Source organism: Callospermophilus lateralis, chromosome 7 (genome assembly GCF_048772815.1).
Source record: "Callospermophilus lateralis isolate mCalLat2 chromosome 7, mCalLat2.hap1, whole genome shotgun sequence".
In the NCBI taxonomy this organism is placed as follows: Eukaryota; Metazoa; Chordata; class Mammalia; order Rodentia; family Sciuridae; genus Callospermophilus; species Callospermophilus lateralis.
In genome coordinates, this window is record NC_135311.1 from 57004209 (window position 1) to 57148387 (window position 144179).

General features: G+C 35.2%; 2 protein-coding genes and 1 non-coding gene across 6 annotated transcripts; 2 read left to right on the top strand and 1 right to left on the bottom strand.

The window, feature by feature from the left end:
• Positions 1–19269: 19269 nt before the first annotated feature.
• Agl (amylo-alpha-1,6-glucosidase and 4-alpha-glucanotransferase) lies at positions 19270–90729 on the bottom strand. Of its 4 annotated transcripts, none has more exons than XM_076863409.1 (34): positions 89979–90256; positions 89746–89895; positions 79258–79468; positions 78574–78740; positions 77501–77704; positions 74179–74360; positions 73905–74016; positions 70077–70200; positions 69647–69749; positions 69461–69558; positions 67952–68091; positions 66569–66756; positions 64628–64751; positions 63859–64022; positions 63454–63555; positions 63193–63348; positions 62928–63078; positions 61363–61487; positions 61162–61274; positions 60914–61048; positions 57640–57770; positions 54009–54145; positions 53634–53767; positions 52748–52923; positions 48180–48282; positions 46349–46574; positions 44767–44878; positions 38229–38364; positions 37164–37276; positions 36267–36478; positions 35038–35135; positions 33276–33363; positions 33045–33178; positions 19270–19511 (listed from the first exon to the last, which is right to left on the bottom strand). In XM_076863409.1, the coding sequence occupies exons 2-34, from the start codon at positions 89825–89827 to the stop codon at positions 19475–19477; spliced, it is 4518 nt and encodes a 1505-aa protein (XP_076719524.1). In that variant the 5' UTR covers positions 89828–89895; positions 89979–90256; the 3' UTR covers positions 19270–19474. The 4 variants fall into 4 exon arrangements, with proteins under 4 accessions (XP_076719524.1, XP_076719522.1, XP_076719523.1 ...); XM_076863407.2 differs by lacking the exons at positions 19270–19511; positions 89979–90256 and adding exons at positions 21981–25689; positions 90469–90729; XM_076863408.2 differs by lacking the exons at positions 19270–19511; positions 89979–90256 and adding exons at positions 21981–25689; positions 90266–90418.
• Positions 90730–115955: 25226 nt separating this feature from the next.
• Positions 115956–116806, top strand: LOC143403664 (small ribosomal subunit protein eS4, X isoform). Its single transcript, XM_076861752.2, has one exon. It carries the CDS (start codon positions 115964–115966, stop codon positions 116753–116755), a length of 792 nt encoding a protein of 263 aa, XP_076717867.1. The 5' UTR covers positions 115956–115963; the 3' UTR covers positions 116756–116806.
• A 1402-nt stretch (positions 116807–118208) lies between these two features.
• LOC143405326 (small nucleolar RNA SNORA70) lies at positions 118209–118345 on the top strand. Its single transcript, XR_013092038.1, has one exon. It is a non-coding gene; the product is annotated as a small nucleolar RNA SNORA70 (small nucleolar RNA).
• The last annotated feature ends 25834 nt before the right edge of the window (positions 118346–144179 follow it).

Sequence of the window (144179 nt, forward strand, 5' to 3'; positions counted from 1 at the left end):
AAATATATAAATTTATGTCTATATCAGAGAAGACAGTTTAAAGCCCATGATCTTAATTTCAATCTTAAGAATCTAAGAAAAGACAAGCAAATTAAATTCAAAGTAAATAGGACAAAGAAATAATTAACAGCAAGAATCAATAAAATAGAGAGAGACAAACTACAGAAAAAACATCAAATTTTGGAAAAGATTAATAAAACTGATAAATTCCAAGCAAGACTAATTGTTAAAAAATGACAGAAAATACAAATTATCTTCAGATGATAGCCATAGATTCTACAGACATTATAAGTAAGGTAATCAAACACTATAATGAATAACATTATGTTGGGAATACCTAACTTTGGTGAACTGAACAAATCTCTTGAAAAATACAATTCTCCAAAACTGACAAGAAAAAAATAGATTGCAAGATTATCCCTCTATGAAAAAATTCATATTTATAATTTGAAAGTTTTATACAAAGAAAATCCTAACTCTCAATGATTTCAGGTTGAATTCTTTCCTTTATTTAAGCAAAAAAATGATACAAATATTCACAAATTATTTCAAAAAATAAAAGGAGAAAAAACCTCCCAACTTATTTCTTAGGTAGTCATAACCCTGATACCAAAACCAAAAGGAACATACGTAATACCAAAAGATCTGATAACAGCAAAAAATTATGCATAATTATTTCTCATAAATACATGTGCAAAAAAGCCTCTACAAAAGCAAGCCAAATATGAGCAAGCCAAATCCAGACACATGTAACAGGAATAATATATCCCTACCAAGTGTAGTTTAGTAATGTAAAGTTTTTTCAACAATTGAAAATGAATGTATTTGACTTCAATAAAAGAAAAAGGAGAATATGTAATAATTTCAATAAATTCAAAAAACATATTTGACAAAATTTAAACTCATTCCTGATTTTATTCTTTTTTTGTGAATTAGGAATAGAAAGAAATTATTCATGCTGAATGTTTCCCATGTAACCTAGGACAAGATGAGAATAGCTTCTGAAACCATGTTCACTTACTCTCATGCTGGATATCTTAGTCCACAAAATAAAGAAAAATAAAGACAAGCCAAGATAAATAAAATGTGGAAATGAAGATGTTAAACTACTTTTATTTACAAAAAAAAAAAAAAAAGTACGAAGAAAATCCTAAGAAATCTTCTTAAAATTGTTGGTATTAATTTGTGATTTTGACAGGGTCATAGGATTCAAGGTTAATGAACAAACCCCCAAAAGTATCAACAAAGGAAGAAATATACCATGGAGAAGAACTGGAAGACTTTAGTGTTATCAAATAAGTTATTTTTTTCCTTACATGTTCTGAGTTTCCAGTGTTAGTTGAAAAACTTCTCCCCAATGCCAATGTTATACATCTACTATCTTGAAATTAATATTTAAGTTAATTTTCCTTTACATTTTAGCTTATATCTATTCATAAATTATTTTTGAGTCTGATGAGACAGTGGCCCAGCATCATTTCCTTCTAGATGGAAATTTAATTGTGCCAGAATAGATGATTTTCTTTTAAAAGCTATCCTTTCTTCCACTGATTTGATATATCATTAGCATATTTGTTTATATGCCAATATTATTATGTTTTTCAAGTTCATGAAATAGAATGTTAGTCAGGTTTTTCTCACTGTGAACAAAATACCCAACAAGAACAACTTGCAGGAAAGAAAGTGCCTGTGCAACTAAATATAAATGGAATAATTTGCCATACATTCTTTGCTATCTGAGACTTCTTTTGCTCAGCATATCATTTCTGAGATTCTTTCCTGTTACTACTAGTATCAGGTTTTTTTTTTTGTTTTGTTTTGTTTTGTTTTGTTTTGTTTTTATTGCTGAGCAGTATTCCATTGCAAGGACTATAACTTGTTTTAGCCATGCACTTTCTAATGGACATGTTGATTGCTTCCATTTGGAATTGCTCTTGAGTACTGCACTTCTGAAGTTCATGTTACATGTCCTTTTGTAGCTTTGTGCTTCTATGTCTGGTGACAGCATTGACGGGTCACATGATAAATGTATGCTCACCTAGAGCAGCCACCAAACTGTTTTTCAAAATGATTATAACATTTATCCCTTTCACCAATAGTGAATGGAGCTGCAGTTGTTTGTTCTAAATCCTTCCAACACTTGGCATGGTCATTTGAATTTTAGACATTGTGATGGATGTGAGTTGGTCTTCATTTTTGTTTTCCTATGACTCATGCTTTTGAGCATCTTTTCAGGTGCTCTTTGATGTTTACATTTTCTTCTTTGTGTAGTATGGGTTGAAATATTTGATCCCTCTTTAAGTTGCTTGTCTTACTACTGCCAAGTTAGAAACTATTATGTGGCCATAAGTATATGAATTTTAATAATTTAATAATAGATATAAGCCTAAAATAAGATATCTGAACACTGTTAATCTATAAAGTATATTATTATTATTATTATCATTATTAATATTATATGTGACTTGCCTTTTCATTTTCTTGATGGAATCTTTGAAACCGTAGAAGTTTACGATTCCAATGGTGTTTATCATTTTTTAACCTTAATAGTTTGTCTTTTTTGTGTGTCAAATATAAGAAATTATTGCATATATATATATATATATATATATATATATATATATATATATGAAAACTTTTTCTTCTTAGTTCCATCTCCAAGGTTACAGCAGCTTTTATGTTAAATGCAGAAAATAGGAGGTCGTTTAAAAGCTGGTATAATTATGAGGGAGCAGGGGACCCGCAGCGCCTGGCCATTCTGCGCTGATGGTCACGGGGAGGTCACGAGCGGAGGCTGTTGGCAGTTGGGTGCTGTGCACCCCTTCCCACCCACTGGGGAGCACCGCATGAGGAGCCAGTCAGCGGTCAGCAGGTGGGAGGCCAAGTCGCTGCAGAAGGAGCGCCAGCCCGGAGGGCAGCCCAAAGGCGGGCAGCGCTCAGTGATATCTACTTACACCAAGCCCTCTTTCTCCTCCCCAGAAAACACACCTGATACCTCCTGGCATAATGATGTAATCCCACAGGAAACAAAGCCTCCTTAACCTACCTCCCACCCAGGTTCCCAGCATGTCTGTTAAAACTAGAATGACAGCACAGCCCACAGCAGCACCTCCATTCTAAAGGCAGCAAGAAGATGCAGGTAAATCTCTCAATTTTCTTTCATACAGGTATTCTCTTATCCGGGGCCCAGCCTGGAGCAAGACTCAGCCTGTGAACCTATTTATAAATAGATAAAGATCTATTTATCCCTTTGAGGGACTTATCTAAAAGTGGAGAGGGGCAGGTCTTCTCAGCTCCAAAGGCATAGGATGTGTTTCTTATGCTCAGGCAAGTCAGAAAAAACTGTCTTGAGAAGAATATGATGACATGTTGATAGACATACTCCTAAGCAGTTAGGTTTTGTGGCTTAGCAATTGCTTCCTCTCACTGTAAGTTGAAATGTATTCTTTCATTTGTGTATTTAGATTAATGTAGATTAATCTAAGTATTTATATTAGTAGTTTCTCAAAATTCAAATTTCTTTACCATCAGCATGTGTCTGCTATGTGTTTTATAGATTTATATTAAAGTAAAAAAAAAAAAGAAAAAGAAAAAACTGTCTTTAAACTTGGCATATGTGAGGCCCTGGATGAAGACAAGGTTGAAGAATTGGATTTGGAAATAGCATCATAAAATGAGGGCAGCTAACCATGTCCCCTACCTCTGTCCCCTACATAGACCATTGCCCTTAAGTCCAGGATGATATCTCAATAAATCTCCTTTGATTTTGGCAGTTTGTCTTGTAGCAAAGGCACACACTGGTTAATCTTCCACTAATACATTTTCCTTTGATCTGGGACATATTACTTCTCTATTAATCACTGTTGTATCCATAATTGTGCCTCTAATGCATACAACAGAAGCCAGTGAAACCTATAGAATGTGCTTGCTCTTAGAAGAGCTCCAAATCCTGCCCAGAAGGAGCAGCAGGCCCTCCTCCTAACAAGCAGCCTTCAACTAGGGTCAGGGAACAGCACTGGACTCCAGGGACAGACAGTGGTGGCTGCTTCACTGTTGTATGCTGATTGCAAGTCCTTTGGATATAAACTGAGGGGTGGGATGACTGGGTCAAATAGTAGTTCCATTCTACATTTTCTTAGAAATCTCTATATTGCTTTCCACAGTGGTTGCACCGATTTCCAGTCTCACCAGAGAAGAAGTATGAGTGTACATTTTCCCCACATTCTCGCCAACATTTATTGTTGCTTGTATTTTTTTTTTTAAGAAAGAGGGAGAGAGAGGGAGAAAGAGAGAGAATTTTAATATTTATTTTTTAGTATTTGGCGGACACAACATCTTTGTCTGTATGTGGTGCTGAGGATCGAACCCGGGCCGCACGCATGCCAGGCGAGCGTGCTACCGCTTGAGCCACATCCCCAGCCCCTGTTACTTGTATTCTTGATGATTGCCATTCTGACTGGAGTGAGGTGAAATCTCAGTACAGTTTCGATTTGCATTTCTCTCATGGCTATGATGCCACCAGTTATCAGTGATGAGATCTGCTTCCTCACATGTTTAAGTATAACTTTAAAAAGGGTGCGGAATCAAGAATATAAAACAGGGCTTATTTATAAAGGGGTAATACAAACTTCTCCTGTGAAAGAGAAGGGGGCCATAGCTAGTATCCTGGTACCCCCAAAGAGTGAGAGCATTCTGTCTTCCTTTGCTTTCCTGCTCTCTTCTCCTTATCTCTTTCCTTCCTGCATGTGTGACTAGGCCCAGGAGATTGCCCAGGTGGGACAGTCAAAAGGTGAGAAGCATTTTGTTTTCATTCTTCCAGATGGGCTGGAGAGGCCAAGGTAGAGTGACGTGGGCAGGAAGTGGTTCCAGGGTGCATGAATTAACAATTTTTACAACTCCCTGAAGGGAGGGACAATCCCTGAGACAAGTCACCTTAGCAGTAGATTGGAGCTTTGGCAGGTTATCTTGATAAGGGCGGAGGAAGGGCCCTGAAGGCATTAAGATTTCACTTCCTCAGAGGTGGTCTCCAACTTCCTGGACCTAAACTGGACTCCCTTCTCTAGATCTGATTCTTGCCTATCTACACTGAAAGTCTGTCTTTAATTCTGGCTTCAGCTAGAGGTGTTGAACATTTTTTTCATATATTTGTTCATTGATTGCATTTCTTCTTCGTTGAAGTATCTGTTCAGTTCCTTTGACCATCTATTGATTGAGTTATTGGATTTTTTGGTGTTTTTTTTTTTTTTTAATTTTTAATATATCCTGGAGATCAATGCTCTATCAGAGGTGTGTGTGATGAAGAATTTTCCCCCATTCTGTGCCTTCTGTTTTCATGTCATTAATTGTGTCTTTGCTGTAAAGAACTTTTTAATTTGAGTCCATCCCAATTATTGATCTTGATTTTACTTGTGCATTATACGAGTCTTGTTAAAGACATCAATTCCTAAGATGACATGGTGTCACACATCGCCCCCTTGTGGCTAAGACTGCTAATGCAAGCATCATCCAGATAAGAGACCTGTCCAGAGTGGGGCAAGTGTGGAGAGAGAAAACATCTCTCACTTGGAGAAAAACTTTCTCTTTGACCAAAGAGGGGAAGCCTTATGAGGGGATCCTCGGAATAGAACATAAAGTTTTACAAGCAACATCTCCTTCACTAGTCCTATTGCAGGACACACTGTAGCATCAGCAAAGCAACTAGCCGCTCTAGACAAGCTCATGTTCCAACTCTGAGCCCTCAAGTAGACATCTCCTCCAAGGAAGAGATGTATAGAGGCCAGAAAATTAGATTAGATTAGGGAGTCAGGAACATATGTATATTCTCTGGATTGTCAGCTTTAGCAGATAAAATAGAAGACACACAATTAAATTTAAATGTCCAATATGCTCTCAACTGTTTCTTCCCATTGTTCTCCATATTCATTTTAGTCAAAAAAATCTCATGAACTCTACCTCTGAGTAATCTTGTGATTCCACCTATAATGCCAACACTTTCATCTCATCTAAGTCCAGTAATTCATGACCTCCTGAGTCTTGATTGCTTCAATTGTGAAGGACAGACCTTTCAAAATGTAAATTGGATCATGCCACATATGATTTAAAGCATTTCAGGGAGTTATGATTGTTCTTATCACAAAGTCTAAATCAGTAATATGCATGACCCATATATCTATAAATTATTATCTTGTGATGACAAAATGAAGCCCCATTATTTTCTAAAGATTTTGAAAACACTCGAATATCTGAAAATAATCATTTTTTTTTAACCCATGGCATGATTTGGAGTCTATCCCAAACTTAGGAGTAACTCCACCCTATAGCACAAATTTCAGTACTCCAAACAAACAAACAAAACAAAACAAAAAAAAAGACATGGAAGAAGTTAAAGGGATTCATTTATTTTCTATTAAGGGACATGCCCAGAACATAACACCCACATTGTTCACAGTGTTCCCTCTAAAAGCAGAAAACTCCTTGTGTGCATATGGCCCTGTCCTCAGATAGGTGTGACATGATGGGGGAAACAGAGGGCAGAACTTGTGTTCAGTAATGAGCACTGAAGCTTTCCAAGGATGGACACATAGAGGACAAAACAATGCAACTGCGCTCACTGATCTGGGGCTTATTCCTGTAGAGAACAGGCACTAGGCCTTGCCTGGGCAGAAAACATATGCTGGACTTGAACGAAGCTGGTTCATCTCTATGGGCAGTATGATGAGGAAAAGGCTGCAAAGGGTGAGGCAGCAGATTCCCAGAGATGTAGAGTTGTATCTTCATCTTTCACACAACTATGCAGGACCCTTGCCATGATAAATGGAGTACATTTGGCATGTCCTGGGTAGAAATAATGGTCACAGATTTATTAGCATTTCTATTCACATGCGTACATGGAATTGTACAACACAGCATCCTAGGAGATTAGGGCTTAATAGATATTTTCACTGAGAACTCAGGACTGAACATTATTTTCTATCAGATATATAAGGAATTTAAAGTCTTTATCTCTTTTTGAAATTCAGTGTGGCTGGTGAAGTCAACTTTGTTCAACTTTGTTCTTTTTCCATTTTTTAATCTATTTTTGGGCAAATGATTTTCTTTTTTAATATAGAAATTTCTAGAATGTTTGATGCTCAGTGTTTTGGAATATGAGGAAAATGAGTCTGACTCGTTGGAAAGAATTTAATGTTTTTCCAAAAAGATATCTAGTCATCATGATTATTATGTAATTAATTCTTTTCCCCACTGAATTAAAATGCCAAATTTATAATATTTTGGGTCCCCCATATACATTTCAATTTCAAGCTGGAATTGTTTATACCTTCATAATGCCTTATTTAATATTCTGTTATCAGAGACACACCATTTTAATTAAATACATAATTTAATATGTATTTAAAATAATCTTCTATGGCATACTCTTCCACAATATTCCTTTCCTGTGTTTTAATAAACTATTATTTCTTCATACTTATTGCAGTTTTTCATCTAATAGTAATTCAAATTCAAAGTAAATCCATTTGGACTTGTGTGGTTTGTACATATAACCATAAAATGTTAGCTATTTATTAATCTTCCCACAAGGAAGATGACATGTCTTTATATAGTATTTAAGATCACATATTAATAGCTTAAACTTTCTTCTTACAAGTCTTGCATGCCTTTTGTTGAATTTATTTTTTCTTGGTTAATATTTTATGGCTTTTGTTAATGAAAACATTTTCTATTTTTTGTTACTAATTATACTGGGTTGCTGCTCATTTATTATACTTGCCCTTATAAAATCTCATTTTTACCAGTTTTCTCATTAATACAGATTATATAATGTTTTCTAAATTCCTTTTTTAATATTTTTTTAGTTGTAGTTGGACACAATATCTTTGTTTTATTCATTTTTTTAATGTGGTGCTGAGGATCGAACCCAGGGCCTCGCATGTGCTAGGCAAGAACTCTACTGCTGAGCCACAACCCTAGCCCTCTAAATTTCTTTATTGAAGTAATAAATGCTGAAATCAAGGATTTTTCTATTTGATAACAATATTTATATTATATTCTGTTTTTATTATTGCATTCATTAAAGCTCAACAAAAACAGTAAGTACTTGGAATTGTAAGTCATTCTTCCCATTTTTCAAAATTTAGTTTTGTTGCCTTTTAAATGTTTTGTAGTAAATACTCTTTATCCAGTTTAGGAAGTAGTTTTGTACTTTGTATTTGTGTTAATGGTCTCAATTCCTCCATTAGGACAAACATTAGCAAAATGGATCAGAAAACGCCATACAGCTATGGGCTGCTTACAAGAAACTCATAGGTGAAGACACCCATAAGCTGAAGGTAAAAGAATGAAAATGAATTATTCCATGCATATTTATTTTCCCTGAAAAGAAGCAGGAGTAGCTATTCTTATATCAGACAGGCAAACTTTTTCAAGCAACAGTTAATCAGAATGAAAAAAAGAGGCCACTACATTTTGGTAAAGGGAAAATTCTAATAAGAAGTATAACAATAGTAAACATTTATGTCCCAAATTTTGATGCACCCAATTACATTTAAAAAAAAAAAATTCTAAGACATTTAATCCTAGATAGACCCCAAAACATAATACGAGGTGATTTCCACACACCCTATCATCAATACATAGGTCATCAAAACAGCAGATCAATAAAGATAACACTAAATAACACTATAAATCAAATAGATCTACAGGATATTTCACTCCTAACCAGTTGAGTTTACTTTTTTATCAGAAGCACATTGAATTTCCTCCAAATTATATCACATTCTAGGCCACAATGCAAGTCTTACCAAGTACAAAAATATCAGTACCATCTCATGTATTCTATAGATTGTAATGGAATAAATCTAGAAATTAACAGCAAGAAAAATAATAAGAAACACATGGATATTGAACAAGATTGGCTCAACATAAGCAAAGCAAGAAATGTATTGCGCTACTTAAACAGAATTAAAGACAAGAATCACATGATCATCTTAATAGGTACAGAAAAGGTCTTGGATAAAATCCAGGAGTCCCATGGTTGTTGCTGCAAATGACAGTATTTCATTCTTTTTATAGCTGAATATTATTCTCTTGTGTACATACACCACAGTTTCAGAATCCACTCATTGATAGGTTGATTGTATATTTTGACAGCCAGGACTACTCCCACAATAAATATGGGTCTGCTATGTAGGTATTCCAACAGTGGAAATGTACAGGAAAGTGTTCCTCTGGTGAGCAAACACCCTGGGGGTAACAGGTGCTCTGCTCTTTACTTTTGGAATGACCAGCAGTTTCTCCTTGAAGGTAGTAAGATAACTATACAGGTGCAGTAGCTAGTTACTATGGTAATGTCCTTAGAGAAAATGGCTCAGTGTCTTAACCAGCCTGGACTTTAAACTCAGTTATCTGGCAACTGGGATCTAGAGGGATACAAAGACTCAAATTCAAGGGTTTTGTTTGTTTGTTTGTTTGTTTAGCTGTAAAGCATGCAACCCTCTTCCACAGGATTGATCCTGGTTCTGATATTTGGGCCAGGCTTTAGAAGAAGACCTATTCTAGATTAGCCCTCCCAAAGCTTAAAATCAAATCTGATAAATCCCACAGGGGAGATGGATTTGCAGTTGAGTCCTGCTAAATTAAAAGGAATAATAATAATAATCTAGTCATGGTGCTAACAACCTAAGGTAACTTTTGATGTAAATAAATGTGGCTGTGTGGAGAGGCAGCCACTTCTTTTCCTGCCTCTGCATCTTGTCTCTGTGTCTCCTTTTATTTTTCTAACACTGCTGGTATCTCCTGGATATAGTGTCTTCACACATACAAAGGAGGGGGATTGCTGGATCATATGGTAGTGCTATTTTCAGGTTGTAAAGGTATTCCACACTGTTCTCCATAATGACTGTACTTGTTTACATTGCCATTGACACTGTATAAAATTGGTTTTTTGCAACATCCTCACCAACATTATTTTATGATTTTTTTAAATAAAATCCACTCTAGTTGGAGTGAGAATTATACTTCATTGTAACTTTGATTTGCGTTTCCTTGATAATTAGTGATGCTGAGCATTTTGGCACATATTTGATGAACATTAGTATATCATCTTTTGAGTAACATCATATCTTTTACCCATTTTAAATCATAATATTTCTTTTATTTTCTGTTGAGATTTTGAGTTCTTTTATATGCTGTATATGTAATTGAATAGCTCAAAAACATTGTCTCTGTATCTGAAGAATGTTTAATTTGATGTTTACTCTGCTGTGCAAAAGCTTTTTAGTTTGATATAATATCATTGGACTGTTTTTGCTTTTGTTGCCTGTGTGTTTGAGGGTATTCCAAAAGTGTCTCAGTGTCCTGAACTGTTTCTATTTTGTTTTCTTTCAGTAATTTCAAACTCTGCATTTTTATTTTTCAGACTTTGGTACAGTTTTAGTTGATTTCTTTTTCAGTGCTGGGAATAATACCCAGGACTGCACACATATTGAGTAAGAATTCTACCATTCAGCTACATCGTAAGTTCTTCAGTTGATTTTTTAATACGGTCATAGGTAGAGATTAATTATTTTGCAAGTGTATATCTATATTTCCCAGCACTGTTTATTAATACTCCAAGGTATGTTCTTGGAATTGTCAACTACAATTCAATGGCTAAAGATACATGAATTAATATCTAATTAATATTTCAATTTTTAATTCGAAATAACAATTTAATTCTAAATTAAATTCTCAATTTTTAATAGACATATATGTCTGATGTTATGGTACTAATATGCTGTCTTCGTTATTACAGCTTTGTAGTGTGTTTTGAAATCATGTATTTTGATGCTTCCTGCTTTGTCCCTTCCACTGCCACCTCAGGATCCTTATGGGAATTTGGGGTCTTTTGCGGCTCCATATAAATTTTTTCATTGGGTTTTCTAGTTCTGTGATCAATGTTATTTATTTGTTGCTATATATTTTATTGAATCTGCATTGGCAGTATGCAATATCAATGATTCAATCCATGAGCATGGGCTATCTTGCAAACATGTGTGTGTGTCTGTGTGCTCTTTATACTTTGTTTCATCAGAGTTCTATAATTTTAATTATTAGAGATCTTCCATCTCCTTTGGAAAATTTATTCCCAAGCACTCTTTGGGGATATTGTGAATGGTATTGCTTTTAAAATGTCTTTTCCAGTTAGCCTGTTATTGGTATATAAAACAATGCTGGTTTTTATATGTTAATTTTGCATCCTGCAACTTTATCAAGTGTGTTTATCAGGTTCAAGAGCTACTTACTGATGTCTTCAGATTGTTTTCTCCATATACTATATGATCCACAAAGAGACATCATTTGATTTCCTTTTTTTTTCAATTTGCATGTCCACTATTCCTTTCTTTGGCCCATTGTTCTGTTTTCCATCCTACAATGAACAGAAGTGGTGAAAGTAAAGATCCTTGTTTTGTTAGAGCTCTTAGAGGGAGTGCTTCTACTTTCTTCCAATTCAGTAGCGTGATTTTGACAATGTGTGTTTCACATATATCCTATATTCTGTTGAGGTATGTTCCTAAAATACTTAACTGGTTGAGGTTTTTTTTTTTTTTTTTTACTCATGAGGGTATATTGAATTTTATAGAGTGCTTCATTGTAGCTCATAGAAATTTCAAATCCCGTAAGAAAAATGCAGATGTTCAATCCAAACATGTAACATACCCATCCCCAAAACTAAGCGAATATTTTCTAAATGCTAAAAGAAAATCATAAATATCCTTTGAGATATTTATGTATCAAGGCAATTATGCAAAACTCAGAACATAATGATCCCATCATGAGAATATGTTAAGGATAATTCCCGTGAAAAAGTGATGACTGATGACACTCAATTTTAAATATCGGGTGAGAATTAACATATTCAGTTTTTATCTAAAGCAAAACCAATGTGTAGACAAGATGGGAGAATTAAATGTAACTGGGAGATAGATGATTAGGTTGGAATAACAATACAAGGCACAGGTTCTGTGGGTAGACATGAAATAAGTGCATGATGTCATACTGGTCATTAGAGCTGAAATTGAATGATATTATGTAAAATATATAAAACAGATATTATGATATTTTTAAAATAAAGAAAACTAAAGATATCAAATGTTGTTAGGGTAATGTGAAACATGAGCTATATGACCCTTCCTAAATACCAAATAACATATACACAAACATGGAGAAAAATCTCTAATAATGCAACCCACTACAAATGGTAAATACATTCTAAATGATATAGGAGAGGTTAGAATATAAATAGGAAAATAAAAAAAAAACTGGCCACAGTACTAAAAGGTCATAATATTGAAATTAAGAAATGCACGAGTCCACAGTGATAAACAAAAACATTTTAATTATTCAGGTTAACACTAACTATGGAAGAAATTTGAAGTTCAGAGAGAAAAGTTCATTTTTTTAACAACACAAGACCATCCAAGAAAATAACATAGGAAGAACTGAATTAAAATATTTTTAGTGTTCAAAAATAAATATAATTTATACAGGTAGAAATCTTGAACGATGGTAAAATTTTTAGAGAAAGATCATTGCCGAACAGAATATTTGTATGTTGTCTAATTACCAGTCTCCAAATTGCTATACAATGACAGAGAAAACAATGTATCCACTCCACAGACTGACCCAGTGGGTACCAAATGACCAGTTCTAGCCTCAAGAGATGGACACACAGGATGCTCTGCCTGTGGGTTGGATATGGTGGGAAAACAGCTTTAACTGCACAGTATTCTCAGCTAAAAGTTCAGACTAAATTTCATTCTAAGGAGACTGTCATAGAACTGCAGACTGTAGGCCATGGAGCAAAACAACTGATTTGTCTTCAATAAACAAGTCAAAATCACCAAAAACTGAAAGCAAAAACATGAAGAGGTCTTTGATTTCAAAAGTGTTTGTGTATGTGTATACCCATATGCAAATATTTACATATGCATATATGTATATATACTCACATATATTTTATATATAATTATTCATTTATTATTATATTTATATACTTATTATTATATTTATTATTTATTATTATATTTATATATTTATTATATTTCTATATTTATTATAAATATATTATTATATATTTATGTATTTATAAATTATATATATAAATTTTATATTTATAAAGAGAAAGAGGAGAAGACCACACTCTTTTACATATATTTATTTATATATACATTTTATATATATATATATATATATATATATATATATATATATATGCATATAAATATATGTATATGGGCATATGTGTGTGTGTGTATACATACCTACATATATATATATATATATATATATGTGTGTGTGTGTGTGTGTGTGTGTGTGTGTTTTAAAATATCTTTTTAACCCCAAATGCCTTTTCTTTTTGTTATCTTATTCCTGGTGACATTGACTGAAGAAGATGTGTCAGCTCTCTTTTTCAGCGATCTACATTTTGCAGTTGTCTAATAATTTCCTGAGCTTAAAGTCAGGCTAACATTCAGCAAAAGCACCAAAATTCTAATAATGTCTGGGCCTATCTGGAGGCAGAGTGTCCATCTAGACTTGTGGTCTCCTTCCGGTTGCTCATGTCTTTGATTTTTATACAGGTTGAGATTGGAGTTAACCAGAATTAAGATTGCTCAATAGAATATATAGATCTAGGCTTTGAAATTCTCAGGTGTTTGTCACAATCAGTGGCTGAGGGAGTGGGATAACAGTAAAATTGGACATTTGGAGAAAAAAAAAAAAAGAGGTGTATTTATCTGTGAAATCCAGTGCTCATAAAGGATCGTCCCAGTGTTCACTTTGGCCTTTAACTTGGTTTACTGTCTTGTCTTTTTCATCAAGGGGAAAAGTACATTTGGTAATGCAGTTTTGTTCAAATCAGCAATATCTTTTCTTAGTTCCAGCTTACTTGGCCTCTGACAGAGGGAAAGAGAAATCAAGTGAGAGTCTTGGTCAGGCCAGCTGACAGTTACCCAGGAGGTATGGCTCAGTGGCAGTAATAGTCAGGGGCCCCCTAAAAGATGAGCTAAAGGGCTGGGCCACGGGCTGGCTGGTGGGAATGTGACATCTAGAAAGTATAGGACACCCTCCTGAACTGTCCTTTAGCATGGGCTGCAGGACATTGGGCACCTGCTCTTCTGTACCCATCAGCAGTGATACTAATCACCTTCCTTCTGTTTCCCTTTATCTTAACCAAACTGAGGGCTTTTCCCACCTCCAAGGGAAGGAGACTCAGCACCAGTATTTCATGTTTAGACATAGACTGATGCAGGAGGAAGAGAAGTGCACGCACTTAGAACTCTGTGCCCCAGGCGCTAATGGCAATGGAGGGTGGGTGGGACCAATTCTAGAAAGGTGAGCCAGCAGGAACTATGGACAACATCCAACACCACTACCACATTTCATGAATAAGGAAAAAGTGGTGCCACAGGGCTTGAGTTTTAAGTAAAGCCGCATGACCTGTCTTAAGAAGCCTGGATCCAAAGCGTAGGCCTCAGACCCTTTCCATAAATACAGGGGAAGGGAGAGGAAGGCTGCAATCTGGAGGCATCCCAGGCACCTGGACTGTTGGGTCTCCTTGGCTAGACAGAAAGAAGAATCCATGGGAAACATTAGCAGTTCTTCCAAAGCAGATCAGGAGTGAAGAGAAAAAGAAGTCATTCACAGTGTCATGAGCCAAGGGAGAGCAATGAGATTAACCACAGCCCAAATCCTTTTCTCTAGTTCCCTGCAGGTGACTCTGCACCCTGTCAGAAGGTGAACTATTTTTAGGACATTCTCTCTGGACAGTTTAACACCTCAGGTAAAAGAATGACATTTTGTATTACTGTATTCTCCTCCCTTCCTCTTTTTCCTTCCCCAAGTTCTCCTTTCAGAAAGATTTCTTGACAGTATTTCATACTAGTATCAAGAATGACAGAATACAGTCTAAATAACCATCATTTTCTGCATTTCCATGGTGATTTACCATTCTGTAGCCTTCATGGAAGTGAGACTGAAGAGATATATTGGGGGATCTTACCTAATTAAAGTAATGGACCTCATGTAAAACTCGCAGTTGTGGTGTTGATTTTATTAAAAGGCTGTGAGTTCATGTGGTTGGATGTAAACTGCAGTTTTTGTTTTAAAAATTAAAAATGAAATACTCATTTTGATTATTTGTAATGGTAGGAGGTATTGTTTTCTGTGAACTGAGTTTCAATGCAGCTATTATTATTTTATCTTGTATTCTAAAAAAGTTGCACACAGGTGGTTCAACAGAGAGGCTGCAGGTCTAAGCCATAAATCTGCATGTTTTCCTTTGAAATCTTTTTCTATGACATAGAACAAGTCATCATGAGAGGCAAATCAACTTTTTCTTAATGGCTAATGGATGCTCAGTCTTTTCTATGCAGTAAACCACATGTTTGAAGCATTTTCATGTCGGTAATCTGAGATCATATTGAACTCCGTGCTCCTTCTCCTTGATAAAATTATCTGAGAGCTTTTGAAAATGCTGATACCCAAATTATATTCCAGACCATTCACATGAGAATCTCAGGCGTGCTCTCACATTCATCTTAAGGAACATCTCCCCAGGTACCTGTTGCATGGTGGCATCATTTAGATGTAGTGAATGGTCCCCTAACTCCCATTATCTTCCCAACTCCCTCATGACTGGCTCTTTCCCCTTTGGCATTATAGGTGGACATTTTTATCCCTAAATTGCACATAAATTCCCCCCCTTTTGGTACTGGGGTTTTAACTCAGGGGCACTCAACCACTGAGCCACATCCCCAGCCCTACTTTGTGTTTTATTTAGAGACAGGGTCACAATGAATTGCTTAGTGCCTCGCTGTAGTTGAGGCTGGCTTTGAACTCAAGATCCTCCTGCCTCAGTCTCCTGAGCTGCTGGGATTACAGGCATGCACCACCATGCCCAGCCTCATATTGAGTTTTGATAGAGCTGGTCCCCCAACTAACTTTTGTCAAATTAATCAATAACATGCTCTCTGATATTCTCAGACTTTAATTTCAATAAAGTTGCATTTTAGACTCTTAACTAGACAGGTAGAAGTGGAAACAGAAATAAAAAGGGAGAACACAGAGCCTAAGGAGCTCAGGATCTGAGCTGTTTGAAGCACCACTCTGGGGTCTCTTATTAGACTGATATCCATTTACGGTGTCATCTAATGTCCTCCAATTAATGTCAGCTGAAATGAATCCATGATCTCCAGACACTGAGTCCTGAAAAACCCATGTACAGTTGCACAGGGCTGTGCAAGTGGTGCTGAAGACAAATGTGCCTCAGGCCAGTATGCTTCTCCCACCTGGAGCCCAGTATGCAATTTAGTGTTTGTAGTCAGGGCTCTTTCTCATCAGTTATAACACTTTTCATTTGCATGTCCAAGAGAACAGTCCAGGGTTGACTCAGTCTTTTTTCTCAAGGCAGGCCCAAGAGAAGGAGCCATGTGTCAGTGACTTATGAAGGCCACACTCTCAGAAGAAAGAGGCAGTGGAGTCAAGGAAAGAAGACCAAGAAAGCCTAGGAAGTGTGTGATTTCAGAGAGGATAGCATGTGTTTAGAAGATGCTCTTCACAGGTATAGGACCCCAATCTGACTGAGCTGCTGTCTGGTGGTGACAGAGACCCCAATGCAAACAAGAGATGCAGATTAAAGAGGATGGCAGGGCAGCAACTCAAGGAAGATAGAGGTAAGACCAGATGGAAGCTCCATATGCTATTATAAAAAATGGTGAAGAGAAGACACAGCATGAGAGGGAATTATAATCTTAAAGAGTTAAAAAGACAAAGTGCATCCTAGATCCACATATATGATCACCACTGTACCCAAAGCTTGAAGGCCAGGGAATTTGCATGCTATTCTCCATTTGCTAAACCATACCTTTCTTTTGATCATCTTCTGTCTCAGGACAGTTGTGGCATCAATGAGGCCATGTACTTGAGACCCTGTTTGTTAGCAGCTGAACCTTCAAGAGCATCACATTCCAGCTTGGGAGAGTTCTTCTTTCTAAGGCAAGTGTCCAAGTGCAATTTTGAAAAGAAAACCAGAGACAACAGGTGTAAGGATTCTGTGTTTGGGATTGGGGTCTCTGACAGCTTCATGACTGTGGCATGCTTGGTGGCTAAGGAAGTTACTGTGCAAAGACACAGAATGCCTAGCAGGGATAGGAAATGCCTGGCTGCTATACAAATTCCCAGCATTAGGATGCTCTGTATTGGAGTCTTATTAGCCTCGACCTTGAACTCAGGCATACAGCTCCTAGGAATAAAGAAAGTATCTTGTTAGACAGCTGCAAGTTTCACCAAGCTCTGCTGCACCTGAATCTGTCCACATAACAGTAACTTTAAACAACAGACTTTCTTGAGAGCTACACAAATCTCCTAACATTGCACACAGCAACTATAGTATGTAACTGAGGAATAAGCTGCATAATATTGCTAACTCTGTAACCTGCCTAATGATACAATGAATAATAATGAACTGATTCCAGTAACCCAATGTAATCTATTGATATTAATAAAGCTGGCAGCTTAGACAAGGGGCATTCTGCCATTCTGCCTTTGCACCTTGAATCTGTCTCCTTTTGTTTCCTTTACAAACAGAATTCATTATCTATGACCTCACTTTAATAGACTCTTCCACACAAGAAGTTCATCAAATCAAGAGAGCAGTCTTGGACAAGGGAGTTCAGAAATAAATTCTAGAAAGAGTTGGATATTTCTATTTTTATTGTTGCTTTTTACATATCTGGTGATGATAAGCTTGCTGGGAGGTAAAGTTTCTCCCATTTTATAAAAAAATATTCAAGTAAAATAGGATTGTTAAAAACTAATATCTCCCAGGTTTATAAGGCAAAGACAAGAAAATTATACTTCGTATAGTTTGCACTATGGGCAGGAAGGAGAAAATAAATAATCAAGCAAAATCAAAGTAGGAGGAGAAATCCTATGAATTTCAAAAAACTTGCATAAGAATGATACGCTTCATACATACCCATTATATATAATAACCCTCATATAGGTATCATGTAGGTATTGATATTTGTCCGAACAAAGATGTTATATAGGAATACAGGAGAGATGATATATAATTATTATTATACTCATGTGAAAATAGAAAATCTTTAGAAATATGAGAAGAATGAGAGAGAGATGTCATGAAAAGCAGATGCCCTGTTAGATAACAAGAAGAAATTAGTGTGAAGGTATGTGGGACTAAACAGAGGTTTCAAACTATCCTTACAAAATCTTGACTGGAGCTGGTTTCATGCTCTGGTATCTGTGGGAGTTGTGCAGCGGACCAAAAACTGAGCCATGGGATGAGTCTTGACAGAGATTGTGGGAACCCATGGAGAAGTAGAAGGCCAGTGGGAAGAAAAGGTGTTCACCAGTATATGTTATCATACGTGTGTCCAGAACAATGCACCCCTGATGCTTACTGAGCTCTTTCAAGACAGCTGTCCTTGTGCAAGGCAGGTGCTCCTTATCTGCCATGACACTTGCCTCCTCCTGCACTGAGGGTCTCATATCTCAGATGAGGGCGCCACCTGAAGTGAACACCAGAGAGTAAGATGATCATGACTCAGACGAAGTGGGCTTGCAGGGCTGAAAGCTCACTCTTCACATCTGAGCAAAGTGGACCCTGGTTGAGAAGGACACTGAGGACATGGCCATGGAGACAGATGGAGAGGATGGACTGAGTGTGGAATCATCAGGGAGACCAATCTGTGCATTTTGTTTTTGAGGTTGTACTTTATTTCAAAGAGAGTGGGAAAGGAGAAAAAGGAGCTGGATATGTCATGATGCAGAGTTGTGGACCTAGGATTTATACACTGTTACTGAAAAATGTTCTATATCAGATGGAAAAAGTTCCTAGACATCATTTTGTTTTATATTGTCAGAAAGACCTAACGACTTGATATTACATAGTGAATGCTTTAATTGGACAATTTGTTTACTGAATTATCACTATGAAAATTATTTAATTAATGATACCACACATGTATAAATGTAGATATTATTTATCAGGTCTCTGAAATAAGGTAATTGAGATGTAAATACTTACAAAATCCATGTGGCCAAGGACAGTCCAGGACCGGAGAGCAGTTCTGATACTAATCCCAATCCTGCTCACCTCATCACATTGGAGAATCTCAGATTTCAGACTGACCCTAAGAGAACATGGGGAGGCCTCAACACCCTGACAACCAACACTTGGATTTGGGCTTCCTCTTCCCCTTTCCTTCCCTACCTTGGAAGAGCATCCATTATTTTGCAGAATTAGTATTGATCATAAAGCTCTAGTTGGTGCAGGAAAGGCTCAGGCTGACTTTGCTGTCACCATCAAAGTGTAAATCCAGTTGCATTCCAAGACAAGTTTTCCTTTGGGCTCTTGACTCCATGTGTGCATGTGAGGCTTGCACCTCTGGCATGTGGGGGCTCACCTCTCCCTTCAAGAGTCCATGGGGACAGGCATCCTGGGTGGGGAACTGAAAGAGAAAGAGGGTCCAGTACTGATCCCAGTTCTCCCTCTTCTAAGCACTTTGAGAACATCCATTTTGATGTCCCCACCTGTCAGTGAAACCACCTAGTGACCAGGCACAAAGACAGACATCAGCTATCTGAAGGAGATGTCAACTTTCCTGTGTATGTCTAGGATGCTTAGATGGCAAGTGCTGAGACAAAAATGTTTCCTGAAGCCATCCTCTTGAGTACAGGGGTTGGGGGGGGGGGTCGAAGAGGCAAACTATTAATATTAGCTGTATGTTGTTCTAAGTGTAGTTGACATCCCTAGAGATAACATGCTCTAGAGGCTCCAGACATGGAAAGAACAAAAAAGTTATTGGTGTCTATTCACAGGGATCAATAAATAGAACCTCCAGGTTTGGGGATACCATGAGATGGGGAGTTGCATAACACATTCTATGTTAGGGGAACTTTACATGATTTTGAAAGTCTGTGAATTCCCTGTTGTCCATGGGGCACCCATACCTACACATATAGAGTCTATTGACATCTGGAGGGTGTTATCTTCTTCTAAGCAAGGTAGAAGGGGCTATCCCTTATTATAATTACAGGGGTCAGATGTGCTACACATTCTCAATTTATAGGTCCTTAGAGATTTAACAGGTACATAATCCTACTATTATCACCATCTGTTTAAAAGGGTCTTCTCAGTTCCCCCTAATAAAATTATTTGGATAGATCCAAGATGGCAGAATAGAGGTGGTCCTGTTTCTGGCTGCTCTGTGGCATGAAACCAAGAAAGCAGACAGGCAGCTTCTCCACAAGGTCTTACCTAGACGGAATACAACATCTCAGAGAGTATGAGAAGACTCCTATACAGCGGATTTTTGCAGTGTATTCATAAGCATCACATAAAACAATTTCCTATTTCAAAACATGCTTATGTAAGATTTGATACATATTTTCAAGCATACATTCTTATGAATATTGATGTTTCTCAATATACAAATTCATTCCCCAACCCTCTACCTTAACTCAAACTTTAGTACTAAATCTTACCCCTATACCTAAACCTAATTATACATGTCAGCATTTATAATCATATGAATATTCAGTATATTTGAGTTCTATGTTCAATTACCAATGTATATACCAAACCACTGGTATATACATCATTATATATTCCTAGATACAATTTATCCTAAACCTAAACTTCATTTTACATAAGAGCATATATTGTAATATAAATATTATGTGTATTTTGTCATAACAATTATCAATGGTATATTTGCATACATATTATTATATATTCCTATATATACATTCATCACCAAATTTAATAAGTATATTCATATGACTCACATTAAAACTTTCCCTAGTTCAAAACATATATATACACACACATATATATGTATTTATATGTGTGTGTATGTGTGTGTGTGTGTGTGTACATACATATATTCTCATACATACTTTCACATGTACCTTTTCAGCCTTGTATTTGAATTTCTTATTTTGACTAAGAGGCTATCAGTTAAACTAAAATAGCTTTGAACAACCAAAACATAAAAATTAGGAAGAATTGCAGCAAGAAAAAGCAAACAAACAAAAAACTAGATCAAACAAACAAAAAAATCCCAAACAGTCTATATTCTTACATAAAATTAAATATTGTAATTATGTTAGTTCTTATTAAATGTACTTAGTGAAAAAGACTAATAGTTTTTGGATTTGAAAAATGCATAAGAATGCCAAGTTGGGAATATATAAGAAAATTCTGAAAAATGAAGAGTAGGGAATTGGTTAGAAAGTAAGGTGATAAGAAAAAAAAAAACTAATAAATATTAAAACAAAAACTACAGTAGTTAAGTGAATGTGTAGGCAGATAACTCCAACAATAATCCCTAAATGTAGGTCCTACTATTAAAAAAAATTCAATGACTGAAAAAAGACATTACCATAAACATATTCAACTTGAATTTAGAGTGCAACAATTTTTTAAAAACCTAAGTGATTTTTACCTCATATCAGATAACTGTTAAAAAACCCATAAGCCCAAAGGAATGTTTATTAAATTGTGTGTGTCTGATTAAAATTTGGAGAGAAGAGGTGAGTAAAGATTAAAGATTTGATTAAAGAAAACTTAAAAGCCTTTGTGAGTTCAACAAAAAATTCTCCTAGCCAAAATAACAAAACCAAATATATTAGGAAAACAAATATTAGGAAAAAAGTTGGGGTTGGGGATGTGGCTTAAGTGACAGTGCGCTCGCCTGGCATGTGTGTGGCCTGAGTTCGATCCTCAGCACCACATACAAAGATGTTGTGTCCGTCAAAAACTAAAAAATAAATATTGAAATTCCCTTTCTCTCTGTCTCTCTCTCTCAAAAAAAAAAAAAAAAAAAAAAAAAAGTTGCAGCCATAATGACAAGATTTCAATACTGCTTTATAATTCAAGGCCCATACAAATAGAAAAAACAAAAACAATAAACCACTAAGCAAATTCCTTGAGTTTATTATATCAACACATTGAGGATTTAAATAAGTAACTTAGCAAGTTTGATAAGTTAACCTAAAACCATTTGATAGTTACAGGTTTAGATTTTTAGGTTAAGACCTTTTATCTGAAGATAAAGGTATATATCTGCATTAAAAAAATGAAGCAATACTACTTAAGGCAAAAGTTAAATATATCAATTTAGGTTATACATATACACACATATATATTATTCAGTAAAATAAAAGTGACAAAATCTTTATTGGTTACTTCAGTAGAAACTATGTATGTATGTCTATTTGGCATGTAGTATTTGCATTTAATAAGTTGAAAGGAAAATAAAAAGTTCATGGTATTGAAGACATACAAGAGGATTGCATAGTTGCTAATAGATCTATTTATACATCAAGAGTTTAATTTGCTCCAAATTTTGACATGACAAATTAAATTATCAAATATCTTAAAATTCTTCTTTCTCTATCCCCACACAGCCTATCAAAAAGGTAAGCACCCAAATAAGCAAGCACTTAATAAATGTCAAGTTAATTGGAAAATGATGTAATGAAATCAAAACACAGTCCTTTAGAAAACATTTTATTTTCTTGGCACACAGAGATATAAATGACATTTGCTCACTAGATACAGCAGCATAAGACTGATATCAGAATGGATTACAATTCATATTACAATATTGATACATATGATAAGTCTCATCTTTCCTTAATTACCTTTGAAAAGTTACTAAAATATCACAGCACACTGGTAAAAGTGGCAAGTTTCATTCTCATTTTGAAGGGTTCAGATTGATTTGGATTAATGAAAAACCAAGGCACAGACCATTGTCAAAATGTAATATAATAATAGCTTATCCAGTGTTGCACAGGAATGAAGCATTCTACATAAATGTTCTTCAGTCAAATGCCATTTATCCTTCTAAAGTCTAAAAGTGTTACTTTACCACGATGGAATAATGTAGAACATGCCTTCTTCTTCTTCTTTGTCTTTTCCCCAATGTGTGTGTGTGTGTGTGTGTGTGTGAGAGAGAGAGAGAGAGAGAGAGAGAGAGAGAGAGAGAGAGAGAGAGAGAGAGAGAGAGAGAGAGAGAGAGAGAGAGATATGCAGGGGATGTAACCAAGGGGCCTTGCAAATTCTAAGCAAGCACTCTACTAGTGAGCTGCATCCCTAGCTCACAACATGCCTTTTTAAACTTTAAAGCAGACCATGCATAATATGACAATGTTCTTTCATTAATACTCCTAATTAGAATGCAATATCCAAAAGATTTACCAAGATGGGTATTTCCCCTACAGTAGATAAACTAGCATATCTATTTTTTAAAAACCATCAACTTGTTATTTGTTTATTTAGTCACATTTAACTGTCAGTTCTTGCTTTAGTTACATATGCAGGTTTTCTGTTACCTTTCTTATTTCCTGTATTGTTAGGGTAGAGCAGCATAGCTACATAAACCTTGGATGAACTAATAGTTCCCTCAAGGAAGGTCAGTCTCCCCCACCCCCAGTACTGGGGATTGAACCCAGTGGTGCTCTATCACTAAGCTACATCTCTAGCCCTTTTCTTTTTTTATTTTGAGACAGGGTGTCACTAAGTTGTCTAGGCTGGACTTGAACTTGTGATCCTCCTGCCTCAGACTCCTGAGTTGCTGGGATTACAGATATGGGTTTCTAGGCCTGGCTAAGGTCTTTCCATTTACCTCCAAAGTTTAGAGGAGGTTATATATTGAGTAAGAGAGGGAATGAAGAAAAAAGGAAAATCTGGAAATTCTTATTTATAAACAGTGGTCAGATTACTATCACAAGCTTCCTCGAATTTCTAGGACTTAATCTGCTCTAGGTTAGGTACCAGAAAACTAAGCTAGTGAAAACTATTTCTAAAGCAGGGTCAGCTTTGCAGAAGGGTGGGTAGGTAATCCTGCAGTAAACTGCATGAGCCTTTCAACATGGGCATTTGACATTTGATGCATTTATAGATTTGGGTACTAGAAGTTGTGCCTTGAATGCCTATCTTTATTTTCATTTCTTAGGTTGTTAGGTATATGATCTCTTGAGAAAAGTTCTACTGTATCATTATTTTATATATAAACATACATATCCCTGAATAATATTAAATAGTAATGAAAGGATTTTTACAATTACTTTCTCGAAAACAAAAGTATAATGATATAATTAATTTACTCTTGAGAAAAAAATAGTAAAAAAAAAATTCCATCTAGGAAATAAGTACTATTCAAAAATGAAAATTCTTATAAATGTTAAAAACCTTTTCACTTTTATGTCATTTTCAAGTTTAAGGTATCTTAAAACATGTTTCAAATTATTTTATTGGATTCAAGATAACTACTGAATTTGTATCTATAGTTTTATTAAGACTGTTGTTAGCTTGGGAATGTGGCTCAGTGGTAGAGTGCTTGCCTAGTATGTATGAGGTCCTGGGTTTGATTCCCAGTACCAAAAAAAAAAAAATAGATTGTTCTTAATACTGAACTTGTCAATGTAGGCTTTCATTAACAGAAACCAGTATTTATTATGCTCTGTCAATAGACTTTTGCACAGAAACCAGAGAGAGCTATCAAGTTTTAAAAATTAATAAACATTCTTTTCTTCTTGAAAGTTCTCATAAATATGTCCAACAATTTCTATTTTGAAAATGTAAGTCATCTCATATAACAGGAAACTAGAACTTGAGGCTAATTTTACAAAACTGTTTTTAATGAAATCAATTTCTTAATGCTCTGATTTTTTCCCAGTCTATGCATCATTAGCACAAGTCAGTTGTCTTTAATAAACTATTGACATTCATAACATTTGAAAACATATTGATACATCAGTGAAAAAATAATATCAGTTTGAACATCTGTGCTTCATTTATGAACATATATGGTAGAAATGTTGATAATTCTACATTTATGAAGCACTTCTGAAATATATATTGAATAAGGTATTAAGAAGGCATTCGTAGGCCGGGTGCAGTTGTGCATGCCTGTAATCCCAGTAGCTCAGGACGTTGAGGCAGGAGGATTGCAAGTTCAAAGCCAGCTTCAGCAAAAGAGAGGTGCTAAGCAACTCCAGGAAACCCTGTCTCTAAATAAAATACAAAACATAGGGCTGGCTCAGTGGTTGAGTGCCCCTTGAGTTCAATCCCCAGTACCAAAAAAAAAAAAAAGGTCATAGTACATGGTGAGAACGTTAATGTTAATTATCCACAGCCTGTTCAGTATGTATTGTTCCTGAATATATACCACAATTTAAAGATACTTTACCATTTTCACTTTTGTAGAAAATTAAGATTATATAAATTTTCTTTTTCTAACTCTGGATTTCAAGGAATACTTAATGAACTCAAAAGAAAATTCTGCTGGTAATCATAATTTTTCTCTTATTCAAACTGAAAGCTATCTTTATACATTAAAAAAGAAAAAAATCAATGCTTTTATAATCTTACCTAATTGGGCATCAATGTTATATGAAATAATTTCTTAAAAAAACTTGAATTTGTATACATAGGCATTTGCATTATGATCTTGCATTGCATAATGAAGTTGTATATTTATTAAATATATCTGAACCAACTATAAATCATAAAGTGTTTCAAGAATAACAGCAATTGACCAGGCTTGTGTCTCACAGCTGAAAGGACAATACTGGCCATTCTCATTGGTCAGTTCTGGAAGTCCTTTCCAAGGGGATCTGAAAGATAGAAAGGATTTTTTATGAGACATAATCTAACACATTTTAACAATATAGGTAATACTTCATGTTTTTTGCCTTTTAGTACAGAAACAATCACTTGTAACAAAGTAAACCAGAATATCCTAAAGATGTCCATATAAAGAATTTAGATTAAAATTATTTTTTCCTATTCCATCCTTAGGATTTATAACTTTCAAATACAAAGGATCCTTTTATCTATTAGAAATATAGTAAACCCTCACCATTCCAGGCAATATAGGAATATTCTTTGAGGCTTAATTTCATTATTTTAGAATAAATTATAAGACTCAAGTTGTAATTATGTAGATAGTATGTGTGATTTGTATGTGTGTGGTGCTGGGAATTGACTCCATGGCCTCATACATGCTAGGCAAGCACTCTACTTTTGAGATACATCCCCATGTGTGATATTGATATAACTGAAAAACTAAATAAAATAATAAATAAACACTAGGAATTGTCACTGGGAAAAACTGACCATTTTCATTTTACTAAATAACAAATTTATATAGTATACACTTATGTTATAATATTTAGTAATTTATATATATTACCTCATTTAATGCTCACCGTAATAACTCTATGACACAGGAGCTAAAATTACTCCTTACTTATACAGAATTAAGAGGCATTAATAAAGCTTAAAAAATGTGTTCTAGAACACAGAACTATTATTGTATCTAATTTATTCTTAGTTTCAAAATACATCCTTAAATATGAAGCAAATTTCAAAAAAATAAAAATACAGAAATCTGTAATATTTGTTTATTTTATTTTTTTTAGTTGTAGACAGACAACATCTATTTGTTTTTTTTATGTGGTGCTGAGAATTGAACCCAGGGCCTCGCACATGTTAAGTGAGCACTTTACAGCTAATCCACAACCCCAGCCCATAATGTTTGTTTCTTAAGTGGGGTTGTGAGAATATATTAATTTCCTTATTTTTCACTGGAACTCAGCTCTGTTACAAATATTCTTCTGTACATAGGAAATATTTCATAATTAAAATAGGAAAATAATTCCATGAGATGAATATGAGTTATTTTTAATAGGTATTATCAAAGAAGCTAGGTATTATATTCATTTTTTAATAAAGGTATATGTACATGAACATATACCTTTATTTATTTTTATGTAGTGCTTAGGAATGAACCCAGTGCCTCACATGTGCTAGACAAGCATTCTACCACTGAGCTATGACCCTAGCCTGGTATTATATTCCTTAAAAAAAATCTATCAAATAGAAATGTAAAATACAGAAAAATTATTTAAATGTCTCCAAGTATTAAAGTTACTTCAGAGCAAAATGCCAAATCTCTGAAGTTGGATAGTTAGGTAATCTGTAAGTGGTTGAACTATATTCTCCACATTCATGATTACATATTAGCATGTATAATTAGTAAAGATGAGGTTATACTGGGGTAAGGTGGGCCCTAATCCAATATGACTGGCATCCTTATACAGGAGAAATTTGGACACCAACATGCACACAAAAGGAATGTCCAGTGAAGACTGAAGGTTTGCTGTCACAGCCCTAATGACTTCAGAGAGAGAATGGCCCTGCCCATGCCTTGATTTCAGATTATTGGCTGCAAAAATTGAGACAATATCCTGTTGTTTAACAGCTTCTGTGAAGTCACTCAGTTTACGGTGCTTTGTTATGGCAGCCCTGGCCATAACAAAGTCCTACTGATATTATGGAACAAAACCAGGTTATAAAATTACTAAAATTATAAGATTATAAAACTATGCTGCTCACAATTAAATGTGGACACTAGTACATGGAACATACCCACACTAGTATAAAAAAGTCTCCTTTCCTGAAAAATTCATCCCTAAATTCATTAGGCAGGCAGAACAAAGGGGGTATGTACAATAAGAGAAAGGAGGAGAAAAGAAGGAAAGGATAGTGTTATGGTTTAGATTAGGTGTTCTCTAAAAGCTCATGTGAGAAAACGTAAGATTTAGAGGTGAAATGGTTGGGTTATGACAGCCTTAACCCAATCAGTGAATTAATATTCTGACAGGGACTAACTGGTAACTGTAGGCAGGGAGGATGTACCTGGAGGAGGTAGGTCACTGGGAATGTGACTTTGGGATATATATTTTGTCCTTGAGGAGTAGAGCTCTTTCTCTGCTTCCTGCTGTGATGTCTTGAACTGTTTTTCTCCACCACACCCTTTTGCCCTGATATTCAGCCTCACCTCAAGCCCTAAGGAATGGAGCTGAGCCCCAAGGAATAGAGCCAGCTGTCTATGGACTAAGACCTCTGAAGCAGTGAGCCCGCAAATAAACTTTTCCTCCTCTCTGCTGTTCTTGTCAGGTCTTTTTGGTCACAGCAGTGAGAAAGCTAACTAAGACAGATTACAAGTACTTCAAAGCAAGATGTCAGCACTCAAGAGGTATAAGGAAGGAGGTGGAGGTCACAACAGGTGTAGGGGTGGTTGAGAGTAATCTGAATTCAAGTGATGTAAGGAAGGCACTTGCATGTAGAGGTTGCCTAGTATGGAGTGTAAGACTATATGGGAAGGGCATTTATGTCTCAGAACATCTGTTCAGGGGATGTTAGAGCCAGAGAAGGCACAGATGGTTTGAAAATATAAATATGGAAAAATATATGTTGGTAACAAATAAAAGAAATCTGGAGTGCTATATTAATATTAAAGAAAGTAGACCTTGGAGCAGAGAAGTATCAGTGATAAGGAAGGGATTTCATAAATGTTTATATACTTAATAATAGTGTTTCAAAACACCTGGAGCAAAAACATATACAACAGCACACAGAAACAAGAACAGCAGGAGATTGCAATATTCCTTTGTCAGTGAATCAGTAACAAGGAGATGGAAATCCCTTAAGGAATTTGAACATCAACCAAATTGAACCAACTGACATTTATAGAACATGCCACCTAAGGATCGCATAATATATATTCTTTTTTTTTTTTAAGAGAGAGAGAATTTTTTTAATATTTATTTTTTAGTTTTCGGCAGACATAACATCTTTGTTTGTATGTGGTGCTGAGGATCGAACCCGGGCCGCACGAATGCCAGGCAAGCGCGCTACGGCTTGAGCCACATCCCCAGCCCCAGAATATATATTCTTTGCAACTGAAAACAGATGAATTACCTAGACAGAAAATTCTGAATCATAACTACTAATAAGTTTATAAGGATTTGAGTCACACAGAGTATATTCCCTGACTACAATGGACACAATTTTAAAAACAATAATAGAAATAGCTCTGGAAAATTCATGAACATTTGAAAACTAAATAATGAATTTCTGAATAACCTATGAGTGAAAGATAAAATCAAAGGAGAAAACAAAGTACTTCAACCAAACTTGGAATAGAACCACCATTGGACCCAGTTATCCCACTCCTCTGTATGTACCCAAAGGATCTGAAAAACAGCATACTACAGTGATATAGCCACCCCAATGTTTACAGCAGCTCAATTCACAATAGTGAAGCTATGGAACTAACCCAGATGCCCTTCAACAGATGAACAGATAAAGAAAATGTGGATTATATACACACGGAATATTACTCACCATAAAGAAGAATGAAATTATGGCATTTGCCAGGTAAATAAATTGAGCTAGAGACTTATCATGCTAAGTGAAATAAATGAATCCCCCAAAATCAAAGGCCAAATGTTCTCTCTGATAAGCTAACACACAATAAGGGGTGGGGGAATAGAAAGTCATTGGATTAGACAAAGGGGAATCAAGGCAAGGCAAGGAGGGTGGAAATAGGAAAGACAGAAGACATTCCTTTTCTATGTTCATATATGAATACACAACCAGTGTAACTCCACATCATACACAACTACAAGAATGGGAAGTTATAATCCATGTATGTATAATATGTCAAAATACATTCTACTGCTAAGTAAAACTAAAAAGAACAAATAAAAAATTTTAAGAAAAGGAAGTACTTCAACTAAATAAGTATACAACTTATCAGGATTTGTGGAATATGATAAACTGATACATAAGGGGAAATGTATAGCACTAAACACCTGTATTAGAAAGGACAAGAGGCAACCAGGGTACACATCTGTATCCCAAGCTACTTAGGATGCTATGGTAGGAAAATCACAAGTTCAAAGCCTGCCTGGGCAGGGGACGTAGTTCACCAGTAGAGTGTTTGCCAGACACGTGTGTGGCCCCGAGTTCAGAAATCAGTATTGCAAAGCAAAAACATTAATAAGAAATAAGCAAACAAACAAAATCCCTTGGATTTTTAGAGAATGAGCATATTTAGTTGCTGGAAATAAAAGCCAGAGAAAGAGTAAACAGTGCAGTTAAGAGCATAGCTTGGAGGAACTGACTGCCTAGATCTTAGTAAAAGCTAAAGTAGATTACTTGCTGTTTGACTTTAAGTTACTTCACCTTCTTAACTTTGTTTATAAAATGAAGATAATTAATGATAGCTCATATCTGTCTTATTATCTTGTCTATGTAACATATGTTAATATATCAGTCCTTCGCCCATACCACAAGAGTTAATAACTAGAATCAACAAATGGGACTTACTCAAACTAAAAAGGTTTTTCTCAGCAAGAGAAACAATAAGACAGGTAAATAGGGAACCTACATCCTAGGAACAAATTTTTACTCCTCACAATTCAGATAGAGTCCTAATATCCCGAGTATACAAAGAACTCAAAAAACTAAACAATAAGATAACAAATAACCAAATCAACAAATGGGCCAAAGACCTGAACAGACACTAAGCAGAGGAGGACATACAATCAATCAACAAGTACATGAAAAAATGCTCACCATCTCTAGCAGTCAGAGAAATGCAAATCAAAACCACCCTAAGATACCATCTCACTCCAGTAAGATTAGCAGCCATTATGAAGTCAAACAACAACAAGTGCTGACGAGGATGTGGGAAAAGGGGTACTCTTGTACAGTGCTGGTGGGACTGCAAATTGGTGCGGCCAATTTGGAAAGCAGTATGGAGATTCCTGGGAAAGCTGGGAATGGAACCACCATTTGACCCAGCTATTGCCCTTCTTGGACTATTCCTTGAAGACCTTAAAAGAGTGTACTACAGGGATACTGCCACATCGATGTTCATAGCAGCACAATTCACAATAGCTAGACTGTGGAACCAACCCAGATGCCCTTCAATAGATGAATGGATAAAAAAAATGTGGCATTTATACACAATGGAGATTACGTAGCACTCAAAAATGACAAAATCATGGAATTTGCAGGGAAATGGATGGCATTAGAGCAGATTATGCTAAGTTAAGCTAGCCAATCCCTAAAGAACAAATGCCAAATGTCTTCTTTGATATAATGAAAGCAACTAAGAACAGAGCAGGGAGGAAGAACAGGAGGAAAAGATTAACATTGAACAGAGACATGAGGTGGGAGGAAAAGGGAGAGAAAAGGGAAATTGCATGGAAATGGAAAGAGACCCTCACTGTTATACAAAATTACATATAAGAGGCTGTGAGGGGAAAGGGAAAAAAAAAACAAGGGAGAGAATTAAATTACAGTAGATGGGATAAAGAGAGAAGATGGGAGGGGAGGGGAGGGGGATAGTAGAGGATAGGAAAGGTAGCAGAATACAACAGTTACTAATATGCCATTATGTAAAAAAGTGGATGTGTAACCAATGTGATTCTGCAATCTGTATACAGGGTAATAATGGGAGTTCATAACCCACTTGAATCTAAAGGATGAAATATGATATGTCAAGAGCTATGTAATGTTTTGAACAATCAATAAAAAAAGGAAAAAAAAATATATCACTCCTTGAAACAATCCAACCTTCAAAGATCCCAACTCACTCTATGCAGATGAGAAAACCAAGCTTTAGAGAAGTTAAACAACTTCCTCATGGTCACAAAGTGAGTAAGTGGACAAGTGGATAACAACAATAATATGTGGTGGTGGTGGAGATGATGATGATGGTAATAGTAGCAATTTTATATAGTTGTTTGGATTAAATGAGTCCTTTTACATACATACATTTAGAATAGTGCCTAGAACAGGGTTAAGTGATCAATGAATATCATTTGTTGTTATTACCATTAGTTCTACCATGTAAACAAGGGAAACCTAATACTAATGGTACCAGAAGGTTTTTCATGAAAAAAGGAAAGCAATAGCCAGCTCAAAGTAGAGAACTTAAGGGAAGTCATGGGGTCTGGAAACTAGGAGAGATCTTGTTGAGTGGCTTTGCCAGAGTGGTGAGGGCGAAAGCCAGATGAAGGTGGTAATGACTAAGTGGGTCAAAATAGAGAGAGAAAAAAGAGGTTACATCTGAAGGGGACATGGGCTGGTAAGAGAGACAGGACCAGGTTTGAGTTAATAACTATATGAAGGGATTTTGTTTTAGAATGGGCTGACAGATATCTCTGTAGCTTAAGTAGGAAAGATAAAGTGGAATACCAAGAGAAGATAATTAATTACTGGAACAAGGTCTCATAACAGGTTTGAAGTGATCAGATGACAGGTAAAAGTAGAATGAGCCCAGGCATGCCAGATAGTCTTTCTTTTAACAGATAAAAGGGAACAAAGAGAAAATAAATGCAAAACCCCCAGAAACAGTACAGGGCAATGACAGAGTTGGGTGTTCTGTGAGTATATTTAAGCTAATGAAAACCAATTTTCATGCAATATTTGCTGTGATAGTTTGAAGTCCCTTATGTTCTTGAAAGAGAGGTGATACAATTTATGCCAATTATGCATAATTAGTCTGAGCAATAAGATGAAGGCATAATCTAGAATTTGAGAAATTAAGATAGACTTGATGAAATTTGTACCATTTTAGAAAAATATGTAATTCTGACCCTGATAATCTGCTAATAATTAGGAGAGAGGAGGTGAGAAATTGTTTTTGAAATAACAGTCAAAAGGCCAATTGAAATATTTTAACTATAATTGGAACATTTTTGAAAATTGTTATATATATATGTATGTGTGTGTATATATGTATATATACATACATATATATATATCAACTAGTTCAAAAGGCCTGATCCAAATATTTTTGGGTTTTGTATTTATTCTTTGCTAACCACATTCTAAAAAATACGAGCTAAATTTTGAAAATCAAAGACTATTCCATATGTTCAAATCATACAATATCAAATCCTTAGCTTTAAGTAACTTACTACCTAAATCAATGAAGGGAAGGTAAAATTTCCACGATGGACACTGCCATGTTAAAGAAGAAAGGTTTCAAGCTTCATTGGGATACCTAGAGCACAGAGAAATGAATCCTAAGGAAACCCAACTTACCTAATATCTAATGAACTGAGGATACACCAGTAATAGACACTACATGCCCATGACAACTTACCTCTCAAGATGAACATAATGTCGAGAAAGAACGTTTTTAACCAAAAACATTGTCTTTGCACTACACTCCAGACCCATCAATTTGGAAAAATATAACTTTGCACGAAGAAAATATCCAACAGGCCATAGCCATTCCTGAAAAAAAGATAATTTAAAGTAAAGAAAAAAAACAGTGAATATCTAAAACTATTTGCAAAATAACTGAAAACTCAGAGAAAAATGAAATTCTTACAGGTCCTTGGTGATAATTGAAACCTCTAGCAAGATTGTAGTTGTCATTGTCTAACGAATTGTCATATATTCCACAGTAAACCATATCACTGCAAAATGATTGGAACTTAAGTTAAATAAAAGAAGCTCAGATATCATAGAAAGCATTAAAAACATTTCAATAGCAATGTTAAGAGAAATAATCATGTTACCTTCCAATTCATAGAATAAGCTCAGCATTAAAACATAATTTAACCTTAAATAAGAATATAATGAGTCCAGAGGACTTTAGCAATGTGTTCAGGAATAATTAACAAATACTGACTAATATAAAAAATATTAAATATTCAGGTATCTTGCCTTCCAGGAGTTAGCTTGACACTAACCATTGGTTTAAAGTCAAGTATTTCAAAAGGTCTCTAATATATGAATAATAATTGAAATGGTCATATAATAAATTGAATTACTAAATATTATAGATAAGGTTTTATAGGTTATAGATTATAAAGGTTGTTTTTGAAACTTCTCCATGACGTTATTTTAAAATTATATGTGGCATATCATCAGACTACAAATAGCAATTCAACATACATTCTGATAGTATGTAGAATTTATAACATATTTATGAAGCAAATAATATTACAAAAATTATTGTAACAGATAATACAACGGCAATGTATACTTGATTTAATTTAAATACAAAGTTTTTTTTTTAAGTAAGATAGATGTGGCCACAAAAATAAACTTTGTGTTTTAGTTTTGATCAGTGCTTCTTAACGACTCTGAAAATATGAGTATCTCAGAATGTAGTTAAAACATACAAAATTTTGCATCTCATGATGGAAATGAGTACATAGTAAAGTAGAAAAATTCTACAAAGGTGAGATTCTGTCATCAATTCATACAGAAATCAAGTTGATAACAAGTATCAAGTTTTAAAGAAAAATCATAAAGGAAAAACAGAAGGGTTATTTGAAACTCAAGAAAAAAAAACAAAGTTGGAAAGGACAAGAAATATATTATGGCATAAACCCACAAGTGTAAAATAAAAATGAAATCATTTATGGTATAAGTAAAAAGAGTAGTATAATTACAAAGAAAGGATGGATAAGACTAATATTGAGAACAGAATTAAATCCTCACCTGTCATCACTATATGTGAATAATACCTAATACTTAAAATATCATAAAACAGCAGCATATACTTTCTTTTAGAAATGTAGAAACAGCTATTAGTAGAAACAATATATAAAATAATGACCACCTTTGAGGAGTAGAATTGAGGTAAAGAAAGGATGCAAGGGAATGAATTTTTTTTCTTTTTGTGGTGCTGGGGAATGACCCCATGTAATGTTTTCCATAAATTCTCTTAGGTATATGCCCATATGGTCCAAATTGTACAAAAAGGCACAGATAGATCAGATGATAATGATGCTTACTTCTAGATAAAGGGGTTTAAATTAATTTTATGTTTTTCTTTATATATATCTGTAACTTCTAATGTTTATAATAATCATTTACCACCTTTATGATCAGAAAAATGCACATCAGAAAATATTCATGACATTAGTTTTATAAACTAAAACTCTAATTGATTATTGAATACAGAATAAGAGGCATTCTGAGTACTGATGCTTAATGAAAGTACAAATGACACTTTTACAAACTCAATCTAAATGAAATTTTGGAGATGTTATCAATAAGAAAAATTAATAGCTGGTGTTAATATATTTGGATTAAATATAATACTAACAACATTCTTAATACTTAAGATTCCAACTTACTCTGGATCTAAAGTTTTCATGCCAAGGGGACCAAGTAATTTTTTTTCTGCGATCTCCAATGCTCTCCATGCTTTTTCTGTAGTAAACAGCTCAGGGGCCTAATGAATGTCAAAAACAAATAAACAACTTTTTCACATCACAGAAGAATTACTTTCCACCTACATATACAAATCATCATCTTGAAAAAGAATGAATATATTTAGAAATACAGTGTGGGCAGAATTTAAGAGTAGATGCCTAACCAGATTTAATTCCATGAGGCTAACTTGGAAGCACTGTTCTAGGCCTTAGAAGTTAGGAAAATGTGTGGATATTCTTCAAAAACAGGAAGTTGTCATAGTTATTAGGAATATAGAACTCACTTCAACTCATGTAATTGATTCTTTATAAGATTTACAAGAGTTTCCTTTAAGGTATATCTGAACCCACTTTCTGCTTCTAGGATCATAATAACATGTGGAACAGTGTAAAGTTACTTGTAATACAGAGAAGAAGGAGAAGAGAATCTGCATTAATTTTGGTGGTTGGCCTACAGTTAATGATTAATAAAATCAAATGCACATTGAACCAAAGCTTTCCTGTGTGCCTGTGTGTTTTTCATTCTACTGTAATTTATAACACCATGTTTAGTTATGTTTTTGACAAAATGGAAACAGCTAGGCAGGCATGGACAAACACAAACCTCTATTTTATTGCCCTCATAGTTTAGGCAGAATTTAAAAAGGAGAGACTCTAGAATCCTTGGCTATACATACTTTATTAATTATCAATAAAAGAGTGTGTGAATTTAAGCTATTCCTGGTAATTCACTACTCCAGAACTTCCCATCTAGCATGCTGAGGCACTGGTTGTGGCACAGATGATTGGAAATACAGACATCTTTAGCTTTCAGGACAACTGGGTGGGTCAGGGGCTCATGGAAGCAGCTGGATTTTGCATAAACAGCAAAATCCAAGCACAGTGTCTTGCACAAATACCATTTTCTAAGTGTATTCAGGATGTGAAAAATACATCAGGAAAACACTTCATTGATCATCTTCCATTGTTTTCTATTTTTTGATACTGACTGGTAAATGTGAAAGGTGATAAGCAGACCTTTTTAATTATAAAAGACTATATAAAACTAGCTAGTAAGCAATATCCTTTTCTGCAGTTCAATGAAAACAGTAAAAAATAAAAAATTAAGTAAATTCTATTACAATTTGGACAGTTACAAACACTTCACTTACCACGACCATTGCTATGGTAAAATTAGGCCTGAGCTGGTAGTCACACCAAGGACTTGAAGCTCCATAACTGTCTTTGTATATGCCACGTTTGTGAACTAGATTTGGATGCTTCTCATTAGAATCAGAAGGATCTTCTGAAACATGAAACAGTTTTTCAAAGTTGTCTTGTATTTTTCTGTTCCATTCTTCATATGAGACTGTTACAACTTTCCCTGGAAAATGATGAAAAGACATGGCAGTTTCAGACATTTAAAGCAATTCAAACCTCTAATAAGAGCCAAAAAGTCATATTTAGTACACTTATTACTTTTTATCTACTAGGGAAAAATAAATTGGCCACTTTTTGAAAATGTAGCTAGCCTAAATTGAGATGTGATATAAAACATTTACTGGATTTCAAAAACTCAGTACTTCCCAAAATATAAAATAGTTCAGAAATAATTTTATATTGACTACATATTGAATCATATTTCACACACATTATCTTAAATGAAACATAATTAACTTCATCTGTTTCTTTTTACTTTTAACAAATGAATTAGAAAATTTTAAATTATTTATGTGGCTCAAATAATATTTCAATTGGACAAAATTTTCTCAAAAAAGATGTAAAGATTTCAAAATTGTTCATGAAAATAGAACCTGTTCACAGTCACACTAAGATCAAAGAAAAGCACAATAAGGCAGTAACTATGTTGTTTTTCTTACCTCAGTTTAAACTGCTATCAAAAATATAGTTAGTAACTAGATTTGCTACAATTTCCATAGAGTATATTAATGATTTTTCTTTCTTCTTGAAATTTATGGTTTTCTAATATTAGCTAACTGCATCAAATGATGAGTACATAGTTGAAAACAGTATTAGAAGTTTCTTTGTAAATAAAAGGAACAGCTTACCATGTCTTTTTACTCTAACTTCATGATAAGGAAAAATATTTTTTTTGGATAATTCCAGCAACCAACGAACGGCAGATTTACACAAGCCCACAATTTCCACAGCAGACCCATCTCTAAAATTAAAAATAAATTTTATTCTCTAAGAAGGATTCATTTAGGCTCTATTTTAAGAAGGTATTCAATAAACAATTCTGATAAATAGTATAACCATTTCATTATAAAAGCAACTATCTACTAAGAAATCCTAACTTTATAAGGAATATATAATTTTGCTGGGGACTGAAACCAGGCCTCACCCAAGTTAGAGAAGTGTTCTACCAGGGAGCTACACCCCTCAGTCTAGGAGCAACTATTTAAAAATTATTTTTTAGATAATTCTGACTGAAGATAAAATTTGAAGAAAAGAGCTTCTCAGTTTAATATAGTACAAGAAGCTATTTGTTGATAGCTTCTGAAATAAAAAAAAGAAAAAAATTCTGGTACAAAAGTTTAAAGAATTATGAAGAAAAACGATTTCCTTTTATGAAGTGAAAAGACTTCATAAAAGAACAACTGATGATGGTTGCTCATATTTACAAAAGATATGCACAATGAAATATTAACCATTGGGATAACAGATCATAAGACTTGATTTTGAAGTACTTGCAGAGGCTGAAACCATGATACTTTCTAAAAAAAAAGAACAGACAGCTTTCCTATATAACATATATCAAAAGGAACATATCTGCATGACAAGGAGAAAGAAAGGATGAGTCAGAAAATAGAAGAGAGGAAGAGAGGCAGATTTTTATTGATTTACTATGAAGAATACATCATTAATATAGTAAAAGATTCTACAAGTATGTGTTTTTAAAAACTAAAATGGTAAATTAAAAGGGCATAATTAGGGGCTGGGGTTGTGACTCAAGTGGTAGAGTTCTCACCTAGCACGCCTGAGGCACTGGGTTCGATCTTCTGCATGACATAAAAATTTAAAAAAGGCATTGTGTACACCTACAACTAAAATATATATATATATTTTTAAAAAAGGGCATAATTACAAAAGCACTTTTAAATAAAAACTACCTTGGAGTGGCCGGTATTCCTCTGTTTCTAGCTCTGTCACTTTCTCCCATTTTATCCATCCATGTGCCACAATTTAAGCGATTTCCTCCATAAATAAATCCTGTTTTGTCATCAACCCCTGCAGTTATATTAAAACCTAAAAACCCCAAAACATGTATAAAACAAATGTTCCATAACCGGTACATATTATATATAGCAAATGAAAATTAATATTTTATTTAAAATATTTATACAATTTATAGGAATATAATAAACCAGGACAACTATTCTGAAGATCAACTTGGTAATATCTTAAAAATTAGAGACATAAAATTGAACAGTACTTACATTTCTTTCTAAATATACTCTAGGGAAATCCTTACTTCTGTGTACATGGAGATGCTTATAAGAATATTCATCATTACATTGCTTTTATCAGCAAAAAAATAAACCACTCAGTAGAGGAATGATTAAATGCTGTTTATATATGGGGAAACACCTATATCATATAAAATTTAAAAAGTAGATTTATGTAAACAAAAATACCCAAGACAAAATGATTGAGTAAACAAGTTATAAAAGGAGATGTATAATAAAAACTTTTTCTGTAAAAGCTTAAAACATAGATAATACTAATGTATACAGCTATGTATGTCTATTTGGTCTATATGAAACTCATGAAATTATACACGTATTTGTGTATAATTTTAAAATACATCAAATATTTATACCGTGTATATGTTATAGTACACTGAATATATACAACACAACATAGATCACATGTAATTTGTATATACTCGAATACACACAAGAGTCTAAAGCATTAAAAAATACATGGAAATAGTGAATCCTGATTATAAGATAGTCATTAATTCTAGAGAGGAAAGGAAGAAAAGGAGAGATGAAGCTTTGGATATACCTGATATGGTTTATTTCTTTTCAAACAAAAACAGAAAGATCTGAAGAAAATATAAGCAAATGTTAATATCTGCTTAATTTGAGTACTAAGTTTGAGGTAGAATTTATACCACTATCTGTAAGTTGAAATGAAAAACGAAATTAATTCAAAGATATCACAAAATATGTTCTTTAAATATAAAATCTATTTCTATTGATTTACTGAAGGATAAAAGAACTATAAGTGATTGTTAGCAGCTAACTTGGGTTAGCAGAGTTAGTATTTGGATGTCACTGCTAGAAACAATAAATTAATGATTTTAAATTTATATATAAAATGTAATTTTGAACATACAATATTTGCCAATGAGTGTAGTGAGTTACCTAGAAACTCAAAGGTTCATTATGTTATGTTAAAAATGGTGCCATTATATTAATATTAACATATTAATATATTTTAAATGTAATATTATATTTTAAAATCATAATTATAAAACCATAATCATATTTTAAAATCAAAAGACATATTTCATTCTAATATTTTATACAGTAATATTTTTATAAATGGCTTATATCCAAATATTTTTTATTTGCTAGATTTCACATTTGTGTGTCATAACTATAATTTTGTAATTTTTTCATTCTGGTCAATGTAAATATTTTCTGTTGATTGCAAAGGCTGTCTCTTCCTTTATATAATTATAAATGATGGTATGATCAATATCATCATATGACTTTTTTGTGTGTTTTAGATTATTTCACAGGCTAGATACCTAGGAGCAGATTAAATTAATGAAAACATAAATATTTTATATCTCTTTTTTATTTATATATGACAGTGGAATGCATTACAATTCTTATTACATATATACAGCACAATTTTTCATATCTCTGGTTGTATACACAGTATATTCACACCAATTCATATCTTCATACATGTACATTGTATAATAATGACCATCACATTCCACCATCATTAATAACCTATGCCCCCTCCCTTCTCTTCCAACCCCTCTGCCCTATCTAGAGTGGGATAGGGAGCGGGAATATGGGAGGAATATTTTATATCACAATAAATACATTTGTAAATTTTTTTTTTTTTGAGAAAGGGTCTCGCTAAGTTGCTTAGGGCCTCACTAATTTGCTGAGGCTGGCTTTCAACTGGCAATCCTCCTGCTTTAGTCTCTCAAGCCATAGGATTACAGACATGCAACACCATGCCTGACTGTAAATTATTTTAAAAAAGGAATGCCATCACAAATTGGTGTGAATATACTTAGTATACAACCAGAGATATGAAAAATTGTGCTCTATATGTATAATAAGAATTGTAATGCATTCCACTGTCACATATAAATAAAAAAATAAAATAAAAAAGGAATGCCATCATTAGTATATAAATACTTCTCAAAACTAAACATTTTTGATTTTGTTTGAATGGATCCCTTCCCACAAATTTAAAAATTGTAATCCTGGCCTCCAGTGTATCTGAATGTGACTTTATTTAGAAACTGAACTTCACAAAGGTAATCAAGTTACAATGGCCATTAGGGTGGACCCTAATCCAATCTGACTGGTATTTTTAAAAGAGATTTGGGCACGGACATACCCAAAGGGAAGATGATGTGAACTATAGGAAGAATGTCATATGAACATGAAGATCCCATACTAAATAAAGAGAGAGACTTGGAACAGATTTTCCCTCACAGCCTTTTGGAAAGCTGCCTTTTCTCTTGACCCTTGAATAGATCCAGTATTTGATGAAAGTGGGTGACAACTGTTTTGCCCCTTCTCTTTTCTAGGGTGCACTCTACATGTGACTGTGATTTCCAAGGAAATTTTGTTTGTTATTTGCTGGGGTTTTTGGGGGGGAGGGGAGAGGGGAATTAATTTCTAACTTCTCCCACTGATAAATAAACCACATGGATTGAGTTTGTAATCAAAAAACATTTTTTTCCTGTCAGTCATTGTCTTATATACTTAGCACAGATTTGCAATTTAAAAATGTATGGCCTTCTTGGAACCCAGCTATAGACTTTGCACATAGTGGTGTGGTGCCAGAAGACAAATGCCTACAGAACGATTGGCATCCTTTCAGGTTTGAGAATGTTGGCCTGCTTCATTAAGAAGCCAGGGATGTGGAGAGAATACTTACCAACAAGGGGAACAGCAAGGGGAAGTCCTTTATTTCTGTTTGGCATATAAAGACCCTCTATCCCATTGAGATTCTCTAATGAAAATCATGGAAACAGTCTGGAAGAGAATCTCTGTAAGTTTTAAGAGGATTTTTTTTTCTTCCAGCTTATTTTGGTTGTAATTTCTAGTTTTTAAAAATGTTAGATGGAAAATTTAATTTTAGAAATTTTTATCACAAAAAAAACCCTCAAAAAACAACAACAAAAAAGAGGAATGGAATTCTGATACACATACAACATGGTTGAAACGTAAAAAATTATGCTCAATGAAATAAGCCAGAAACAAAGGGCAAATATATTATTATTTCAATTATATGAGGTACACAGATGCTATGATTTAGATGTGCTGGAAGCTTTAAGAGGTGTGGCCTGATGAAGGTGGTTGAGTCACTGGAGACATTACCATTGGAAAAGATCAATGATGCCTTTCAGAGTGAGTTAAGTTCCAAAGAATAAGAATGATCCTGACTCCTAAATCTCTGCCTTTCTTTCTTGTCATGGGATCTCCCCCACACATAATCTCTCCCACTATGAGGTTATCTGGCATGATATGATATAACCAAGAGGGTCCTCACCAGAGGCCAAACTCAACAGGAATGCTTCAGCTTATACTTTCAGCCTCCAAAACTTTGAGCTAAGCAAATCTTTTTCTTTATAAAGTGGCCTGCCTCAAGTATTTTGTTATAGCAACAGACACTGGACAAATACATTCAAATAGTTAAATATATAGACACAGAAAGTAGAATAGCAATTTTTAGGAGCTGGGGAATGAGTACTTATTGTTTACTGGGTAGTTTCTGTTTGGGATGACAAAAAAGTTCTGGAGATGGATAGTAATGATGGCTACACAACAATGTGAATGTAGTTAAAGCCACTGAACTGCACACTTACAAATGGCTAAACTGGGACATTTTATAATAAAAATTTTATTTTATTTTATTTTTTTAGAGAGAGAGAGAATTTAATATTTATTTTTTAGTTTTCGGCGGACACAACATCTTTTGTTTTTGTATGTGGTGCTGAGGATCGAACCTGGGCCGCATGCATGCCAGGCGAGCACGTTACCGCTTGAGCCACATCCCCAGCCCTAATAAAAATTTTAAAACAATATTTTTAAAATGCTTAACAGTCAAAAAACCAGCAATCCAACTAGAAAATAAGCAAATGACACAATTAGGGACGATGAATGGCAAATAAGTACATGAAAAGATGTTTAACATTAGAGAAATGCAAATATTGTATAGCAGTCTACACAACCATTAGCACTTCTTTGAAAACAAAACAAAACAAAACTCTCTAACAACAAATGGTGATTCAGTGTAGATGAAAATCAACCAGAATGGTACAACCATTCTGGAACATTGTTTGGCAATTTCTTATAAAATAAAACATACACTCATTATATGACTGATTCATATCCTTGGGCATTCCCTGAGAAATGAAACATATGTGTCATGTAAAAATCTACATATGAAATATTCATATTAGTTATATTAGTAAAAAAATGGAAGTACCTAAATGTCCTTCAGTGGATGAAAGGTTAAATAAATTCTGACATCACTAAGAGGGAATACTATTCAGCAACAAAAAGAAATAAACTACCAATGCATGCAACCGCTTGGATGGATCTCGAGGGCATTATGATTAATGAATAAAACCACTCAAAAGGTTATATGAAGTATATTCAATTTACATAACATTCTCAACATAATAAAATCATATATAGAGAGAACTGATTAGCAGTTGTTAGAGTTCAAGTATGGCAGTAGAGTGGGTAGGTGTTAACTATAAAGGCAGACACAAAGACCTTTGTGGTGATGGATTAGTTCTGTATCTTGATTGTGGTAATGGTTACATGAAGTTATACATGGAGTCACATTTCACAGAGCTACATGCACACATATATGCAAGTGTGAGCATATATGCACAAACACACAGACACACAGATGAGAAAATTTAAAAACTAGAAACCAAATCAGGTTTAGTTAACAGTTAATAGCCTAGTTAGTATCACACTAATGTCAATTTCCTAAAGATACTTCAGTTATATAAGACATCCCCACTGGGAGAAGCTGAGGGAAACTGTGTGAATGGTTCATGGTTCTCCATGAATCACTTTTTTGCAAACTTTTATGAATTTCAAATTCTCTCTAAACTATAAAGTTAAAAAATTGATACGCATGGCATTTGCTATTAGATGGATAGAACTGGAGAATAGCATCTAAGTGAAATAAGACAGATCCAGAAAGTCAAGGGTATACTGTTTTCTTTCATATGCAGAAGCCAGAAACAAGGAAAAAAGAAAGGGGTACATATCCCATGAAAACTGAAGGGAGATCAGTGGAGCAGAGGGGGAGTGAGACAGGATGGGAAAAGAGAGGAACAGTAGAATGCAATTGACCAAATTATGATTTTCACCTTTATGTGCATCTATAAATCACCAATTAAAACTATATAAATAAATAAATAACCAGTAGAGTAGAGGAAAGGGAATATGGCTGGGTGAACATGGGTGGAGGGAACAGGGGAAGAAAAGAAGAAGTACTAGAGACTGAAGTGGTGCAAATGCTTGTGTGATTATCTCAAAATGAACCCAAAATTATATATAACTATAATGCATTAACAAAATATTAAAATGACATATAAATAAAATAATACATGTTTTATAAAAATAAATATACAATAAATGCATTAGAATGACTCTCTAAGAGAAATAGGGGAAAAATGAAACAATCAGCCTTGCATTGGCTAGTAATGATTGTGTGCCATAAAATAAGGAAGAAGTTAAAAGTTTATCAATTTTAACTTGATAAACATACCCTTTTTGGAAAAACTGTTTTATAGGAGCCTAAGTCAAAGAGAGAGACCAGGGAAAAAATCATAGTTTGCCACTTAGTAGCTCTGTGGTTTTGGGTAGGCTACTCTTCAGTTTTCTCATTTAGTAAAAATGAAAACAAAATAACTTGTTCCAAATGTTCTTGGGAGAATTAAATTGGAACAACATAGGTTAAGTAGTTAGCACAATGCCTACCAGATAATGACTCAATTCATTGCAATTAATATTGATATTATTGGGGCTGGGGATGTGGCTCAAGCGGAGGCGCGCTCGCCTGGCATGCACGGGGCGCTGGGTTTGATCCTCAGCACCATATAAAAATTAAAATAAAGATGTTATGTCCACCAAAAACTAAAAAATAAATATTAAAAAATTCTCTCTCTTTAAAAAAAATTGATGTTATCATTATAAATGATAACCATCAATATTACCGTTAATATTGGTGATTAGAATGATATGAAATTTCATATTTCCTCTAGAAACTAAAAACTAGGTGAGATCAGAAACAGTGTTATCTTTCTCATTGTTACATCCTAAGGTTTTGCACCCATTACTGCAAAGTGAGAGAATGATTACAAGGTTTAATTTCTCTGCATCAGTGAATATTCACTATGGAGTTAAATTTCCATACCTTCGTCCTTCATGTTTCGATCTATCTGTGGTCCAGCATTCCTTTCTCGGAACTGTATGCCCTGCATATGTCTTTGCATGACTTCCTGTATTACTTCATACAATGGTTGATCCTGTTTGAGACAGAATGGATGTGACCTCTAATAGAAACTACATACTGATCTCCTCCTAAATCCCACAACTTAAGTAATGTGAAAACACATACTTTTCTTTGGAGGGAGAAATAAGGATTGGAGTAGGCCCAGGGAAAAGCAGCAGCTCCCACTACACAAAATAATACAATCTGTCATATGAATATTTAACATTAGTAGTTTTAACTATTCAGGCCTGTGACGAAATAATTTGTAATTTTGCAGATAGGTGAAATGATGAGCTTGAATAGTTTCTATCAGAACAATAAACAATAATGAGTTTAGCTTGTCATTTAGCACCTAAATATTCTTACTCTTCTGCACATATAGGTAATAGTAATTAAATTATGTGCAAAAGTGGTACTCTCAAACATGGGAATCTATGATGGCTTCAGAAAATATCCCAGTGAATGTAAAGAGTCCACAGATAATCTTCTTTGTCCATATTAATAATAAAGTAATACTTAGGATGACATATAGAGAGATATATAATTGTATTTTTTAAAAATAAGGTGAAGCATATAAACTAAAAATGAAATTTAGAGTCCTTGTATATTTGATTATACTTTATACTTTATTTTTTAAAAAAACTGTAAATAAATCTGAATCTATCATATAAAAATTCTTGATAAAGTTATAAAATGTATGAAGCACATAAAAATACTGTGCAACTTTTACCAAATTGTGAGAAAATAAATAGTTCTAAAATAAATACCTACTTGATAACATTAACCCATGTAGGACAATGAAAGATAAAGAATTATTTTTTGAAAAATGTTTTTTTGAGTACTTCATGATAAATATAAACATCATGGGGACACAAACATGCTAGCCCTGAAGCAGTTTTCACCACCCCTGAAGTCTTATACTGAACACATGATAACAAAAGCAGATCAGAAGTGACAAAAACATAGTATTATTGCATATTCCCTTTTGGGGAAAAACACTCAAAAATGTTTATCAGTTCAACATTGTTCATAAGATAGACTCTGAACTACCTGGATTGGTTGACAAAGCCCTCTACACCTGGTTCACCCTTTCCATATTCTCTCACTACCCTCAGGTGTTTTACACAGAAATTGAAACTAGGCTGAGCAGTATGTCCTAAACTGTGCTTCAACTCAATATGTTTCACTGTTCCTTTCATCTTTCAAGTCTTCCCATACCCTCCACAAACTCTCCTAAAATCCTACTCACATTTTAAGAGTCCATTCAGGTGAAATTTTAGCTACTTTATAAGTCCTCCTCCCTGAGTCCCACCTATTACTCCTCTCTCCCTTGTATGACACTGCATAGTACTACTTGTCCATCTTTGTAATGACCATGTTTATGTGGACACATCATCTCTTCTACCATGTTACAAGCTCTTTAGGCAAGAAGCAGTTTTATGTTTACTGTGTATTAGGAAATAAGTCATATTTCAAGAAAAATGTTTTAATAAATTCTCTTTACCAGTGTGCCAGCAGGCAAAGGAGCAGAATCATCTGTTGGATACATTCTGGAAACTGGGCATTTGAGAATGTCTACACCATTTGGAACCATTTTACAGTAATCTTGAATACACTGGAGCCACCACCACACAGCATCCCGGCAATTGTATCTGGCATAAGTTCCTTCACCGAGGAGATTAGGAATGAGACCATGCCTCAGGGTACCAGCAAATGCTAAAATAATATTCCTAAACAACAGAATTGAATGGATCATTTGAAATGAAAACATACTGTTAAAAACTAAAGACAAACATGTTCACTTTCGGTGACTGTGTCATGAAATATTTTCTCACCTGTCCTTATTTATTTTTGTATATATTTTTAGAAAGCGGTCATAATATGATAAACAAGCAATGAATTGAAAGTAAGAGATTTTGGTTGCAGCCCTGGCTTTTTCTCTAACAATTTGTGACTTTCCTTCTTTGGAACAGTTTTTTCATCTGTGCAGTCGGGGATTGGGTTGGGTGATTTTTAAAGCTCCTTACAGCTCTAGATTTTACTTTTGAAATCCATAGTATTTCAAAATCCAAGTAATTATTAGGCATAAACTTTTATTTTATAACGTACCAAAAGCAAAGCAAATATATAAGAAACCAATGGCTAGAAGCAGACTTTTAAAAAAAAAACCACTCAATTTTAAAAATTGGTATTTAAAATTTAAAAATAGTATTCTACTATCATACACCAAATGAGATGTAAGATTTGGTGTATCTCATTTGTAAGATGGAGTTGTGTTCTGGAGAGATCATAAAATTAAGAAATAAGATGGCTGAGGTCTAAATCCTAGCTTTGCCACCTGTATGATCTTAGAAAAAGTTATTTAAAAACATCTAGACTCTAATGCTTTTTAACTAAAACATTCAGAAATTTTACTAATTCTATGTTTCAGTTTAATGTTTGTCCAGCAATAGTACAATAGGAAAGCTTTGTTTTCTAAAATACAAAAAAGGTCCATATGCACATGACATTACCAATTAATAAAAGGTGAGAGTACTAGCAATCTTGACCATCCAGAAAAATATCATACACATGAAAACTGAATAAAAAGATTTCTGATCCATGAATACCTCTACAAAGGGAGGAAGGAAAACCACCCCTGTGGTATAGCTAGTCAAAATAGTTGTTCCATTTCGCATTTTCTACCCAGACTTCCAGTTGGTGACTGTTACCTAGATGGTGTGAATACAGTTTCTCATACCAACCTTACCCTCTTCATCCCCAGGTTAAGATTCAGGTGGTCTGCCATAGGCACAAAGAATAGGCATTTCTAACAAGTTCTCAGATGATGGTGTTAGTACTGGTTTGTGGAACATTCTGAATCACACTGCTGCAGAACTTTCTTTTCAACCTCCAATAAATTTATTTATATTATTGTGTGACATAAGAAAAGATCATTTTGAATCTGGAAACTGGAGTTTACAAGCTTGCAACAAACAGAAGGAAACCTGCTATCTTTTTTTTTTTTTCTGTAAGACTCAACAAGCCAGCAGTAACTTCATTATAAAAGACATAAAATGATCAAAAATTTTATCTTATAAAAATAAACTTACAAATTCTGAAAATAACCTAATCTATAATATGAATGAGTAGAACTTGGTAAATTCAAAGAGTTTTCCCTCCTTTAAATTTTTTGTATATTTTTCAATGAACATTTATAAAAATACCATTGAAACATTTATGGAAAACATACCTCTCAAATGTTGAGATTAGATAGATCAGAAGAAAGGTTTGAAGAACGTATAGAAAACACTAAGACATAAACTTACATTGCAACTTTTTAGATTATCTCTTACCTGGCTTCTAAATATCGTCCAGTAACCAGCAGTAAACCTTTAAGTGCAATAAAAGTATCCCTTCCCCAGCAGCGAAAAAGACCAGAAGAAAAATGAGGTAAGCCTAACAGAAACGATAAATATATGTAAATATAAATATAATAAACTGTATTATCACACAATAATAGTTACTCTAAACATGGGGTAGAAGAGTAAGTTACAATGTGTCTTCAAACACTAAAATTATCTGCAAAATGTATGCCTGGTATGTCAACTTTTATGGAATGAAATTTTTATATATATATAACTACTGAGCCAAATTTCCAGGCTTTTTTATTAATTTTGAGACAGGGTCTCACTACATTCCTTAGGGTCAGCATGCCTTAATTCCTGAGGCTAGCTTTAAACTTATGATCCTCCTGCCTCCAACTCCTGAGTCAATAGGATTATAGGCATGTGCCAACACCCCCAGAGCAACTCTTCTTCTTTTTAAAAAATATTTAGTTTTTAGTTGTAGTTGGACACATACCTTTATTTTATTGATTTATGTGTGTTGCTGAGGATCAAACCCAGGGTCCCGCACATGCCAGGCAAGTGCTCTACTGCTGAGCCACAACCCCAGCCCCAATTCTATATTCTTATCAGGTTATTTTTTGCTTGTTTGTTGGAGATAGGCTCTTTCTATGTTGTGCAGGCATTCTCCAGTTTCAGCTTCCGATACTGGGAATACCACATCTGATTTACCAGACTTTTAAAAGACCCAAAGGAGATTAGAAAACGGTGCTAGATTTTTTTCTTTTTTTGAGATTCTGAGGATAGTACCCAGGGACTCCTGTATGCTATGCCAGCACTTTAACACTGAGTTACATCCTCTGCCCCAAGAACAAGCGTTAGACAATTGATTTCAAGATTGCTAGACAACTGATTTCAAGATATCTTTAAAAAGACAAAAACCTTTATTTTAATAAATTAAAAGCAAGAAATCAAATATTTAACATATAAAGTAATATAATATGATACTAAGTACATGCTTTAAAGATTCTACCCTGCCTTTAAGGATAATAAATAAATCTAAATATGAAATGATTACCTGAATGATAACCAACTAAATACATATATTACTCTATTATTCTGGAGTCAAACATATTACCAAATTTCCTATTAATTTAAAATAAATTAATACTGTTATACTTTGTATACAATAAATATATATAATGTTTGTCAACTGAAAATAAATATATTTTGGCTGGGTGTGGTGGCACAAGCCTGTAATCCCAACAATCTGGAATGCTGAAGCATGAAGTTCGAGAGTTTGAGACCAGTCTCAACAATTTAGCAAAGCCCTAAGCAATTTAATGAGATCCTGGCTCAAAATAAAAAATAAAAAATAAAAAAGGGCTACGATGTAGCTCAGTTATAAAGCACCCCTAGTTTCAACCTTCAGTACCTGCCCCCTCAAAAAAGGAAAAGTAAAAATAAATGAATTTTTAAAAAGTGTTATACTTTCATAAAAATTTTTTGCAGATGAAAACGAGATTTTGTATGCTAAACAATGAACATTTGTGGTAATTACAACTTTTATGTATAAGATAAAAATAGGATATGTAATAGGAAAAATTCTAAAATTTTACTTTTAGACTGATTTGAGTTTCTTTATTTTTTTTCCCTGTGATTCAGGGGATTGAAGAAAGGTCCTTGTACATGTTAGGCAAGTGCTCTACCACTGATTTACATTCCCAGTCCAGTTGTTTTTTTTATAAAACATTTGAAGAAATATGATTGTTAGCTGTTATTTGTACTAAAAAAAAAAATAATAGTCAAAAAATGGTGAAGCAGCCAGGTACAGTGGCACAAGCCTATAATCCCAGAAATTCGGGAGATAGAAGCAGAAGGATCACAAGTTCAAAGACAGCCTCCGCAACTTAGTGAGGCCCTAAGCAATTTAGTGAGACCCAGTCTCAAAGTAAAAATTAAAAAAGGGTGGAGATGTGGCTCAGTGGTTAAGCACCCTAGGTTCAATCCCCAGTGCCAAGGGGACCCCACCCCCCCAAAAAAAAGAGAGAGAAAGAAGAAGAGGGAGAAGAAAAAAAGAAATATTGAAATACTGGAACAAAGGGCAACATTAGACATTTTTTCTATGCTATCTCCAAAATGATAGTATAGAGTTTCCCTAAACACACTGGTTTTTTTAAATATGTTTTTTAGTTGTCAATGGACTTTGTTTATTTATATGCAGAACTGAGAATTGAACCCAGTTCCTCACTCTTACTAGGCACAATCCCAGCACACACACACTGTGTATTTTTAAATAATGGTTGATATACATGATTGATGGCTACAAACTTTGATGATGACGATAATGACAGCAGCTAACATATGTGTAGCAGTCTGTGTCAGGCAGCATTCCTATAGTTTAACCTATTCAACATTTTGTATGAAACCTAGATAGAGAGATTCAAAGGTGACTTTAAATTTGTATATCCTAAAATATATACAGTCTGTCTTTATTAAAAAGGAAAGGCTATAAAATCTGTATCACTGATATGTGGAAATATTTTATTAACTTTTTAAATTTGTTCTTTTTAGGTATACATGAGAGTAGTGTATATTTGGACATATATACAGGGAAAATACTTCCCATTTTCGTGGTTGTACATGATGTGGAGTTACACTGGTCATGTGTTCATAATGTACACAGGAAAGTTACTGCCCAATTCATTCTACGGGCTTCCTATTCCCATCCCTGCTTCTGTTCACTCCCCTTTGTCAAATCCAAGGAACAAACTTCTATTCTTCCCTTCCCACACACTCATATTAACCTTTTCATCTCTGAGAGTACATAACTTATAGATCATATATCTTTGGAATAATTTCTGCTTTGTCAATTATTATAAAATTTATAATTATAACATGTTTTGTAATACCATCACCAAAGAAATGAATTCCCAGCCATTTTAAAATGAACCTCCAAAAAACCTACCTGCAAATCTGAGTTTATTCTATTTTTGCCAGTAAGCACTAGGCAAAACATTCCATGCAAGAAGAAAATACCAGAATTTCTATTTACTTACTATACTATACTTGGTATGTAAGTGTATCAGGTATCATTAACATATATTGGTATACAATTTATAAATAAATGCATGTATTAGGGGTATTTAACAGCAAGAGCATACAATCAAAAGACTGAAATTACTATTTGATGTAATAGGCTTCGATGAAATAGGCTAAAACCTAAAATTCTTCATATCAGCATGTTTCTTCCCCACAATGGCTCTGTTCAGTTTCATGAGTATTTGCATGGATTCATTGGGAAATGACAGGTACTAGAAGATCAAACAGTCAAGTGAAAATATGAAACAATTATAGAACTAAACCAGAGTTTTAATTTCATTCTTTAATAAAATTGTTTTATTTTTTTATTTTTGTGGTGATAGGGATTGATCCTAGGGCCTCACACATACTTGGCAAGTACTCTACCCCTGAGCTATATCTCCACTCCCAAAAAAGAGTTTTATGATTTTTTTATGATCATTCTAAATGAAAACGTAATTTTTATTGTAGTTGTTGGGTACCATGAAGCCTTTTCACTTGATCTGAGCAGATACAAAATTAAAGAAATTTAAATTTAAATTTGGGAGCCATGAATATACAATTTCTACAATTTCACATATTTCAGGTTAGTTTTGAGAATTCTCAACTTCAGTAACCTCAAGTATTAAATATTTTCCAGAAATATGATGGAAATTTATTTAAAAGGAAAGCCTGTTCTTTATCCTATTTTGCTTACTCATATTTGTTATTTGATTGAATTTTTTAATCTACTTTCAGGAACAGATGCCAATAAGCATGGCTGGAAGTATTTTATGTCCAATTGACAGCATCTGGATGCATAATAATAGTAATTTCTTAAAACTTTTATTACTTGTGGCTGGGGCTCTGGCTCAGGGTTAGTGCACTTGCCTGGCATGTGTGAGGCACTGGGTTAGATTCTCAACACCACGTATAAATAAATGAAATAAAGGTCTATCAACAACTGAAAAAATATTTAAAAAAAACTTTTATTAGATGTTTATGGACCTTAATTTTATTTATTTATATGCAGTGCTGATAATTGAATCCAGTGCCTCACAGATGCTAGGCAAGCATTCCACCACTGAACCACAATCCCAATCCCCATATAATAATTATTTAAAATCAGTTTTGTGTTTTGTAACTTATAGGACACCTTTAAATGATCTTTAGATAAGTTTATTTTAAAAACAGGGAAGAGATATAGGAAAATGGGTAGTAAAATAATGATTTAAAACATATATTTCAAATATTATTTAAAATAATACCATGAGTTGGAAGAAAAGGATTAACCAGACACAATAAAAACATACATAAATGCCACATAAATGCCTCATATACTGTTATAACTAAATAATAACATGGTTAGTATTTTAGGAGTGTCTATGAAATTTTACTAAGCAATAACATACAGTCTTGGATAACTTCATTAATTTTTTTAAAAAGTCTTTTTCTTGTAAGTTTTCCTTTTGAATACTATTGATTTATACATTTTAACCTTCTACAAAATTCCTTACCTGCAGCTAAAGAAGCACAACACTGCTGCTTTTCCTTTGTGATCTCATTCAACCTATATGGTACATCCAGAAGGGAAGGTGAAAGAAGTGGCAGAGAAGGGAATTTTCCTACTCCACACATTTGGACTGAACCCAATGAAAGATGTTTCACAAAGGTTGAACCATTCTGAACAAAGCTGTAATGAAAGTGATAGGGTTTAAAATATGATCTGAAAAAATACAAAACTTTTTAGCAGTTTTATTCTGTTTTTTCCCTTCAAATGATTTCTCCACACAAATGTATAAAGATAGTAATATAGTAGGAAAAAATGTTCAATTTGATTAGATTTCAGAACTGCTTTCATGGCATCCATTATTTTAGCCGGCTTTAGTCCAGGCCTTGATGTAACACAAATGGCAGAATTGAAGTGCTTTTTCTTTCTGAAAAATCTGAAAACATGCCCAAATCAACTTACTGGCTCTCATAGTTCACTTCCATTTGTAGTTGCATTTTAGAAAATTTCATTGTAAAAGGCAGATTTCATTCATAATAATACCAGAATATTTTTTCTTTTAATCGATGAAAATTAGAGAAAGAACTCTATGTACATATTCTAAACATTATATCAATTAAATTTAACAAATCAATGAATAAATAAATAGAAACAAATAACATAAAACAAGTTAATTTTCCCCAAACATATTTTATATAGAACAAATTTTACATGGGTTTGTTTTTGTATGTTTCAGACTAAAGGATGTTAATAAATTTACTTTCCACTTACAAACTTTTCCAGCTCTGAGTCTCCAAAATTCATGCTTTGGTATTTAAAGAGCATGTGTAAAGTGACTCTGGGTATAGTTTCTATGCAAACACACCTATTTACGTAAGCTTTGTTGGCTATACCTTGACATCTGCTTCCATGCTGTATCCAGAAGAGTGGTGTATGCACCAATTAATATAGCATCAAAGTAACATGGGATAAGGTATCGTGGGATCTGCTTCAAGTAGAAGAACATAGCCTGCAACCATTTACCAACCTGTTATAAAAACAATTTTAAAAGTTAATTTGGTGTGTTCACAGGCTACACATATTTTAAGAGATAAATCATAACATGAAACTGTGCTATCCAATAATTCATGAATCAAATTTCCATTTATTAAAACTAGAAACACAAAGAAGGGAGAAAAACAGGTAAATATTTTATATATATATATAAAATTCTTACTGTGCCTTTGCTTATTTTGGACTAGAACACAGCTTACTTATTTAATACTTACTTCAGCAATATTTCCTGATCGTGAAATAAGCCGGCCACTGACATAATCGATCATCCAATCTCCAGATCTCAAATTTTCACAAAAAGGATGCCCCAGGTCATTCTTTGGTCTTATTTCTGCCAATACGGACATTAGCCCTAAAAATTCAGATATACCATGATGCATTACTGATAGAGTCAAAATGTCCCATAGATGAGTTATGGCTAGGCCCTGATGATTTGACGTGAACAGAGAATCAGACAAAATGGCCACTTAGTCCACAATGGTACTCAGCATAGTAGGAGGAAAGTGTGGCGGTATTGACTGGAACCAGGATGCAAAGGCGTGTTGAGGGAGACTACTGCCACAATTCATACAAAGCTTTCCAAAAATTATAACTTGTGGCAGTGGCCTACTTTTTTTAATGTTATAATATTCAAAGTCAACTGGCATTTTTATTTTTGCCTTAAGGCATAAAGGAGAAAAAAATTGATAATCCTGTATCTTTCCATGTTAAAAAGTGGTAGATTCATTATTATTCAGGCAAGATTTAAGAAAATCACAGAACTGGTCTCAGAGAAAGCAAGAATACCTATGGTGATAAGAAGAATAAAGCTTGCTTTAGAGGGACTCTGAGGAGGCACTTCAAAGTAAGAAATTATCAAAGTGAGATATTAGGCAAATTCTCAATTAGGCAAAATTATTAATTATTAGGCAAAATTATTAATTACTAGGCAAAATTCTCAAATAGATGCATTAGAATGTCTGTGTACATAGCAGAGTCTGTTATTCAATGAAAGAACTATTGCATTTCTTTTATCATTCAACAAGATAATCATAGCTTAGCTACTGTGAATTATGCTGCTCTAATGTGCCTGCATGACTGTACTATGTGATCTTAAATTGTTTGGATATATGCTAAGCAGTGGGACAGCTGGGTCAAATGGTGGTTCCATTCCTAGTTTTCTAAGGAATCTCCCTCCATACTGTATTCCAGAGTGATTGCACCAATTTGTAGTCCTACCAACAATGTATAAGTGTACCTTTTTCCCCATATCCTTCCCAACATTTATTATTGTTACTTGGATTCTTGATAATTGCCATTCTCACTGGAGTGAAATGAAATCTCAGTGCGCATCAAAAGATGAATGGATAAAAAAAATGTGGTATATTTACGTAATGGAGTATTACTCAGCCTTTATGACATTTGCTGGTAAATGATGGACCTAGAGACTATCATGCTAAGGGAAATAAGCCAATCCTCAGAAACAAAAGTTTTCACTGATATGTGGAAGCTAACCCACAATAAGGCGGGGTGGTGAGAAAACAGAAGTTCAGATTAAACAAAGGGGAATGGAGGGAAGGGAGGGGAAACAGAAAAAGAAAAGGTAGTGGAATTAATCTTACATAATTTTCCTATGTACATGTATGAATACCCCACTGTGAATCCCACCAAGGTGTACATCCATAAGAATGATGTCCTAATTAGAATAAAATACATTGCCTGCTTATATAGTTACATCAAAATACACTCTGTTGTCATGTATAACTAAAAAGAACCAATAAAAATAAAAATTAAAAATTAATCATTCCCACCTTATTAAAAATGTTATTTTGGTTTCAGTGATATCAACTAAATCTAGTTAGAATTTAATGAATCCATGAACTGTGTATATGGTATATTCTGAGAAATAAATAAATTTAAGATAAAGTTTTTCCTTCAAGGGAAGAAAAATTTGGGAAATAAACCTTAAATACAAAAAAATATGGAAAGCAAGACAGTATAAAATAACATTCTACATATGTCCTAAAACTTTTGTGAAAGGTCAATGTTGCTCAGTAAATATTGGTACCACTCTTGAACAATGAAATATGATGGGAACAGTGTTTCAGAAAACAGATCTGACAGTGACCAAAAGGATGAAATTAAGTGTGGAGGAAGGAATAACAGCTAGAGTGAAAATGGAGTAGAGTAACTGCTTAAAACAACTAACAGGTATATTTACATACTACTAATAGAACAAAATACTTTGTTTTGCCAATAAATACAACAGGTCTCAAAAAAATTTACTAGAACTTATGTGCTTGCTTTAGTAGGGGGTATAAAAGCTGAAGACAAGAACCACAAAAAAGATTAAAAGCTACATTCTTCTTTCTCAAGTTATAATCTTAGTAGAATTTTAGAGTAAACACTTCCTAAGTGCTTAGTATGAACTCACTATTGTCTAAGTGTATTAAATGCATTAACTCCCTTCATTCTATCAACAATCCCTTGTGGTAGATACTATTATTAGCAACAATTTGCAATGAAAAAACTGAACCAAAGAGAGTTTAACTACTCCAAGGTTATGCAGCTACTCAGTGAAACCTAGGTCTAGTTTTAGAGCCTGCTTCTTAAATACAATAATAAACATTCAAAAAAATTATAATTACCAAAATAAGGTAATATATTCCAGAAAGTATAGTAAATAAAGGGAATGGGTATCTATCTGTAGAACAAAGAAATTACTGCAGAAAGCAGTAGTTTGTAAAGGTTCAGCTGGGCATGATGGTACACACCTGTAATCCCAGCAACTTGGAAGGCTGCGTTTGGAGGATTGCAAGTTCAAGGTCAGCCTGGGCAACTTATGCAACTCTGTCTCAAGATTAAACAATAAAAAAAGGCAGGGGATGCAGCTCAGTGGAAGAGCACCCCTGGGTTTAATCCCTGGTACTGCAATGAAAATAAAACATTAAAACATTAAAAAAATAAAAAAGGAAAGGCTTTATGGAAGGTGTAAAAATGAAACCAGTCCTTAAAGAAGGGTTAAGTGACAAAGAAATAAAGGTCAAAAAAAGAGGCATGACAAATGGGAAACTATATAAACCAGAAATATGGACTTGATAAACCAAATTTCTTATACAAAAATCTGGGAAAATACTACCAACCAGATAGATTAATAATAAACTCATAGTTAAATATTTTGTTTCTGCAATCTATCTTATAAATATTCTAACTACATAATATACTAATATAAGTTTGTTCCCCACCCCGTCTCCTTAGAGGCTGGGAATCAAACCCAGGGCCTTCAGCATGCTAGGCAAGAACTCCACCACTGAGCCATGTCCCTAGCCCTGTAAGTTCCTTTTATAGGAGGAAACAAATATGCAACAAGAACAAAAATCCAATTAGTCCATTTATATGAAGAAGAAAGAAGAATGTGTTATATTTATAACTCAGTTTCTTTTGGAGCCTAAACAAACATATTCTGCTTTTTGAACATAATAAACCAAGTCAAAAAATATTAATTAAGGTTAAAGTATATTTAAGAATTCTAAATGTTTTGAACGAATGACACAGAGCCAGTAATTCTAGGTAGCATTTACTGAGTGAATACTTTGTGCTACACCCTGGTTATAGTGTTTTACTTGAATGATTTTATTTACTCCTCATGAAGCCTTCTGAATTAGTCAATATTATTCACATCTACTGAGGCATCAACTGGGGTACAGAGAGAGTATGTTACTTGCCAAAGGTCAATGAGTATGGAACAGAGTCACAGCTTGAACCCAGGCAGTTGTACTCTCAGCCCATACTTCTATTTCTTTAAGGAAGACATTGTATGTCTGTAAAAGAAAAATAAAAAGTTTGTCTATTCTTATACTTGCTTACCTTGAAGACCTGCATATTTAAGGGAAGACCAGTTTGGTATGTCATAGCAACCTCCACCATCTTCCTGTTCTTCTGATTCACATCGGTAAAGTATCTGATTTAGCTCAGTCAAAGTTAATTTAGAGGCAATACTAAGAATTGAAAAACAAAGATAAAAGGTTAAATATACTGACTTTTACTTGCTTTTAATAAAAGCAAAAGAATAAAACCTGCATTATAAAGTATCTTGGTAATGTACATTTTAGGAACTCAGTATTAAAATAAACATCATATATATGTTATTAATAGTAACCAAGAAGCACAAAATGCTAGAAATTAAATTACAACTAATATTACTCCAAAACCAAGTACATGATTAAAGCACCAAATTTTATTGATTAAAGCATGATGGAGGATTAAAATCAGCATACTACAATGATGCAACCATATCAATGTTTATAGCACCTCAATTCATAATAGCTAAACTATGAAACAAACCTAGATGCCCTTCAACAGAGGAAAGATGAAGAAAATGTGATACATACACACAATAGAATATTACTCAGCCTTAAAAAAACTGAAATTATGACATAGGCAGGTAAATGGATGGAACTAGAGAATATCATGCTAAGTGAAATAAGCCAATCCCAAAAAACCAAAAGCTGAATGTTTTTTCTGATAAGTGAATGCTGATCCATAGTGGGGTGGGGGATAGGGAAAAATGAAGGGACACTGGTTTGTGTACAGGGAAGTCAAAGGAGTCAGGGGAAAGGTGTGGTTGTGGGGAAGGGAAGGACAGTAAAAAGAGACAGACATTATTATCCTATATATATGTATGATTACACTACTGGAGTGACTCTGAACCATGTACAGCCAGAGGAATGAGACGCTGTGCTCCATTTGTGTACTAAACGTCAAATGTATATTCTTCTGTAAAATAAATAAATTAAAAAAAAAAAAAAAAAGGCATGATGGAGCCAGCTGTGGTGGCACACACCTGCAATCCCAGTGGCTGAGGAAGCCAATACAAGAGGATCTCAAATTCAAGGCCAGACTCAGAAATTTAGCAAGGCCCTAAGCAACTTAGTGAGACCCTGTCTCAAAATAAAAAAATAAACAGGCCTGGGGATGTGATTCAGTGGTAAAGCATCCCTGGATTCAATCTCTAGTACTGGGGGTGGGGTGGGGAGAATACAAAGATCTTTTGGGTTTTTTATATACTTTATATTATATATTATTAGTCTATTTTTTAGTCCTTTCAGTTAGACTTAGTTTTTTCCCTAATAAGTGTGACATAAAGAACTTTTTATGCTGTTTATCTTAAAAATTTGGAATACCTATCAAAGGATCAATAAAGGGATAATCAAAAGTCAAAGTTAACCACCTAAGAAACAACAGTCTTTGCCGTTGTATTTCTCTCCTGGCACCATCTTTCGTATCAGGTTGCACTGCCCCTCAGTTCCATCATTCAAGAAACCAGCATCTTCTCAGAAAAAAGATGCTTCTTGATAATGGTCAGAGGAAAGTCTAAGTGTCGTGGCCTTAATTTCCCTTCATTCAATTAGCACTGAGACTGTAAAACTGACTGCAGATGAATATAACTGAGTTGTATTTTCCTGTATTTCTGGTTGCTCAGGTGACTTCATTTTACATAATTGCAATTTTATGTGAATATATGTCCTCTTGAAATAAATCCTTCTTTGTCTTTTTGTTCTGTCTTGGCTTAGAGCTGTGCTTTGTCTCTATCTCAGCCTCTCTCCTCACAGCTATATTTCATGAATCAAGACTGACCATTTGCAGACTTACTACCAACTTCACTTTAGGGCATTATTTTCCAACATGTAGCCAGTGGACTCCTTCCACAAGAATAACCTTGAAAGCTGTTTAGAAGGCAGATTTCTTGCCCTTGCCCTGAAATACTCAGAGTAGGTTCAAGGGGGAATGTGCTTTTATAAGCATTCTACAGAAACATACATCTATTGCAAATTGTTTTTTTAGCAGCTACTTTGCTAAGAATGGTTTCTTAATTTTTTAATTCTTAATTTCTTAATTCTTTCTTAATTTCTTCAATAATAAATGTGCTCATAAAACAACAAAAAATTTAACACCAAAGAGAAATGGGCTAATATATAAAATGACATTTCACCAGATAAGTACAAATGGACAAAAAACTTAATTAATATGTTGAGATGTTATTTTAAAGTATTTTATACTTCATATTTACCAATTTAACTAGTAATAACTAATATTTATGATCATTTACTGTGTGTTAAACATGATGTGTTTTATATGAATAATTCTCACAACTCTCCATTAACAGGCACTCAGTCTTATTTCTTATAGTTAATAAGAATCCAAAAAAAATAATAATTCTTACCTAGTCTGGGTCTATACTCAGCTTTAACGTACTGCATTACAATAATATATATTCAGTATTGGTAAGGATGGACACTCTAACACTGACCTGAATATTCTCATTAGTACAATCTTCCTGGAAAAGACGTGGCAGTATAGACTGAAAGACACAATCTTATAATACAATTTAACACCAAAATTTAATTTCTGGAAATTTATCCTAATAAGAATGAGAGCAAACACATCAAGCCCTCTATGTGCTAGTCATTCTATTATAAGTGGTTTGTATTTGCCCTATTTAATCCTTACAAAACCTAAGAGGTAGATACTATTTATTATAAGCTCTTTTTTCCAGATGAGGATTGAGCTGAAGAAAGTTATTAATAACTTGTCTAAAATCATTGATGGTGATGAAACTATAATTGAACCTACATCTAAGCTTCAAAACCCATATTATTCAGTATTAGTGGAACACATAGAAAGTGAATAATTAAAGATTTATTCCAAGAAGAATGTACAAAGACATAAATAATAGGGAATAATTAGAACCATTCTAGATGTCCAAAATGGAAAATGATTGAATAAATCATGGTATAGCCATATAATAGAATAATATGTTGAAATTTTAAAAAATGATGTAGTGAGGAGTGTGATGTATAGAACCTAATCTCATTTCAATAAAATTGTGTGTGGGTCTCTGTTTATGTAGACATGTATGTATCTATATCTGAAGAAAGACTGCACAAGAATGAGAAAGCACCCCTGTGAATACCCACATGAATGATAATATAATAGAATAACAACAGCTGATGCTGACGCTGCTGGTCCCTGCACCACACTTTAAATAGTATGGACAGAGAGGACCATTAACGTGTTTAAATCAAGCAACAACTCACCAGTTATTAAAATATTAAATCTCTATAAAATAAGACATACTTACGAAGCAAAGGGGATTTTTAATATAGGATCTGCGTTGTCAACAACAAGGCTCCCAGATTTAAAGTGAGGACTGAACTGTGTCAGATGATTTCGAAGAATTCCAACAGCAACTTGTGCATGTGGATCAAGACTAACTCTGAATGATGTTAATAAAAAATGGTTGATTTTTAGGAGTGATTTATTCAAAGTTTACAGTTAAACTGTTTTAAATATAAGTAAAGTCAATAATTTGAACTCTAATTAACATACCTGAATATTATAACACTTCCTGGAGACAAGTTTTCAAATTCTATTTCTTGAATATATCCATTGGGCCCTTTTGTGGCAACTCCAGCTTGTTTAACAATTTTACTTTCATTAAGCTTGAAAAAAATATGAAAATCCATTCAACAAATAATTCTCATGACCTTAAAATGTTCAACATAATAGAAAGAGGTGAATCCCAAATACCTGAATATGTTCTCTAATTTCTACTGTGATATTTGGTAACCCATTGATTGAATTCTCATCCTTCTTATAAGGTTTTGTATTTCTCTCAACAGTTCTAGCTTCAAGAACTACTTCTTCAATTTTGCCTACAAATATATTAAAAAGTTAACAAAAAATTGTTCCAAATGTACATTCAAAATTTAAATAAGAATATTACCAACCATAGCAAATTATATTAAAAACTGAATGACAAAATACGAAATACACTTAAAATCACAATTTGTAGACTTAACAGATGGAAATGTTTTAAGAATCATCACTGATCAAAACAAAACCTGAGATAATACTGTACAGTGATGGAGTTCTGTAAAAGTAACTATGAAGGGATGGGGCTGGGAGCACGGGTCAGTAGTAGAGCATGTGCTAAGCATGCAGGAGGCCCTGGGTTCAATCCCCAGCATCAAAAATAGAAAATAGGGCTGAGGTTGTGGCTCAAAGGTAGAGTGCTTACCTAGCACATGTGAGGCACTGGGTTCAATCCTCAGCACCACATAAAAATAAATAAATAAAATAAAATCATCGTATCCATTAACAACTAAAAAAAAATAGAAAATAAACACAAAAATCTATGAATATTAGTAAAGATTCAATGAGATTACTGAATATAAATTTAACAGTTAAGGAAAGTAAGGAATATTTAACACTAAAACTATTCAGGTTGATAATATTTAAAGATTGGAATTATACATATTTAGCAACCAGCATTGAACACCTATAGAATGTGATTATTTTTATGAGACTCTCCAAAGTCGTACTGTTGCTGCTTACACAGAATCATGCTATGCTATCATATACTATCTGTAATAACAAGAAAATAAAATATAATTATCTAGAAAAAAGTCTAGAAATAATAACATATCTCAGGGATATAGTTTATAATTAAGTATCAAAAGAGAGACATAGAATATGATTGTTATATCTTTAGAAAGAAAAATCACTGAGTATGTATAGGTTTTTGAAAGAGGTGGAACTTTAGTCCTTGAAGGATATAAATCATATACAGATAGAAATAAGACTTCTTGGGAAACAGTGAAAACATCTATTTGGCTGAAACAGTAGATTAATGCAGGGCTAGGATAGTAGATGAGGATGGATTGCAAGGAATCTTAAGTATCATGTTAGACTATTTTCCATTTTTGTTTATATATGTGTATGTGTGCCAATGCAATACATACTTATACACACATATATAAATGTATGTCACACATATAAAAAGAAATATTTATCTATGTCAGAGTATAAGACAAATACATGTTCATTATATACATATTAAGGGAAAACAGAATGTATTAAGATGTAAACAAACCATTTAAAAATTCAAAAAAAGGTTAATATTTGAGTGTATTTCTGTCCAGATTTTGTTCCATGCAATAAAAATGTAAGTTATCCAAAATTTGTAATTCCTCTTATTAACTACATTCACACTTGCATTTGTTATATAGAACATATAATGATGATGTATATGGCATTATAGTATAATTTAATATAATGATATAATTACAATAACAATTTTTAGATTACATTACCAGGGATACACATTTGAGGCACTTCCTTGCTGTAAAATGAAGTTTTGGGATTCCTGAAAGCAGTTCTAGACACAGCCACAACAGACTGATGGATACTGGGTGAATGTCTGGTTACGGCCACTATATCTTCATCAACCTGATCCACATACACCTGAGAAGTGAAAAAAAGCACTTAATTAGCACTCAAATTGGGAATGAGTGCTCAAACTGATAAGTCTTCCCCTGTAAACTTTCAGAAAGATATTTAGGAAACTTGGTCTCTTGCCTGAATAAAGCCCTTGGCTCCAAGCTCTTGATGAAGTTTATTGATAGCACGCCTGGCTGCAATAATTCCACTTTGGAAATTGACATCACCGGTATTTGATGGGGATGCTCCAGGATTCCACTTAGTATAAAACCGTTCTTCAGAAACCACTGATATCTGGAGAACGGTAAAACTTAGTCATGTATACATTTTAATTACAATGAGAGTTTTTTGATAAAAATGCTAATCATATGAATTTTAAAAAACAACACAGAAACAAACCTGATGAGGTACTAGTTCATCATAGCCTCGTGTACTTCCACTAGCACAACATGCCATAGAAACAATTGTGGTACTTGGGAGAGCATCATAGGCTGATCTATGCTAGGAAACAATTAAACAGTAAAATATACTTTCTTTCAAAGGAAAAGCACTGTATCATAATAAAATAAATAAGTAAAATTCTGTATCATAATGAAATAACAAATAATTACACAAATACTTTCTATAAGATACATTAATTTGTTCTACAACAAAAGAACATCTTTAAAACCATAAGCTATAATTGCTTTTAAATCTAAGATACTATTTTGAAGTATGTGGATATTCATGCCACAAAATAGCAGATAAATAAACATCAAAATATCTAGCAAAATAAATAGATACAAGAAATGGAATGATGCTTACCACAATAGGACACTCGTTATCATGGGTAATATCCATAAACAGAGCATGTGCAATAGCCGGCATTAAGGGTCTCAAGCAGGGCTGAACAAAAGATCCGACAGGTTCTCCTCCATATCGGTAAACTAACCTGCCCTCTTCATGACTATTATATGCACTCATTGCCTCTGCGGAGCATTACAGAACATTTTAACAATCTCTATTACTTATGTCCAAGAAAAGGTTAAATTTCACAATTGATTTTTAAAATAAAGAACACATCAGTATAATCAAAAATAAAACTTCTTTAAGCAATTTCCTAAGTAATTAATGATAATTACTAAATGTCTACTAGTTTAAGTGACCAAAGTAGTCTTTTATAACTTAGGGGGAGAGATGGCTCAGATAGAAAAAAGTAAACCTCAGGTGTTTATTGAGATGTTAGCTATACAAAAATCTATAGGAAAAAAAATCTAAAGATTATATCATATACCCAGGTAGAAAATGAAGAACAGATTTGTATATTTTTAACAACAAAAAATGGTTTTGCTTGGGAGCCATTAGATCATCCTGACAACCTTGTGATTTGAAATGAGATCTTTTACCCCAAAGTAGAAATATTTACTGATAAAAATAGATTGAGTTAGATTGGAAACTCTCACATAGACTATCCAAAAGAATATTAATTGTATTGAAAATTATTAAGAATTACATTAAAAACTACTAAATGTCTTTTAGTACACTTAAACAAAAGCTGAAGTTTTAAATGGGAAAGACACTTCAACAAGCCTACCTCTTATTAAGGAACTAATGCCCAGTCTAGTAACAAAGATATTGTCCAGTTCTTCGTTTCCCGTGAACAGTTCAGCTACTACATATAAATTGGGTTGTAATTTCCTAGCAGCATCCAACATGTACTGAAAAAAGCACAGTCACACATGTAAAAGAGAGAAAAGTGAAACAGGTAGGAAGGGAGGAGACAAGACTAGGCATGGGTTTAACACAAGAAGATACATATGGTAAGACAAAATGAAAATTCAGAAAGAATTCCAAATGAAGTTTGATGTTCAAATGTGACAAAACAACAAACAGAACCAACAAACATAGGGAATATGAGAATATGTAGAGTAAAGCAGTTAAAAAGAAATTTAGATTTTGCAGAGATAGGGACACAAGGGAGAAAAGAAGAAGAAAAATGTTAGTGCTTTTAAAAAATGTAACCTGTATCACTGCAATTCTGCCAGTATTTCTCGCTGCTTCTTGTTTATATATATATAAATATATATATATTTATATATATATATTAGTTTGTAGTTGGACACAATACCTTTATTTTATTTACTTTTATGTGGTGCTGAGGATCGAACCCAGGGCCTTGCACGTGCTAGGTGAGTGCTCTAAAGCTGAGTCACAACCCCAGCCCTTGTTTGTTTTTAATATCTAGTCAGACTGCTAATTTCCAGGTGGTTTCCTAAGTAATTAATGATAAATTCCTTCCTGGTGAATTATTTAGCTATTGTAAAATTTAGGTCTGACTGCCCAAATTGAAGCCTGCAGATAACAAACTCTTAAGCCACTGAGTCCCATTTTCAATTCTGTAAATATTCCAATGAAATTGACATAGGTACATTAAAACAGGTAAAAAAATCATAATCTAGAGCTTACATATATTAATCAAATTTATATTATTATATATTTAATCATATTATATAATATGCATTCTATGTTGTATACTCTATTTAAGTTTTTATATGCATTCCATATATGGGATTATAGGACAAAATAGATTAAACTCGTTACATTTTCTACCTCTGAGACTTATGATCTACATTGATGCTACACAGAATCAGAAAATAGTAGCTTATAATAAAAAAATTAGATTGGTTCCAAAAATGTTTTAACATATCCTTACATAAAAGATAACAAAATACCTGGAATCCTAACAAGCACAATCCTAGAGGATTTTATAACTTAAAATTAAGTGAATTAAGTTAGCTTTAACATTTAGTTGTGCCATAATGTTATAAGTATATATTTGTGTGTGTGTACATACATGTACATATTTTTTTGCTATTGTTAAAGCACAATATGAAGACAAAGAGCTGCCATTGGGGGAGGTAAATAATGTTCTATCAGCCAATGTTCTTATTTCATGTTTACTTAATTAGTGTTTACTAAATCCCTCAAAAATCAAATCAATTTTTCATCACAGGACTTGAGACATATATATTATAGAAAATTATTGAAATAGGTATTTTTCAGATAAGCACGTATTTCCAAAAAATTGTTACTAGGAAGCTATCAAGAATCTTATTAGCAAGATTAAAATTATAAGTATTTATTTACAAAGTTGTATTAGGTAGAAGATAATATTATAAATATTGGCATTATTCAAAAGTTGCTTTAAAAAGCCCAAAAGACGAATAGACAATAGTTATATTTACACTTTTGTTTTCATAAATAATTGATAAAAATGGAATTGACAAATATGATCGCTCTTCCTGAATTCTTCCTGAATTAAAATTTAAAAATTAACTTGCTAAACATTTTATAACCCAGTATTCCTTAACAATTGCATTTAAAGATTGTTAGAATTATTCAAATTATAGAAAAATATAATTCAATGCCAAATCAACGCTTGTGTTCAACTAGCTATCTGTATAGTCTACTTGAGGAAAGCTGGGAAGAAATCTTGAATATCTTTGCTTAATGTGGATGAATTGTTTTTCTATACCTCAGCTACATGAAGAGGTGTTGAGTGGCAGTTATCAAGACGCACTCCCTGGAAATAAGTTGCAGTTATTTCGGTATATTTTTTCATATGTGCCCAGAGATAAGGGCAGTCCTCTGGTTTATTTCCATAGCGTAATTTAACACTGTCTCCCCAACAAATCAGTTCTCTTCTTAAATAAACATCTGAACCTGTTAAAAAAGAAGTTTGTTTTCAATGGCTTAAGAAATAGAATAAAAATAGAATAAAAATAATAAATAGAATAAAAATAAGAAATAGAATAAAAACGTTTCAATGGCTTAAGAAATAGAATAAAAACGTTTCAATGGCTTAAGAAATAGAATAAAAACGTTTACTTCAAGGAACTATACCATTTTAGAACTGCATTATTTCTACCATAAATGATTTATTGGCTAAAATCATATCTAAAATGATATAGGACAAAGTTTTCTATCTTATATATATATGTGGCAAAAATTACACCTTATAGTCTCTTTAAAAGTTTGAGCTCAATTTCAAAATTCCAAGTTATTTCCTGAGGAAAAATAGTGATAGTATTATCATACACTCTTATAACTATAGTTCTACCAAAACATTTTAAGGCTCCGTCTCCAATATTTATTTGGCAAGAGGTTATATTAAATTCATGGCATATAGAAGAATTTCTTTTTTTCATTTAGAATGGTTAGAAAAGAAAGGTCAGAAATACTTAAGCCCAAGGTCATATTCTTAAATAACAACATATAAGATTTCTGAATCAATTCTAAGGTCACAATAATAAACTACTAATTCTAAACTGTTGAAAAAAATACATATCAAGGTGTTTTCTATAAAACGCTTCCTGGCAATAACATGGTTGTTGAAAACAAGATGCTAGAGGGCTGGGGATGTGGCTCAAGCGGCAGCGTGCTCGCCTGCCATGCGTGTGGCCCGGGTTCGATCCTCAACACCACATACAAACAAAGATGTTGTGTCCACCGAAAACTAAAAAATAAATATTAAAAATTCTCTCTCTCTCTCACTCTCTCTTTAAAAAAAAAAAGAGAATGTAAAATGATAACAGTGTAAATATTTAAAAAAAAATTAAAAAATAAAAAAAAAAGATGCTAGAGTAAGTGAGGGGAACCTGAAAAAAAAAATTAGTTTCTGGTATAACTGCCTTTTAAATACATTAATACCTCTCTGGCCAGTGGTTGAAAATCTCTCTTATGTAGATGTAATTATAACAGCATTAGTTTCAAAGTTCTACCTCCTTTTCTTCTCTCTCAAACTGGTGAAACAGTTTAAAAACCTCTAGCCTAGTGGGGAAACAATCAAAGAAACAGATCATATTGAACTTTCTATGAAATTTTTTCCCTGTCCATTGAGAAGTCAAAAGTGATGTACCTGGTTCAGCAAAGTTTCGAAGAGGATCATCTCCCATCACCCATCCATTATGTGCCATGAAAAAACAAGCTTTATTTGGAAGGTGAATCATAGATTCTTCTGCAGATAAGGCCATTTCTTCAAATGGGAAAGTAAAATACCTGTAGAGATAAAATTAAATATTAAATCCACACAGAGAAACTGCTTGGAGAGAATCTGAATTAGCAACATTAAAAATTAAACTTTCCTTATGAGTATAATAAATAAAATTAGTGAGACACCATTTACAGGGAAAAAAATTTCAATATAGGTGAAAAATCAATAAACATTATTTACCTCCCCAAATGGCAGTAAATCTAATAGGATCTGACGAATGGAGTTAACATTGTAGCATATATAATGCTAACATTTTAAGAAATTTTTAAAACCTCTCTTAAAATCACAAGAAAACAATTGAGATATTGATGCTACTTCTCAAAGGCTTTTACTATCTTCTAGTTGCCCAATTTATGTTACATTTTACCTCTAAAGTAAAGAACTATGTGGTTGGGGTATAGCTCAATGGTAGATGGCTTGTAGAGCCCCTGGGCCCAATCCCCAGCAAAGTTAAAAAAAAAAAGTTAAAAAAAAAAAAAAAAAAAAGAGGAGGAGGAGAAAATAAGGATCTAAATGCTTGCTCAATTTGATTAACACTGTATTTATCACTAACTGCTATGGTTTGAGTGTGTCTCCCAAAAGTTCATGTGCTGGAATCTTAATTTCTTAATGTGAGAGTGTTAGAAGATGGGCATTATTTTTAGTACTTGGGTCATATGAGTGGAGTCCTCATGAATGAATTAATGCCTTTCTTGTGGGAGACTCACACAAAAAACTGGATTAGTTATCAAGAGAGTGGGTTGTTAGAAAGTAAGACTGCCCCTCCTGCTTTGTCTCTTTCGTATGTGTTCACTTGCCCTTCCCCTTCCTATCATGAGTTGAGGCAGCTGGAGGCCCTTACCAGAAGCTGAGTAAATGCTAGTGTAACACTCTTAGACTTCTCAAGTCTCCAAAACCTTGAACAAAACTAAATCTTGCTTCTTTTTTTAATATTTATTTTTTAGTTGTAGTTGGACACAACGACACAACTATTTTATTTATTTATTTTTATGTGGTGTTAAGGATTGAATCCAGGGACTCACACGTGCTAGACTCTGCCACTGAGCCACAACCCCAGACCCTAAACTTTGTTTCTTATGAATTACCCAACATCAAGTATTTTGTTACCACAACAGAAAACAGACTAAGACACTAAGTATGCAGACCTCCAGAAACATTAATGTAAATAACAACAACTATAAATTTGTTCATATGGATGGTCATTTTTCTAACTAAAGATTTGCCTAACACAATTAAACGTAATTCCAAATCAAAACTCTCGTAGTTTAAGAAATGTACTGAAGTTGTGCTTTAAAGGAAACATTTAGGTTAATTCACAGTTGAAAACAAATTTTAGTTTTTAATCGTTCATGAAAAGAAAAGAAAATGGAATACCTGGTAACTAAAGGATATCTTCTAGTGACAGGTCCTAGTTTAGGACCATGGCCAGCCAGTCGTTCATAAAACACATTTCCCAAAAGGCAATTAACTGCCTGGAAAACATTAAATTATATTGCATCATCATCAACAATAAAAAAATAGCTTAAAGACTCAAAGAAAAACAATAAATATAGGTAAAACCTGTTCCTGATGATAATTCATGAGTTGATGCTTCTCTGAATTCAATTCATCAATTCTATTACGGAACCAATTACAGCATTCTTCAATCGCAGCTGGCCCATCGCTAGAGCAGATAAAGCAATACAAACCTATTTAACATTTTTTACAAAACTTACAAATAAAATTTTTCTAACAAGGGTCATAGAAATCTTAATCATCAGAATCTTACTATGACTGAAAAACTTTTCCAACAGTAAAGACTGTTACATACATGCACAGGAATATGACCTGGCACAAATAAAAAACATGAATATGTCATGTGCTGAAGTAGAATTATGGTGCCTATTTCATTTCATATGAAGGTTTCAATAAGCTCTTTGAAAATTATACTAGCCATAATGGTTTATAAGTAGTAGCAGTATTTATTTCACAAAGAAAACAAATAACATACTCATGTGGTATAAAAGTCGCTAGTGCAATGTTCATATCCACAGTGCAGCCAAGCCTTCTGTATTCAGGATCCTGAATAATCTTCAGATGCTGCTTCGGATCAGACTTGGTTACTCTCCTATTTCCTGAAAGAAGAAAAGATGAGTGCTTAAATGCAAATATTCACAGGGAGATTATAACTGTCACTGATTTTAAATTTTTTTAAATATTTATTTTTTAGTTGTAGTTGTACACAATACCTTTATTTTATCTATTTTTATGTGGTGCTGAGGATCAAACCCAGGGCCTCGCATATGCTAGGTGAATGCTCTACCGCTGAGCCACAACCCCAGCCCCTGATTTCAAATTTTAAATATACAATTATTTCATAGAAAATAAAACAAATATTAATTTCATAACCATCTTCCTACTCCTCCATCCTCCTGCTTATCATCTCCATACCACATATCATACACATACACACAGTGGGTGGGGGTAACACACAGAGACAAAAATATCATTATGAAACAAAAAACAAACAAACATAGGGATTGTTATCAGTTCAACTCAAGCCCCACTTTTTTGCTCTCAGTCAATGTCCACTACTCCTATTGCTTCTTCTTTTTTAACACTGCTGGGAATCAAATTCAAGGCTTTATGAGTGCCAGGAAATACTCAACTCCTTCAGCCCTACTTATTAAACTTTATGACACCTGGACTTTGGTAGTAGCATTTTCTTGTCAAGCGCTACCAAATAGTCTAACCTCAGGAGTTGTGTTTCCTCAAAGATTGCTTCCAATTCTAAAGTAAATCTTATTAAAAACTTGACTTTCTTTGCTTTCTCTGAAAGAAGTACTTGTGATGGAAGGCGGGAATGAACGGTGGGCATATCTGAGCCAAGTCTAAACGGAGGTAGGCCCTTTGGAGAACACTTGGTGCAATTTCACTGATCTGAGACCACTCCTTTGCTTTTGCGGATGCCTGACTCAGAGAGAATTCTGTTATACTGAGGAATTTATTGGGTGAAACAGCCCCAGGTTCAAACACAACTCCGGGGAGATGGAGAGAGATACCAGTGCCCCAACTAGTCTTGAGGTGTCAGCTGCCTCCAGGAGGAAGAATTACTGGGCAAGTGGTAAGTCACCAATTAGGCTAACTTCCCCCACAGCCTCCTGCTTTTAGTTTTCCTTTGAAGAACCCTTCCTCACAATAAATTCCTTTGGCCTGTTTCTTTATAAATAAAGCATTTGTGGGCTTTTTCCTTTGTTATATACTAGGCTTAATTTTCCATTAATTAATTAATTTGTCCTGTTTTATTCTAAAGAGACCTTGAAATGGCTTACAAAACACAAGCAATAAAGTAAAACAGATTCTTAAAACTCAGTTTCTAAGGTTCATCTGGAAGAGTAAATGTGCTAAAAAAAATGCTTGAGAAAGAAAAAACAAATCTATACCAGTAGTATCAATAAATAGTTTTTAGTATTGATAGAATTGAAGGCAGATAAATGGAAAACACAGATAAAAGCCTAAAGTATATTTAGGATATGGCTATACACTAAGAAGTATTATGGTTGTATTTCAAATCAGTGTAAAATTATGGATTATCAATTTAAAAACATTTTAAAAATAAAGCTAAATACCTTTTTCATGTGATACACATAAATTGTAGCTTCACAAAATATTTTATTGGAAAATATGAATAATATTATTAGAAAAAACAGTATGTTTATGAAAAGCCTTTTCTAAACATGATGTGAAAAGCCATAAAAGAAAAGACTGACTACATTGAAAATAAACAGCACCATAAGCAATAGTTAAAAGATCAACAGCATACTAAGAAAATATATTTAACACCTATATAATAAGGAACCATCAATAATAATGAATCAATTTGAAAAGGACAAACAGTCCAATAAAAAATGGGAAGAAATACTAACACACAATTAGTGCAAGAAATGTAAGTGGCTAATTAACATGTGAAAAGATACTTCATTAACATAAAAAGAAATATCAACTAAGACAAGATATTTAACCATACATACCAAGATTGAAAAAAGATTTTAAAGATTATTGGCATCACATGTTGGTGAGAGTTTTTCAAAACATGTGAGTAGGTATAATTTTAAAAAAGCAATTTGATGATATCTATTGTATTTGAAATTTGCATATCCTTTGACCTAATTGTTTTACATATAACAATTTACCCTGTAGATCTAATTATATAGCAAATAAACATACATATACAGGGTATATTTTAGATACTACTGATTATAAGAATATAAGTTCCACTAGGGCAAGGTTCTTACTATGTTTGCCATTGAATTCTCATGCCTGAGTGTCCAGCACACAGTAGGTGGATCAATAAAAATGCATTGAATCAAAGAATTACAAAAAAATTGGGGAAAAAAAAGCTAGTTAAAGTACTCTTTTTATTTTTAAACATTTGTTTGTCTGTTTGTTTGTTTGTTTATTTATCTATCTATCTATTTTTTATAGATAGATAGACTGAGAATGGAACCCAGTGCCTCACATGTGCTAGGCAACCACTCTACCACTGAGTCACAATCCCAACCAGTTAAAGTATGTTAAAACAGTGTATTGCTACTTGGGAGTTAAGAAAAATAACTATAATAAATTCATATTGTCAACTAATGAACAAATTAAATAGTCCATGCTTTAGTTTAATGTATATAACATATATACAAATATAAAATGTGTATGTGTATATATATATATATATATATATATATATATACACATATAGTTTACAGAGAGAATTATGTAAAACCACATGTAAAATCTGAATTTCTTTCAAAAATAATCTGAAAGGAAACACAGAAACTATTACTTGGTAGTTCCCTCAAAGTATGTTTTGTAGGAGGGGAAGTTGCACATTGTATTTTATTATATTTTGAACTATTTGGGGCTTTTTCTCTTTATAATGAGCACACATATTACATATAAATGATACTACTTATAAATATTAAAGGAGAGAGAAATTTTTGGTGAATGAAATATGAAGCAAAATCAGGACTAAAAGTTCCTGTATTATGGTGATACATACTTGTAAAAGTTGATGCCTGAATCTAACTGAGTTCTTAAATGTAAAGGCAAACTCATTTCTACTTCAAAGGCAGTATATTTGGGTCCTATTCTAGTTTTGGTCTCTGGACAAGGAAGAAAATTTCCTATTTTAAAAGAACCCCTCCCGGGTCCCCAAACATCCTCCCGGCTGTCCCATACTACATGCAGATACTTTCTTCATAATCCTTTCTAATTTGTCTCCTAAAAAACTCAAGTTCTCTTTGAGTATGTTTCTTCCCTTATTTTGTTAAGGGGACACTGATTAACTAGATTAGTTACATCCTTAACTGAATATTTACTTCTTTACCTTTTATTATTAGCTAATATCTAGCTTCAGTCTCACTAGTTGTAAGGAGGGTGTTTGTGGTGAACACCATGGGTTGGAAGTCCCTCTTGCATAGTTAAGATTCTTACCTTAGACAGCAGAAGATTCACATTTCTCGATTTCAAAGCTTTGTTCAAGCCTTTCTCAGCTGAAGTAACCTGCTCTACCTAATTCCCATTCATGTTTTTAACAAATATATGCTGAGTTTGACTATATTCTGAGCATTCTGCCAACAATAAAATGAAAATTGGTTTTATTATTAGAGCATGCCCTTTAGATGTTTCAGCTTCCAGAATCAGTTTTCAAATACCAAAAATAACAAAAATATTGTATCAAAACAACAGATTTAATGAATATTAACCAAGAAAAAAAGGAGTTATCCTTTTAAAAGTATATTAAATTTCTTAAAATTGATAGGAACAATCTACTGCATCTATTTACCTTGAGTTAGAAGTCTTCTAAATTGTTCAACTGCTTTGTGAACATCTACTTGGAAAAATTCCCAGAGTTGGATCTTTGGAAAAATATCCTCCCAAATTATTTTTCGAATACACTGAAAAATTTTAACAGTTAAAACATATTTTTAAATATTATACCAAATATTGTTTAACATATTAAAATACTGATTATAAATAATTTTCAGCTATATATTTAATTTGTACTTAAGAAATTTTGTTATTTTGATTTAGTGTGGTATTACTGTATGAATACCTACATTCATGTGTTGATCATTTTCAATCAAAGCAGGTATTCCTTTTTCTTTGTATTTCCCTTCTGCAACATCACAGGAAAAATGCCAGAGTGCTCTGTCTAAGACCCAGGCAGGTTTTAAGTGTGGAGAATTCACAAGATTATATGCAGATTCTGGATGTTCCTGGATCCATTTACTATTAGCAGCTTAAAAAAAATAAAAACAAATAAATTTGAACAAAAGAAAACTCATATCTTATAATTAAATTGAAAATGGTATCTATGTTAAGTTTAAAGATGAAATATCAACATCTACCACCCACTTCCTTCTATATTTAGATATCAATATTTTATACTGATTCTGTTTTATGAAAAAAAAAACTTTGGTTTTGGTATCTTCTTATACACTTGTTTTTTAACTTAAATATTGCTTAGGAAAATACGAAGGAAGAAAAATTAGTTCTTTCACAAGTAACATCTTTGCACAGCTAATCCTAAAGGGTAAAATATGTTGTTTTTATGAGATTGAGAAATTGCTAATTTAATTTTTTAAATAGACAAAAGTTAGACCCAATTTGTTTTATGTTTACAATGGACTAATGCCCCCTGAATTCATACTGAGGAATACAAGTGGTTAGAAAAATGGAAAGTAATACCTACTGCACACCCAGAATTGTTCTATGCAGTTAAATACACTTTGTTATTCTCATTTCCTCTCACACAATACAGAACATACTGTTATGTTCCTCTCATAGAGGAGGAACTAAGGCTCAAGGGTTGAGTAATTTGGCCAGAGGAATTAATGTAAGTCTCTCTTCAGAATCTGCAATTGTGACCACTTTGCTGTGCTGATGAGATGACCATGTTTGTGTCTTATTTACTCAGTGAGCACTCTTACAGAATTTTAGAATCAGTATCATTTTTAGTTTCTGTCATTTATTTAGTAAGCAATTTAGTTATTATTTATTTATACCCACAATAAACAAACACTTAGGTGAAGTCAGGATATATAAGGAGCAGAGATCATATAATAAAAGTGAAATTAAAGCCCAGCTTGGTGTGCACATCTGTAATCTTAGGTATGTAAGAGGCTGAGACAGGAGGATCAAGAGGTTATAAGCCAGCATGGGCAACTTAGTGAGACCCTGTCTCAAAATAAAATAAAAAGGGCTGGGAATATAGCTCAGTGGCAGAATAACTTACTTAGAATGCACAAGGCCCAAGTACTGCCAAAAAAAAAAATAGTTAAACTGATAGTTCTCCAAATTGGTACCAAGATACTGCCCCCTAGATTTATCATCACATTCACTGAAATTCAAGTTAAAAAGACAAAATGTAGTCATATTTGTATCCCATTAGGATTCTCACTTACTGGTGATGTAACCTAGTGGTAGAGTCTCATGAGCAAGGCCCTGGGTTTGATTCTGAGGACTGTGCACGTGTGCGTGGGCACGCACGCGCGCACACACACACACACAGATATGTATGTTAAGGATAAATGACAAGGATATCCTGATATTTTTTCTTTTGATATGTTGCCCTAACTGGTCTTGAATTAGTAGGCTCAAAACAATCTTTCTGCCTCAGATTCCTAAGAGGCTGGCCATCTTCATGTCTGACTCTACCCAATTGTTTTGAAGGGTAAAATCTTAAAACTCTATTTATTTTCTCAATATTTTGATATAAAATCAAGTGGTAAGTGAAAGAATTCTAAACATTAGGTAGTGTAAGTATTTTTCTAATTTTACATGAAAGAGAAATCCACTCTATAGACTTCTGGAGTGCAGTAGTATAGAACTCAGCAAGTACTATCCCCAGCAAAACAATTGGTGAGAATTATAAAATACAATCATCTAAAGTCTCTGAAAATTATCCTGTGAACATTTAGCATATGGAGAGCATTTATCTAACGTAAGAACAGTAATTGTCTCGCAATATGATCAATAGTAACACATATACTAGACCATGCACTTAGAAGGCATAGCTTCCCTTTACCATCTTCTCTGGGTGGGATATGACACAGGAATTGGAGCAGCCATGTTTGATTAAAAGCTGTAAGCAAAGCAATGGAGACAGCAGAGCTACACGAGAAACAACCTCCTTTCCCTGCACCATTGAGCTAGTACTCTAGTCCTGAAATGCCTACCTAATCTTTTGTAAAATCTACATACAATCTCAATGTTAAGTCACTTTTTCTGTCTCTCTGTTACAGCTACCTAAGCCATATTTTAACTTTTACCATTTATAACTAATACAATGCAATCACATGATTTGATGAATTTGACATAAATAATATTATAGATGCCTAAGTAATTACCAATACTGTCAATTTTATATGTAATGAATACTTAGTTGTTTAGATTACAATGGCTTCACTGTAGACTTTGAAACCTGGTTTCCAGGAACACAAAGAAACACCGAATGTTAGAATATATCTATTTTTTCAACCTAATTTTGCTGCTATTGTTGGAGATTGTCATCTATATTGATGAAATAGATCAATAAATTTTTAAGTATCTTTATAATTCCTATGTTTACTTGGAAAATACCTCATGAAATTTCTTGAATTTTTGAACCACCCAGAATTCCTGTTCTATACATATGCAAATTAGTGGTCTCCACACTCTTCAACATTGTGGGCCACACAATATTTTGTAAGGTATAATGGGTTAAACTGAATACATGCCCAGAGGCATCATCAGTCCAGACTCAGTTGCTAAGACAGGTAAGAGGAATAACTATCTCCTTGAAGATCATCAGTTGAGAAAATTTGGTACATTTTATAGAACTCTATATAGCTAAGGTATCTTGGGAACAAAAATAGTCTTTTTTGGTGCTAGAGATGATCTAAAGCTCTTTTAATATATGAAGGATATAACTTCTGAGAGTTTATGGATAATTTTCTCCCCAGTAGTAGAAATCATGTAGTTCTTTTCATACATGCTATAGTACCAGATATTTTGCTATACAGAATATGTTTGTTAGTCTGGAAAGTATTAATACTCTATGTTGAGATATGATTATTAGGTCCTTTCTATCATGACTCTTTTTATAAACATCACATACAAATTATATTTGACTATATCCTCAACAAGCATTGTTTTCTTAGAACAAAAAAGTGATACTATATACAGTGATATTTGAAGTTGAAAGACATTATCATCATGTATGTCTATAAAATTTACATTACATAAGGAATGAGGATGTGGCTTGATAGTGAAATGCTTGCCTAACAGTTTTGAAGCCCTGAGTTCAGTTCCCATCACTGAAACAAACTGTTATATAAAATATCGAGGAATGAAATAATCAGAATTTAATATTCTCATCAAAATTAATGAAGTTCATACCAGTATGATTGTAGACAACATCTGTAATACAAAGAATATTCCATTCTTTTTTCAGTTTTTCTACGACCTGTCCAACATCATGCCATGTATACTTTTTATTAGGTCTTGAGAAATCAGGATTTAATTCTAACTGATCAGCAAGGGAGTAGCATGACCTAGATAGTCCGAGTGTCTGCAGTGGGGTGAAATGAATCATGTTGTAACCTGGAAAGCAAGACAACAAAGACCACTGTAAGAAAAAACAAACAAAACCAACCTAAAACTAAGAAAAATATCAATGTAAACTTTCTTAAGTAAAATAAAAAGGCTACCATGCTATTGGAAAAGCAGTCAACGACTTAAGTTCAAATTCTAGCTGTACCAAAAGAGACTTTAAGCAAGTCCACTTATATCTTTCAGAATATCAGTGTCCTCATCTACAAGACCAGGGTAATAAAATAGTGTACTAGAAAAAAATCACAAAACAATGCTTAGTTATTATTAGGGATTCAATTTCTATTTGTTGAATAGATATATTTATACACAAAAATATCAGTATACATTCATCTCCTAATTTTAATGTTTCACAGTACTTATAGTACATAGTTATGCCAGTGAACTTTTCATTTCTTTCTTCATCCTACATTTAACTTGAAAATAGAAAATTAATGTTACTCCTATTTTATGTAAGAGTAAAATAAGTTTTATCTTATTGTAAGTATTGTTGGCAGCTCATGCCTTCCATGTGGAAAGTCAATATTTATTAATTAAAATTATATAATAATATATTTCCTCTACATTTTAATAGTTTGCTACTGGTTTTATATGTCAAAGCAAAAAATCTCAGAAATAACAATGATCACATTTTATCATAGATGTCCTTAAGTTGAACCACATAACTTGACATTTTTATGGATTAAAAAGGGTCAACTTTAAAAATTTTCATATGGTTCTATTTTCATATGGTTCATATAATTACTAAATATATTAAGAGGTAAAATTAGAAGTAGGAGCAAAACCTCTGAAATCTGTATTTCAGAGGATAATTACATTTATTTTAAAAAAGAAAAGGAAAGAAACCAAGCTGACATCACCTGACTCTTTTGCAACCCTCAGTCTGTCTTCCCATTCATCCAAAGGTCCTAAACACTTGGCTAAGAATGTCTGGAGAGTAACACAGTCCAAGGGTAACACGTGATCATCACTGCCAACACGTAAAACAGGGTCCACAACTATGTAACCTCCACCACTTTTCTCATTTCTAAGGAAAAAGAGCAAAATTAAAACTTTCCATTTAATGAGAGGGAAAAAGTGAGATTTTTCTAGTATCTGAATAACTGGAAGGAACTATCCTATTTAAAATTATATTATTTCTAACACATACAATAATTTACAAAGTTGCAACAAAATTTAATGGAAAGCAATTTTTTACCCATTCTGCATTATTACACAGTTAATACTACATTGTACAATAACTATATAATTATACCACATACAATATACATAATATCTAATAATGTTGTTTTAATGAAAAACAAATGTACTAGAATTTATCAGAAATAGCCAGCACACTTAAATAAATATCATCCTATAATCAGGTTGTAGGAAATGACTAGATAATCTCATAGAAATTGAAGAGCCATATTCTATTTGTGTCTCAAAAAGCAATGTAAAAATTATACTGCCATGGTTGATAACTTTTTATAAATTACATAACTTCAAGTTTTACAATGAATTAACTTTTTTTCCCCACATACAGAACACCTAACTTCACTTACCCTTGAAGGAAGTAATACTGAAATGATCCCGATTGTTGCAGATTAAGTTTACAATATTTATCAGAATCATCTTCTCTTTCTGTCGGATTTTCCCAATCCAAGGAACGGAATTTTTCTCTATTAAATGTTTCTCCAGGAAATGGGTAGTTTGTATACACAGTAACTGCTTTACCCTGCAAAGTTGGGCCTAATCGGAACTGTAGTTCAAACCCTAAATAAAAAACATTTTAAAAAATTATGTTAAAAATACTGTTTTATTTAAAGAATTATAAAAACTAAGTTTCTGATTTAGCTGCATTTTGTTTTACCAAGTATAGTAAACATTGTGGAACCATCTGCTTCACAATGTCCTGTTTCTTTCCCTGAAAACTGATTCCTATTCACATAGTTACTTTAAGATGTGAAAATTCATACATCCTTATTTATATTGATCTCCTCAATCCCTCACAGCACCCTACCCTCACCCCTAAATTGACTTGTGCAGAGGTGGGCATCTGAGTGAAGATGTTCTCCAGTATTTTTCAAACTGCAGCAGAGAATGTGAGTTTCTCTATGGTGTCAAGAGTATGAGATTGTATATAAAGCTTGGGAGGTATACTGGGACAACTATCCTACTCTACAAAGAAAACAAGTCTTCAGTGAAAGAAGTCAAACTCAAAAGAGGCAGAGTTTGAACTTTTCACAATTCTGAAGGCATGTGAGCCCCATATTGATATCTGCTGAAATACAGTGGTATGCTAACAAAGATGTACCAACTGGCTGGGGTGGTGGGAAACACTAACTTGTAGTACTTGTTGACTTCTTGATAAGAACAATTCCACCATGGGTAATCTAAAGCTATTGAAGCCACATCATTGAATGTGGAATCAGAAGGGAAGTACACATTGGTTCTTCTGAGTACATGAACCTCCACATGAACTGCTATCCCTACTCATCATGATTTAGTTATTAAAATCTTTGTTGGAATCCTGACACCCAAGATATTCCCATTCTTTCCCAAGTCTTACTATTTCTATTAAACTATACCTGAGACTTGTATTGCAAGTACTTATCATTAGAGGCAACAACAACAAAACCCCATTATAATTAAAACTTTACTGTTGAAGAGTTTTGGTTGGTTTAAGGAAGACTTTGAACTTTTGTTACAATTGTTAGAATGTGAAAGTTTTGACTACACTCCAGTCTGTTAGGAATATAAAGCTTCTAAATATGATGTATCTCAATTAATGATAGGCAAAAAAAACTGAAGGCAGCAGGAAATTTAGTTAAGTATAATTTTTAATACTTAAGGAATATTTTTGAGAAGATAGGAAATACTAATAGTTATAATGACTGATTTATTAAATAGCCAATAAAATAATAAAACATTAAAGACTGAGCACCTATAGGGAACAAAATAGAAAATTATTCCACCCTTGCAGTGCTGGAGTTCTAGAGAGGAAAGAGCACATTAAACAATGAACTTCACAAATAAATAAGTAAAGGAGGGGACATATATTGAGGAAAAAAAGGAGAAATAAGCATTTTAAGGACAATGGAGGAGAGGAAAGATGTTTATGTGGTGGCAGGAATTTTAAATAGGATGGTAATTGAGAAGCTAAAGGGTTTGAGAGAAGTAAGGTAATTGGTCACATCTCTATTATGGCCATCTAGGGAAAGCACTGACTATGCGAAAAAAACAGGACAATAAAACTAGTATTTAAGTATGTGCTGGTTTCAGAAATGACAAGCAGCTTAGTATAGCTGGGTTGGAATAAGGTGAGGGAAAGGAAAAAGAAAGGAAACAGGTCATTAGATCATACAGACCTTCTAGGCCACTGTAAGTATTTTGGCTTCTCTTATCAGAATGAGAACACAAAGAAAAAGTTCTTGAAGGAAATTATTAGTGTTGCTCCCATGAATATGTGAATAAAGGAGGAAAATAGCCTTAATGCTGAATATGGAAAAAGATTTAATGGTCTGAATAGAAGATTAAATGAGCCACAATATTCCCTTCAGCAAAAGCCTAGTCCAGAGCAAGACCTTAACTCTTTTCAATTCTATGAAATGTAAGAAAAGGTTGAATTTAGCACAGGTGGGCTCATGAGGTTTAAGGAAAGAAGATATCCTAATATAAAAATCAAAGCAGATTCCAAGGTGGCAGCTGCAGTATGAAGATCTAAGATTATTGATGAAGATGAAGGTGGCTACATTAAACAGATTTTACATGTAGATGAAACAGTCTTATACTGCCATCTAGGAGTTTTTCATAGCTACAGAGAAGTCAATGCATGGCTTCAGAGGCAGGCTGACACTTGTTAGGGCTTATGCAACTGGTGAATTTATGTCAAAGTCAGTACTCACCATTCTGAGAATCCTAGGAACCCTAGGAATTACACTATATCCACTTTGACTGTATTCTATAAGAAGAAGAGCAAAGCCTGGATGATAGCACATCTGTTTACAACATGGTTTACTGAATATTTTTAAACCCACTGTTGAGACCTACTGCTCAGAAAAAAAAAAAAAAAAAGTTTCTTTTCAAAATATTACTGCTCATTGACAATGCACCTGGTCATATCAGAGTTCTGATGCAGAAGTACAATGAGATTAATGTTTGCATGCCTGTTTAAAAAAGCATTCATTCTGTAGCCCATGGATCAAGGAATAATTCTGACTGTGAAGTACAAATAAATATATATATATACTTTGAGTGGTACTAGGAATTGAACCCAGGTAAGTTCTCTTAGTGATATCCCCAGCCATTGCTTTTAAATTTCTGTTTTGTTTTAAGGCAGGATCTCACTAAGTTGCTCAAACTGGCCTCAAACTTGTGATCTACCTCTTGCTTCAGCCAGCTGAGTTTCTGGAATTAAAGAGGTGTACCATTGTGCCCTGGTAAGTCTTTATTATTTAAGAAACACATTTTGTAAGACTAAAGTTGGCATCAATAGTGATGGATCTGGGTAAAGTAAACTGAAAACTTCTCAAAAGGATTTGCCATTCTAGGTGCTTCTAAGAACATTCACGATTCATGGAAAGAGGTCAAAATATCAAGTTTAAAAGGCATTTGAAAAAAGTGTAGTTCAGTCCTCATGGATGACTCTGAGGGCTTAAGACTTCAGTGATGTAAGTGATTGCAGATGTGATGAAAACAGAAAGATAACTAGAATTATAAGTGGAGCCTGAAGATATGGTAGAATTGCTGTAATTTATTTAAAACTTTAATGGATGAATAGTTGTTTTGTATGATGAACAAAGACAGTAGTTTCTTGACACGGAAACTACTGGTAGATGCTGTGTACACTGTTGAAATGACACAAAGGATTTAGAATATTCACAAATTTGGTTGATAAAGCAATAGCAGGGTTTGAGAAGACTCACTTCAGTTTTGAAAGAAGGTCTATTGTAGGTAAAATGCTAGGAGTGTCCCATGCTATAGAAAATTTTTGTGAAAGTCGATTGAGATGGCAAAATTCAATGTGACCTTATTTTAAGAAATAGCTATAGCCACTCCAACTTCCAGCAACCACTGTGCTCATCAGTCAGTAGGAATCAACATTGACAATTGTCATTAAGGCTCAGATGATCATAAGCGTATTTTAGTGATAAAATATTTCTTTCCTTTCCCTCTCTTCCTTTCTTTTCCCAATGCTAGAGATCAAATCCAGGGTCCTACACAAGTGAGGCAAGGACTGTATCACTGAGCTATACCTGTAGCTCTAATAAATTATTTCTTAATGAAGGTATGTACATTGTTTTTTTAAGACAGAATGCTATTTTACACTCAGTAGACTACAGTATATAACTTTTATACACACTGGGAAACAAAAATACCATGTGACTTGCTTTATTGTCTTGGTCTGGAATGGAGCCTGCAATATCTCTGAGGTATGCCTCTATTGTTAGCTTAGAATTCTACACCTGGTAAAAAAATACCTTTCAAAAACAAAGATTATGAGAATCAGGTTTTTCACTGTCAGAGAGGGTTGTTACAAATAAACAAGGGGGGAAAGTTATAGTGAATATTATATTGAATATGATTCAGAGGTAACAGTATAAATTGCTGTTTACAGTCAGCTTGGGCCAAGTGTGATGGGAGGATTAGCAACTTGGGAGGCTAAGACAGGAGGATTGCAAGTTTGAGGCTAGGCTCAGCAACCTAGTAGGGCCCTAAGCAATCTAGTAAAAACCTGTCTTAAAATTTTAAAATTGATGGGTTGGGGATATAGCTCAGTTGGTAAAGTGCTTGCCTTGCATGCACAAAGCCCTGGGATCAATCCCTAGCACCACACACACACACACACACACAAAAAAAAAAAAATAGTTAATAGTAATAATAGGGTTGGTGACGTAGCTCAGTTGCAGAGGGCTTATCTACCATGCTGGAAGCCCTGGGTTCCATTCCCAGCCCTGAAGGAAGGAAGGAAGGAAGGAAGGAAGGAAGGAAGGAAGGAAAATTAGTATGGTTCAAGGCAAATCCTGACACTAAGAACATGTTGGTATGTTCCTCTCAAGTCTAAAATTATTCTTCTGTAGCAGTAAATTGCCCACATTGATGTTCAACAGGTGGTAAATTTTTCTACAATACTAAATAATGGGAAAGATATTTTCTGTAAAGATTTCAGTAAAACATGATAGAATACTAGACTCTTCGAATTTACTCTAATCCAATCAAATTCTATGACTGCCAAGAGAAATATAGCCTGCTTTCATACTGTAGTATGAATAATGTGAGAAAATAGAAGTTCTAACCATTTCTGAAAAAAGTTAGTGATAAGAACTGTTAACTACATTCCTGAATTGAAATAAAATATGGATATAAATTTATTCATAGTAAATGGTGTTAGTAAATCAAAAACAAATTATCCAAACAGTGTTATTAAGTAACTAAACATCCAGAGACTCACTTTTCACATTGTACCATAAAACCAAGAATTTTTTCCCCAAGGAACTACGGAACTACATACACAATTTTTTCTACAAATTAATATAGCATTGATATATTAATGATTTATATATATTATATATGTGTGTGTATACAAATATATGTTTGTATGTGTATGTGTGTGTGTGTGTATATATATATATATATATATATATATATATATATATATATTTTTTTTTTTTTTTAGTTGTAAGTGGACACAATGCCTTTATTTTTATGTGATGCTGAAGATGGAACCTAGTGCCTCACCCATGCTAGGCCACAACCCCGGCCCCAAGAATTTTTATTGTTTTGACCTAATAATTTAATGTAGGTATATATCTTTTTGAGGAAATAGTGATAAAAACATAGGTCATGTACTAGAATATTTATCATAATCTCATTTACTATGATTAAATAAACTGACAAAAACCTAAATATCTAATAATTGGAAATAATGAAATAATTTATGATATATCTATAAGATGGAATATAACAAAGCCATTTTAAATCATGGTATCAAAAGGTATTTAAACAGCATTTAATACTTTGTTAAATTTTATGTATCTGAAATCCTTTCTGGAAAAAAGTATGGCTGAAACAAGGTAGTAAGGAAGGTAATATACACTCATTAACAGTATAAGCAGTAGGGGGGAAGGCAGTTCCAAACTTGTTTAAACAGTATGATCTCAATATTTTTAAACAAAAAGCACAGGAAAAAAAAAAAAAAGTCTTTTTTATACATTCTTATAATTGGTGAAAATCATTAGAGCTACAACATAAAAGAATAGATTAAGAAATAGTTGCATGTAGAATTAAAACATGAAATAAAATACTTAGTGTCTGTGAGAATTATCTATATACCTTTACAAGAATGATTACATTTATCATCAGGGAAAATGGTGACATTTTAAGCATGTGCAAATATCAGAGACTAGCCAATTGGACATATTTAAACAAACTGCCACCCATTACATTTATACAAATATTGTTTTTCTCAATACACAAAGACTCAGAGAACTTGCAGTACAAAGGTTAAAACTCATCTAACATCTTTAAAACAGTATTTGAATAAATTACCAATAAAAATAAATAAATAAATAAATAAACAGTCTAACTTCAGAAAAAAAGACAAGCATTCCCAAAATGAGTATTTATATAATGTACACGTAAATTCAGTAAACTATGTAAATTGTGAAACACCAGAGAAAAATTAAAGGAATAAGATATAAACACTTTTTAATAACTAATTTTATTTATTAATAAGTGGAAGTCTTTCAACTCTCAGTAAAAATTAATATTGATATTGTCAGTGAAAACAATGTGATTAAATAAATTTCATTATTTTTAAAGGTCTTTAATATTCTGTAATAAAGTGATTCAAAGTTCAAAGTTCTATATTTTGATAAGTGGTTTTAATGGCCTCAAAGGTGGAAAAAATATTGTACAATGGTATCCAAATACAAATAAAAGACAATCTTAGTGCTGTGTTCATTAAACCATATATTAATCTTTTTTCTCAATTATAGATGGACACAATACCATTATTTTATTTATTTATGTGGCACTGAGAAGCCAAAACCCTGGCCCCATCATATTGATCTTTAATCACATTCACCAACTGTATAAAGACTTTTGCTGAAATGCTAGTGAATTTATATTTTTTCTGACATCAGCAATTGTTTTTATAAGCTAATCACACAAAATTCTGAAGCATGACTATAATAAACTAATGATGTGAAAACCAATTGAAAACTTTTATGTGGAAGATTTTAAACACAAAGGAAAATTGGTTATCAATTTTTTAAAGTGGGCATGTGTTCGTTTACATGGGTAAAAATCACACAATGATGGAAGCATTTCTAAAATATATATTCAAACACTTTTGCTACAGAAAGGAAAGTATGTCTAGATACTGAAGTGGACATACTGTAAATTGTTTCTATAAATCAAGTTTCATTGAACACAGTGATACCCATTCATTGCCTATGTCTGCTTTCGGGTTACAATGGCATAGTTCATTAGCTCCAACGGTGCGTAACCTACAAAGCTGAAAAGATTTGCTATTTGAAAGTTTATGGGGAAAAAGTGTGCCAAACTCTGCTCCACAGTATCAATTTCCTTCAGTAAAGCAATTAACTTTATCGTTTGTGTATCTAAAAAAGATAAATGATTTTTATTTTTTTCTGACATTTTCTAAGTTTCATATTAGAAGGCTACTTGTCATTCCTGAAAACATAGAATCTCAAAGGGCAAGTCTCAAACACTTAAACAGTTTGTAACTCATCTTTCCCGACTTCAGTAGAGTAAAAGAGTCATTTCTGGTTATTCTTCCTCTTGTTTCAGAGTTTTGGAAAGATTGTTTTGTTTTGTGTTTGTTGTGTTGGACATTGAACCTGGAGCTTCACACATGCTAGGCAAGCTCCCTACCACTGAATTACATTTCTAACCCCTATTATTTAACATAATATAACTTGTTTATCTACTTAACTTGACTTAAGTATGTATGTAATTCATGGCAACATACTGAAAAAAAACAAGGGTTTGATTGGAAGTGCCCCCAGACCTATGACCTCAATTCTTTCCTCATAATGTTTTTTGTTTGTTTGTTTGTTTTTTAACTTATCTGACAGAAACTGGGAGTATTAATATTAGTTCATATATTAGCAAAATTAAACACTTTTTTTTTGGTACTGGGGATTGGACCCAGGAGTACTTTACCACTAAGTCACATCCCCAGTGCTTTTAATTTTTATTTTGAGACAGGTTCTCTCTAAGTTGCTGAGGGTCTTGTTAAGTTGCTGATGCTGACCACAAACCTGAAATTCTCCTGCCTCAGCCTCTCAAATCACTGGGATTACAGGTGTGTGCCACTGCACCAGCTTGGGTTACTTTTAAAGAATTAAAACAGAAAGAAAAGCAAGCAAGCAAGAAAGAAAGAAGAAAAAGTAATAGTCTATGTTGTCTTTCTGTGTCCCAATACATAGATCAGTGTATACAAGACACTCTAGACCTCTAATCCAAGTCATAGAAACTAAAATTTTTATGTACAGTAAATGAAACACTAGAATACCTGGCCTATGCCAGATTCCATAATTAATCATCATCATGCTAAAATTGACTTAGATCACAGCAGTACATAGCGTGGCTATCTTATTCCTCATGCTAAAACTAGGAAAACTTTATTCAGATTTGCTATACATATTACAGATTTGCAGACATAGGCAATACATATCCCTCCTGGAGACAGCTAGCAAGATGAGTGATAAAGTATTATTGTAAATGGAAATTTTTCCCTCCACATGATTTATAGAAACTGAAGCTCCTAAACAAAGAATGTTTATATATAAAATATAAAATGTTTATATTTTCTTAAAGAGGAAAAATGATAAATTTAACCAACCTTTATAAAAGATGGAAGAATTCCAAATATGGAGAATACTTATTATGTTCATTATTCTGCTACTAAGTGAGATAAATAAAATGGGAAGACTCATGTTTTGGCTAGAAAATAATTATTCAGTCTTCTATTGTTGAATTAAAAGAATCTACAGAGATGTCAGTCTTGAAAATGAAGATAAATTCTTTTAGGGAAAAAAGAAAAGAAAAATGAAGAAGGGTTTGGTTGTTTGTCAATTAACTATGAAAAAACTAAAAATTCCCAGTTTTTTCACTCTAATTGGTTACTAAGTCCTATGCATTTTAAAATGTCTCATTCTGTCCCCCTTTGCAACTCTGATATTGTTAAATCCTTATCTTTAACCAGATACCATTTTTAAGCTTTTTTTAAATTGTAGATGGACACAATACCTTTATTTTTCATTTACTTTTATGTGGTACTGAGTATCAAACCCAGTGCCTCACATGGGCTAGGCAAGCACTCTACCATTGACCTACAACCCCAACCCCCAGACAGGTTTTTTAAAAGAGCCTTCTGGACGATTTCTTGTCCCAGTGTTCCCTCTCTTTAATTCATCCTTCACATTACAAATTATCTTCTAAAATAATATGATCACTACCAAAAAAGTGACATATTCCCATTCATAGCATTTGGACGAAATTACTGTTTTTTAACTAGAGTTACAAAGTCAACCACATCATTCTTATTTCATAAGACCTTCACAGTTCCCTCTTCAAACAGGTTAGCTGAATTTGCCAAGTTTGGGTACATTTAATCAGAGTTGTAGGGATCGATCAGCAAGTATTTATTAACTGCCCTTCTGTAGAAGGGCAGAATATCTTTATTTCACAGATAGAGAAATTAATGCTAAAAATGTAACTTGATGAAAGCCACATAATTTGTTAGCAGCAGAGCCAGGAAAATGCTGATTCCTTACACTTGTCATTACACTGTACTCAAAAGCTTCCATGAAGAAAGCAAAGCTCAAGGACCTCTTTTAAGGAGTTCTTGGCACAGAGGAAACAGTTGAGGCAGTAAGAATGCATAATTCTTTGAGGCTAGGGGAACAGAAAAAAAGGATTCCTAGCAGATACTTGTAATTAATTAAAATGTAGAAGGGAGTCCAGTGAGACACATTAAGTTGACAGGAATATTAAGAGGGTAAAGAGGAAAAAATAGTCAAAACCAGAAAAGTGCAGAGTCAGGAAAGCCAAAAATGGAGTAAGTACTTGGTGATCTTAAGTGCCACACCAAGTTGGAAGAAGAGGAGGGTTGGCATTGGGGGTAACACATGAGATGGCTGAAATTCAAAGAAAAATAAATTTAATTCTTCAAATATTATAGAAATAACAAAACTTCTTCAAAATGATTATCATTGTCCATTTGGTACACCAGTAAGGGGGAGCTGTATTTATTTTTCATATATTCAATTTCTATTTCACAAATTATATTACATAAAATCACTGTGGAAAGTTTTTCAATGTTGAAAAATTACAAAACCTAAGAAAATACAGCATTTATGAATCTGTTTTATAGAAACACAATTTGATCTTTTAAATCACTGCTTAACTATATCAGCATAATTTCATTGGCTATTTTTTATTTGGCAAGAAACTATTTTCAGCTTTTATCTTCCCCACATTTGAGAGCATTTTGATTAATATAAAAAAATAGTTTATTATATTTTTGCTGTACTCTTCTAATTCAGAGGTTCAGTAAAGGAAAAGAGTGAGCTATAAAAAACCAAAGTTACAGATATACTCAGCAAAATTATATATAAAGTATTTTCACTAAGTTTTAATAAGAAATGCTATCAGAAATAATGTGGTCATTAATGTGGGAGTTTGCACAGAAGGAAAATTGACCTATTTTATCCTTGTTTTTACATGACAGATAGAAAACACTTTTAACTAAAATCAACTATAATTAGTTTAATTTGCAGAATATGAAGATCCTAGAAAACTGTATCTAACTCAAAGTTTTATTGTTTGGTGCTGGGGATTGAACCTAAGGCCTTACTCATGTCAAGCTCAAGTTCTACTACTTTAGACATCATCCCAGTCCCTAACATAAAGTTTTAAAAATTTTAAATTGTATAACTAAGAAGAAGCAATAAAATTTTTAACTGCCCATTAATGAGTTAAAATTTAAAAAGGAGCTATTCAAACAACTCGCTACTGACCTTGTTCAAGTCTGAAGAGGGTCTTTTCCAGCTTTTCCATTTCGTTTAGTAGTAAAATTCTAATCTGTTTACCGTGTCCCATTTTGGATTCTGGAGGCTTTGAAATCTTTCAGAAGAATTAAAGGAACTCCAAAATCAAATGAGTTACCCCTGTGACACACAAAAAAGGAATTACAAAAAAGAAAATAACTATTACCTTAAACTCTCCAGGGCTGACAGCTAGCTGCACTTACATGTTCTAAATGTGGTTTAACTCTAGCAGAGCAATGAGAAAGAAGGAATCTTATAAAGAAGATCCGAGAAGGCAAATTGTTTTTTCTTCCCTTAAAGCAGAATGAGGAAGACTGAAGCAAATATAATGTATTGTCAATTCTTACAAATAAAACATAACAAAACCAAAAAAGCTAAAGCATTCTCAGAGAAAAGCGATACTATTTAAGAAAGCCTGGAGTTCAAGGGGAAAAATTCCCCGGTCTCGGGCCAAATGGCTGTCAAGTCTCCAAATGGCACTTCTGCTTACAGGAGATTAGTCTGCTCAAAGATAACAGGTGGGAGATCGCCCCATTCCCAAATTCGGGTCAGAAGCCACCAATGGGGAGATGAGAACAGAGGAAAGCAGTTGTCGCCCCTGGAATAGCTGTAATAGACATAGGATGGACAGAGAGAGCTATAGATAGAAAGAATGAATTTCTCCCGGAGGCCAGCAGCATTCCTAGCACTTACTGTGAGCAAGTTATACAGGCGCCATCTGAGAAACCCCGGGTCCGGCGCTATTCTGGGGAGGGCACGGGAAGGCAAGCAAAAGGGGACAGGCCGGCTGCCCAGCCGTGGACAAACGCCGCAGCCCAGGGAGGGCAGGGCGCCGTGAAGGGCAAAGGGAGGGGAGGTGGTGCCAGCACCCGGACACCAGCGGGGAGCGTCCCCGAGACTCCGCCTCGCGCGGGTCCCCCGGAGGCCCAGATTCGACCTGGCGAGGCGTGCACTGGCTTAGGTGGGAGTGGACCTACCTCGCGTCCACTTCCGGGAACCTCCAGGCCCACTAGCCCAGACCGCTAGTCTCGCGAGAATGTGTTCACTGCGGAGTTTCATGCTGCGGGAAGCCGGCTTCCCAAGGGGCTGCAGCGGGCCCAAGCCGGGAACCGCTATTTCTCCCGGCTTTCGGGGAGGTGTGGCGGCGTGGGTGCCACAGCCTGTGAGCTTAAAATTCTGTGGTTCCAGGCTACGAATTAGATTGAGCCGCCCAATAGGATATTTTCGTGGAAAGGACTGAATGCTGAGAGCCAAGCAATGTGGCTTTCCGTGCCTTTTCTACCACTGTGTGTTTCCTGGGGTTTTTTGTTTGTTTGTTTTTTTGTTACCCCCCCCCCAAAAAAAAAAAAAAAACTTGCCTAAGTTCCCCTAGCCCTGATTTCCCTGGGTATGAAATAAGGAACCTGGTTACAGTCTCTGACAAACCATCCAACAGGTGCCCATCCTTTCTGGGCTCCGTGGTGCATCTGTGTAACCCATCTATTCAGGAAGCTCAGGCAGGAGAATTGCAAGTTTGAGGCCAGACTCAGCAATTAAGTGAGACCATCTCAAAACAAAACAAGACCCCACAACAACAAAAACAACAAATAAAAAACCATATTCTAGCAGGGAACATTTTCCTGAATGCAGAATTGGACTAGGTGGGTGAAGTGTGGCCAGTCTACAATGGAGAGGATGAATACTCCTTGTATTTACAACATCCGGTTGTACCAGATGATCATCTTGAGATTAAGCTACACATATTTTACACCAGAATTTCTGGACTCTGTGTAGATGCCTAAGAAGATTTTATGCCTGAGGAAAAAGGAAAACCCATCTTTCAGAGTTTTTCAAGGACACCTAATGGTCATGAGAAAATGGACAAAAGGTTGGGGTTAAGTTAACCAGGTATGGATAAGAATCTTATTTTACTGTGAAATTACAGTTTCGTAGATCCAAAAGGTGTTTTTTGTTAATCAACTTTTTTTTTTTTTTTTTTTTTATGGTGCTGGGGATTGAACCCAGTACCTTGAGCATCCCCTTCAAGCATATGCCCCCATATAACTGGGAAATTTCCAATGAGACCTGCCTCTTAGAGGTCCCACCTAATAGTGTTACAGGCTGGGGGCCCAGCAATCAACACATGAGCATTTGGAGGACATTCAACCAAATCATAGAAGATGGGGTGGGGTAGGTCATCAAATCTTGTAAGGCTTTGCAGGCCATTCTAAGGACTTAGGCTTTTACTCTGGGAAAAAGAGCCATTGAAGGATTTTGAATAGAGCAGTGACCCTTTAAAAGTATCATTCTGAAGCCTGGGGATATAGCTAGGAAGGTAGAGTGCTTGCCTTACACCCACAAGACCTGGGTTCAATTCCCAGCAGCACACACACACAATTTGTAAAAATATCACTCTGCAACTTTGTGGGGGACAGCTGAATACACTGAAGGGGGTAGCAAAGAAGGTCACAAGGAGAACAGTTACAATGTATTTCAATTATCCAAGCAAGAGAAAGTGGTGTATACATGTGCAAGTTTGGGGGTAAAGGTGTAGCTGTGAAAGTGGTAAGAAGTTGTTGAATTCTACTTTCTATTTTGGAGGGCAGGATTTACTGGAGAGAAAGGTGTCAACTATGATTCCAATGTTTTTAATCTATGAAAACAACCATAACAAGCACTGTTCAATAGAAATCTTGAGTGTAATTGAAAAATTTCAAGTTGTCACTTTAAAAAATGAGTGAAATTTTCGTATTAGTAACATATATTAACACTATGTCTAAGTCATTATTTCAACAAATAATCAATATAAAAAGTTACTGATGAGATGTTTTATGTTCTTTTTTCATACTAAGTCTTCACAGTCGTGTTTGCACTTTATACTTGTAGCATGTCTCAGTTCCAACAGCCACATAACATGGGCTCAGTAGCTTCATGTGGCTAGTTGCTACCATGTGGACAGTACAGAAGTTGCCATTTTTTTTTTTTTTTTTTTTAGAGAGGAAGAATAAAGAGAAGGGGTAGGAGTAGTTAATGAAATCAGGAGTTTGTAGACAGTAAACTTGAGAGCATGGTTAAACATCCTAGTAGAGATATCAATTTAACATTTGTATCCCTGGCCTCCAAATTATTGTTTTTCAAATTCGTTTGAGACCTGTAAAAACAATTTATTAGCTGTAATCAGCAATTTTTAAAATGAAATAAATAATACATTAATGAATTACATCTGGTAAAAGTATTATTTCATAAAACATTACTTTCTATTTCTTAATTTTGATGTATTGAGTCATGATTCCTACTGAATATCATGGTTAAAAAAATGTTTGAAAGTGATTGCCCTGGAATGCCTGCTGTGCAAAACTGTAATTTATTATTGTGAAATAGTGCCTGGGTTTTATTTCCAGCTTTGCCACTAAGAGAGAAGCTTTGAAAGGTACTCAATCTCTTTGTGATTGATTTTTTCAACTGTAAAATGGGAATAAAAATACAGATCCAATGCAATACAGATTCTGCTCTGAACTTTCTCACAGAAAACCCTTTGATGATAAAACCTTTGATGATAAAATCCCCATCAAAATACCAGTGATATTGGAGCTGGGATTATGGCTCATAGTAAGGTGCTTGCCTAACATGTGTGGGGCATTGGGTTCGATTCTCAGCACTGCATATAAATAAAAAAAATAAAGTTCATTGACAACTAAAACAATATTTAAAAAATACCAATGACATTATTCATAGAACTAAAAAAGATAATACTAAAATGAATATGGAAGACCAAGCCAGGCATGGTGGTACATGCCTATAATCCCAGTGACTCAGGAGGCTGAAGCAGGAAGAACACAAGTTCAAGGTTAGCTCAGCAACTTAGTGAGGCTCTAAGCAACTTAGACAGAATCTGTCTCCAAATTAAAAAAAAATAAAAAGGACTGGGGATGTTTCTCAGTGGTTAAGCACCCCTGGGTTCAATCCCTGGTACAAAAAAAAAAAAAAAGAAAAGAAAAAGAAAAAAGAAAAATATGCAAGAACAAAAGACCCAGGGGCTGGGGATGTGGCTCAAGCGGTAGCACGCTCGCCTGGCATGCATGCGGCCCGGGTTCGATTCTCAGCACCAAATACAAACAAAGATGTTGTGTCCACCGAAAACTAAAAAAATAAATAAATATTAAAAATTCTCTCTCTCTCTCTCTCTCTCTCTCTCTCTCTCTCTCTCTCTCTTAAAAAAATATTTTTAAAAAAAATAGAACAAAAGACCCAGAATAGCCAAAGCAATTCTGAGCAAAAATAGTAAAGCTGGAGGCATCATACTACCCAACTTCAAATTATACTACAAAGCAACATTAAAAAAAAAACTTGGTATAGACATATAGTATAATGGAACAAAAGAGAAGCATGAAACAAACCCACACAGCTAGTAATCTGATTCTTCACAAAGATGCCAAAAATTTACAGTGGGAAAAAAACCAGCTTTTTAGTTTTATGCCATCCCATTTCTTGATTCTTGGTAGTACTTCCTGAACTATAAGAGTTTTACTGAGGAAGTTGCTGCGTAAGCCTACACATTGGAGCATTTTCCCTATGTTCTTTTCTAGCAGTTGCAAAGTTTCTGGTCTTATTTCTTGGTCTCTGGTTCAATGTGAGTTGACTTTTATGCAGGTGAGGTACAAGAAGAAATGTTATATGGTATTTCCAGGATTCTCCTTAAAGGAAGGAAGTTCAACCATTTCTCATATGGATATCCAGTTTTTTAGGTTTTTACATATGGATATCCAGTTTTCTTAGCAACACTTGTTAATGACTTAAATAAAAGATATGTTTATTTTTATCCCACATGTAAGTCCAGAGGTAAGTGTTTCAAAGTTGGTAAGGCAGCTTTTGAAGCTATCGGGAATGTAGGGTCTACCTTGCTGTGACCTGCACCGATGTTGACTCAGAAATCATTGACGGACAATGGGGGATTAGAAAAGACAAACAGACACACATACGCAAAGAGAACTGGGACCAGGTGGGGCATCATCCCCTGATAGAGGAACAATGGCCCAGAGCTAGTTTATCTCTGTGTTACATTTATTATAGAGGTTTTATCATCAAAGGGTTTTCTGTGAGAAAGTTTCTTCAGAGCAGGCAGACTAAAGGACAAAAACAATTATAATTATCTACTTGTGTTAATAATTCTCTACCCCTGGCAGCTGGTGTCTGAACTCAGGGTTAAGAATGATAGTCCTGTGCCTTTCACAGAACCTCTTTTAAGCAGGGAGTCACTATAGCAACTGGGCATTCTCGGCCTGCACCTTACACAGGAAGTTCCCAGTGCATGTCCATATGTTGCTGTGGGACAGTCAGAAACCATGATTCAAATCACTGCTCCCTGCAATACCTCATACTTTTCTCTCTTTCATTGTGGGGACCTCATCTTAATTGTATAATATGGCTGCCTGAGCTCCCACTATCATAGCTATGTTCAGGCAGCAGGATGGAGGATGAGAAATGGGTGAACTTCCTTCCTTTAAGGAGAATCCTGGAAATACTATATAACATTTCTTCTTGTATCTCATTAACCAAACTTACATACAATGTACACTCAAGTGTAGCCTTTATCTAGGCAGTAACGAGACTAGCTGAAGCCTGGGTTTTGTTGTTAAGGAAAGAGAAAATGGATTTTGGCAGACAACTAATAGTCTCTGCCACAGTTTGCACACATTTTCTTCATTTTAAAATTTGAATTGTCATCAAAGTGATACAGTTTGCAGGAGGAGGATGGAAGTCTCTGTGAGAAATGTCTCCAAGAAAAATAGAAAAAAAAGAAAAGAAAAGAAAACTGATTCTTTGATGTGTGTGGCCACATGCAGAGGTGTTTTAGAAACAACTCATATTGTTTTCTGTTGGAAAATTTCATGGTTAATCAATGTTGGACTCAGAGAAAACAAAATACACACACACACACACACACACACACACACAGTCCTGTTGTAGAATGCTGCTTTGCATCTGTCAGCCAAATGTGTTTGCTAAAACTGAACCCTTGAACTGGGCCAACTTTGTCTCACAGTCACAGAAGGACTGGGGGAATCATGCTTGCTGCATGCTCACTCCCAAGAACAAGGAGGGAGGGGAGCCATCTCACATAGTTTTCTTCCTAAATTTACCAACCAGATAAATCACACTGCTTCCCCAGTAATGGAGGAAGTTAAAAAGTAGAGAATCCAGGATATGGTTTAGGGAATCTCTCCATTCAAAGAACATAAGAAGTAGGGAAAGGCATCTTCCTCTGTTATCATGTAAGTCTTTTAAACTTCTTTTGTGCATTAGTTCTTAAACTATATTATTGATCTTCTCAGGATTGGAAAAAAAAAGTATGAAATGTTTTGGAAATCAATATGTGCCCTACAAGTACTGAATAACAGCTAATTTTGAATGAGCATTGAAGAGGTGACAAGAACCGTTCTAAGCTCTTTAGATGAATGAACTTAGTACCCCAAACAAACACTATTATTACCCATAATTTAAAGAGAAGGAAACTGAGTTCCAAGATACAAGTAACTTGTTGACAGACACATAGTGAGCAAGTGGATGGATGAATGTGACTTTGCATTTTCAGTGATTCTGTTCCATAAACTTTACATCTGGGGGCCCAGATGTTATTCCTATGGCCAGGTAGCAATAAAAGCCTTGTAAACTGGATTGGAATGTCACTGACTTTCTTTGTGGCTGAGTCAAGAGTGAATATCCCTTGCTTCTGGGGACATTCTGGCTCTGCTTAAATTCAATGCCTCAGAACATCACTGCCAGGAGGTCTTCGCCTACCCTGCCTGCTATCTGATTAGTTTGGTGCTCTTTTAAGCTCCTTTGGTGTAGGATATGTGATATAATATTGTATTAGAATTATCTTTTAATTTTCTCCTTTTTCCAGCAGAGTGTCTGAGACAGGGGACTATGTTTTCTATCTCTGGATGGCAGAGTTACAAAATTATTTACACTGCTTAGATATACTAAGATAAGTATTTTTTTCTTAAAAACTTCCCTGATCACCGTTATCATTCCCCCACTTGCTAGGCAGGCATAGAAAACAAATTTCAGTCTAATCTGTTTTAAAATTAATTTTGATTATGTTGTTAAAATAATCTTATTAACCCCATTTGAAATAACTGTTCTATCCTTTTGATACCCCTTCCCCTCCTTACTTCTTCTAAGGTGGTGCCTGCAACTCAGAGCCGTCTCACTTGAACACCAAAGAACTGGTCATTGTTCAGGGGTGAGCACCACCAGAAGTTCATCCTGCTCCTGGTTAAGCTACTCATGTCCGATAATGATAATTTCCCAATCATTTCTTCTTGGCTTCATCAGGGTCTAAATCCACCCCTGCCAATGCTTCTTGGCCTTCCTTGAATTCCTACTTTCACTGCAGACCCTTCTGAGTATCTGACCAGTTCTTTACCTGGTTCAAGGCCCAAGACATCCACTTCATAAGTTTTGGCTGGAATCACTTCACCTCTGCTATGGCGGATTCATGAAATATGCACTGGAGATGAAAATCAGATCCTGTCTGAAACTAACCTCCTTAATTTACCCTTGTAATTATGCTGAGACCCCTCTTTTTGGACCTACCTACACACCCTAGCATAACACTTTACACCCAGAATTTAGACCAAAGAACACACATACACACACACACACACACACACACACACACACACAGACCTCCATGTATCCAATAAACTGTCCCGACTGTGTGTTGATCACTGTTTTATACATTGAGGATAAAGTAATGAATAAAAAAAGACAAAAAATTCTTGCCCTCATGGGGCAAGTTGAAAAGGCAAATAAGAAAAGTGCATCAACGCTGTTGAAATATTAACCTTAGGTCTGAGGATGTAGCTCAGTGGCAGAGTACATGCCTGCATGCTCAATTCCTAGCACTGCAAAAGAAAAAGAAAAAAGAAAAAAAACTTCATATCATTATCTCAGGGTCTCTATAGCATACAATTATAAATTGTTTTATTAATGACTTTACTAGAATATCTATACTTTTGTTTACAGTTTAATGAATAATTTACTTAAACTATTTTGACATTTTGAATATTTTTCCCTGTGTTTCTTTTTTCTCTCTAGTGAGAGTTTTTTATTATCTCTTGGAAAAAGACTTCCAGAACAAACACACTGAACTATATTTCTTTTTTTTCCCAACTTAAAAAAATCATGGTAAAAATATACATAACATAGAATTTACCAACTTAACCATTATTAGTTGCACATTTTTAATTTATATTTTTGTGCACCTATTTGTACCATCTTTCCAGAACTTTTCTTTTAGTGGTGCTGGAGATCGAATCCAGTGCCTCATACATGCTAGAAAAATGCCCTATCACTGACTACATCTCCAGTCCCAGGAGTCTCTTTCATCTTAATTGAAACTTTATACTCATTAAAAAATAACTCCTCATTTCCACTATTTCAAACTCCTGGTAAGTTTATGTCTAAGATGGTGCTCACTTTGTTGCATTTGCCTTTTTTTTTTTTTTTTCAAAAGGAACACCCTTATTCTCATTTGTGTTGGTTAGTTTTGGTTTTTTGTTTGTTTGTTTGTTTTGTTTTGCTTTGCTTTTTGTAGTTGTAGATGGACAGAATGCTTTATTTTGTTAATTTTTATGTGGTACTGAGGATTGAACCCAGTACCTCATGCATGCTAGGCAGGCACTTTGCCACAGAGCTCCAGCTCCAGCCCTGTGTTGGTTAGTTTTTAAACTTTATTTTCACAGCTATGAATAAAAATTTGTTTGAGATTGTTTTTATTGGTTCCTTTCCTAATTAAGGATGGTAAACAAGCAAATTTCTCAAGACCAAGCTTCTTGCAATGAAAGAATTAGTAAGAATGCATCAGATTTCCTGCCATAGCAGTACAACGTGTCTTCCCTAACAAAGAGTGACCTCTTTGTGAGGAGAAGGCCTCTTTTCTCCTGAATCTCCAGTAGGTATACGTTGGTCTGTGGTATAGCAATCACTTAACATCTTGGGAGTGAATCAAATAACAATAGTGTATGTTTTGCCTTATACTTGCTTCTTTTCCCAAGAGAGAATACATCAAACTCAGTAACTTCCATGGAGTTAATTTACTGTAAAGTATAAATATGAAAGTATTTGACTTCTGCAAATACTGCAAAGGTAAGCAGTTATGGCATCAGACTTGAGATTGTTGAACTGAAACACTTAGTATTTTGTAATAAGAGAGGACTGTGCTGTTTTTTTACTATGTCATTATTTATTGCTTTATCTTTCAAAACATTATAGATTCATGTATTCAATTCTCAATAGTTTAGTTGATAGACTGTCAGATGGTAGGTGGCCCAACGGCAATCTACAGCCAGAACTGGAAAATAAATTTACTTTGACTAAGCTATCAAAGTTATACACAACAATATCAATATATAGTACATTGTGTGAAAATAAAATTAGACAATATATAATCTATGAATGATATTTGCTATATAGATTTTAAGTTTGATGACCAGCACAACCAGAGTACTTGGAAGAAATATTTCACTGCCAATTGAGTAGACTCAGAGAAAAGGTCAATGGTATAACTGCAAAGGCCAATCTATTTTAATTGCCTGAGGTTTAAAAAAAGCCTCCTTCTCAATTTACTGAGACTGTGAGAGTCATTTTCCTGCTTACACAGTGGTAAAAGACTTGTACATCTTGAATGCAACATAATGGAAAATTAGAAAAGCACCAGATGAAGTTAACCAGCACTTTGGAAAGTTTATTACATCAACATAACCTACATGTCCTATCTGTACAAATGATTGCTCATTGGGTCACATAGAAAAATATCAATAAGGTTTCATTTTTAAAAGTGTTTTACTACAAAGAATTTATGTGGAGATTCAAACACAATAGTTACATCTTCAAAATCTCTGAGGCTGGGGCTCCAAGATGGTGGAGTATAGGAAGGAGGCACTTTCCACTTGCTTTGCTCCTTGGAATTGAAATCACAGAAATACTGCTTCATTACAAGATGTCTGAATAAAATTATTATATATCAATATTTGTGTGTCAGAGATTTGGAGAAGTCCATTCTGGTGTTGTGAACAGAGAATAGAAAGGAATACTCCTGAGCGGGGAGCAGCGGTGGTGCTGTGTCTCTGCAAGGAGGTAGAGGACAACACAAAGGAAAAGAGAAGCATAGCGGGCAAATTTGGCATATAACCACCAGTAGAAGTTACTCTGAACTTGCACATGAATCTGGGGTTCAAAATGTGCTCTGTGTTTCTCAACTTGTAAGTGAAGAACTGAGGTGGAGATCTAGCTGTAAGAGTTTATGCTGAAACTTCTTCCTTCAAAACCAAAAGTCCTAAACAAATACTTCCATAGTTTCTCAGCCCGTGCTTACTGCATGACCTAAAGTACACCTGGCAAATCACAGTAATGAAATGGTTATAGAGAATAGAAAATCCAGAGGGATTCAAGACAGAGATACAGAGTAGAATGCAAGCCGTTCTCTCTTTGAGCTCTGTGATGCAAATAACTAGATGATAAGGAGTAGGGAAATTGAATAGGTGGGTGTGATTGATTATATTCAGGGACAGAGACTTGGAAGTTCATATTTGGTGGCAGGGGGGCACAGAAAATCTGCTGTGCACCATCCACCCACAGTAGTGGGTTACCTCACCCTATCAGTAGAACTCTGAGAAGACTCTAGAAACCCAGATGGCCCCAAGATAGGCCATCTAGTCAGCCCTAGGGTATAAGATTTAATTGCTCCAGAGTAGATACCCCAAACAAAAGTTCAAAGTTCCCTTTAGAGCTCAAATCAAGCAGTCAAAACTTCCCTAATAGATCTCTCCGCTGCTTCCAACCAGTAAGAGCAGCAATCTAAGATGTCTGCACAAAACCCCAACAGAAGATACTTTCAGTACCATTCCCCTAGTACTGGTGAGTAGAGAAGCTGAGAGCAATTTCAGACAGCTACACCTCTATGCCACTCCAACATGAAGAGTATTGAAAATCACAAAAGGAGGATGGGTTTAATAACATCCTGTCCTTGCTGTCTCTAAGGGGCATTTAGCACAAGAAGTAGGTGACAGAAGGACAGTTTGGGGTAAGATGAAAATATTCACAACTTCAGCCACCTCAATGAAAAAATCCTAGCATTTTTAGTTAAGAATTTCTCTTTTTCTTGGTTTATATATATGATAAAGAATAGAGTTCATTAACAGTAAAAAAAAAAAAAAAAAAAAAAAAAAGCTGGGGTATAAAGGCAAAAGGAAAGTTGGGACATTCAAAAAAGTAAGAGGGGAAAAAGTGGAATAAAGGTAGTACATGAAGACCTTAGAGAGGGAGAAAGTGAAGAGGTTGAGAAAAGAAAACTAGATCTGGTTCTAGTTATATCGGATAAATGATTTAATAAAATGATAAATTATTTGATAAAAAATGTTAATAAATAAATCATTTAATAAAATGATCGAGAGGAAGCCACATTATTATAATAGCAGCTCCCCAAGAGTGATTTAAAGCAGTAGTTTAGCACCAGAAAATTGAGTCAACAAAGCTATGGTTCTGGTTATATTTGCTGATTTGTTATACACACACGCACACACACACACACACACACACACACACACACACACATTTCTGTTTCCCTCCTATTTTATCATTTCTTTTCCTTTTACTAGTATTTTACTGTTTGATTACATTTTTCTAAAAGGTAGTAATTGCTTTTTTGTATTTTTAGTGTTTTTGTTTGGTTTAGGGAGGTTGGTGTTGTTTTGCTCTATTTGTTCACTTGCTTTATTATGCTTTTTCTCCTCACCTCTCCCTCTGATAGCAAAATATCCAGTTCTCTTTCCTCTACTTCTTCAGTTTCTCCCTCATTAGGACCTTTATGTACTACCTTTATTCCACTTTCTCTCCTCTTAACTTTTGAATACCCAACTTTCCTTTTGCCTTTATACTCCAGCCTTTTACTCTTAATGAACTATATTCTTCCATATATATTTTTTTCATGAACCTTTATTTTATTCATTTGTATGTGTTGTTGAGAATTGAACCCAATGCCTCACACATGCTAGGCAAGCGCTCTACCACTGAGCTACAACCCCAGCCCCATGAACTATATTTTTAACATTCTTGTAATCCATGTAGTTTATCCTTTGGAGAATGGGATAAAATTATTCAGAGGAAGCCACATTATTATAATGGCAGCTCCCAAAGAGTGATTTAAAACAGAACTTAATTGAGTTGACAAAGCTAAGAAGAATGAAGGACTCTTTCACTTGAAACAGGTGATCTAAGCTCTGGGCTAAGAAACCTGGCTGATACTAGGGGTGTGGGGACCGAAACCAATTACATGTAAACCAAATTTGATAATCCATGAGTCATCTCTTTAGAGATAGACTGGAAGATAGACTGAAGCATTCCACTCTCCTCACCCCAGAACAGGGTCTGGGACTCCTAGAAGGAGAGGGCATCAGAGCTATCCAGCCAAGATGGGAATGAAACTCTGCATAGAGAATCCCATAAGAAGATTGACCACTTTGGAGCAGAGCTGAGAATAAATGACCTGCAAAATAACTGAAACCCCAGAAAGAAAGTAATATACTTAAAAAACCTCCAGCAAGATGAATAAATGCATAAATGAATAAATAAATTCCCAGAAAATGATGGAGTAGAAATAAATAGTAAGTCCTGATTCCTCCACAACCCATAATTGAAGCTGTGTGAGAAGAGCTGACCAGAAAGCAAATGTAGTTTAAGTGCAATTTTACTTTCTTTATCTAATTTCTCAACCAAGAAAAAAAAAATCCCATTTACCACCAGATTAGTGAACCTCTGGATAATATTTTTAATATATTTTTAAAAATGATTTATTACTCTGAAGCATTGTTCTGAAGTTGCTATAATCACTGGGGATTAGTATCACCTTTCAATGTGCTGTTAGAAACTGAACATACTATCAAGTTCAAATTGAGTGAAAATAGCAACACCAAGACATTTGTTCAATCCAGGACTCATAGTAAAGAAAAAGCAGCTCACTAAAAAAGCCCTTATATAAAAGTAGGAGGGTTAATTATCCCAGAAGGTAGGTAAAAATACTAATAATACAAAAAAAAAAAAAAAAAAAAACCCAAGGGACAAGCCACCCCAAATAACTCACAACACAATTGATGCCATTGACACCACAGTAGAGGAAATGCCAGAAAAAATAATTTAGAAAGTTGATAATTAAAATGTTCACTGAACTAAAAGAAGATCTAAGAAACAAACAAAATAAAAATTCTGGAAATGACAGACTCAATAAATAAAATTGAAAATTCAATTGAAAGCATCACTTATAGATTAGATCACATAGAAGATATATTTCTCAAGCCTTGAAGATAAATTATGTAGTCTTGCAAGCAAAGTCAACAATAGCAAAAAGATAAGATATCATGACTAGAATATATAAGAAATCTGAGATAATATGAAGAGACCTATAAACTAAAGCAATGCATCTTTTCAGTGAAATTATGTTATAAAATTTTTCAAATCTTAGGAATAACAATCTCAAAAATACCAGAGGCCTTTAGAACCCCAAATAGACAATACCAAAAGCAATCTTTACCAAGACACATTAAAGTTAAAATGTCTAATACACATAACAAATATAGAATTTTAAAAGCTTCAAGGAAAAATGGCATGTCACCTTTAAAGATAAACCTGTCACCTTTAAAGAATTTCCACAGATATCTCAATCCAGACACTAAAAGCCAGGAAGATTTGCAATAATATATGCAAAGACCTGAAAGATAAGAAGTGCCAGCCAAGTTGCTATATCCATTAAAGCTATCCTTCAGAATTGAAGATGAAGTAAAATTCTTCCACAAAAAGCAGAAACTAAGATAATTCATAACCACTAAACCACTATAAAACATACTTTATGAAATATTTCACATAAAAGAAATAAAAAATAAACATCAAAATCAGTGACTGATTGGATCTCACTAGAGCAATAATCAATTAAAGGAGAGTCTGAATTTTAGATTTAATAAAAGTGGCAAAGATAAAAAAAATCATCTCTCTGTAATAACATTGAACGTAAATGGTCTCAATTCTCTAATCAAAAGACATAGATTTGTAGAGTGGATGAAAAAACAAGACCCAACCATTTATGTCATTTACAAGATACTCACCTTACAGGCAAAGATATACACTAGCTGAAGGTAAAAGGATGGATAAAGATATACCATGCAAATTGAAACAGAAAGCAAGCAGGACTAGCTATTCTAATATCAGACAAAGTAGACTTCAAATCAGAATTAATCGGAGGAGATTTCATACAGGTTAGGGGCATCATCCAACAAAAAGATATAATAATTGGAAATATTTATGCCTCAAATGTTAGTATATAAATCAAATCCTACTTTATATAAAGATTAAAATAGAGCCCGTTACAATAATATGCTGTAATTTTAACACACCTTCTCTCACCAAAATATAGGTCATCCAGACATAAACTAAGAAGACTCTTCAGAACTAAAAAGTACTATTTGACAAATGAACCTAACAAACATCTATTTCCATCAACAACTAAATTAACTTTCTTCTCAGATGCATGCAGAATCTTCTCTAAAATAGACCATGATTTAGTATACAAAACAAGTCCTAGCAAATACAAAATGAATATAGAAAATTCCTTGGATTCTAGAAGAAAATAATGGAATTAAATTAGGAATCAATAATAAGATAAAAACCAAGATAATATTTGACACGTGGAGATTCAATAATACACTTTTGAATGAGTAATGGATCATAGAAGAAATAAGGGGAGAAATGAAAAAAATTTAAAACAAATGAGAACTGAGATACAATATATCAAAATCTCTGCAGTACAGAAAGACAGTTCTAAAAATAAAGTTTATAGCATAGAGTGCCTGCAAGAAACAAAGAACCAGAAAGATCCCAAATAACTGATAGAAATGTTACCCCTCAAAGTCCTAGAACAGCAAAACAAACTAATTCCCTAATCAGTGGAAGACAGGAAATAATTAAGATCAGAGATGAAATTATGAAATTGAGAAAAAAATACAAAGGATTAATGCTTTGGTTCTTTGAAAAGATAAACAAGATTGATAAGAACTTAGCCAAAATAATCAAAAGAAAGAGAAGTCCCAAATCAATAATATTAGAGATCAGAAAGGAGATATTGCTGGACACAGTGGTACATACGTAATCCCAGCAGCTCAGAAGGCCGAGGCAGGAGGATAACAAGTTCAAAGCCAGCCTCAGCAACAGCCAAGCACTAAGCAAGTCAATGAGACCCTGGATTTAAATAAAATAGAAAATAGGGCTGGGATTGTGGCTCTGTGGTTGAGTGCTCCTGAGTTCAATCCCTGGTACAAAATGAAGGAAGGAAAGAAGGAAGGAAGGAAGGAAGGAAGGAAGGAAGGAAGGAAGGAAGGAAGGAAGATATCACCACAGACATTTCTGAAATCCAGAGGATCATTAGGAATAATTTTGAAAATTGATACTCCAATAAACCTGAAAATCTAGACTATATTTTAGACACATATAACCTATCAAACTGAATTAAGAGGATATAGAAAACCTAAACAGACTAATATCAAGCAATGAGATTAAAGGAGCAATTAAAAGCCTTCTAACAACAACAACAGCAAAGAATAAAAACCTCTCAAGACGAGATGGATTCTCAGCTGAATTCTACCAGATCTTTAGAACAAAAGCTAATCTTGCCCACATTGTTCCATGAAATAGAAAGGAAGGGCAACACTCCTAGATTCATTCTATGAAGCCAGTACCACCTTAAAACAAAAATCCAACAAAGATACATCAAGGGGAAAAAAGCAAACCTTAGTTTATATAAATACTAAATAGAGCCCATTTTACAAATGCAAAAAACCTCATTAAAATGTAAGGAAACTGCATTCAAAAACACATTAAGAAGATTGTACATCACAATCAAGTTGGTTTCATCCCAGGAATGCAAGGCTGTGTCAATAAATCAATAAATGTAACTCACAACATAAAGTAGAATTAAGGATAAGAACCACATAATCATCTCAATAGATGCAGAAAGAGCTTTCAACAAAATCCAGTACCCATTCATGTTAAAAATCCTAAAGAAACTAGGGATTGAGGGAACTTACCTCAACATAATAAAGGCTATATATGGCAAACTCAAAAACAAAATCATTGAATGGAAAAAAACTGAAAGCATTCCTCTAAAATCAGGAACAAAACAAGGATGTGCACTCTCACCATTTCTTTTCAATACAGTTCTTAAAACTCTAGCCAGAGCAACCAGGCAAAGAAGACTCAAAAAACTCCACCAGAAGACTTCTAGAGCCAATAAATTAATTAAGCAAAATTTCAGGATGCAAGATCAACATACAAAAATCTATAGCTTTCTTATCCTCCAACAATGAATCTGCTGAGAAGGAAGTCAGGAAAACCATTCTGTTCATAATAACTTCAAACAAAATAAAACAAAAATTGAGAATAAATCTAACCAAGGAGGTGAAAGATCTCTACAATAAAAATTATAAAACACTGAAGGAAGAAATTGAAGATCTTATAATTTGGAAAGACCTCCCATGTTCTTAGATAGGCAAAATTAATATTGGCAAATGGTCATATTACCAAAAGCATTATATAAACTCAATGCAATCCCCATCAAGATACCAATGATACAGAAGTAGCAAAAAAAAAAAAAAAAAAAAAAAAAGTACTAAAATTCATGTAAAAGAATAAACGACCCAGAATAGCCAAAAGAAAATGTTTAGCAAGAAGAATGAGGCATCAGATACCAGATCCCCAATTATACCACAGAGCTACAGTAACAAAAATGCCATGGTATTGGCATCAAATAGACATGAAAATCAATGCAACAAAACAGAAAACGCAGAGATAAACTTCCTAGAACACAGTCATTTGATACTCCACAAAGGTGCCATACATAAAACAAATAGTGCTAGGGAAACTGGGTATCTACACATAGAAAACCAAAACAAGATCCCTGTCTCCCTGCACAAAGTTCAACTCAAAGTGTATCAAAGACTTAGAAATTAAATTGGAAACTTTGCAACTGAACTGCTAGAAGAAAACATAGGGTTAACAACCCAACATATTGTGCAGGCACCAACTTCCTCAACAAAACCCCTAAAACTCAAGAAATAAACCCAGGAATCAGCAAGTGGGACAATATCAAATTAAAACGCACAGACAAGGAAATGATTAAGAGCATGAAGAGAAAGCCTACAGAATAGGAGAAAATCTTTGCCAGCTACTCCTCAACTGGCAATTAATATTAAGAATACATAAAAAACTCAAAAAACTTGACACACAAAAAAACAAATAACCCAATTAATAAATGTGGAAAAGAACTGAACAGACATTTCTCAAAAGAAAAAATACAAATGGTCAATAAATATATGAAAAATGTTCAACATTTTTAGTAATCAGGGAAAAACTAATCAAAATCTACATTGAAATTTCATCTAATACTAACTCTAATTAGAAAGACAATCATTAAGAATACAAATAATAATAATAAATGATAGTGAGGAGGCACACATATATTGTTAGTGAGACTGTAATTTAGTACAACCACTTTGGAAAGCCATATGGAAATTCCTCAAGAGACCAGGAATAGAACTACCATACGACCCAGCTATCCCACTCCTTGGTATATGTCCAAAGGAACTGAAGTCAGCATACTGTAGTGATACAGGCATATGAATGTTTACAGTAGCACAATTCATAATAGCCAAGTATGAAAGCCACCCAGGTACCCATTAACAAAGAAATGGATAAAGAAAATGTGGTGTATACATATACAATGGAATTTTGTTCAGCCATAAAGAAGAAAGAAATTATGGCATTTGCTGGTAAGTGGATGGAATTGGGGAACGTCATGCTAAGTTAAACAAGTCAGACTCAGAAAGTAAAGAATCAAATGTATTCCCTTATATGTTGATGCTAGAAAGAAGTAAAGAAATAAAAAGGGGGGAAATCTCATGAAAACAGAAAGGAGATCAGTGAACTAGAGGAAGGAGATTCAGGGGGAAGGAGAAGAGGGATGGGAAAAGGGAGGAACTGCAGAATGAAATTGACCAAATTATGCTATGTACATATATGAATATACTGTAGTGAATTCCACCTTTATGTATAGCTACAAAGCACCAATTATAAAAATCAATCAATAAATAGAAGAAAGATTAGAGCAGAGGAAAGGGAGGAGAGAAGGGAAAATGAAGCTACTGGGGATTAGAATGAGCAAATTATATTCCGTAAGTGTATGATTATGTCAAAGTGAACTTCATCATTATATATAATTATTATGCACTAATAAAAACATAAAAAGAGAAATATATGTATACATATATGCAGTTGGTTGGCATAGAGGCAGACACCTGTAGTCCCAGAGGCTCAGGAGGCCAAGGCAGGAAGATTTCAAGTTTAAGGCTAATCTCAACAATTCAGTGACACTATGTTCAAAAGAAAAAAAATGAAAAGGGCTGGTTGGTGTAGCTCAGAGATAAAATGCCCCTGGGTTCAATCTCTGGTATTAAAAAAAGGCTTAAATTTGGTAATAATGGTATTTTTGAATTGCATGTATATGGCATATACATTAACTTCTGTACCAAGTCAAAATTGAGCCTTTTAACTATCATAATTATTTCATATGGATCCATCCTGGTGCCCCAATAAGTCTTATTGATTCTTTGATATTATAACATAAAGTTTTAAATGTAATGAAAATAAGAGAAACATTCTAGTGCTTTTATGTTATATGTTAATAATAGCATTGAAATCAAGGGTCAAACAATTTTTCTGTGCTCGTTATTCCCTACTGTTTAGGAGAGAAGGCCACATTAAGAAGAACACTAAAGTACATGTCAGGAAAACAATTCTAGAACTTACTGAAACATTAACTAGCTGTATAGACAAGCCATTCTAAGAGTCTTAATTTTGTATCAACAAAGTGATCTTTAATACAAAATACAGAAATAGAAAACTCTACATTTTCTATTTGCCCAAATTGATACTATTCTTATTACAGAAATCAGAGGAATTTCTGTAATATGAATAGTATTGCGGAGGAATTTCTGCTAGACACAGTGACAATGATACTGCATTTCAGGAAGACTTGGAGGTCTTGGGGGCTACTTAATTCACGAGATTGCTGCCTTTCAGGCAGTAGATCAAAGAAACCCTGGCATGCCTTCATTGATCTGTTCTTATTCAGCAAGACAAGGAAGCACAGAATGAGGAAAGGCTTCATGGATGTTGAGACTTGTACCAAGACTCTCTCTTCCACAGAGGGTACAAAAATCCTGGGGACTCTTGTGGAAGTTCTGATCCTTAGTCCACTGTTGACATTGCACTTTCTGCTACATAATACTCCTGTTAGGAGCGGCTCCTGTGCTGTACATCAGACAGACCTTCAGGAAAACTCAAGGATGCTCAGTACAGCTGTCTTCTCCCCTAATTAGAAGCTCAGCCACAGGGACTCTGTGTTCTGGCATTCCACATGTCTTATGTCCATCTCTTCACTTGAGATACCGTGAGCATAGATCCCATGGGGATTTCTCAGTAACTCTGAGAAATACTTGGTGAAATAATGTGATTTTTTTGTGTGCATGAATATTGTACAAAATATTGGAAACAAAACTTTTTATTTTTATGTTTCAAATTTTCTACAGTTAAACAATTTATTCATGTGGTCACATTTACTATAAGTTACGTTATCGCTGGGTTTCCAAAATTCCTTGACACATAATATCTTGTATATTTACTGGGAACTTCCTGTAAGATAATCTACTTATCTCATATCTTATAATGATCTTATTGGCTTATAATACCAAACATAGGAAAATTCTAAATCATGAAGTACAGCTTTAATTTTCTTTCAAGGAACAAGTGAACAACGTGGTGGTGTGGTATCTTGCTGGCTATGCCTATGAGAGTGCTTGAACTTGTGCAAGTCAGTTGCATTTTATTTAATGACATTACTACAGATCAAGTTGTCCCTTTAGTTCCATTACTTCATCACTCCACCTGTAGAGAAGTTGCTATTTAAAGTAGTTTATTCATAGTCTAAATTAAACTTTAATGTCAGTGATATCATTTGATACTTAAGCAGTCCTTTACAGATTTTTTTAGGTATTGCAATATTTAGAATTCCCTTTAATCCTTGCCACAGTTTTGTGAAGAAAAGAAAGCCATCAAATCATGGTACTGGAAAATGAAGTCATAGGTAAACACAGCAGCCTCTGTTTCCCCATGCCAACCATTCGCTTATCTTGTGAGTGCTGTGTGTTTGTATGGCTGAATATACATGTGGAGAGTTTCTGTTCGGGTTCCCTGGATGCTCTGGGTACTTTGCTTTGCTTTGGTTAATCCAAAGACTAGCAATGTCAGCATCGCTTGGAAGCTTGTTATAAATGCAGACTCTCAGGCCTAAACCTGGACCTGCTGAGTCAGAGTCTGTGTTTCAACAAAATCTCCAGATTATTTGTGAACACATTTGAACTTGAGAAGCACTAATCATGCCTTTATGTCCCAAGTTGTTGATTTCTTAAACTTCCATGTTTAGGGATCCTCTACTTCCTACATTGATGGGATCTATAGAGAATCACAGCCAATTCAGTTGGATGACTTTTTTATTTTTAATTCTAAGACCTATCCCTAAGTGTGCCCTAAGATGTCCCTCTTTTATTTTGTCAAAGAAGAGAGACTTTTTTTTTTCATCTTTTAAGTTCTCCTTATTTTCACCTCTTTCTTCTTGGTGCTTTCTGTTTTCTGGAAGTAGAGTATTTTCTGTAGCTTTCAGAGGCTGTGTAGTCCACTCGCTGATCAACCTGAAGGCGCCTTTTCTCCTAGGGACATCTCCCTATTTGCTGTCCAATTCTCAGCAAAGGTGAGTTGCCATTAATTTTAATATTAATGAAATTTTAATTTTAATAAAAAAATGTTTTAGGTAGATTTAGAGTAATTTTAAATTTTTTTATTTGTTCTTCCTAGTTGTATACAACCATAGAATGTATTTTAATATATTATCTATACATGGAGTATAACTTCCCATTCTTGTGGTTGTACAGGCTGTGTAGTTATACTAGTCATGCACTCATATATAAATATAGGAAAGTTATGTCCAATTCATTCTACTGTCTTTCCTATTCTCATCCCCTGTCCCTTCCCTTCATTCCTCTTTGTCTAATCCTGTGAACTTCTATTCTTCCCTACTTTTACTTATTGTGAGTTAGCATCTATATCAGGGAGAACATGAAGCCTTGAGTTTTTTGGGATTGGCTTATTTCACTTAGTATTATAGTCTCCAGTTCCAACCATTTACTGCAAATGCCATAATTTCACTCTTCTTTATGGCTGAGTAGTATTCCAATGTGTATATGTACCACATTTCCTTTTTACATTAACCTGATGAAGGGCACTTAGGTTGGTTCTATAGCTCAGCTATTGTGAATTAAGCTGTTATAAACATTGATGTGGTTGCATCACTGTAGTATGCTGATTTTAAGTCCTTTGGGTATATGCTGAGAAGTAGGATAACTGTGTCAATTGGTGGTTCCATTCCAAGTTTTCTGAGGAGTCTCCATACTGCTTTCCATACTGGCTGCACCAATTTGCAGTCCCACCAGCAATGTATGCATGTACCTTTTTCCCCACATCCTCACCAACATTTATTGTTATAGCATTCTTGATAATTGCCATTCTGATTAGAGTAACTTTTGAATGAAAAACACTACAGATGAAGAGTAGCTTGGAGCATTCTCTGTCAAATTCAACTTTTTAAAAATTTATTTGTTCTTTTTGGTTATACATGACAGTAGAATCTAATTTTATATGTTTATATAAGCATGGAATATATCTTATTCTAAATGAGGATCTCAGTCTTGTGGATATACATGATGTTGTCAAACTCAACTTTTTATTTTATTTTATTTTTACAACATTATAGAAAACTTGAATCTCAGAAGTATATTTTATATATTTTTTATTTTCTTTCTCTTTTGGGAGGGTGGATGGGTACTGGGGATTGATTGAACTGGGGATTGAAGTGTTCTATCATTGAGCTACATTCTCAACCCTCCTTTTTTAATTCCTTTTTTAAAATTATTTTTAAGATAGGGTCTCTCAAAGTTGCATTAGGACCTCACTAAATTGCTGAGACTGGCTTCAAACTTGCAATCCTCCTGCCTCAATCTCCCAGCCTCCCAAATCACTGAGATTACATGTGTGCACCACCACACCTGGCTATATTTTGTATCTTAGTCATAAATCTTATGTTATTTTATTTTTTAAAAATAGTTTTTAGTTGTAGGTGGACACGATGCTTTTATTTATTTATCTTTATGTGGTGCTAAGGATTGACCAGGACCTCACACATGGTAGGCAAGCACCCTACCACTGAGCCACAACCCCAGCCCTTATGTTATTTTTTTAAACAAATTTTTTAATTTGTTCTACTTAGTTATAGAGTCTTAGGTTATTTTGATCCTACAACTCTGAACCAATTAAGGAAAAAAAAAACCCATGGAACATGCTGCCATGTAGAAACTCAGGTATTTATGTATATGCTCTTTTTGCTTATGTCTCTAAGTCATATTTAGAAACACTCACTCTAAAATAAACTTAAAGCATTTTGGTTTTTAAGTGTCAACAACATTGTGGTTTGTTTCTAAGAGCCCTCTTCATTTTGAAAATATATCCTCTATTTCTTCATTTTCTCTGAAAACCACACAGATGATGAAATAAAGAGAAGTCTGCTAAGAGATGCTTACAATGAGCTAGTCTAAATGCCATTTATTGTACGATAAATGCAAAGCAGTGGCATTGTCTGGAAGTAACTCTGTGAGCTAATTCTTGTCTACCGGAACTAATGGGCCATTTAAGAACAGGAATCATTCTCCAACCAGTCGGAGGAACCCCAGCTGAACTGTTATGGTTTGGATCTGGAATGTCTACCAAAGTCTATTGTTCAGAGGTGGGGCTTTTTTTGGAAATGATTGGATCATGGGGGTTCTGGCCTCATCAGTTGATTAATCCACTAATTCATTGACTCCTGGGAGGTGGGACCTAGTTAGAGGGAGCAGGTCACTGGAGTCATGCCCTGCAAGGGTATATCTTCTCCCTGGCCCCTTCCTCTCATTATTTCTCCCTCATGTGGAACTACAATTTTCTATGGTTCCCACTATCTTCAGGTGCTAAACATTTAGCTTTCAGTCATCTTCTCTAGCTAGCACAAAATTTCAACCTAATGTTAATGTTCAAGTTGTCTGAATATCTCTTCTGATGATGTTGCTATCATGCTTATCCATCAACACTATGTGTGTGGGGGGGTTCTTTCCTTGAATACTAGACTGAGTATCCGTCAGATGGTCCTGGCCTCTACATATCTTTTTAATTGGTAAAAAGAATCAAAGGACTTGTTATATTTGTTGTTGCTGGTACATTAAAAGTTACCTATTTCTTAAGCCTTACAATGTAATATTGTGAAACTTATCCTGAGCTCTGGTGAACCTCAGATGACCACCATAGAGACTCATCTTGCACAACACACCTATTGATGATAATCAAAACTTTGTGTACCTGGAGTACCTTGTCATTAATTAGCTTTGAGACATTTCATATAAGTGCTCTATCTCAGTTTGTATTACTTATAACTTGGTTTGACATTCATATTTTGAGTTGGATAAAATATCCTCCATGTATGTCTGTTAACTTGTGCATTTTCCTCCCAATCCATCTGTTACTCTATTCACATCACTTCTTGTCCGGCTAAAATTCCATGATATATTTTTCTTTTCTTTTTATTATTTGGTACCAAGGACCAAACCCAGGAGTGATTAACCACTGAGCAACAGCCCTGGTCCTTTTTTTTATTTTGAGACAAGATCTTGCTAAATTGCTGAGGGTCTTGCTAAGTTGCTGAAGCTGGCCTTGAACTTGTGATCCTCCTGTCTCAGCCTCCTGAGTCACTAGGATTATAGACATGTGCTGCTGGGTCCAGCCTGTCTGAGGTATTTTTCAAAAATGCTTTTGCCAGGACCCTAAACTCCCTTCTAATTCTGTCCATTTTATGTGGCATCTTCTAAGGACTGCAACTGTAAATAATAAACTGTGCCATGAGCAAACAAGCACTGCTGGAAAGAGAGCCTCCATGGGGCATGTCGATTTCACAAAACAATACTTAAAACAATAGATCTCAATTGCATGTAGGAATCCTGTAATGATTTTCAGTCAATAATATTTATTTCAAGCCTCCTCAAATTTTCCTCTTATTCCCTGTGATTCTCAGAAGACGGTCTTGACTGCTCCAGAGGAAAGTGGAAGCCATTAAATGGGAACTCAGTCACCAGTCCTGTTTGCGCAAAAATATGGGGACAAACACAAACTTCACAAATCAGCTCAGTGCTTTATTCAGGAACAAAGTTTCACACAGGAGAAGGGGATGCAGAGAAGAAAGGAAGCGTGGTGGGACCCACTTTCCTGGTGGAAAATGAGCCCCCTACCAAAGAAAGGGCTTGGGCTTATATAGGTTATTCTGAGAGGTAGTCTAGTGAACATATCAATTTTCTTTGGGCACCCAGGAATTTCGAGTTTGTTCTATCAATCAGTGAAGGGGTCAGTTTTAGTGCTTAGGAATTTGGGGTCTGTTTTACACAGTGAAATGGGAGGGAGTCTAGGGTCAGTGATCAGTTTCTGGGATTTATCTTATTGGACCTGATGGAGGGCCTGGAGTCAGTGGTTGGTATCTGGAAAGGATTTGTTTACAGAAGGATTAATGCTTTGGCCTCTTCCCAGAGACTACCTTTCCAGGTTTGATGGACACCTCTTCCCCAGGATTTGTTTTATCATCGGGAAAGAATGTATTGGGAAAGGATCAATGCTCTCAATGTATGGTTTTCCTTCTCACTCCCCCTTTCCCCAGGACTCACTACTTTTGGGGTTTGTCATTTTCCATATCTAATAAGTCCCATTTCCAAAACACAGCCTTAACTGCATCTCTATCCACTGTTCTATTTTCCTTCTTTTACCATAGAGGTATAACTATTTCTCTTAAGGCCAAATATTCCTCTTTTATTTTTTCTGCTTCCACCTTCTCAGCAATCTTAAATTATAGATGGTCTTTTCTCTAATCTGAATGCTCAAACTCTTTTTCAATTAGAGCTTTTAAAAACAGGCTCAAATTTTCCCCAATTAAGACAAAGAACTGGAAAGAGAAAGAAAATTCTCATTTGAATCCCTTATTCCTTTCTAGCTACTGTCCTACTTCTTCCTCTTTTCAGAGAAAAAAAAAATTCAAAGGTGTGTCTATATATCTACTGTTTCTATTTCTCCCCTTAGTCATTTCTTTTAAAAAAATGATTTAAAATTTTTATTTTAAAATTTATTTCCTTTTTAACTCTTCCCCCCACATCTTTTTTTGGTGTATTATAGTTATACATAATGGAGGGATTTGTCCCCCTACGAGTTTCTGAACCCTCTCTAATCTAACCTTCATGACTCTGTCTCTACCTTTGAATTTTTTATCTGCTGCACTATTGGCATTTTAGGTTAGCTAAATAAATTAGTTAACTTAAAATGCCAACAGTGCAATGTAAGCACTATGTGAGTAGCTAGTATAATACACACACACACACACGTGTGGGTGTGTGTGTGTATTTTTTTCTTTTTGAGTGAGGACTATATTGTGCTTTAGGATACTTAGATGCCAGTATAAGTCTACTGCTCCAGTAGCCTATCCCTGCCCTTCTGACATTGCCAAATGATCATTGTGGGGCAAAATCTCCCTCAATTGAAAACCACTGCTCTGTCTCCGAAGCTTCTGCTGAGGTCACTGGTGATTTCCACAGTGTTAAATCCCATTTTCCATCTTACTTTGTGTCTCCTGTCATCTGACATTGCTAACCTCTCCCTTCTTGTCTCCAACTGACTTAATGTTCTCTTAAGTTTCCTCTTCTTGGATAGTTTTCTTTCTCTCTTAAAAATCTCCTTTGCAGGTTCATCCTCTGCCAATTGACATTGAAATGTTGGAATTCTCTTCTAATTATTCTTTTTCTGGTAAGGCTTTAGCTTTCATCTTGATACTTCTGCTTCCAAACATGATGAACTGGCTCCAAAATGGTGAACAGACAAACTCTTCCCAACAAGAACAACAAAGAAAAATAAAAACACTCTTTCCATGCCTAGAGCAGCCATGACTCGTGGTCCCAAGAAGCATCTGAAGCGGGTAGCAGCTCCAAAGCATTGGATGCTGGATAAATTGACTGGTGTGTTTGCTCCTCGTCCATCCACTGGTCCCCACAAGCTGAGAGAATGTCTTCCTCTCATCATTTTTCTAAGGAACAGACTTAAGTATGCCCTGACAGGAGATGAAGTAAAAAAGATTTGCATGCAGCGCTTCATCAAGATTGATGGGAAAGTCGGAACCGATATAACCTACCCCGCCGGTTTTATGGATGTCATCAGCATTGATAAGACTGGAGAGAATTTCCGACTGATCTATGACACCAAGGGTCGTTTTGCTGTTCATCGCATTACACCTGAGGAGGCCAAGTACAAATTGTGCAAAGTGAGAAAGATATTTGTGGGCACAAAAGGAATCCCTCATCTGGTGACTCATGATGCTCAAACCATTCGATACCCTGATCCCCTAATCAAGGTGAATGATACCATTCAGATTGATTTGGAGACTGGCAAGATTACTGACTTCATCAAGTTTGACACTGGTAACCTGTGTATGGTGACCGGAGGTGCTAACTTGGGAAGAATTGGTGTGATTACCAACAGAGAAAGACATCCTGGCTCTTTTGACGTGGTTCATGTGAAAGATGCCAATGGCAACAGCTTTGCCACCTGGCTCTCCAACATTTTTGTTATTGGCAAGGGCAACAAACCATGGATTTCTCTTCCCCGAGGAAAAGGAATCCGACTCACCATTGCTGAAGAAAGAGACAAGAGACTGACTGCCAAACAGAGCAGTGGGTGAAATAAATGGTCTATAGGTGCTATCCCTAGAGAGTAGAGGTCTTTGTACTTAATTAAAGAAAATATAGCAGGATGAAAAAAAAAAGAAAAATAAAAACAATAGTTTATACATATCTTGTGAGCCTTTATATCCATTTCATAACCTTACTCTTCTCTCTCTCTCTCTTTCTCTCTCTCTCTTTCTCTGGTGGTAGTGATGGTGGTGCTGGGGATGCAACCCAGGGCCTCATTCATGCTAGGCAAGTACTCTACTATTGAACTACTAAGCTATAGCACCAACTCAACCTTCTCTTTTAGAAAGAGAGAGAGAAAAAATGTGTGGCTAATCTATATTTTAAAGTGGAAAATTAATTATTAATCAGAAAAATACAGATTAAAACAATATTTCTTAAACTGTCTTTAGAAGGGAGGACCTGCATGATCTGCCTCAGCCCTCCTCTGTCTACCCTCCACAGGCTCACTCATCAACTCTACCATCCTCCTGCTCCTGGCAGATAGCATTGGTCCAGGCTTTAGTCCACCATGCTCCACCACAAACCTTCTCTACCTATTGGCCCCTCCTAAGAATGCTCCTCTCACCCTTGCCTACCTAACTCATCCTTCAGCTACCCATTCAGGGAGGATTTCTTTGACCTTTTCCTATTGTGGAGTTGTAAAGGCTTGGTACAGCTTCTTAATGCTATGTGGCACAGTAGTGGTTTTATTTGTGTGAATCATGAGGTGGTGAAGCAGAGTGGATTGATTAAGTTCAGGGATTTGGAGCCAAGGTTGCTTGGCTTAGACTCCTGGCTCTTTAACTTCTTGATGCTTCAATTTCCTCATCTTTAAAATGGGGCTTGTATTTTCTCTGATATAAGATGACTGATTCATAGTGGGGTAGGGAGGGGGAGCATGGGAGGAATAGAGGAACTCTAGATAGGGCAGAGGGGTGGGAAGGGAAGGGAGGGGGTTAGCAATGATGGTGGAATGTGATGGACATCATTATCCAAAGTACATGTATGCAAACATGAATTGGTGTGAACATACTTTATATGCAGAGATATGAAAAATTGTGCTTTATATGTGTAAAAAGAATTGTAGTGCATTCTTCTATCATGTATCTAAAAAATAAAATCAATTTAAAAAATAAAATGGGGGTTGTAGTAGGACAGTCTACCTTAAAGGGCTGTTTGTTGGGTTTGTTGCAAGTCTTACATGATTGAGTATATACGCAATGCTTAGAACAGTGCCTGGAGCATGGTAAGCACTGTGTAAGTGCCAGATATATTTTTAAGAGCAAGCACAGTAAGCACTATGTGAGTAACTCACTCAGGTGGGTGAGAAAGTGGGGCAGAAAGAACCTGGCAGAACTAGCTGAGGTGTTACGGTAGAAGTCTTGCCAATCAAAGGGCTGGAGGTGCCAAGCGCTTACCCCAGCAAGAGTCATTTCCTAAGTGCTAAGAAACTGGGAAAATCTGTAGTTAATTAAGCTGACTGACTGGATTCCTTTACTAATGGTAACCCACTGTGTAAGGCTGCAAACAGCAGTATCTTTAGTATATATGTGGCCTGTTGCTTGAATGGGTTGCCCTAAGGGACCTTGGAGACAGTGCTTTCTAGTGGGATGTTTGTGTTTCTGGTCTCATGCTGTCCCCAATCTAGGCTCCATACAGGTGTGTGGGGTGCCTTTGGGAAATCCCAGGGCATGGTGGCCAGGGTTCACATTAGCTAAGTCATCATGTACATCCACACCAAGTTGTAGAACAAGGAACATGTGAACGAGACCCTATGGGGCCAAGTTCAAGTTCCACAGCCACCAGAAGATCCACATTCTCAAAGAAGTGGGACTTTACCAAATTTAATGCTGATGAATTAGAAGGCATGGTGGCTGAGAAGTGGCTTGTTCCTGATGGCTGTGGGGTCAAATATATACCCATTTGTGGTACCATCGACAAGTGGTAGACCCTGCAGTTATGAGTGCTTCCACGGTATTGTACCCTCCTTAACCACACTCACCAATAAATCCTGTATTATATCCAAACAGATAGACAGACACACACATACACACACACACACACACACACACACACACACACAGGGAAGAAATGACATATCCGACTTAGCCAGTAATTACCAATAATAATGAAAAAACAGAAAGTTTTTCTAAATGAGCAATAGTAAAAAGAAAATGTATCATCCCTGCTGAAGAAAAATTCCTATCTTTTTAAATTTTTCTAATAGAGAATTATGTAAAAAGACATTGTCATTTGAAGAGATGATTTAAAACACCAAGACAAAAACTGTAGAAAAAGTATTATAGAAATTTTTATACTATTGCTTCATCATATTTTTTGAGTTATAGATGTTTGAGGAAATTATTATCCTTTTAAAATTGAAGTTGTTGAGATTTTTGTGCTCATATTAAATATTTACTTTCATGTCTATAAGTTTTTATTCATAATGTTGTATTCATTTTAAAAAGTTTTATCTCAAGTTACACATGCTTCAGGTTGAACAAAACTTGAATAAATCCCTGGGCTTAGTATTTTCTCTTTGTTTTTCTGCTTTTATCATAATTTCTTTTCATGGGCTGGTGTTGTAGCTCAGAGGCAAAGTGCTTGCCTTGCACATGTAAGGCACTGGGTTTGATCCTCAGCACCACATAAAAATAAATAAACAAAATAAAGATAGTGTGTCCATCTATAACTAAGAAATTTTTTAAAAAATAATTTTTTTCATGATCTTAAAAATGGGACATACACTAATATGCCTGGGGCATAAAGCAAAATATTGAGCAAATATATTATTCAGTGTCTTAAACTTTAGAAAACAGCCTTATTAGGATTAATCCCTCCCTCCAGAAGTTAATATGCTGTTTTAGTTAGCAGATGCAACATATATTATCATTTTAAATCACAGTAAGAAAATTGGAGTCTATCCATATAATTCTCAGTTGCTGGTACTATTCACATTGCCCATGATTCTTTTTAAAAACACTTCATTATGACCTAAAATTAGAATTTCTCCAAAACATGCAATCCATTTTTGGTCAAGAGGAAAAATACAAAAATCTACAATTTCTAATTCAGTAGATTATTTTTGTACTAATTTCACCTATTTTATGCTACCATGAGATTTTTCTAAAAGAGAAACAATCAAGTCAATAGACATTTGGTTAGTATAAATAAAACCTTTCTAGTATATTTCACAGAAACTCTGAAAATGAGAGGTTTGAGTGATGGAGTAATAGACACTTGTAAGTCAAGTGGTTTCTAATTCATTGCTTTTATTGAAATTTAAATTGGAGCTAAGTAGTTTATCATCCAAGTGGATCATTAAAAATAATTTTTAATTGATTAATATGTGATCATTGACATTTAATTTAGGGGGTTGAAAGAAATCTATGATATTCTGACAAAAATTCTCTTCTGTGTATATACATACAAGCAAGAACAAAGTTTTTTAGTATTAAAAATGTAAATGGGAAAGTAGGAATAGCTAAATCCTGATTCATTCTAAAAATAAAGTAATATTAACCCATGGACAAACTTTTCTACCATCTGAAGGTATTTTAAAAATTAAAAGGCCGGCTTTGAAAGTTTATAAAGGATACAAGCAAGAATATTTGGAGACAACTAATCTAGACAAGTAACTGTGGAAGGCTTTATAAATCAATTATGTAAACCCTTAGAGGAGAGTGGCCATCTATTTTTAACTGTCCTGTTGGCCGACTTAGGGAGACAGCTGTGTCAGAGGGATGGACGCTGCCTGTGGGGTGTGGAAGAACACTGTGTTGGCTCAGTTATTTTTAGTGGTGAAATTTTTTTTTCAATCCCTAATATTTACAAAAACATACCTTGAGTGAAACCTGGGGTTTAATCCCCAGCACCAAAAATAGAATAAAATAAAATTAAAAGTTTATGGCTTGGGGTAGAAGTAGCTCCCATGAGTGTTCCAGAATATAGAACATATATATTGAAAGCAAGTCTAGTCTGTTTCCCTCAAACCTGTCTTTTTGTTTGTTCAGGAATCTTTGTGCATTTATCGTCAGTAATTTGGAGCCATGGAGAGTGATGGTGTTGGATCCAGATTGCCTTGATACTGCCTTATGGAAAAGTCATCCTGCCAAGGGTGCAGGCCCACCAGCAGGAACTGAACTTGAGGATGGATAGCCAATCTCACCTCCCAGGTAGCTCCTGGTGAAAAGGTGTCTGTACAAGCTCCAGCCTCATTGTTTCATTTCCAGTCCCCAATCACTTTCCCAGGGTTTGAATCTACTGGATCTCTCCAGAGGAGCAGGTTCAGTTTAGATTTTGGAGTTCAGTACTTTTTATTGCAGGAGTTCTGGATCCCTAAAGAGTACTTTTCAGTAACGAAATCCCTGAATTAATATGCAACAACTTCTCCAGAATGGGTGTTTGCCCCCCAGGTGGGCTGGAATGGGGTGGATCCCATCAAACACAGCCTTCTAGATACAAAATATATCAGTTTTCTTTCTCTCTGCCCAGTTTTGGGGATCAGTGCTAGACTTATGATTTTGAGATGAATTTATTTCAGCAAGTTCATTGACTTTCATTGTGACTCCTTAAATTCATACAATCTAAATTTTCTAACTCCAAATCTCAGAACATTTCCTTCACAGTTCTCAAGTTTCCTTAAGCAAAATTTCCCTTCCTAAGAGGCTGACTTTGTTAAGATAATGATGAATTCTCAACTGTTCTTCAAAGTCAAGGCTGTGTTAATCTTATCAAAGCATAAATAAGAAGTGCTTTTCTATTGAATTTGCACAGAAAAAAACTAAGACTATATTTTATTTTCTTTTACTTGGAGAACACAGGAAAACCAAACTAATGCTACAGGAATAAAATTAAACTGTGTCAGGGCACTGCTTTATCCAAGTAAAACTAGAGCCACTGCGAGATGGGACTACGGGATCTGAGTTGTGTCTGTGTATTTCACATTCCCCCTTTTTTTTAATCTCCCCTTCCCCACACCATCATGTCCAACTTATGACAAAGTTCCTTTTGAAATGTCTGTAGAGTCATTTAAAAATATATCATATTTCCGAGCCCTCTTCCCCAAACAATCTTCATTGTATTCAACAAACAACCCCTCGCGCGCGCGCGTGTATGTGTGTGTGTGTGTGTGTGTGTGTGTGTGTGTGTGTGTGTTACTGGTGATTGACCTCAGGGTGTCACACACTAGGCCCCAGACCTTTCTGCAAATCTTATTTTGAGACCATGTCTTGCTATGTTTCTCAGGCTTACCTCAAAATTGTGCCCTCCTGCCTCAACCTCCTAAGTCACATGCACCACTGTACCTGGCTCAAACTTATCCGTAAGTAATTATAGCATCTTTCCTGTCACCAGTTTGTTCCTAGAGACCGCTCTTCTAGAACCCTCTTTCTGCTGCTATACCGAGAACTGATTACTCTCTAGGCTGCTCCAGTGTCGGTATGGGGAATTTCAACCTGGTTGGTTCCCCTGGGATAAATTCATGGAACCCGGATTGCAGGTGTAATAGGATGGTAAATGAGATTTTCCTTCTAGCTCCAGAATTAGGAGATAAAGTACACGTGTGAGGTTCAGGGACACGTGGTTCTCCATATTCTAAAGACAGCCACTAACTAGGCCTCATACCTATTTCCAGCAGTTGAGGGAGACTAGAAGTGTGGGATTTTTTTTTTTTTTTCCAGAGACAAAATTAGTGAGGAGTGGAAACTGCCTTGGGAAGAGTGCAGAACTGTCTTAAGCATGTTCACGTGTGTGGTTATGCATACACTCACACCTATAAAGATGTCCTTGCTCCAAGAGAGCTGCTAGAAGGGACCCTCAAGCCTGCAAGGAGGAGAGGACATCATATTTCTCAGATGGAGGTCCATTCTGCAGGTATGGTGATGGAAGTTTGTGAAGATTTATCTTGTGCTAAACATGAGTATAGAAACTAGGGCCTATTTATAGTCCAGAGACTTCTGAGAGAGTCCCTCTGGTTTAGCCCAAGCCTATGGGGTTTATGGAGACCCACATGGCGACACATTTTTAACATCTACTGAAATGTACTTTCCCTCATGAAGCCACCATGAGCTACTCCATCCCACCCTGTCCTTGCTCTTCAAAGTGCTCTACTTCAACTTGTAGTAAATACTTCCAGCTTTGTTTTCTAATTGTTTCCTATTATTTTTGGCCTCTTACTTTAATATCATAGAAGGTAGAAACCATTTCTTTTTGTCATTCTCCCACAAGGATGAGTGACAGGCTTGTCGTAATTGATCACTGAATAGTTATTATACCCAATATACACTTAGAACTCAGGGTGAATATGGGATACCCATGGTGGTGAGAAAGGGTCGGGGCTGGGGTGTGGGGGGTGGGAGGAGACAGGTAGTCAGCATAGATATTCAATGTTAGGGTCAGGAAGATGGGAGCTGATTATCAAAGAAAAGGAAATAGATTGCTAACACATCAGATCCCACTTCCAGCACAAGTGATTACCCCCTGGGCTGCTCCTTCCTGCCCTTAAGCAAGCAGCGAAGAAAGAGAGGTGGAAAAGGGGGGGAAACCTGGGATCTAGAAGAGAGACAAGACCACCCCTCCCGCAGGTACCCAGCTCTGGGTCCTGACTTCTCTCTGGAGAAGCCCGCTACCTCTATTCTCTTTCTTAAATAAAACATGGTTTCTATGTTTGCCTCATTGTTTCTCAGGTGTTTAATCTTCAAAACTGGGGGAATGAGGACCTGATTCCAGTTTTCAAGACCAGTATCCGTGGCAGTGATTTTAGTATATTCATTTATAACTACATAACCTGAAGGAAATTATGACTACCACTTGAAAACAAAACAAAACAAACAAAAAACAAAAACAAAACTCCCCCAAGGAATATTTTTTTTACTTAGTTAAATAAATTATGACCAAATGCCTTTACTCAATATATTATAATTATTATAGGAAAATACTCTGAATTTTTTATAAGGCAGAAATTCTAACCTTATTCATATTAGTTATAACCAGTTAGAGGAAACTGGATGGTATTAGAATTATCATATAAAAGCCAAACACAGCAAGCTCAAGAAACACTTGACTGAATATTGTTTCTCTCTGCTTCTTCTTTAACAACTCTAATTCAACAAGTCATCAAGTTCTCCTGATTCTATGTCTAAAATGACTTGCAACAGTCTGGGCATCTCACGTTTGACTTGTCTGAAACCATACCTTGACACTGACACGCCCCCTAACATGATCTATTCCCCCCACATCTCCTTTGTCTCAGTCTGATCAGGCTATTAAAACAAAATGCCATAAACTAGGTGGCTTATAAACAACAGAAACTTACTTCTTATAGTTCTGGAAGCTGGGAAGTTGGAGATCAAGGGACCAGCAGATTTAGTGTCTGGTGAAGGCTCATTCCTGGTTCATAGATGGTGGATTTTCTCTGAGTCCTTATGTGGTGAAAAGGGCAAAGCAGTTCTCTGGGTCTTCTTTTGTAGGCACTTATCCTCTTTGGGAAGTGATTCTTTCCCCTCGAGTTTTCCTCAGTGGTGTCAATTCTGAATCGGACTGGCTTTATACCAGACCAAATATGACATTGTTCTAGTTAGCGTAGCTCTGAAATGTTTGTCAGTTAGTACTTGATAGAGGAAGTCTTCCTAAGTACCTATTTCATAAGGCCTTGTTCCCTCCCCTTCCCAGGACCCTTAGTTATGTTGTAGGAATGTGGGAGGAGTACAGGACTATTGTGGGTAATACTTTAGAGGCAATAGGTAGGTGGAAAGACACTAGTTACCTCCCTCTCCTTCCAAGGATCTAAGGAAAACATGGGTTGCCATGTAAGGAAGTAAACTTTCTCTTCCGTATCTTCAGTTGTGCAAAACAATTGGAATTGCCTTGTGTCTGCTGCCACCACGTGGACATTTACAGTTATTGAATTCAAATTTGTTTTTTCCTTATAATGATGGTCCAGAGCCAAAATACAAAGAAGTTAAAGTTTGTTTCTGTGTCCTTCAGCCTCAGATTGTCCCCTAAGTTCCTCTAGGTTTCCTATGCTCTAAGACTTATAAGATTTCACTATTAAATACTTTACTCTTATGGTGTCACGTCCTAAAGTAGTACCAATGCCACACTGTGGATATTCCAGGAATAGAGTTGTTGTTTTTTTTTTAAGAGAGATTATTATTATTATTTTTTATAGTTTTCAGCGGACACAACATCTTTGTTTTGTATGTGGTGCTGAGGATGGAACCTGGGCCGCACGCGCGCCAGGCGAGCACGCTACCACTAGAGCCACATCCCCAGCCTCAGGAATAGAGTTTTTAATAAGCCAGTTTGAAGCAAAAAAATCCAAAATGGTTCCCAATTATCTTGTCTTCTGGTATTTGTATGTTTCAAAATCCCACCCACACTCAATGCAATAGGCTTCTAATCAACAGAGTATGCCAGAGGTGATCAGTTCCATAATTACGTTGCATAGTATTTGTGACATCAGTATCACTGGTAGACTTAATTATCTTCTGGGCGCTCATGCATGAAGCTAGTAATCATGCTGTGGAGTACCAGAGAAAAGAAACTGAGGGGGCTACTGGCTGTTAGCCAGCAGGAAACAGAGAACCTTAGTCTAACAGGACACAGAGACTTGTATCTCGTTAACCACCACATGAACTTGGAAGCAGTTGAGTTTTTGACAAGATCCCAACCTGTACTAACACCTTGACTTCAGCCTCATGAGAGACGCTTAAGCAGTGCTGTCTGTTAAACCATGCCCAGAATCTGTGAGATATTAAATGTATGATGTTTTCAATAGGTAAAATGTGAGGTAATTTGTTTTGCAGCAACAGATAACTAATATACTGTTCTTTGGTTTTATTTATATCATTTCCTTAATCACAGGGCTGCAATGTAAGTCACTGGGAGTCTGTTCTTGGAAATAAATATTATTGACAAATATCACTTTGTTTGGAACAGTTTCTCCTCTCCCACCAAAGCTCTGGTACTGAATCAGCTTTCTGTGCACAATTATGCTAGGATAAGTTTTGTCAAGAGCAATGCTGTGGAGAACATGAATACATTTGGAACTTGGAATTGCTCAACAAGCATGGTTTGTCAATGGACTGCTCGCCTAGTATTACTACCCAGCTAACTTTCTAAATTGAAACTTCTGGACCCTCTTCAGACCTCAGATTTCCTAGGGCCCCATAAACCAGCAAGCACTTAAACAAGCACAAGGTAATTCTCATGAACCTGAGAGTTGCTTGCTTTGAGTCTTTGTCCATAAGATCATACTGGTCTTCTCTCTAGACTGGAGGATTTTAAATTTCCATTTGCATCAGCATCACCTGGTGGACTCCACAAAACATAGATTACTAGATAAGAGTTTCTGACTCAAGAAGACGAGGGTGAGTCTGGAAAATTTCATTTTTAAATCCCCGGAGAGCTGATGCTACTGGTTGGTGGACCACAGTTTGAGAACCCACTTTGCCAAACATTTTTAAATTGGCCCCTAAAAGTAGAATAAAACCGTCTTTGATAAAGAAATAGAGCCGCTCATAAAGAAAAATAAAATTATGTCATTTGCAGGAAAATGGATGGAACTAGAGACCATTATGTTAACAAGGTCAAAGTTCATTATTTTCTCTCAGATGTGGAAGCTAAAGAAGAAAAACTAAAAGAAAGGTGGGAGGTGGGCAGGAATCTCAGGAAAGTTAAAGGGAGATCAGTGTAGGAAAGAGATGAGTGTGGGAGGTGGGGAAGGAGGAGGGAAATACTGGGAGTAATATTGGCCAAATTATATTGTTATATTATGTGCATGTATGGATATGTAAAAACAAACCCCAACACTATGTCCAACTATAATGCACCAATAAAAATATTGAAAAAAGAAATGCAGCCTCTTCTTTGGCCGAAAAGCTATAGCATATATGCCCCACAGAGAACCATGATCTATTTCGAGTTTATTTTTCCCTCTGGATTCATCAACTTTTCTTGTCAGTCAGGGTTGAGAGAAACAGCTCCGGTTGTTGCTTCCTTTGCCCTCTGAGGAGTCAAATTATTGATAATTCAGACTGAGAATCTGTCCAGTGCTGTGTTTTCAGTCTTGTGTCAAGATGTTAAAAGCTCAAAGAAGGGCACTTGAGCCACTGGGCTGTTATACTCGAATTCGGGACCTCCAAAAGACCACCAGAGACCAAGATCGATGTAAGCAGCAAAGAGGTGTTTATTGCGAGGATCTTGGACCTCCGCGCGTGCACACAGCAACTGGTGACACTGAGAGGCCCCGAACCCAGGGTTTGAGCAGTTTTATACACTCTTTGGGGAAGGCAGGGACTTCATATACATCATAGTATCTCTTAGCAAATCATCACACGCCACGGGAAAATCATAAAACAACTCTAAAACAGGATTAGCACATTCACTGGCGGGAACAAGTTGGAAAGGGGTGATTGGTGAGTACAAGAGGGGGATTCCTTTGAACTGATTGCTTTAAACCATCAGTATGTGCTGAACTACATGGTTTCCCGACATGTTATCAATCACCATAAACTACTGGGGGGTCATCTGACATCCCAGGTATTTTCCCTGTCTCATGCTGATTGGTGGTTGCTAGGGGGTTGCTATGGGTCCTCACCTAGCCTAACTGAGTCAGGGACACCTGGCACTGCAGATCTCTCCTGTTATTTGTAGATAAACAACTCAGCAGGGTGGGAATGTGCCTAAGAGTGCTCTGTGGGTCTTTCCAAGGACAAAGATCATGCTCCTTCCTTGGACAGGCTTTGCTCTGAGGTAGAGGCTGGTTTTTCAGGGCCAGCAGAAAACAGTCCATCAGCTGTTCACCCTGAGAGGTTACAGTCAGGAGTGACTGGCTGTGAAACAATGATCCCAAGCACCCAGGTAACTGTTGTAGTCCTTCTCAGTTCTACTCTTGGCTGATAGGAGGTAAGAGCCTGGAACAAGAGTGTCAGATAAGTGATGAAAGAAAGAGAGAAAAGACTGGGCCAAGAACAGAGCATGGGAGGAAAGGGCCACAGATTCTGGCATGCAGAAACCAAACGAGATTTGGCAAAGTAGAATGTAGATTTGCTGTGAAATAGGAAAATCAGATCATTAGGAGTCCAAGGCAAATCCAGGCAAAGTAAAACAGCAAGTACAAACTGTGTGGCTCCTAAGGAAACATTCTGCCCTTAAGTTACATGAGTCATGTGTGCTCATGTGGTTGGGCACTGTGTCATAGTCTTGTGACACACAGTGATTCTGTTAGGAGTATACCATCCCATCTTCAGGCAGACTGACAGATCTGATTCCTGTGAAGTCACTCCCTTGTTTCTGGTTCCTCTTTTCCCCCATCCAAGTGTTCTTTATCATGCTTCCAAAGTTGGGGCCTGGATAGGTAGAGGTGGGAACCATGCAGTTCACAGGGGTCAAGTGCTCCATCCCTTTTATTGTATGTGTGTGTGTGAGGAGGGGAGGATTGGTAAAGAATATCTTTCTGTTTTATCATTCATTCATTCATACATACATGCCTGCAACAGGTATTAAAATGCCTATTATGTCCTGAATGTTGCTGTCAATACAAAAAGTAAATGAAGGCCATATGAAATCACATAAAACCTTCTAACTTTTAGAGAATAATGGGAAAATAGAGCTAAAACAATAAGTGCAGTAAAGAGTCACAGATAATAGGAGAGAGGGTGCACGGAATGTAGTGGGAGACGATAGAGGTAGGGCTGATTCTACTGGGAGTGTCATGAAAGGCTTCACAGAAGAGCTAACTTTTGAATTGGATCCTGACTCATGAGATCAGTGGCATTCTTTGTAGAGAGGCCATTGCAAGAGCTTGTACATATGGGGAGCTATAAGCAATTCAATGTAACTGGTGTTTAGATTACCCAAAGGTGGAGAGAGAAGTGGACCAAACCACTACAGATCATGGCAAGACACATGCAAAAGTTGACCTTGGACTGAAGTTGGGACACTCTTTCTTTTGGAACTAGATGTAGATTTAAATAACTTTGTAGGTGTGGAGGTAGATGGTTGAAGGAGATGACCCCTGATGACATTAGTTTTATGTAATTTGCTGAGAGGAGGAGATCAGGTGTGAGTCTATGAATATGGATATGTGTCATGGCGGGGTGTGTGTGGTTAGGGTGGATGGAGTAAGGGCCATGGATTCATAGACTTCCCTACATTTGCCTCCAGTTTTCCTTCTTTCTTTTTTTCTGGTAAGTTTGATTGCCTCTGACCTCAGAATCTTTCTGTTTTGGAGCCTCCTAGTGGATGCCATGGGATCTGACAGGGTAAAAGAAAGAACAAGAAAGGAGTTGAGACCTACTGCCAAAAGTGCAAGGGGGATGGGGGAAAATGAGTAATGAATGGATGAAGAGAAGAGGGAAGTGTGAGCCTGAAAACCTGGCTGAAATTAGTCCCTTTTATGTGGATGGAGCAGAGCAGAACCATACAGCATCTCAAATCCTGAGGCTGAAAGAAGAGGGAAGCAGATGGGTGCAATGATTCATACACATCTTGGTTGTGCCAGGGAGACTGCTTATAAAACTGTGAGTTAAAAACACCAGAATATAGTTGGCCTTGATGCTAAAGCACTGAGTGAGCACTCAGATGGGTTTTGATGAGACAACAGGTATGTTTATCCATGAATACCTTGCCATGTTGGAAAGTGTTGAAGGCATCACTGTTAAAAAGAAAACAATATTGGTAGTGGCCACTGCTGAGTAGTGCAGTGATGGGTGGAGAGTGCTTTTTCTTTCCTGTATAGGGTTCCTATAGACCTCACAGACCCCACCTCAGATGGGCATCTTTGGGTTCTCACTCTCTCTGATATCCTCTCCTCATCTTCTTCTGCTTCTCTCTACTTCATTCCCCAGCCCTAGACCCATGCTTCCCCTCTGGGTGCTGATGACACCCTGGTGATACTCTGCAGGATGAGCTTGAGAACACTGTTCTTGACATTGGGTCCTTCCAGTTCTCCTAGCCATGGACTGAGGTTTCCCTGATTACTCAAATATTAATAGACTTTCATAGAAAAACATCTTTGCCTTACTATGAGGAAAGATTCCCACCAGGGAAAGGGAGTGGGAGGAATAGAAGGAGTGAGAGACCAGAAGCTTTGTACAGTCATATGGATTTCTGGAAAGAACTTAGCAAAGGTAGGTCACTATTTTACAATTCACTTGGGCTCTTTCACTGCCAGAGATGGATGGGCAAAGGTTTGTGAAATCCAGGCAAGGGGGACTGTGCTAGAGAGGCTTGTATTTTAAGAGTGTTAATGGGGCATGAAGTGTTAGGCAGAGGCTGGGAAAAGATGAGGTTGCTTGGAGGACTTGGTCATTTTAATAAATTTGAATTTGTGCAGTAAGCCATCAAGAACACTAAAAAAAATTAAGATAAGGAGTAGCATGGTCCTATCTGACTTTCTAAATAGATCTGACAGGTGGGTAAAATATGGACTTGAAAAGAAAAAAATCTGGGTCAGAAAAGTTAACTAGGGACATTATTTTTTTTTTTTTTTTTTTTTTTTAGGTAAAAGATGATGAAAGCCTAACTAAGAAAAGATTGAAGAAATATTTAGGAGTAAAATAGGTATGTGTACATATTAGCTAATGGGGCTGCTTTAGTGAGTTGGATTGCTATAACAGAATATCATAACTGGGTGGCTTAAGTAAATGTTTGTTTCTCACAATTCTGGAGACCAAGAATTCTAAAATCAAGATACTGGCAAATTCAGTGTCTGGTAAGGACCTGTTCCCTGGCTGCTTTCTGGTTATGTTATCACCTGGCCACGAGAAAGAAAGCTCTAGTAGCTTAAAAAAGAATCTATTGTCATTATGGGAGCTCTGCCCTCAACATCCCATCCAAACACAAGAAGCCATGATGGACGGTGTGGAGCGAGGAATCACGGATTGCCTCATGCTTTCTGATCTTGGTGGTCCAGGGTGTTAGGGGATTTGGAGAAATTCTGACCTGAGTTATGGTGCAGAAGTGGGTGTCAGAGTAGGGGCAGGGACGGGGTGTTTGGTCAATGGAAGGACACAGCAGCCATGGCACGGAAATAGCTGCTTCTATCTGTGTGCTCCACAAGGACATGGAAGGTTTTCTGGAGCAGCCACAAACTATTGGAATTGATTTCTGCATTGACCTCGGCCACCCTGCTCAATGTCTGACTGTCCAGACCAGCCTCTTAGCTAGCTGCTAGTGAAATTATTTACCACAAAAGGTTCACTAGTCCCAGACTGGTTAGAGTTGTATTTTTCTCGCCCCTTTCCTTATATGTTCTGTTTTTAATCCCTTGATAGTCTGATGTCTACCTATCTCCTGTAAATAATAAACAACAAGCAACATTACTAAATAAAGATCACTGAGATGTTTTTGATAACACTATGTCACTACATGATAAAAATTGAGAATATGCAGAGAATGATACTACTCATGTTATAGAACCCAAACCATATATTTTTGTAAGTACATCAAACTATATAAAAATGTAGAAGGAAACATGATAAAATAATAACATAAATTGCTTTTTGGAAAGAAAGTGGGGTTGGATGGCATTAAGTTGAATTTTAACTCTATGGTTTCAATTTTTTGCAATGGGGACATGTAGATAAAGTACCTGCAAATAAAAATTATTAAGAGGAAACTAGAAGCTGGGTGTGGTGAAGCACACCTGTAATCCCAGAGACTTAGGAGTGTGAGGAAGGAAGATTTGCATTCATGGCCAGCTTGGGCATCTTAGTGAGACCCTGTGTCAAAAAAAAGAAAAATGAAAAGTGGCTGGGGTGCAGCTTGATGGTAAAGTGCCCCTGGGTTCAATCCCCTGTACTGTACAAAGAAAAAGACAAAAAAGAAAGAAATAAGAGACAAAAGGAAGAATCAAAGGAAGGAAGGAAGGAAGGAAGGCAAGCAACTATTGAACATTTTGAGTCATTAACTAGAGAATCTGAGAGACCTAGGGAACCTATAGCAGAGGAGACAGGAACGTGCCTACCCTATCATGCCCCAAAGTTGAGTGCAAAAGAAAAAGGTTTTACCTGAAAGCTTTTGGTTGTGTGAAACCTAACAGCAAACACCAAATGTGATATCCTGACAGGGCAACAATATTAAAACAAGGAAAGCAAATATGTGCGCATTCATTAATCAAAGCAACTAGCCAGGAAGTGTGTACAGAAATAAGAGGCCAAACTAAGGAAGCCTGAGAACCTAGAATAGCAGCAGTGAGGGTGATGGAATGGGGTCAGAAGGGGTGATCCGGGTAAATGAAATGCCATAGAAGCCTTCAGTGACTCTTTATGCAGTGGTGGCTGACATAAACCAGTCAGGGCCTTCTCATGAAAAAGAATGGAATGGATACCACCATGAGAGGAAATGGTAGTGTAGTGGCACCCCCTTCCTCCACAGAAAATCTTAACTGGGTTTCTCCAGAAATCTTCACCATGGCTGATTTTAGGACTGTCAGCAAAAGAGTCTCTACCAAAGAGTTCAATGTAGTCAAACTTCCTATTTTTGTGTTGCCCTATTTGACTTGGCCACTAGCCTGAAAGAAATCAGCACTCCAGGAGTTGGACACCCCCTTTACTAGTTTTTCACGAGCATCTATCCAGTCTAGTAGTCTGCAGAAATGTGTAAACAAGGCCTCTGGCCTTGAGCTGGGCTTCACAGAGATGTCTACATTTCTAAGAGAAGGTACCAATTGGGCTCATGGTAACAGCTGGCAGGGGGAGGAAAGAAAGGGGAGAAGAAGCTCTCCCCTTCTCAGGTGTTATCCTTGAAGGGTTAACTTGCCAAGAACAGTGAGAGAAAAAGCTTATTTTATGCGAACTTCTGCAGACTGTGAACTTCTGAGCCCCTCCCCTTACATGCTGGGTATAAAACTCTAAAACTACCTAAACTTGGGGTTCAGGGGATTGATTGATTACAGCAAAAGCTGTGTCCGCTGAACCCGGCTGCAGCCAAATGAAATTATTTCCTGCTATCTTCGGTGTCTTGCCTCATCTGTCCCTAAAACAGTAGAAGTCTTTGATCATGACCACCAAGATTTTTGCCTCTATTTTTATCTCTATAGGTCATCAACAAAGATGTGATTGTCTATTTGGTAGAGTTAAATCAACCCTTGAATATTTTCTTTTGATCAGTGGTGGCATCTCTGTGGTATATAATTACAAAACATGAATATTATCTTGCACTGAATTAAAAGGCCTCAAAAGAAAATTATGTAATTTAAGAGGATAAAACATGTTTGCCATCCTTTCATTATAGCAATAAATCTTGCCTTAAAAGGAACTGAAATTCAAATCTCACTTGAAGAGGGGTAAAACAAAAAGAGAGGGCTTTACTGGGAGCGAGAGAATGTAAGTCACCCTCAAACTTAAAGTCTCAAAAATTAGTGAATAACAAAACACAAATATTCAGAAATGTATTTCCAAATGCAAAGCCCCTGATAGATCTAGTCCACATGGGCTCTGGAACTAGACAAAGAAAAGATGGCTCTGGTGGTTTATTTAAGGGGGTATATCAAAGGCAGGGTAAGTTTTCCAGGGCAGAGCCTTGCTTCCTAATGTCAGCAGATTGATTGACATCTTGGCAGGTTACACCCATCTCAGGTGCTGTGTGGGGTCTTTGGCAGAGCTTGAGGGGGAAGTTCACCTGTATCAGGTGATCAATCCCTGTGGGAGTATCATGAGAGGTTCCCAATGCCAGACTTATCCCCTCAGTAGGCTACTATGTGCAACATAGTTCCCACGGATGGCTCTTGACAGAGCTTTCTGTCTTTGTACTACTTAGTTAAGGCAGAACCTTATTTTTAAAATTTTTTATTTATTCTTTTTAGTTGTGTGTGACAGTAGAATGCATTTGGACATATTATACATGCATGGAGTTTAACTTGCCATTTTTGTGGTTGTACATGATGCAGAGGTACACTGGTCTGGTCGTGTATTCATATACGAATATAGGGAAGTTATTTTCAATTCATTCTACTGTCTTTCCTGGTCCCATCCCCCTCCCTACCCCCACTCCATCCCATCCATTCCAGTGAACCTCCACTTCTCCCACATCTATTGTGAGTCAGCATCTGCATATCAAAGAGAACATTCAGTTATTTTTTGGGGGGGGGAGGTGGAGGGTGGGTACTGGCTTATTTCACTTAGCATGATAGTCTTCACTTCCATCTATTTACTGGCAAATGCCATAATTTCATTCTTCTTTAGGGCTGAATAATATTCCATTGTGTGTAAGTACCACATTTTCTTTAACCATTCATCTGTTGAAAGGCATCTATGTTGGTTCTATACATAGCTATTGTGAATTGATCTCCTATGAACATTGATGTGGTTGTGTTACCATTATGGTGATTTTAAGTCCTTTGGATATGCTGACAAGTGAGATAACTGGATGGAATGGTGGTTCCAGTCCCAGTTTTCTGAGAAAACCCCATGCTTCTTTCCAGAGTGGTTGTACCAATTTGCAATCCAACCAGCAACATATGAGTGAACCTTTCTCCCCACATCCTCGCTTCTTTATTCCCAGGAGCTGGGTGACTGAGTTCAAGGTCAAGGCTGAAAAAACTAGCCTAGAGCCTCATGCAGGGCATTCCTATAGCAGCCAGGCATTCCGTGTCTGTGCAGAAGTTTTCCTAGCAGCCAGGCATTCTGTGCCTTTGCAAAGAAACTTCCTAGCCACCAAGCATGCCACAGTTATGAAGCCATCCAAGACCCCAAACCAAGCACAGAACCCTTATTCTTGCCAACATTTATTGCTACTTGTATTTTTGATAATTGCCATTGTGATTGGAGTGAGATGAAATCTCAGTATAGTTTTAATTTGCATTTCTCTATTTGCTAGTGATGTTGAACATATTTTCATTTTATTTGTTGACTGATCATATTCCTTCTTCTGGGAAATGTCCGTTCAGTTCCTTTTTCTATTTATTGTTTGGGTTATTTGTTTTTTTTCTTTTTTGGTTTTAAGATTTTTGAGTTCTTCCTGGAGATTAATGCTCTATCTGAGGTGCAGGTGGTAAAGATTTTCTCCTATTCTGTAGGCTCTCTCTTCATGTTCTTGATTGTTTCCTTTGCTGTGAAGAAGCTTTTTGGTTTGATACCATCCCTTTTATTGATTCTTGATTTTACTTCTTGTGCATTAGGAATCTCATTGAGAAATTTAATTCCTAAGCAACATGATGGAGAATTGGGCCTACGTTTTCTTCTACTAGATGCAGGGTCTCTGGTCTAATTCCTAGGTCCTTGATCCACTTTGAGTTGAGTTTTATGCTGGGTGAGAGACAGGAATTTAATTTCACTTTGTTACAAATGGATTTCCAGTTTTCCCAGAACCATTTGTTGAAGAAGCTCTCTTTTCTCCAATGTATATTTATGGCTCCTTCATCTAGTATGAGATGACCATTTATGTGGATTTATGTCTGTGAAAGACCTTATATTTAACATCTTTTTTTTTTTAATTCCTAAGAAAGGAAATCAAAAGAAATGCCATAGTCCCTACCTCAGGGGTTGCTGACAGTAGGTCTAAGTTTTGACCCATGGGTATTGACTTCTTGTATAATATACTGAGAAGAGTTCTGGGGCCATGTCTGGGTTTACTTATACAGAGCAGGGCAAGTAATTGATGATGACTGTGTGACAGTTTATATAATGTATATTTTCTCACTCCGTGGGAATGACTTCAGAGTTGATGATCTTTTCACTTGGCCATGATATAATTTTTTTTTTTTTGTACTATTGGGGATTGACCCAGGGGTGCTTTCCCCTTGAACGACCTCCTCCCCTTCCCTTTGTTGTTTTTTTATGTCAAAACAGGATCTCTCTCAGCTGTCAAGGCTGGCCTTGAACTTGCCAAGCCTGGCCTTAAATTTAATTTAAGACATTTCCCATTTTCCTGCTCCAGTGTGCTGAGTAGCTAGGATTTCAGGCATGCACCACTGTGCTTGGCTATGAAATCTTCTTTTAATGGAGGAACAAATATTACTTTCAGTTGCCAGGAAACATTTATGGGCAGATGGGGACTCTTCCTAATCTTAAAGAATGTCCGGTGTTTAATAGGTGGGAAGAAAGAAGGTAAGGGAACAGCATGAGCAAATGTAGGAAGACGGGACTCAGTCTTTAGGTAATGGATTGTTAGTCAGCAGTACTAGCTGGGAAAGCAATGTGAACACCAGAGTGTCGCTTGATGTCCAAGTGCCTTAAGTCCCAGGAAGAACAAGGATTTAACTCTATAAGAACCAGTAAATCAGAGCAAATTATTGGTACATACAATATTGTAGGAAAATTAAGCTGATGTTCAGCAATTGTGCACAACAGGATTGATGGGGGAGGAGGGATGAAGTCAGACTAGTCAGGCTAATGCTACAGTCCAAAGATTTGGAACACAGATAATTATGACAAATACCTTCTCATGGGCACCTTTTACATTCAGGCACTGAACTATGCATTTGACATCAGTAATCTGTTAATCCTAAAAACAATATGATGAAGATAGTATTACTATCCTCCTTTTTATGATGAAGAAACAGGTCATGAAGTTAGTGATGGTGTTGATCTTCAAGGCATAGGTGATCTGACACCAAAGTGCCACTTTCTCTTGCTTAAAAAAAGTAAGTGGGCAGAAAAAAATCTGTGAGTATTGAGAAAGGGGGAACTGGTAATTGATTTGGTAAGATATTGAAAGCAGTTTGTTTCAAGATTTTAAACAGCTTTCCATAGTCTGTTTCACTAACTATTCACACAAGCAGTTAGAATAAACTAGTGAAACTATTTACTTTTACCATAGATATTGTACTCTTCATGGTTTCTTTTTCATTCATTGAAATTTTTTGATAGTGACTCATTCAATTCTTATTTCTTATTTCTTATTATTATTATTTGCAGTGCTGGGCATCCAACCCAGTCATCATACATGCTAGGCAAGTACTCTACCACTAAGCTACATCTCTAGCTTAGTTTTTTGTTTTTTAAAAAAATTGAGGTAAAATACATATGGCATAAAGTTCACTTCCTTAACCATTTTTGAGTGTACAATTCAGCAGTATCAAACATATTCATAAAGTTGTACAACCATCACCACCATCATCTCTACAACTCTTTCTGTTTTGTAAAACCCAATCTGTAGTCATTAAATAAATCCCTGTTTCCTCATCCTCTCAGCCCCTGGCAATCACCATTCTATGTTCTCTTGCTATGGTTTTGACCACTCTGCTTGATGTAAATAGAATCATACAGTATCTGTCTTTTTACAACTGGCTTATTTCACTTTTTAATTCATGATATAGCATGTACCAGAATTTTCTTCCTTTTTAAAGCTGAATAATATTCCATTGTCTATGTAGACCACATCTTGTTTATCCACTTATCTCTTAATGGACTTTGGATTGCTTCCTTGCTTTAGTTATTGTGAAGAATGCTGTTAGGAACATGGGTGTATGCACATTTCTTTGAGACTCTGCTTTCAATTGTTTTGTGGAAGTCTACTGCAGATTTTATGATCCATTCATATAAATGGGTTGTGACACCAACCTCAAAAACTCTGAGCTACAAGATATGAACCAGACAAAAAGTAAACATCATCTCTGGTTTTTGGCTGGAGGATGGGTACCACTGATGGATAGAGAAGAAGACCTTAGAAGGGGCTACCCTAACAAATGACTACAAACACCATGGTTAAGACAACAATAATTAAATTCTCACAGTTTTGGAGACCAGAAGTTCAGAGTCAGTATTACTGCGTGAAAGTCAAGGTGTCAGCAGTGCCACATTCCCCCAGGGACTCATGGCAGAATGTGTTTCTCACTTCTTCCAGTTTCTGTTGGCTGCTGGCATTCCCTGGTTTGTGGCCAGTCTCTGCATTCATAGTCACTCACGTTTACCTTCTTCTCTTGTGTGTAATCTTCCTCTTTTAAGGACACTTGTGACTTTATTTAGAGGCTTTCTGGATAATCCAGAATTTCCCTATCTCAAGTTCCTTAATTGAAGAACATCTGCAAAGATTTTTTTTTTTTTTTGGTTACTTAACATAGGTTCTAGGAATTAGGATTTGGATCTCTCTCCCTCTTTTTTTCCCCCTGGGGTGGGGGGGTGTCATTATTCTACCTACTAGAAGTGTTGGCAGAGGATGGAATTGAGTGAATTCAGATCTTGAGCTGTCAGATATTTGGTTATCTTGAAAGCAATTAGGAAAACAGTGCTTGGATTTATTAATATATAAAAGATAAATGTTGTAATTATATATTGTGTTTCATTAACACCAAGGTAACTGTTGTAGGTGTGAGCAGATACATGCTCATGCAAGCACAGTCTGAACTAATCTTCATAAAACATCCAGGGCTGGGTATTGGGCAAAGAGTACACTCTTGTCAGATGTTTGGAAAGCAATAAGGATCACATTTCTATAAGCATACAGGTGTATCAGATGACATGCAACTCTCTATCTACCGTCACCCACCTAAGGAATCACAGTATATTAGTGCAGGTGTAGACCCACTTTGTTCAAGTATGATTAAATACCTTGAAGGATCTGTGCGAAGGATCTGCCATATATAGGTGCTTAACAAAAATATTTGTTAAATGATTATATAATTTTATATTTAAAGTGATCTCTCATTATAAAAATCTGGTATTTTTCTGCCTTATTATCTCTTTTCTTGTCTACCAGAAACCTGCATTCAGAAATCAACATTTAAAGAAAAGAAAAAAAACAAAAACAAAAAAATTAAAAATAAATGGAGGGATGGGGCTGTGGAGATGGCAAGGATGGTAGAATGAGACAGACATTATTTCCCTATCTACATGAATGATTGCTCTCCTGGAGTGACTCTGCTCCATGCACAGCCAGAGGAATGAGAATTTGTGCTCCATTTGTGTACAATATGTCAAAATGCATTCTACCTGAAATAAATTAAATTAAAAAATGGAATTTAGTATGAAGACTTAGAGAATATATGGTTCTGGTTGCAATTCTTCACCTTTACTCTTGAGATAAAAAATCAAAGAGGTAGGTGATTTGCCCAGGATGGTCTCTCACTACACTTCTCCGCCTTTTATATTCATTTTGAGCCAAGCATCTCTTGAGTTTATCTCTCCACCTGAAGAAGCAGTACTATTCTTTGTAGTAAGAGGTTGTTCTCTAAATACTTCCCCTTTTGGTTGTAATTATTTTCTTCTAAAACGGAATGCTGTGTTTCACTGGGATTCAGCCTGTCTATCTAATCAAAGACTTACACGATGGATCAAGGCATTATTCACGCTTCTTGATGTACCTTTAAAAATGTGTGCTGGTATTTTTTTTTTTTTTTGGTAAAATTATCATTATGGGGGAGAGGAGGGCTTTTGGTATTTCACAATGGGGGCAGGCATGTTTGTATGTTCTGCCATGCATAGGACAGTCATTTAAAAAAATTAATAGAAGGCAATATCCACTATCTTCTATGACACTGGAGTGGACTTGTCTGACTTCAGATCCTCTCCAAGTGGTTTTACAATAAAAAAAAAATCATAGTGAAAATAAAGTATTTTGAAGAGATTATTTTTTTTCTAAATAATTAAAGCTGGGTTTCAATAAATAATGTTAATTACCTTTCCAAAGATATAGCTTTAGCCAGGATAGGGGGACATAGTTGTAGATATTTTTTTAGGTTCTGTTACTACATGTAAATCACATTATGCTGAATAAGGATTAGGCTGCGTTCAGAAGCACAAAAAGTGAAGTGACCTTGAACTGATAGGTAAGAAAAATATGAGGAAGAATGTTGCAAGACATTTCCTCCTACCCCAGGAGAGAGGGAGAGAGAGAGAGAGAGAGAGAGAGAGAGAGAGAGAGATCCAAATCCTAATTCCTAGAACCTATGTTAAGTAACCCCCCCCCAAAATGTTGCAAGACAGTAGAATGAATCTGATATAACTTTTCTATGTACACACATGAATACACAACCAGAGTAAGTCCACATCATGTACAACCACAAGAATGGTAAAATATAGTCCCTGTATGTATGACAAGTCAAAATACATTCTACTGTCATATATAACTAAAAAGAACAAATAAAAAAAGAAGAATGTTGCTATCAGTGATCTAATGCTGAAAATGACTTCATGTCATCAGAGAACATGTAAAATACAGATTTAATGAGCAAAATGTGGCCAAAAATTCATGGATAATTTTGGAACAATTTTTTTTTATTTTATAGTACTGGGAAGCACTTATAAAATCACCCACAAAACTTAAAAAAAATTTACAATTTACTTTTTACTACAATTACTATAACTTACCAATCACTGTGTTTTACAGAGATTATTTCATTTGATCATCTGCTTATGGAATTGGACATTTATTCATTTGTTAATAAGTCATAGGTAAATAGAGATTTTATGAGCAGTAGAATATATGTATGAGTTATGCTTTAAAAGAGTATGAGGGTCTGTTAATAGGTTAATGAGGAAATGGAGGCACTTAGTAGATTTAAAAAAAAATGAAAAACAGAATAATGGCATTCAAAATGGAAATGAGAGGATGAATTTGGCTATTTGAATGAAATGGACATGATTAAAGGTCAAGGGAGAATTAGTTCATTTTAGATGGTGGAGTTTGAATTTGTTGAATTGTGGCAGGGTCTAATCAGTTGGAAACATTCTAATTGAACATGATCTTTTATGGAATGCTGAGCATAACATGAAAGGAAGTTTGTAAGTTTGGTCCATTCGTCCTCACTTAAACTTGGCATTGGGGCCCAATAGAGTTAGTTATCATAAGAATCCTGATTGCCACTTTTCTCTGTCTAATCTTGGGCAATTTACTTAGCTACACAGATCCTTAGCATTCTTGGCTTACTATACAATGTCCATAATGACACCTTCAACATGGAATCATTGTGCATCTTATATAGGGTAAATTGTGTGCCTTGGTAAAAATGAGTGCTCAATATATGATAATTATTGATCTTGCCATACTTTATTTGCCTTATTCAACCTCATTCTCTCAGAACGTACACTGGAATTTTCCAGTGGCTATCTGATGATATGTATGATATCACAACAGATTGAATGAAGAATCAGGCATGAGAATCCTGCCTTCTGTTAAGTCAGGAATTAAAGAGATTTGCAAAAATTTAAACAATAATACTGTTAGATTAAAAACTACAAGGGCTGTTCTTTTGGGATAGGTTCCTCCACAGACCAGGCTAAATATCAAAATGGAGTCATTCATGCTAAAGTTCCATGTCACCAAACTGTAACTAAACTGTTTATCTGATCTTCAGAGAAATCAGGATTAGAGAGATAGTAGCCAAATTTCTCAACAGGGCAGTTTCAATTGGCATGATGAGGAAATTCCCTCTGTTTTAATACTTACACAAAAAGGTAACCTGAAGTAACATGATGTTAACCTATCAGGTCTGTCTTCCTGTCCTAGGATCATAAGGAAAATAACTGAAATGAACTATCCTTTTTTTTCAATTTTGTCTGTCTATAAAAAAAAATCATCATGCTTTGCTGTGATCATTGGAACACTTATTCTATTTTATAGAATGAAGTGTTGCCCAGTTCTAGAAACAAGAATAAAGTCAATTAAGATCTCTAAGTGAATTAGCCAATCCCCCCGCCAAAAAAAAAAAAAACAAATTCCCAGTGATTTCTCTGATTTAAGAATGCTGATTCATAATATGCTGGGGTGGATGGGAGGATTAAATGAACTATCTATAGATAGGGCAAAGGGGAAAGGGGAGGTGTAGGGAGGGGGAATAGGGGTAGGAAAGACAGTGGAATGTGATGATCATCATTACCCAAAGTATATGTATGAAGAAACAAATGGTGTGACTCTACTTTGTATACAACTAGAGACATGAAAATTGTGCTTTATATGTGTAATATGAATTGTAATTCATTCTATTGTCATATATAACAAATTAAAATTTAAAAAAATTTAAAAAAGATAAAATACTATGTAAATGATTCTGCATCTTTTCCAAGGTTATGTCATAAAAAGTGATGCAATATCTGCCTGTCTCTTCCTTGAAACCCATACACAGTGCTGTGAGAAAGATAAGCAGTCACTTGGAAAAGTCCATGTGTGCATGTTCTGCCCATCACTCAGCCAACATGTAGACCATTATGAACTGCATAAGAGACTAGCTCATCAGATAATTCCAATTCCCCTGCTTCTGAGCTGCCCCATCCAGTACTGACTGGAGTAGAGACAAGTTTCCCACACCTCTTTCCAGATTATAACTGCATGAAAAAAATAAATGTCAATATTTTATACCAAAAAAAAAAAATCTCTAAGCTAAATTGTCATTTTGTTCTTTAACCATGCTCTTTTCACTAAATTTTTATTTTTAAAAAAGTCATAAAAGTAATAGTAAATGTATTACATTAACATGTAATAAATTTATTATTGTCAGTTAAACATAAATATCTAAATATTTGCATTGACAAATATCCACAGAAACAAAAATCTCTTTGGGGCCTACAAATTCCGAGTTGTGAAGGGGTTCTGACCGCTGATTGAGAGTTGTGGCAAGTGGGATCCAGTAGGGCAGCTTCCATATCCTAGAGCATATCTCTGAACGTTTTAATAGATTTGGTTTCCTTTGTGACAACTGAGAAGTAGCTGATGAGGAAAGCCTGGGAGAGGTGAACTTCTGGTAGAGAGTGATAAGAGGAAATGACAGCTGAGGACTCAGAGGGAAATGCTAGGCCTGGAAGGGTGGTTTTCAAGAGAGCTAGTCTCTCCATTTAGTTCACTCCCCAAGGGTGCTTTAGGATGTGAGATGATGACCATGCATTCTAAGAATTTTTTTTTTATTGATTTATAACATACTTTTGGCATGTAAAGAGTACAGTGGGGACTATTTCTGGAAAGGGTCTAATTATTACTTCAGAAAGCCATGTCAGCACCTGAGGCTTTGAATTGAAGGACCGAAGATCCCTTGACAGGTTAAAACCATTCATATCCCAAGCAGTTTCTGATTAGAAAACCATCTCTGGGTCATCCTTACTTAAAACCACTTTTTAAAAATCTATATAGAGGGGCTTTGTTAATTGTGATTAGTTTTTATAAAGAAAGACTGAACCCATGATAAATGTTCTTTCAAGTCTTTCCTCTCTTTAAAGAATGAGTTAAGTGATTTTACTAGATTAATAACAAGTGATCACAGGTCATGGTGTGTGTCATAATCAATTTTTCCAGTCTGCACATGTTAGTCATGGTCTGAGGTGGAGTGTTTCATGTTTTCAGATACCTTGTCTTTTCCTAGTCCCAAAAGTTCTCTTTTGCAAAAGAATACTGTGAAACATAAAAAAGGAAACACAAGTAAAACTCCTAGATTTCAAGGTATGCCTTGCAAAATAAAAGAACTCTTTTGCATAATATCATTCGTGCAACCTGATCCTTGTAAGCCTTTTGTAGTTAGCTGAATTAGTTTGTGGAGATAATGTTGGTAGATAAAATAAACACAAGACTATTCCTGTAAAATTTCCAAGGTAAATTTAAGATTTAGATAATCAATTTATTTTTATTTTTATTTTTTTTGTAGTGTAAGTATGTCTCAAATATCGTGTAGGATAGTATTTAGACTGCAAAATTATATTTCAGTTTTACTGGGTACCCTATTAATTTACCTCACCTAGCAGAATGCCTGTGATATGTCTTAAACAATTATTTAGGCCATTGCATATAAAATGTAGGAATTTTTTAAAATACTTTTTAATACGAATACAAAAATATAATTTTGCCAGTTGAAACAATTACTAGTTAGCAAAAAAAAAAAATATATATATATATATATATTTGGGGTGTGTGTGTGTGTGTGTGTATGTGTGTAAAACAAAAGTCTTGATTTTCAGAAATGGAATCCTAAAACTAGCACCGTGCTGATCTTGCAAATCAAGTTCTGCAGCTTCCCTTGGCAGATGTTCCCTCTAGTTAAGGGTAAACTGGCTCCACCCAGCTGCTGAAACGTGATACAAGTTGTAACAAAACCGGAAGTTGGTTAGGCTGCCTTCTCTGCTCAAGGTAAGTGTCCCCTGTTTTCTCTGTCAAAGCTCTTTGCAAAGTGCTTAAAAATTGAAGCTAGCTGGGCGAGAGAAGTGAGAGCAGGCACCGTTGCTGGTGCGGGCTGTCGGGTGGCAGGATGGATGCTTTACTTGCAAACTTGGTTCTGGAGTTTGTACTGGGTGTTCGCGACGGAATTAGGTTAATAATGTGCCCCGTGACTTTGCCTAAGGAGTTTTAATCCGAAGAAAAAGATAGTTATTTGTTAAGATGGGTCTGGGATTCTGAAAAGTATCACTTTATTCCTGCACCAGTTTTTTTTTTTTTTTTTAATTCGAACCGTGGGAACTCCCTTTAATATTTAAATCGAATAACATGATTACCTATGCAAAGGTTACTTAGAGCCTTGCAGTCCCCGCTCCGCAACCCCCATTATGCTGTCTAAGGTCAAAGGGGAATTAT

What these genes read in the sequence shown, in the direction of transcription:
- Agl (XM_076863407.2), bottom strand. Translation starts at nt 89,827, where the DNA reads ATGGGACACGGTAAACAGATTAGAATTTTACTACTAAACGAAATGGAA. An exon ending in GCCTCAAATGTGTATCCCTG is followed by an intron (nt 61,488 to 62,927) that starts GTAATGTAATCT and finishes ATATATTTGTAG; the next exon opens with GCAAAATTGAAGAAGTAGTT. An exon ending in GGAAGTGTTATAATATTCAG is followed by an intron (nt 61,049 to 61,161) that starts GTATGTTAATTA and finishes AACATCATTCAG; the next exon opens with AGTTAGTCTTGATCCACATG.
- LOC143403664 (XM_076861752.2), top strand. Translation starts at nt 115,964, where the DNA reads ATGACTCGTGGTCCCAAGAAGCATCTGAAGCGGGTAGCAGCTCCAAAG.